A 122,240-nucleotide genomic window follows, 5' to 3' on the forward strand; every position below is an offset into this window, starting at 1 on the left:
TGATCCCTGGCCCGCTGCCCGCTGCCTGGTTTTGGCTGCACGCACAATAATTGACAGTGCAGCATTTTCTATTACCCGTGGATATTCTACTTTAGTTTTGGGGCGGCGGCGGTAAGGTGTCTTTGCCCCCGATTCGGCTGCCTGTGTCCCGAGAGTTTGTCAATTGAAATTCGATTTGTTAGGCAGCGCCTGAGACTCGTTTGAAGGAGTGCCCCGAGCCCACACCCCGCGCCACGCCACTAAATCCCAATAAGCATTTAAAATTCATTTTGATTTGATTGTGTCTCTGATTTTGATTTGCCATTGATCTGATCTACTCCCGACAGGTGGCCAAGTGGCAATGGAAGTGGGCGAGTAGGGTTACTCGAGCGCACATTAATATGAACCGGAATGAGCCGGAATGAACCGGAATGAACCGGAATGAACGGGGTATGAACCCCGTTATGAACTGCTATGAAGTGTGCACTGAGATTTCATTTCCATTCCATTCCACTGCATTCGTTTCGTTTCGTTTCGATTAAAAAACTTTAATGAATCGAGCGAGCGAGCAGCCAAGCAAGCGACGCATGTGGCAGCTAGACAAACAAAGCAATAAACATTCCATGACCCTGGGTGGACACCCCCGCCCCCTCCTGCCGAAGGTTCTTTGACTGTACTTTCTGCTGGGTGTCCGCACACCCACTCCACCCCCTAGGCCCTGCCACCAGCCCCAGCACCCTTGCTATTCTCTCTGTTGGCTGTCGCCGCTTTGTTGGTTTTACCGCTTGAATGCCACAGAACACAGGCGAGGAGAAGGACAGACGGACGGACGGACGGACGGACGGATTTGTGCAGGACACTTTTTTTTTTTTGCCCGGCGGCCAGTACCCAGAAATATTTATTAGATTGTAAATATAATAAATAGAAAGGCCTTTGTGCGCATTGTTGGCAAAATCAAAGTCGACATACCCCCAAGGCAGGGCCGCATCGCATCGCATCGCAGTCCCCTCCCCGCTCCCACACGTTAAATGTGGGGGGGGGGGTGCAGGCCATGAGGTATTTCTGCTGTTGTTCTTTATGTGACAGGCGGAATCAGGCAGCCCCTGAATTTTTGCTGAAATTGATATGTCACGGTACTGCGATTTGCTGGCGGATTTTCCAAATTAATTGCGACTAAGGCGGCGCGAAATGTGAGGTGACAGGCGGCACAAAACGGCAGACAATCGTGTCAAGTGCGAGTCGAGTTTCAACCTGCAGCATACCCACTGATTTGGCTTCTATATTTAGATGCTGCCCGTCCCCGGGGGAATACCAGGCGTATACGCAATATAGATGCCAGGATCGAGCTGGAGTCCCACTGGAATCTGTGTGAGCAATTAAAGTGCTGCAGCTGCATGGATTTTTCCGTCAGCTGCAGCCTCTGTGGCTTAGCCGTAGCCGAAGCCGGTCCCAGCTCCTGTGCTGCACTCCAATTATCCAGCCACAAGCGAGTGCCAAGTGCTCTGCTGTGTGCGGATCTCATTAAAAATTCAATAAATTTATACACAAAAAAAATAAATAAATAAATAAATACGAGCAAGAGCGTAAGAATTTGCAGCTTTTCATTATGTGGCCCGGAGGCAGGCGGGCGGGCAGGCGGGCAGTCGGTCTGAGTGGCGTGGCGTGGTTGTTTCCTTGTAATAAATGGATACAAGTATGAGTATACAGCCGCTGGCTGGCAGTGAGGGAGGCAGCGGTCCAGCCACCAACTCGTTTAAGTTCCAGCCACACAGCCACACGGCCACACTGCCACACAGCCACACATATGGAAGTTATTTTTGCTGTGCGGCCAGCTTAAAGTGCCAACAAGTGAAAATGGAGCGGAAACAGGAAACCGAAATGGCAGGCAACGAAATGAGAGTGAGAATGAAAATGAAAAATATGTACGAGATTTGATGCTGCCACAGCAGATGATGTTGATGATGATGTTGGATGTTGGATGTTGATCCCGATGTTGGATGCTGATTTTGATGTTGATTTATCGCCCATCGCCTGCAAAGGCAGCGCACAAAGAAATCGCTGGGCTGTGACAAATGCCAAAAGTGGCCGAGTCGACGGTTTTGTCCGATGGACTCTGCCCACTGCTCCACACACACACACACACACAATGCACGCACGAAAGCCAACCGAAGCGGTGTGTGCGGTGGGTCTGCGAATGGCCAAGTAAACACAAGTTGCGCAACTAGCTGCGAAGAATCCTGCCATCCCCCCAAAAGTGTGCTGTGTACAGGCTCCTGTATCCTACGCAAGGCTCCACCACAGGGAGGGAGGAAAGGCCCTCCCTACCGCAGGGCCTATGGCCGAAGCGGTGGCTGCTTCCGTTTTCGCATCGCTGACTTTGACTCTTTCGGCTGCTGTGTGAAATACCACAAAAAAAAAAAAAACAAAAAATCCCACACACACATAAAAACGTTGTAAAACAGGACTTTCAGGGCTTGTGGAATGGGCAATGGACAATGGGAGCACCGGCTAGAACCCATCAACTGAACGCCTACAGCGTGACACAAAGAAAACAAAAAAAAAAAAAAAAAAAGAAAAAGAAAAGCAAACAAAGTCCTTTCGCTATGTGCACGCCCCGGAGGCGGAGAAGACCCCACAGCGCTGAGAGCGGAATGCTTCCTGCCTGGCCCGCTGCTCGCTCACCTTTTGATTTCCGTGCAAGACCTGGCTGGGTCAAGGCGAATACCTAAGCAGACGGCGCGGAGTGACCACTTAGGCTAATTCGAAAGATACTCACACGGGCAGGGGGGGGGGCAGGGAAGGAACCACTTAAGATTCCGCTTGGACTCAAGCTGAGGCAAGGCCGTTGCACGAGCTGCGAAGATTTGTTGCTGGCTGGCAGGATATGCCATACGAATAATACAATTACGCAATCAAGCACCGTCCAGCATATTTCGGTGGACTTAACAAAGGGAAAGGCCTTTCGCCAGAAAGGGTTCGTGGCACGTGGCACGTGCTACAGCAACTAACAGCAGCAGCAGCAGCAGCAGCAGCTTCACTTCACTTCACTCCACTCCACAGCTCTCCTCTGCTGTCAACGTGTTTGCACGAGGCATAGAAACTGTGGCAAGTACTTGCCGAACAGGGGAGCAGAGGAGACAGATACAATATTGTCTTTATGGATTTGGTATGGGAACACGTGGAGTATGTGGCACATGTGTGTGCGGACTGTGCCCCGTGCTGTTAGTTTACTTGCCAGTCAGCGGGGGGCGGGGGCAAGTGCCACACTCACGTGCAGTGCTCCACCGTGCTCCACCATCTGCTGTATTTTTCACTTACAAGAACTGCCTGCGGGGTCGACGGGGCCAAGGGGCAGTCACGTTGCAAGCTCACATATTCGTGCCGTGCACTTGTCCATCGGAATAAATATATTTACTCATAAATTGACGCCCGACAACGCCCCAATGCCCTGGCGAGTGCAGCCCGCTCCCGCCCCCCCCCCCCACCCCCTCACAGCTCCAGGGTGCATGCAACTCCATCTTGGGCAACAATTTTGTCGCACGGGAATTTCATATATTTTGTTGACTTTGACTTTGACTTTGTTGCGGCTGCGGCTGCGGCAACGTCTCCCAAAAGCCACGTTGGCGTTCCTTCAGCACATCCTGCACATGCTTTGATATGCTCGTAAGTATTTGCACGAAGCCAAGTCCAAGTCTCAGCTCAAAAGAGTCCAAAAGAGTCCACACTGCCGGCCACAACGAAGTCCAAAGGCCAAAAGTTACCCCACAAAGGTGGAATGATTCCGCCCCGAGGGAAACTTTAAGCCACGAACAGCAGCTGCTGGCACTCTCTTAGAGTAAATAATTTACTTGGCTCTATTCAATTTACTTTTATTATTAAACTATTATTAATTAATTTATTTACTCTGCTCGGGAGGGAGCCAAGCCAGAGCCCAGGCTTGGGCCTGTCCCACCCACTGACTAAATCCGAAGTGGTTCGTGGGCACGTGGGGTCTTGTCACATTCCATTTGGCTGAGTTTCCAAATTAAAAATCCATTTTGGAGCCGCCCGCCCGATAACAATCTGTGGGTGTGCCCGCTCAAGTGGAACTTTTCGCTCCTCATTGTCGCCTGACTGTGGACTGTGGACTGTGGACTGAGTTGTCGCGCAACCCCCGAATCAAGTGCACAATCAACAAATGCGAATCAAATTGCATGGACGTCGATGCCCCCAAGGAGCAGCCACTGGCCACTTGATCAGCGTGCGGCCTGGACAATGGCTGCCACGCACTGGGCGAGGGGGGGTTGGGGTTGGCATTAACGCGTGTGGACACAATCGGAGTTCATCAGCGGTTAGTATCTTCTGTGCAGAAAGAGTATTTTCGGGCGGTTCAACAACCTGCACGCTGCGGTCACGCCGCTTGAGAGAGCAATTATCAGATATGGCGAACGGGGTTCAAGGCCCGCTCTAGAACTGGGCGGGACTCGGCTGCTGCCAGGGGCAAAGTGTCACGTCGCGGCATATCTTCCGCCATTTCATCTGTGGCAGTGGCATTGGCGCCACTCGGGCGAGGGGGTGGGGGTGGGGGTGTCTCCTTTCAATTTCAATTGAATTCAATTAAATGGCAAATGGCTGCCATTCTGCGTGCAGAAGTTCCACAATGCCCATTTGCCATTTGATTACATTTATTCTGCAGCAATATTTATTATTAGAAACGAACCAAACGATGCCATGTGCATGTAACGAGCAGGTGCTGGTGGGTAGGGAGCGGGGTACGGGGTACGGGGTACGGGGTCCGACAAGTGTCCGTGGTGTCAGCACAAGGACATTAGGCGGCATTATTTAGGCTTTGGCTTTGCATAATCCCCGCTTGTCGCTGTCGCTGTGTCTCTGTGTCGCATTTCTTCTTGCTGCCTGCTGAGGCTGCTGCCATCTGCGGTCTCTTTTGGCAGGAAGATGGGCGGGAGGAGACTGTGGGTGTGCCTGTGTGAATGTGCGTGCCAAGGCCAAGAACAAACACAAACACGTCAATGCCATAAACAGCAGACAGCAAACCACAACTAAGACCCAATAGCAACAGCCAACAGCCAACAGCCAAAAGCAACATCCGGAACAATAAGCCGGCAGACGGACACTTCACGCCACTCCAAGGTCACGGGGGGGGGAGGGGACCTTCACGAGGGGCTAAAAGTAAATTAGCGACCCATCAAAGATGTTCATGGGGCAAGGGAGGGGCACGGGGCCAGCCGTCTCGGGCGCTGTGTGAGATGAAAAATGTCCGCAAACTTTGATGGCGCTTTATGATGGCAGAAATATGGATTTGGCGAGCAGTCGGGGAGGCAGCAGCCCATCGGGGGAGCGGCACCAATCAACAAGAAGGGCCGCCGCCAACGCCTCCCATGTCACTGATAGATTCATCGATTTGCGCAGCTCCTGGCGGGGTCGGGTCATTTGTCAAGTATTCGCGAAGGTACGGCATGGCATGGCATGCGCGGGGACGTGTAGGATGCACTCGAGAGCTGTCCATGAATATGCCATCATGTATGGCTGCGGCACTTTTGCGGCACTTCGATTTGATTATCCTGTCATTTGTCGCTTTGGCATTAGTCGAGGGGGGGGGCATAAGATTATAATAAGACGGTGTCTGTGGCGCTGAATTATGAATGGAATCCGACGTAGGTCAAGCGACGCTGTGGCACATCAGCGGAAGCGGCAATGTGAGGCTGTGAGGCCTGTCTGAGGCGTACTGAGGCGATGATGTGCGTGCCATTGGGCCGTTGGGCCGTTGGGCCGTTGGCTACTCCCACTCCTCTGACTGGCAATGACTGATGGGCCCCACGCACAATTAGCCTCTGCATGGAGAATGGCAGCACGCACACACACCCACACACACACACGCCGTCATCGAGGATTAATCGTCAGCGCTTGTCGAGCAGCGCTCATCGTTTAGCGGCAAGTTTAATTCCCGGATATGTTACGAACGACACCCACCCACCCACTAGGCACAGGAGCTGTCGGGGGGCAGGTCTGTCGGTGCCAGTCACAGTCTGCCCTTGCCAGTCTCCCCTTGCCAGTCTGCCCTTGCCAGTCCCCTTGCCAGTCCCCTTGCCAGTCCCCTTCCCAGTCTGCCCTTGCCAGTCCCCTTGCCAGACCTCTTGCCACTCCACGGGCCGTGGCTCTAATCAGTTTTTTATATGTCGAAATCTCATTCTGTCCACACTCACACACACACACGGACACGGACACGGACTCGACACACACACACACACACACACACACACACACACAAGACGTTATGCTGGAAAGTGAAATTTGCGTGCGGCTTCGATTGTTTACCCCACGCACTTGCCACTATCATCGTCATCATCATCCTGAAGGTATACGACGGGCGATGGTGTTTGTCGGTCAGCCACTTCCTTCCTTCCTGCCCTCCTGCCTTCCTTCCTTCCCTCCCACCCGTGCGGATCATCAGAACAAGCACAAGTCGAGGCGGGGCACTTTATGGGTATCTATGCATAGTGTTTGCTTACGGCATGCTTAGCATCATACGCTCTGTGGATACAGTTGCTGCCTGCTCCTCCCCCCCTCCTTGATGCCCATGGCAACGGCTCTCCCACGCCATGGCCATGGCCATGGCCAGCGGACAGCGGACAGATTGGGCGCGTGTCGTGAATATTTATACGCATTTGATAAGAGCTTCGCTTTCGGTTTAGTTTATATTGAGTTTATTGGTGGACAGACACTGCAAGTGGTGGCATATGTGGTATATGTGGCATGTGTGGCATGTACTCGTACTCGTACTCGCATATGAGACACTTATCCATGGACTCAGACTTGTGCAACTTTTGGCTCGGGCTGAGCACTCGCTGAACTTGCAAATGAAGAGGCAGGCACGGCACTCCACCTGAATGTCCAATGGATGCTAATGGAGTGCAGCTCTCTGCCAGGCCAATCGTCTCGCGGGCAACCCACTAATGAGTTATCCCTGGAATAAGTTGCTCGAAGCTACCGACCCGGGTGGTGGATGGGGGGATGGCCGCCAATAACAGCCGAGTGGCAATGGCCGCATGAATAATGCCAACCGACAATCGCCACGCCAATTTCTTGGGGCATAGTTGGAGCTGGAGTTCAGCTCAGCGGTCTCCTTGTCCTTAAGTGTGGCCTTATGCTGCTGCTTCCCCTGCCTCCCTTGGGTTCGTCCCAATCCCAATCCCCAATCCCCATTCCTATTCCAATCCCTAGGAACTAGGAACTAGGCCTTCCTTCCGCCAGCTAAGACCCACTTCTGCAACATCAAATCCATGAGCTGTGAAAGTTTTTGTCGACGCTGCACAAGCAGCAATGAATAAAGGACGATGAGGACCCATCATCAGTGTAGCCCCCCCAGCCCCCCCACCGCTGGAGGGCGTGACAGTGGGACAGATACGAGTATTGGCTCATGTCAAAGTCGCCGCCACATAAATAGCAGGGAAGCGAGTGTATAAAATAAATTAAATAAATCCCAAACGAGACGCTATGCCGCGTGCTTCCTCCTCGCGGAGTACTCCTAACGATGTGCGTCCTCTGGTCAGAGTGCGGGGCTGTATGCAGCGGGAAGCTGCTCATTGTCTGTGCTCTGTGTGCTGGGTACTTTATGGTCGATACAGCCGAAGAGCTGCGGATAGCTGCGGCATTGCTTGATTATGCGAATGGGCCGGGCCGCATGTGCGGTTGTTTCTTCTCGTTTTCCCGTTTGCTTTTCTGCGGCATTTGCCATAAATTAAATTACCTAAAGCGCAAAGCAGATTCTCTGCGCTGGAGCTGGCTGACAACAGCTCGTTTAAGGCCATACATCTTCCGGATAGGAGCCGCTATTCAGTGCCAGTGCCAGTTTAAGTTTCAGTTCCAGCCACAGCCACAGCCACAGCAAAGAGGAAGCTGCAAACTGGAGGCTGCTTGCTTAACGACCAAGAAGCGGGGACTTGGCGACTTGGCGACTTGGCGACTTTTCTGCATGCGACAACAGTTTCTCAGAGGCTTGTCAGTGCACATTTTGCGCTGCCAAAGTAAAAGTTATAAAGATACGCATATGAATGAATAAAACCAATTGCAGGCTGCTGTTACCACACTTTCTGGCTCCTTGGCTGCTCCTTGGCTGCTCCTTGGCTGCTCCTTGGCACGCGTGAGTACTGGAAAATTGCGTTTGCGTTTATTTAACCATTTCGATCATTAGATTACATTTATTAGAGCTGCCTGCTACAATTCCTGGGCGCAGACCACGCAGCACAGACTCTCTGCGGTGCATGTATCTCCCATTACGGCTAATAGTGATTAAGCTGACAAAAGGCTCACACTAATTGACTACATGGACCACACCACACACACCACACACACCACACACACACAGTCAGGAAGTCCTGCCAGTGGCCTACCTTTGCTCCCACAGCAGGCTGTACGTACAATGGCGGGGAGAGTCCGGACGGTCCGTAGAGTGTATGCGTGGGAGTGCCATTGGAAGGGTTCTTCAGTGGCATTTCCACTTTAAAATAATCAGCTCTGACAGAAACTCTGCGACCCGCCCCCACCCATCCGAAGCACCATCCATGGGTGTGGTTGCTGCTGCTGCTGCTGCTGCTGCTGTGGGGTAGGCTCTAATTGTCGACACCATTGCCACCACACCACCACTCGACGAGGCGACGAAGCGACGAAGCGACGAAGCGACGAAGCGAGCTGGTGCCTACTTACAGACAAAGAGGCAGGCAAAGTCCACTGGCAGCTGGTGGCTGCTGGCCAGCGGGTAGTGGAGTGCTTCGGTTCGGTTCGGACAAGCTGTAAAGCAAACCGGGACCGACCCCAATTGGAACCCTTGTCCGCTGGCACCTAAGCGGCTTGTCCTTTTGATTTTTCCCAGAGCCTTGCAATTAAGATTCTTATTTGAACAGACCGAATAAGTTTGTGTATTCAAATGCGACCCTATAAAAGGAGGCAGGCAGCAGGCGGAGCAGCAGCCTCAATGCGGCAGAAAACTTAGCAGCCATCGGCCGATTCCAGGGGCTACAAACGGGAGCTAGCTATATCCCCTATTCATATTCAAATATCATTCAGATATCCGGGAGGAATCGTTCACTTGCTTTACCTTATTACATAGTTGATTCAGTTCGCCCGAGGCAGCGATTGCCTTAGTATATATTTTTTATTCGTGTTTTTCGTATTTGTATTTTGTGTGATCTGAGGGAGAATGGCATTGTGGGTCGCCCCTTACAACAGGCGACCGCGTTATGATCATAGCATGCATAGATACGGATTTGGCCACTATCAGGTTAGTATTGAGCCGCAGCAGAGGAGTTCCTTTGCGAGTTATCTAACACGGCAACACGGCAACACGGCAACACAGCCACAGGGGCTCTCTCTCAATCAGATTCAGATTGCGGCTTGTGACGAATGCCGCCACTCGTTGCCCGGCGGACCGCCGGAGCCTGACATGTGGGTGCGTGTGGTGGGCATGTCCCCGGACCAGATGTTTGGAGTCCTTAACTTCTTTGCGACTGTGGGCAACTGCCTGGAGACACGCATTTACCCAATGCAGCCACAGCCAACCCTCTTTATACGCTTCCGGATGAGGCAGGCGATCAATGCCCTCTACTACAGGAACTCAAATATATGCGTCAGCAGCTGTGCGGTGCGTCTGTACGTGGATATTGTCGATGTGGAGCAGATGAATGGCATGCATGGCATGCATGGGATGCATGGGATGAATGGAATGAATGGGATGAACTGGTATGATAGGGAGTTGCGCAAGCGGCAGGTGGAACGTGGATTGTGGATGAATTGGTATGATAGGGAGCTGCGACAGCGGCAGATGGCTCGTGGATCGTGGAAGAATTGGTATGATAGGGAGATGCGCAAGCGGCAGGTGGACTGTCGATCGTGGAAGTGTCACACGAAAAGGATGCTGCAGGCCTGCACAAAGAAGCTCAAGAAATGTTTGTATTTTGACACTAGATGTGGAAATGCTCCCTCTTAAACTCTCCTCCCTTGCAGATAAGGATACATTTTTGTCGTGGGCTTGCGGGATGCTGATTGGGGAATGCCCCATACAATCTACCACAAATCGCCGATCTGTAGGATTGCGTGGCCACTCAAGCGGCAAGCCACTCAAGCGTCTTGGCACTGCTGGCTTATATTATAGCTCGCGATATTCTTATTTTTAAACAGCCCCCCGCCCCGCCCAGCCCCACCCGACAGCCATGCCAGAATTGAGTTTAAATTTTAGTTTTAGTTTTTTGTTTTGTTTTATTTTGCGGCAACCTTAAGAAGAATTTGAAACACCAATAGACAGATTTCAGAGGCGAGTAAGAACTAATTTTTACAATCATTTACGGATGCGTAGAGCTAACAATTATTATTATTAAAAAAAAAAACTGCCAGCAAAAATACGAGCCATGTACACATATTTACACAAGTCCTCGTTGGACAGCCGACAGCTTATAGCCGTGGACTGTCGGCGGCGGCTGTGGCGCTGCTCGTGTGCACCACCGAGTTGAGTGGATCGTGACGCGAACGCGAGCGCCAGGTGCCCATGCCCATGCCCATGCCCATGCCCATGGCTAGGCCAGAATTCGCATTGGCATTGGTGTTGGGATTGTTGTTGCCCGCTTGGCTGGCGGAGAGCGCAATGGCGCCGGCGGCCCCTCCAGCGCCACCCCGTCGGCGCCAGGGCATGCCCTTGAAGGTGTCCACGAAGGCGCGCCGGAAGCTGGCGTTCATGAAGCAGTAGGTGATCGGATTGCAGCAGCTGGAGGAGTAGGCCAGCAGCTGCAGGTAGCTTATGGAGGTGTAGTCGATGTACTCATACAGCGCCTGCCCGATGAACATGCTCAGCGTGTTGATCACGTACAGGGGCGTCCAGCAGATGAAGAACTCCAGCACCAGCACGAACAGCATCTTCACGACTCGCTTCTTGCTCTCCAGGGTCTTTGCTTCGTTGGATCTGCAGGATCGATCAGTCAAGGACGAAGTCCGAAAACCGCCCCATCATCCACGGACTCACCTGCGTAGAGCAGCGTCATGGATCCGCATGCTGGGCGAGGACATCTTGGCCAGCGTCACCGTCGTTGTCGTTGTCGTTGTTATCGCTGTCGTCGCTCTCGTTGTCAGTGTCGCTGTCGTTGTGGTTGTCGTTGTCGTTGTTGTGGCCGCTGCGGCGCCATTGTTGTTGTTGCTGCTCTCTGCGTTTGGCAAGAAGATGAAAGTAAGCAGAGTAAGGCAAGCAGTGCACGGTTAGCAGAGTGATGTAAGCAGTGGTCGGTAAGCAGAGGGAGGTAAGCAGTGGCAGGTAAGCAGTGGGAGGTAAGCAGAGCGAAGTAAGCAAAGGAATGCAAGCAGAGGAAGTTTAGTGTGGGAAATACTAGACCTAGGGGACAGTCCTACGAACAGAACATGGACTCACCATTGTAGGCTGTGCTGGCGGTCAGCACCAGGATGCAATTGCTGCTGGGCCCCGCTCCAGTACCAGTTACAGCGGCAGTGGCTCCTGCTCCTCCTGCAGCTGCCCCGATGGACGCTGGCGGCGCTGCTGCCGCGGGTGTCGGCTGCATGGCCATCATACGGCTGCTGTCCTTGGCCATGCCCACGTAGAGGGTGCGTGTGATGAGGATGTAGGCCACGCACAGCACCAGCAGAGGCAGGACGAGCAGCATAAAGTCCAGCAGGATGTTGTAGAACTGCTCGTAGCCCTGATCGGGCCATGTCTCGCGGCACTTGCAGTAGCCTGCGCAGGCGATAGAGAGAGAGAGAGCGAGAGTCTTGAGGGAGTCCCTGATGGAAGGTGGGGAAATGGAAACTCACCTGGCCGACTGGTTGGAATCAATTGACTAAAGACGGCTATCGGCGTCATGCAGAGTATGCCCCCGAGCCAAATGAATCCGATTATCTTGTAGGCATGGCTGATGGTCTGCCAAGAGCGCGATCGCAGCGGATGGCAGATGGCGTAGTAGCGTTCGCAGGAGATGGCCACCAAAGTCCACGACGAAACGGCCACAGAGGCAGCTGTGTGTGTGTGTGTGTGGGGGGAGATGCAGAGCAAAACTTAGTCCCATTATCATTAGCAGGGACTTGTCCCCCCCAATGTCCGCCATTGCTTCCCTCAGGGCATCCCACTTTTGCTCTTCTTGCATTTTAATTACACTATTTGCATATTAAAAGCCTTTCCTGTGTCCCGTGTCCCGTGTCCCGTGTACCCGTACCCCCAGGGGCATGTACAACACGATGCAATTTGTGTGAGTTGCCATTAAGCGGCAACACCCCCCATGTATCCCCCCGTGTGCCCCAGCCATGTACCTTTCCGCATGTTTACATTACGGGCGAGCGTAAAAACACAACATTTTTATGTTGCTGCCATCGGTTGGGGGGTTGGGGGGTTGGGGGGACACGTGTGCTCAAAACTATTAAAAAACAAAGTGCCTGGCCCGGCCCGGCCCGGTCCGCCCACTGCACACCCCAGGGCTCCGTCTTGGAGGGGCGAGCGGGTGGCGCCAGCCGGGTTTAACTCTTTCAAATTGAAGTTTACCTTTTGATTGACGGGCGACGCACTTGTGCTCTTGGTCTTAAAACAAACAACGGCTGGCTGCCCCCACAGCATGCCACATTCCACATGCCACATGGCTCGACGCGACGCGACGCGTACGTGTTTGATTTTTGCTACGTGGCTTAAAGGCTTGCAACGGGGGGCTAAGCAGTTTGATTGATTCGTCCCCACTCCCAACACCCCCGCCAAATGTCTTGACAACTAAATCATTTCAAAATGCAAAATACCTCAAACAAACACACAAAACAAATGTACATTACACACACATATGTACAGTACATACACACACACTTATGTACATGTGGCATGTGTACATATGTGGGGGGTGGTGCGGGGGCTGTTCGCAAATGCAAAACTGACAGCACAAATAAGGCAGCAGCAGCAGCAGCAGCGACAGCAGCGACAGCGGCCAAGAGACGAACACAAAATTCAATTTGGTGCCCAGCCCCAGCCCCAGCCCCAGTCCCAGTCCCGGCACCTCCCCCCTTCGGATTCAGTGTTTTTCTCTCTCTTTTGGCAACTGATTGAATTTGATTTGTGCGGGAAAACGGGCAACACGCCTTCAAGGCAGCTCCAGTGGCATGGACAGGGGGCAGGCAGGCACCGAGGCAAGCCTACGAAACGTGTTAAGCATATTACGTATACGACACGCAGTCCGCCCGTCCGCCAGTCCGCCAGTCCTCCAGTTCTGCCAGCATAAATATGCGACTCTGACAGACCGGAATTTATAAGCGTCAGTTGGGCGATAAAATTTGATTGCCGCAAATAAAAGTTGGGGGGGCGCCGCGCCGCGCCATTCCCTCGTCATGGCTGGCCACGCACAGAAACACCGCAAAAATTTGTTCCGGCCAGCCGATTGCCGAACGAATGGACGAGAAGCGAGTGGAAAGCAGAGGGGAGAGAGGAGTACAAGTAGTGGAAGACGCAGAGGCAGAGGCAGAGGCACACGAGGAGGCAGCTGACAGACATATGTACATACATATGTACGAGTATGTACACTGGGGGGGGCGTGCGTGCCGTTTCCACTCAAAGCCAAAGGACTTCAATTGGTTGCTGAACGGAGCAACAGCGGATATGTGGCGTATGTCGCCTGTCGCCTGTCGCCTCGTTGTAGATCTGCCACAGATTTAGTCTCCCTCTCGATTTCCTTTGGGAAATAATAAAGCAGTGGGTTGACAGTGAGCTTTGAAGAATTATAAATTCTCATTTCTGGCTGAACTTTTGCGTTGCTGACGCTGCTGACTCCTGGACTCCTGAGCTGCAGGCAAGTTTACAAATTAGCTCTGGCCACAGCCAGTCCGTTCCATGCCCAACCAGTGCCAGTGCCATTGCCAGTGCCAGTTTCAATGATTGACAACTGCCTGTGGCCGCTGATGTCGAAGAGAGTGACAGGCACAAAGTTGCCATCGAGCCAGCGAGTCAGCGAGCTGCTGCCTGTACGTGCTGAAGATGAGAGAGGCCTACTACACTGACGACTGACACTTTACAGATTATGCTGGAGCCACTGGCGGGGGGCTGGATGAGATTCCACCTTAAGGGATTGCATTTCAAGGCACTTGCTATTAATTGGTTTATTTAAAGAGCCAACCACCCACCCACCCATCGAGGCAGCGCCAGATCGTGGCATTTTCCATCGCAAATTGTGGACATTTTTCATGAATTTGATTTCCCCTCCATTGTGGGTTGGATTGGATTGGATACAACGCAGCCTCGGCTCATCCCCTGGAGCCAGGACTCGGAGATTTCTTTTTTGTTGTTGCTGTTGTTGTTGTTGCTTTATATTTTAATTCAATATCTGAAACGAAACTTTAGCAAAACAGCGAATGTGTGTGACGGCAGGGTGGATGGGAGGATGGGCGGATGGGGTGAGAAACTCATTTAAATTCAATGATTCAGCTCGGCAAATGCAAGAAGCATTTTAAGCCATACAGATGGGAGGGCTGCTGCCTGTGGTAACTGAATGGGAAACGTGGGCACGGGGGCACGTAGGGAAGGAGGAGGGGCTTTGCCCAATGGCAAAGTTTCAAGCAAAACGAAAATCAGAGTTTTTGCCCAAAATTCTATTTAAGTTGAAAGCGAAACAAAGTTGCCAAAATACTCGACGTGGTTTGGCTTTGCTTTGCTTGGCTTGGCTTGGCATTCGCCTTTTTATCAAATTAAGTACTCTAAAGTGGCTAGGTGGGCACAAAGCACAAAGGGCATGGCACGAGTGCGAGATGGCAGTGGGGAGTATGTGTGGCCACCCAGAAACTTTGGCCTTTAGCTAGCTGCTGCCTAGCTAAGCCACCCCACAAGATAGGCGCAACATGCCCCTACAGCTGCGAAGTTTCAGCTCTGAACTGGGGATGACTGCACCCGACACATGGCCCACATGTCTGGGCAGAGTCTCAAGGGCAGTGCCGCCTGCTGCCTGCTGCCTGCTGCCAGTGATATTCGTATTAATATTGCTTTTAAGTATTTCCTCTGGCATTTATCCACTGGCGATGCAAATGAAAGTTCTCCAGGCACAGGCTCGGCCTGTAGTATGTGTATTAATTAAAAAACTTCATCGCAAACAAATCCCAAAGGCAGTCGGGCAGAAGATAAAGTTGAGGCAGCAATTCTTAGGCCTGGACCATGGCATGCCAATGCCATGGGGGAATTTCTGGACAATCAACGAAAGGAGATTCGATGCGAGCCTAAAAACTTCGCAGAGTTTCACTTTCTTTCTACTTGCCACAGAACAGAACAGGAGGCCAGCAACAGGCAGACAGGCAGACAGCAGACAGCAGACACATTCGGGAATCAGTGTAAGTGCTGCCAGAGAGAGAGAGAGAGAGTGAGAGAGAGAGGGCCGTTTGCCGTTGGCCAAAAACTCATTAGGCAAATTGTGAGGTGACCTTCCCTTCCCCCCCAGCAATTGTTAAAAGCAAAAAGCAGCCACAGCTGAAATCCTGCTCTGTCCAGCCAGCACTTGGCCAATGGCTGCTGCTGCTGCTGCTGCTGCTGCTGCTGCTGCTCGCACTATGCCCCAAAAGCGTAGGCGGAAGCCAGCTGTGCCTGTGCCTGTGTGTGGCATTGCAACATGTTTTCCACAGCTCAAGCAGGGAGCTTGGACTGGCTATATTTCTGTGTGTTTCTGTGTGTGTGTGTGTGTTATCCTGTAAGCAATGCTAACGACACTTTATGCATTCCACCCCACACACACACACACACACAGCGATGGCCGCCTGCTCTCGCCTGCCCAGACGAGCACTCGCCACGCCCTATCGTGTTTGTGTGTGTTGTGTGTGTGGCATAAAAACTGTTGCCGTTCTGCACAAATGTCCTGGAGCTAACGGAGCTGACTGAAATGTAATGAAAATCATACCAAAAAAGAACAAAAAAAAAGTTCAAAATTTATAACAAAAGCGGGGTGGTGAGTGGGGAGGGGGTTCCTTATCACGATATTTTACTTTAAATTCCAAACTGAATTCTAAGCTAAAATTTAAACTGAAATTTGTGCGGCGATCGCTGCCACGCACCGGAAAAAGGTGCTGCCGAGAAGAGTTGTGCCGCGGATGCCAATGACAACTGGCCGGAACTGTAACCACCCCCCCCACCCCTCCCCGCCCAACCCACTCTCGAGTGGGCTTTGTGCGACGCTCGGAAGTATCGTTGTTTATCGTTACCTTCCCTGCGTACCGCCCACCCCGTCCACGGCTTGCAAATATTCGTTTTAAATGCGCAGACCCACGACCATTTCGCCAGCCCAATGGCACGGTTTGTTTTATAGTTGCCACTAGGCTCTCATTGCCTCTGCCTTTGCCATGGCTGTTGCCTTTCTCAGCTGTGCCACAATGCCCCCTGCCCCCTGCCCCCATCGCCACCTGGAGGATGGTGTGCCATTAGGAGAATGGAATTTGCTTTTGTGTAGCTGTAATTGCGCGCCTCTCTCCGGCCGCGACCGTTGTGTAATGTTGCTTGTTCCGTGTCGGGTCCATGTCCTGCCACTGCCACTGCCCCTGCCACTGCCCCACCGTAATGCTGTAAGCCTGCTCCTGCTGCTGCTGCTGCTGCTCCTCCTCCACTGCTGTTGCGTGCCAGGTGCGTGCCGCTCGTTTTCTTGTTCTTGTTCGCTGTCATGTTTCTCTTTGTCTCATTTATCCCTCCCATTCTACAGGTCTGATGCTGCACCTGCAGCAGCAGCAGCAGCAGCAGAAGCAGCAGCAGCTCCAACCTCAGCCGCCCCATTAAAATTGTTATTTAATTTCGCAGCTTGCGCACGAAAGTATGCAATGTATTTTGCTGCCCTCAGCTTTAAGCTGCGCCCCAAAGTATGCCACGCCACACCACGCCACGTCACGCATTCCGTAGGCTCGTATTATTTTTGTCTGGGATTCAGGGATTCGGATGAACACCCTCCCCCACACACACTGGATATCCTGTAAGTGAAAACAAAAGCATGACAAAACATGACAGGACAGCGACAGATCCGCGCGTATCCAAATGCCAAATGGAATGTCCTCCATGGCTCGTGATTAAATCTGCTGCGAGCCACAACTTCTGCTTTGGGAGTGTCACTGTCTGTCCTGGCTGTCCTGGCTGTCCTGCTGTCCTGGGCTGCTAATGCGCCCAGATCATAAACATGAGCAATAAGAAGCGGCCAGTGGCGTCTTCGCTGCTCTCCTAATTGTCTGCAGCCTCTAAATTACATCTCTCCCACAAAGCCCTCTCCCACACAGCTCTCCCACACAAGCCAAGGGCCGTCATGTTGCAAATGTCTTTTTAATAGCTTCAAACGGACTAAGGGCTGAGGGCTGAGGGCTGCTGCTGGCAACAGGACGCCACGCCACGCCACGCTGAGACAAGTGTTTGATTTGAAGTTATGTAATGGCCTCTGCTGCTGCTGTCATTTTGGATACTGAGCCAGCAGACAGGAGACAGGCTACTGCCAATAGCAAATTCCAATATTATTATTTGAATTTTTCATGGTGCGGCCCCAGAGGAAAGCAGGGAAAATTGCTTGCCCCTTTTGGTTTCTTTCTGCTTAGGCCTAGGATGCAGGGGGAATTTTTTTCTTGGAAAAGCAAAGCCGCAGCAGACCTCAGAATCGGTTTTGCCACAGGGCCAGGACGCGATAAAGGAAGGAAGGATTGAAGGGGGTAAAGGGAGAGAAAGCCCGCCCCACCGAATAGATGTATGCCCCCCTTTTATTGTCCTCCCACGCCCACGCACCACTTGCTGTTGTTTTTTTTTTGTTTGTTGTGCGTGGAAATGAACTCCCTTTGCCCTTCTAGGGCCTAGTCAATAAAACGATCCACATGCGACGATAATCATAAAAAATTATTTTAATGCTGCCCCATCATGCGCCGCACGCCACACACACACACACACACACACACACAGAGAGACACATACATATGTATGTGTTACCATTCCGCTTATGTGTTTCCGCTAATTGAAGAAGGGGGGGAAGAAGGGGCGACGAAACCAGGCCGAAACTTTTGACGTCAACGCCAATAATTGGGGGCAGATTATGTCTAACAAGGGCTAAGACTCACCCTGCGAGAACTGGAACAGCTTGCAGAGGAACTCGCCGAAGATGAAGTTGCGCAGCAGGGTGCCCACGAGGGTGACGGGCATGCAGAGGACGCCCAGCAGCATGTCCGAGATGGCCAGATTCAGCAGAAAGACGTTGGTGATGGTCCGCATGCGACGGTTCTGCACCAGGGTGGAGATGACCAGCAGATTGCCGAGCACGGCGAACAGCAGAATGACGCTGTAGCTGGGTATCAGCCAGACGGGCATCTCTGTGGTGCTGGCGCTGCTGGAGACGATGGAGATGGATCCGGGACTGGCACTGGCGCCCGATCCAGAGCCAGCACCAGAGCCGGAGCTGTCGCCAAAGCTGTAGATCGTGCCAGCCGCCTCGGTGACCAGGCTGTGCTCCAAGCGTTGCTGCCCCAAGAATACATTTCCAGATCCCAGGCCATCATCGTAGACGTTGATGCTGTCGCTGTTGTTGCCACCGCCACCGCCGCCGCCGCCGCCGCCCGCGTACGAGGGCGATGATGTACCGTTGAACGGGACGACGGTCAGCGAAACGATGTGACCCGCCGCACTGGGCGCGTTGGCGTAGTAGTCGAGCAGCGCCCTGTACGCAGCCGCCGCTGCCATGGCCGTTTGGGCAGCATCCTCCGCACTGTAGGTGTACATCCTCCCAGAGAGAGAGAGAGAGAGAGAGAGAGAGAGACGGACGTCGCGACGCCCTGCTCGATGCGATCACAAGGGCCCAAACGGATGCCAGGGGAGCATTGTCGGGATGGCTATCCGCTGCGAAGGATCTCACACGAAAAAATTTGTAACTCAAAGAAAATTCAAAGGACGCTTGCGCGCAGGGGGTACACGGGGGGGCACGGGGGTGACACTGGCTACCGATTAACGGGGTAAATCTGCGATTTCGATTTGGATGCCGGTCCGAGGACGAGGACGAGGACGAGTACGAAGAGCGCTCGTCCTTGCCTGCTTACCGTTAAGTTACCGTTATCGTGGGCAACTGACGGGCGAAGCCGCCGCCTCGTTTGAATGTTTCGCTGTGGCAGCCGCAACATGTTGCGTGGGCGTCTTGGAACTCACCACTCGCAACTTGTGGCAGCAACATGCGGCAGGGTCCCCAAGAATTAGGCATGTGCTGGCGCTGGTGCAGGTGCTGCTGGGGTTCCTCTGACATTTGGTACATATGTATGTAAAAATCCAGTTCTGGGGGGGATCAGTGCAGGGGCAGCATGTTGCAACATTACAACATTAAAAGCGACTAATCCAGCAATGCCAATGGAGGGGTTTCTATGCCCAGTTCTCCATGATAATGTGGAATACTTATTTGCTAGTATTGCTGGGGCACATTGCGGGGGCATACTGTAGTACAGTGTCGCTGCATGGCCTGCATGACTACTCGCCAAAACTGCCGTTCAGATTTATATTACCCTCGCTGCTGCAAGGGTATCAAAATGATGCCAAATGCGGCAAAGTCGTTACACTCGCCTGCCTCCGCTTCGACCTCCGCCCCGCTCGATCAATCTCACTCTCACTCACTCACTCTCTCTCTCTCTGTCTCTCTCTCTGTCTCTCTTTGCCGCTTCGCCACTGCCGCTGCTGCTGCGCTGCCTGGTGAATCTTTATCAGCTGCGGCGGCGTCTGTGCCGTCTCGCTCACACAATTGGCGGCTGCGCCGACGTCGCGGCGATCCCCTCTTCGTTGGAGTTGCGAACGCCGGGCACAGCCGCATTCGCTTTTTTCGTGCTGGACGGTTCGGATGCCTTAGCTGGGGCTCTGCTTTTTTTTTATCGTTAAATATTTTTGTTTTCGTTTGTCACTTGCTGTGCACCAAATCAATTCGCTGGCCAGCCACACAACGCCACACAAGCGGACTAGGACAAACACGGCTGACACGCTGACACTCTGCCAAAAGCACAAGAAGAAGAGCAACTGCACTGCGCTTGCCTGACCCCCCGACGGCGGCCGGCAGAGATTCGTTGAACTCTCCTGCAGCACAGCAGCACAGCATCCCAGTGGACCGGACCGGACCCTCGAAGTGCAGCAAGCGTAGCAGCAGCAGCAGCAGCACCAGCAGCAGCAGCATCCCAGCATCCCAGTTCCCAAGAATCCAAGAATCCACACGCATCCACCATGTCGGACGGCATCGAGGTTGAGCAGATCGTGGAGAGCAAGCCGAGAAGGGTGAGTTGAGTACTTGTAATCATCCTTCAGGGCGCTATATTTTATATATATGAACAATACATACATACATGTACATATGCATGCATTTACATATGCATGTATGTATGCACATACATATGTGTATAAAATACTGTATACTGTATACAGAAAGTAATAAGTGCGGCAAAAGACAAGCAACCGAAAATTAAGAATTATAAAAGATTCGATGGGGAAACCGAGAGAGCAAAAGAAACGGGCCAACAGAATAGAGAGACAGCAGCAAGACAGAGAGACAGCAAGACAGAGATGGAAATGGAGATGTGGAGATGTGGAGATGTGGAGATGGGAGAGCGAATGAGTCTGAGAATGGGAGACGGCGATTGAGAAGAGGGACCAGCAAAAGGCTGGAGTTGGGCCCAGACCGATTGAGTATCTCTGTGTGTGTGTGTGTGTATCTCTTTTGCGTGTGTGTGTGCCGGAGCATGTTGGGTTTTAAAATAACTCTGACTTTGGCGGTGTGTCCACAAGAACCGGCCCGGGGCCCCATATCCCAGACCCCAGACCCCAGACCTGAGACCCGACCGACACAGGCACGAAGGAGAGAGACAAAAAAGCGAAAAGGCACACCGTGCCATGCCATGCATATATTCCACAGGCACAGTCAGTCGTCGGCGGCTCCTTATGCGGGGGCGGATGCAGCAGCCGCCGTTGGGGCGACGCATACGCATCTGACCCGCTCTATGCATATCGTTATTGCTGCCGTGCCGTGCCATGCCGTGCCGCAGACGCGCAAGTATCAAGTTCAAGTGCGAGTTGTTTCTGCTGCTGCTGCTGCTGCTGCTGCACTTGTTACAGTTACATTTGTACCCTGCCACTGCGCCGATTCATTCTACTTATATCAGAATCTTGTTGATGTGGTTTATGCGGCGGCTGGCTAGCCACAATGCCAGCAGTGTTCAACATTTCTCTGCTCTCGCGATAACGGTGTTTTTCAGCTGTCAAAATAACAGTAGCAGCGCAGCGCAGCGCAGCAGCTCTTGTGGTGTGAGTTCTTGTGTGCTGCCTGCATGTTCGTGTGTGTGTGTGTGTGTGTGTGTGTGTGTATGGGGGTGGGAGAGAAGTCATCCCCAGTGACAGTAGGCCCCTATTCTTTGTGCCCTTCAACCGATCGGATCGCACATCATGCACTTCAATTGTGTTATTCCTCCACTCTCCACTCTCCAATCTCCAACTCACTCGGCTAAACCTAATCTCTGGCGGAGACGAGCGACCATTTACGGTTATAGCGCTCACTCAATAAGTCCCAACAAAGCGCAACAATTGGGGGAATTGAAACAAATGCGTCAAAGCAACAGCGCAGCAGCGGAGCGGAGGGGTGAGCTGTCAGTAGCAATGCCAATAAATAATAAAGCACTCACATATGTACATAAATACATACATTATATGAGTATGTCTGTGCATATGTATGTACGCACAATGTCGTTAGCTTTTCAGCTGCATCACTGCCAACTTTGGGTTTGGGTTTGGCGTTGGCGTTGGCGGTGCTATCAATGTCAAGTGGTCGATTCAGCCGTAAAACGTATAATAAATATTGGAGCTTTCATTTGCAGCGATAGAAGGAGGAGTACAGAGAGCTAGAGAGAGAGAGAGAGAGAGAGAGAGGACATTCGAATAGTCTCAATCGGACATGCACGATCGTGTCTCTTTTCTCTTCGGGTTGCCTCGCCAGAGCGCTTCCTGGCATGCCAATTCTGGTCATACACTGCTCTCGCCACTCGAGTCATCGTCACCTTCGTGTGTGCAAGTGTGACTCACGCAACAGCAACAGCAACCAACAGCCGCCAGCAGAAACAGATTGCTCCTTTGTTTCATGAATGCACTGCTTGCATACATACACATGTACATGTGCGTGTGTGTGTACAAAATAAACCGAAAAACAGAAGAAATATTAAGGCGCAGAGAACAACGACAACAAACGCATTGAATCAGACACAGAAACAGCAGCGGACTTTAAAAAAAGAACAGCAGCAGCATCAACAGCAACGAGTGGCGGGCGGACGGGCGGTCGGCGGCGTATGCCCAGACCAGGCCAGAGGCAATGAACGCTTGGCCGCCACGCCGACTGCGCAGTCGAAGCGGCGCAAGTACGTCATGACAAATGCATCGCTGCGCCGCTGCCGTCTTAAAGCAGTTCGGTAAGCAATTTGTCACCAAATTGTTTTCTTTGTTTTTGCTTTTTTTGGCAGCGATCGAAAACCGATTCGCAGCCCAATCGGTTAGGCGGCGGTGAGCAATTTTCTAACGACCGCTGGAGAAGGGGAAACTTCCTGCTTCCTTCCACAAAAACGTTCTGCTGCTGCTGACTGGCTCAATCTCGACCCTTCTGGTGACTCATTGAACCTCTGGCAGTGTTGCTTTCATGAGTATTATGAGTTCATCTTATTCGAAATCCTTCGAATTCGTCACTTATCTGAAATTCGTTAGTCAGCAGCTGCCCCACACCCCCTGCTGCTGCCAGTCCCCACGAAGGATACTTGGAGACGCGTACAATCCGACCCAAAAAGAGAGATTAGTACACCGAGACAGTTAAAATGGGCATTGAAGTGGTTGGTTGGTTGTGGCTGTTGGAGCAAGGGGGAGGGGCTCGTAATCTCGTATTCAATTGGTTTTATGGGGGGGCGGAAACGTTTTGTTTGGTTTCATTTGCAAGGCTCTGAACGGTATATTGATACCCTGTTTACAAGGGTATTCTCCAACTGACTTTCCGTCTCAGTTTCGGTTTCATGGATTTCCCCACCATGCTTGGCTAGCTGCAATTACTGCTTAACTGCTCACTGCTTAACTGCTTACTGCTTATTGCTCTGCTTGCTTTTGTTTTTAGCCTTACTCAATATTACACATTGGTGATATATTGATAGATACATATGTACATACATACATAGTACACAAACAATAGATACAAATACAAAGTTAGTTGTCTGTACTATGTACATACATACTTATATGGCTCGTTATTACGTTTCTATCAGATATGGTTGCATGCCAAGCAGATGGCAAAACAAAACAAAAGCCAAAAATAATAACAAAAACGTAGCTTTCTTAATGGCAATGGGATTGGGAGTAAGTAGGAAATTGAACCAACAAATTCTGCATTTGATATACTCAGCTCCGCAGCCGTTCAGCGTGTCCAGTCCATTGCCAGATACTTACTGTAGATACAGGGATACATTGCCTCATATCTCATATCTCATACCTCTCGATGAAGTCATTCTCCTCTGCTGCTGCCTGCTGCTGTGATAAACAATAATCAATTATTAAAGTGCTACTGTTTATCGCTAAAACATGAACCAGTGCATGCCATTCAGGCGGCTCCGTTCAGGCTCTCTCCAGCGTAGGCCATTCTATTCCATTCCCCTACCCCATCCCCAGTACGTGCCCCGCCGCTCATCCCTTTCTTCAGCTATGGCCGTGTGTGGCTCTGTGACTAAGCGCCAACCCCCCAAAAAGTACTACAGATTTTTATGGCGTGTGAAATTGGAACAGGCGATCGTATCCACTGCCAGAGGCAGCATTGGAGGGAGGGAACTCCTCCAAGAAATTTCAGCTGTAAATCAATTCGAATTTTTAAAGTGTGTCGTTCTGCGTACTCTTATCAGTGCACAGACGTCAATTCCAGCCCCCCACCACTCCCTGCTGTGATAAGTACGATAAGGCCGCTTCATATCTGAGTGATCCACAGGCACAGGCACAGGCACAGACACGGCCACGCCCTGTTGAGCGGCGCAGTCGCAACCAGTCGCTGCCGCTGCCGTTGCCGTTGCCATTGCCAACTGCCGCATCGGATCTAATTTGTTTTGTTGTCACAGTGCTGTGCTATCAGAGATAATGTGGCCTGGCTATCGGGCTTATCAGCTGAGGATATGGCTAATTTTAGCCATTAACATTCATTCGCTTGTGCCTTGTGGGGGGCGAGGGTATCTCCCAATCACCCTTCAAGCTTTCCTTTTGGGAAGAACCAGTGTCTGTCCGCTTGTCTCTGTTTCTCTCTATTCTTCACTTACATTTGGGCCATTCTCTGATTTTAGGCACACAATTCGCATTTCGCATTCGCATTTCGCATTCACATTTCGCATCTTTTGACTAATTAATTCCACTCTCAGCCTCAGCCTCAGCCACAGCCACAGCAGAGACCGGGAGGGAGAGCGAGCAAAGAACGGCCGTCAGTCCAAGCTGTGGGGTCCAAGCACCGCAGCAAAGTTCTCATCGCGTTTGTCGTTTCGTTGTGAAAGTCGTCGCCTAAATCATTTTAGTATTTAATTGTTTGGTTTTTTTTTTGGTTTTTTCGTTTTATTTTCTTCTATATTTTCGGCAGACGTTGCCGTTGCTTCTGCTTTCTGTCCGGGGCGCACTCTCCTCCTAAATCGCTTTGCGCTTTTCTAATTGATTTTTCTCACACACACACAGAAGTCCGGTCATTGAACGCATTATGGAGCGCGTCTCCCATCTTTGTATCTCTATTTCTATGCGTTCTATGCCCCCTGTTCCTGCCTCCAGACCTGGCCTGCTGAGGCTGAGTCTCTCTGTTGCCAGCTCAATCTTTGTTCAATCAGCCGCAAAGATTCAAAGTTAGTTGACAAATCTTTGACCCGCTTTCTGATTGAAAATTAGAAAAAATTGTCACGCGCAAATTGCTTCCGATGCGATCAAGTGATCGGATCCATAAGCCCGAGAGAGCCCACCACAGCCAACAACACACAGTCACAGATACATCTGATAGATACATAGATAGATAGATAGATACAATAGTTCATTTATTTTTTGGTGCGCTAATCCGGGAAGAAGAGTTAAAGCCAGTGGCGTGTCTCAGTTTCGTCTTCCTGACACGGAATCCAATTCAATTCAATCCAATCGAAACGAAACGAATCGAAAGCGAAAGTACTGATGTCCGTCATGAGTATGTACTTGCCACTGGCTGAGTGGGCAAGTAAATTATTCAGATACACACACAGGCACACAGGCACACAGGCCCACACCATACATAGCACTCTTTATCGCTGGCACCCAGTGGCACGATAGTGGACTGCATGGAATGCATAAAGCAAAGGCAAAGCCAAAGCTAAAGCTAAAGCTAAAGCCAAAGCCAAAGCGTTGGCGGCAGCCAACTCCATCGCTCAACGATCTCTCAATGATGATTCATGAATACCTCAATAATCTTGCCTTGGCTTTTTTGCTTACAGATGCCCCTGGCAACGTCGCTGGACAAGGACGCCATTCGCGAGGCCTACGAGGACGTGCGCTCTGATCTCACAGACACAGAGTGGGCGGTCTTCAAATTCGATGGGCCACAGATAATCGTCCATGGCCGGGGCCAGTGCTTCGAAGAGTTCCGTCAGCAGTTCGGTGACTCGGAGCGCGCCTTCGGCTACATACGCATACAGATGGGCGATGAGATGTCCAAGCGCAAAAAGTTCATATTCCTCACGTGGATCGGCCAGGAGGTGGGCGTCATTCAGCGGGCCAAAATGTCCACGGACAAGGCCATCATCAAGGATGTCCTCAATGTGAGTACACACAGTACAATAGAGACCGAGACCCAGTGATAATATAATTCTTGCCCTTGCAGAACTTTGCCGTGGAGCTGCAGGCGGGCGTGGAGCCAGAGCTGGACATTGGCCTATTCCGCGAGGCGCTGAACCGTGCCGGTGGTGCCAACTATGGCACGGGCATCCGGGACAACTAGCACCGTCGCGCGCTCTGCACTTATCTCCCCCCCCCCCCCCCCTTCTTTTTTTTTTTTGTGTGCATCTCTTCAATGGCCTACCCAAACTGCTCCTCTTTCTACTTAATTATTATGAATTAATTGTATGCAATTTTAAATTTATGTAATATGTAAAGACAAGAACAAAAGAAAAAATAACACACGGATAACTAACACTCGACATGGGGTAGGGGTGCAGGGCATCGCTACCAGAAAGCAGCAGAGCGCAGAGTTGGTAGAAGGAACAGCCCAGAGGAAAGTCTCTACTGGGAATATTATTTGCAGTGGCTCCAATTTTGATTTTGCAACTGGTTATTGTTCGTCTAGCAACTTGTCTAGTTAAGTGTTTTATTTATTTTAACATACGCTGTGTGGATTGATGTGTTGATGAACTGATGAAGAAATCATTTGAAAGAGGTTTCGATTGAGGAGGATGCATGTGGCATAGCACGCGGAGTATATGAAAGATGTTTTGTCTTTAGTTTACTTTTTATCTAATTTACTAATGGCCGTTCTGTCCGCAGCAGCCGTTCAGCCCATCAGCCAATCAGCGGTCCCGGAAGAGCACAGAGTGCAGGGCATCAATGTCTACCTCGACGCCAGATGAGTTTGTGGTGACAGTACGTGAGCTGCAAGTGGGTTGGGTTGGGTTGGTTTGGGCAGGGGGTTAAATTAATACTCTGTATGGGTAATTAATGGCTTGGAGACTCACCTGGCTGAGTGGGCCGAGCGATTAGACGAGTGCGGATTGATCAGCACACAGTGCATCGGCTGGCCATCGAACTCGCGATGATGGTACGAGTCCACGGCTATTTCGGCGTGCTCCAGCGACTTGAAAATTACTTCGGCGGTGCCGGGACGCACCACATGGGCATCGTACATGGGTCCGATGTCGTTGAACAGCTCCCGAATGTCCGAAGTGGTCACATTCGAGTGTAGATTGCTCACCAGCAGGCGATAGCCCTTCTTGTTGTTCGCCATGCCAAGCGGCGGGGAGCGGCGTGCGGACATGGAGAGAACCATCGATGGAGACGCATTCGAGCTATTGGCCTGCCCCTTGTTCTCGTTGGCGTAGATGCCATGGGAGACGCGACGATCGGGCTCACCGCCGAACAGACGTGCCCGCAATGAGTCCGACAAATTGGAAGTGGCAGCCAGCTGTCGCCGACAGCGGTCAAAGAGCTGCTCACCCCCGTCCGTGCGGACAACGTGCGGTCCGTGCGGTGCCGGCAGCATGGGCCGCTCGATACGGTTGCGTGCCGTCTCGTATATGGAAAACGGATCGCTGGCAATGTTATTCTGCATGGGAGCCGTCGTCATCTCCACGTCCTCATCTCGGTTCACATGGAAGTTGGCATAGCTATAGCGAGACGGCTGCACATTGCTGTTGCTCCCCAGATGCACGGCGGTGTGGTGGACCTCCTCTGAAAAAGCAGCGTCAGCGTCAGAGAGCCAGAGCGAGCTAAAATAGACTTACCGTCCTCGAGATGCTGCATATTGTCGTGGTCCACATAGCCACGTGGTGCGAACGGTTTGGCCGAGGGATTCAGTCTGGAGTTGAAGGGTCCGGCAGCCGAAGCCGATGCCGAATTTCCCTTCTGATTATAATAGTCGCACATTTGGTGTATATTGCCAACCGGTCGATTCGACATGGTAACCATGCGCTGGCCAAACTGACCTATGTGCTCCTGTGCTCCGCCACGACTTCTACGATCCTCCGGCACGTATTTCACAGGCATTGGTACGCGGTGGTCCTTTGGTGGGAATTTCTTTCGGTCCATCATCAGGCGAGCCAGGCCTTGGCTCACAATGGCACCTTGGGGATCCTCCGCAGCGTATTCGACGGGCACTGGCCGTATCTGCTTCTTTCGCTCCATCAGCAGCTGGCGGGCATCAATGCCGGACTCGCGCATATTCTGGTTGAGGACATCGCGAGCATCGGTGATTTTCGCACGTGTCTTCTGTATGATCTTGTTGCGGGCATCATAGGTACGAGAAGCCGGTTGATCCGACGGCAGCCCCCCCACCATTCCTGTGCCCGCCTTGAAGGCTGGCTTGTTCACCAGCTTTCGTATCTTGTTGTTCCCATTTGGATTGCTGCACGGAACAGAGAGAGGCAGAGTAGGATAGATAGCATTTAATCGAACGCCATTTTTGCTGCTTTTTTTCTTTTCTTTTCTTTTACCGCTTCGCTTCGCTTTTTACACTTACAATTTCTTGTCGTTTGGTCGGCCGCCATGAGCGGGTCGCAATTGTCGCCGCTCGATGATCTCGTCCAGGCTCAGTGTACAGCAGTCCATCGTTTTATTGCCAGCCATATTATATGTAATTTGTATCGACAAGGGAACTACAAGATAATAAATACTTTGAAAATGTTGCAAAGTAAAGTAAAATATTGCAAGCGGGGTGTGTAAGTGCTGGAAAATGAGCAAAAACGAAATGTGACCATACCTCACGAGGAATTGAAGTCGCACTCATCGCACTCAAGTATCGCCATTTCTTGTGCATCGATAACATCCGAGTAGTATCAAAAGTCGCGGCTAAATGTGATCTCACGATGTGAAACAGCAAGTTTACTTCAGATATGAATTTAAATATTGCATCCCACAAAATAACCACATTGATATTATCGTGCAATAGAAAAATATCACTCACAAATATATCATCAACATGCAATACATATCGAATCGATTTATTTATTTAAGATCACACCACTCGCACAACAACAATAGAGTAACAAAATAAAAGAAAACTTAAAACGGCACCAACTGATTTCATTATTGTTTCATTTGGAGTGAGAGCGCTCTCGTGTTTTTTTGTTTTGTGTTTATTTGCCATATAATTTAGTGATTGCGCAATTTGGAGTGCCTCTTTGGCCTCAGTGCCTCAGTTCTTGTGTGAGTGCGAGCGAGAAGAGTGTGCTGTGCTGTGTTGTTGTGTTGGTGTTGGTGTGCGCGTGCGGTGTGAGTGTGCATAAACAACAACAAATAAAGAACGGGTAAAACTACGGAATTGATTAGTACGAGTGGAAGTTTTTGATGGGCAACTCGCAAACAAGGCATGACAACAGAAGGACATCGCAAAGCACTCGTGAAGCAGCGGCTCAGCGCCATGAACTAATCGAAACAGAAGCACCCACAACTGCAACTGCAACTGCATCCACGACAAGACCACAGCAGCAGCAGCAGCAGCAACCAGAACAGCCACAGAGACGAAAACAGTCGCTACCTTTGACAACCTTTGGCTGTGGCGGCAGCAGTAGAAAATCCCTACACAGACCTCCTCCTGCCCATCCGGAGCCCCAGGCCGTGTCCGTGTCCGAGCCCGTGCCCGTGGCAAGCAACAGCATCGGCGTCGTCGTCACAGCTGAGCCAGAATCACAACCAGCAGCTGCTGCTGCATCGACTTTGGTAGGATTGCAGCAGCCGCAGCCGCAGCAGCAACCACGCTTGCAGCAGGTTCGTACAATGTGGGGCACAGGCTGATAACACAGTACATACATACATACGTACATACTTATGTATGTACATGTGCACATACATACATTGTATTGTGTATTGTATTGTATCGATAGAGTACATAGTTTTACCCGCTGCAGAGGGGTTGTCCATTTACTTTTTTGTCATCGGTGTTTGTTTATTTTCCGTTGTGTTGTCTGTTAAAATAAATACTGCGTCATTGAGACTGGTGTATGCTTCGCATTTTCCCATCGAATGGGCAAATGAATTACGACGCGGCCTGGCCTGGCCTGGCTTTGGCTTTGGCTTTGGCTCTACTCTCTCTGTTCTCTCTCTCTCTCTCTAACCGACCTCAGGCTTGATCAAGATTTCTAGGCCACGATATTCTGACTGGAGAGCACGTGTTTGGGGGGCTTTTCTAACAGTAAATATCCGTACTTTTTTAATGTTTTCATTTTGAGTACAAAAATACATTTGCATATACATGTGTGTGTGTGTGTGTGTGTATGTATATTTCCGCATTCGCACATTTTCATTGCCATGCTATTTACCGCTGCGCAAATTCTGGCGTCATCAGCATATATGTAAATATGTATTCCACAAACATATGTACACACATGTAGATTATGCGTTATCAAATGTATGTGTATGAGTTCTCTTTCACTTGCTCACATGCGGGAGCGGAATTTCGATCAAAATGTTTGCCATTAATCTCAGTTGGGGAGCAGCATCGAAAACATAAAAAGAGCACAAAAGAATGCATATGTATGTACATACATATGTATTTATGTACGTGCACATGTGTGCGTAAACATATGGTGGTACAAGTGACCTCACTCAAGGAATGATCGGGTCGCTACAGGCGCGGGTGCTTTTGGCCTGGATTCCATGGGACATTTAAGCATAAAATTATTAAAGAATTGTTATCAGAGATAGTTTCTAGAAATGCCCCCAGACAGTATACACACATACACATATTCCGTTATCTTGAACAGACCCACCCACTCACCCTCCTAGCCATCCCTGTGATTACAAACCTGACCAGTTTCGTGGGCCACCACTGTATTTATTATGTGTGTGTGTGTGTGCCGAGTTTATTTCGCTCTCGCTCGCTCTCTCTTTTCTTACGTTCGCTTACGTTGCGCTCAGCTGTTCGAAGATCGTTTTTAGTTTTTGGCGGCTGCTGGCTGCTTCACATGCTTGCAAAATAAATAAATATTCAGCCAGGCCAGGCCAGGCCAGGCAAAAAATATAAACATTTTCGCACTCAGAATTAACGTTTTCCAATATCTCTCCGATTCCAGCAGCTTTCCACCTGGAGCCTAGGCAGTCTTAGCGGCGGACGCCTTAATTGGAGCTTTTCGGCTGCTCGCAATTCCTTTCGGCATCGGAATAAGGCCACACGCAAGAGGTAAGCATCCGAGGTACTCGTAAGAGTCTAGCCGCAGTCATATTAACATTTCATGAACATTGTTTTGCAGCTCGTCATCGCTGCAGGGCTTCCGTCGCAGAAAAACGCAATGGCACCGTCCGCTGACGAATTCGATATTTAATTCGCATTTCAAGGAAGCCAGCCGCAACGATCAGTTCCAGATTGAACATCTCGTGGCGAAGGGAGCCTTCGGTGTGGTCTTCAAAGTGTGCAATAGGACCGACAACAGTTCATGCTACGCCCTCAAAGTTCTTAAAAAATCAAAGGTGGCTAAGCGACAGATTGCTCTGGTTAAATTACATATTTAAATAACTCTCATGTACGTACCAATTGCAGCTGATAGAGGACAACAGCGTGCAACAGATAAAGGACGAGGCGGATATACAGAAAGTGTGCGGTCATCACCCGTTCATCGTGCAGCAAATAGATCTTTGGCAGAACCGTCACAACCTTCATATCCGTATGTTGACTGAGAATTTGCTTTAATCATTTGGGGGCTCACATGACCCTGACCACTCTCTCCTTTTGCAGTATCCGAATATATACCGAATGGCGAATTGTTCTCGAAAATTGTCCACTTCTCCGTTGACCTAGTGCGCCTATATATTGGAGAGATTGCCCTAGCAATCGGTGAGTGTTCATGAATGGCTGATTATCCGGCTATGAATCATCTGCCGATAGCGTAATGCAAAAAAGCAAATAACAAAAGCGATATCGCTGATTAGATTCGTGTATTAACTTGTGGCCCATTCGTTTACAGATTTTCTGCACAACGCCGGCATTATCTACCGCGATGCAAAGCCCGAGAACATTCTGCTAACGCAACAATTTCACATCAAGCTGACAGACTTCGGTCTGAGCAAGTGGCTCAAACTGGGTGCAAATACGCGCACCATATGTGGCACTTTCAAATACATGGGTACGATCTGAACCAACTTTAAACAAACAAAAACAAAAACAAAAAACAATTACAAATAATAAGCAAAAAAGAACACCTGTGTAACACAACAGACACACACAGTTAGCTAGTAAGAGGCGCCGCGCCGCTCCGCGCCGCCCCGTTCCATCGGAAATCAAACTCAAATCGTTCAAAGGTATTTCCACTACCCAAAGGAAAGCCCGAACCCCATAAGACAATTTATTAGCAGAAGCAACAGTAGGAAACAGTATAGACAGCAGCAGCGCAGGGCAGGGCAGGGCTTATACCTTATAGAGAACATATAGAAATTAAGTTGAATGTAAATTAGAATCTAAATGCAGGCAACCATTACTGGCAGACAGTAATTCAACTAAAAGCAAACTGTGAGACCGAGACCGAGACCTAAAAGCCTAAAATTGAAGAACAAACGAAAAAGGAAAGAATTCTGTAGCAAGTGAAAAGCGTGGAATACAAAATAGAGGAACGGAGGAGCAGAGCAGCCTCAAGCATAACCATATCCATCCCCTAAGCACTGTAAATAGCCAATATACAAATAGATAAAACGACACAATGAACGCGCGCTCGCAGGTGTTCGATCTGACTATGGAGGGCCTGCAGGTGGACGAGGCGGTGACCACCATCTTCCAGACAGTACTCTTCCATCGTTGCCTGGGAAAGTTTATGTACACGGGCGACGCCCAGTACTCGATCGGCACCGTCGGCTACACGGATGTCGACTGCAACTTCATCGACTTCACCTATGTGTGCTGCACCTCCGACAGCCTCACGCACAAGGTGAAGCGCGCCATCAACTTGTTCAGCGAAAAGTTGCGCTCCAACGAGAGCTGCGGCTCGGGGCAGATAAGCTTGGAGTTCTTTCAAAAGAAGAAGAACCGCTGGCCATTCCCGCAGGAGTCCATCCCGTGGGAGGTGTGGACGGTGCACCTCGATCTGATCAAGCACGAGAACGAGGACGAGCGGCAGCTGTGCCGCGAGAATGTCTCTGATCTCCTGACCGAAAAAGTCATATACATTACCGAGCTGATGAATCGGCACGACTATGTGCCCAAGACACCCAGCCAGAGCGAGCTGGACCTGATCTTCGACACATCCTTCCCCGATGTCCAGCCGTATTTGTTTAAGTTCGATTACTCCACCTCTGGCTCGGCGGCTCCCTCCATGGGCAATGCCATGAAAAAGATCATCAAGGAGACGCTCGCAATGTGACTGGCTAAAGCTAAACGAGCCCCAATCGAATCGTTTTACGTTTGCGTTTACGTTTACGCTTACGTTTACTTACTGTAGAAATACCAAAACAAAACAAGTGAGCGCGAAATTCCATTCCGCTACCAAGAGTTGGGCCGGCCTACCTCCCCAAGCCCAAAATTCAAAATTTAAAAATTTTGCTATCATTATTTTCCTGCTTTTGGGCAACAGTTTGTGCAGCATATTTCGATCCGATCCGAGCCATTTGTAATGGTGATAATGATAATCCGAGTACGAAGTAGTTAAATATTTATTGTGTGCCCCCGCACCCCCGTTCCCATGCTGAGCTTGAATCTAGTATGTAAAGGGCGGAGTCCGCCTGGAAGTTCGCTTTGTTACTACTTTTAGTTGTTATTGATGGATTTTGTTAGTGCAGATGTGAGCCTTGTGCGGTGTAGTGCCAGAAATTGCAATATCCATATGTAGATTCGATTCGGTTTATCTGCTAGTTGGTACAGTTGCAGGAGAGAGGAGGTGGGTACACTGCGTGACCTATAGAAGAAGCCTCTGTGCAGCTTTTTAGTTCATATAACATGGGGGAGTCCGCCCCGAACATATATAAAGTTTCGCTTTGCTGTTTGTATTTACAATCATTAAATGGTTACATCAGAAGAGTTAGAGCTAGAGCTAGAGCTAGAGATAGTCGTAGGTCCCCTTAGAAAATGTTCGTTTAAATGTGTTCCATGCAAAAGAGTAGGACGGATAGAGAGAGAATGAGTGAGTGAGAGCGAGCGAGATGTATAGGAAGTGATGTGGATATGGTCATGTGTGATTTGTGGTTCTATTTTTCTTTAAACACTTCAAGCCTTGGTTAGAACGAAAACAGAACCGAAACAGCTACAGCTACAGCTACAGAATATTACTCATTGATGGACCAAGCGTAAAAGTAAAAGTGAAAGTAAAAGATACATAAGTTTTGATCAGTAATTCTATCGATAAATCTGCATTAGATGATCCCCCGGCTAATTTAACAATTAAACTTAGGCTAAACTCATTAGTGGGCCAAACACCCCACCAAATCAATCAATCAAACGGCCCACGCGTCCCCAAAAGCTACAAAAGCTACAAAAGCTTAACTTGAGCACCCCTAGCAACTAAGTATCTAAGTATCAATGTATCTGTGTGCGTATGTACATTTATTGTAAGTGTGGATTCGGTGCGGCATATTCCATTCGATTAGCTTGAACTAACGTGTTACTTAATACCTTACCTTACCTTACCTTACCTTACCTTACCCATATGTTATCGATCAGTGTAAATAATAATTGAAACACACGAATATGCAAAGAGAGAGAGAGAGAGAGAGGAGTGTGGAGTGTGGAGCGCGAGAGAGGATGGATGGTGGTAATTATTTTGATTAAATGATTGTGATTGTACTTGTAGTGATTAAATTATAGTTTTAGCAAGTACCAGACGCAAGAGCGACAAAGGGACAATGAGAAAGAGAATTTAATTGCTAGAAGCTCCGACTAGCTTGAATGTTGCACTTGAATACACTTCATCTAAAGCTGGAAAGCGCAAGAGCCAGAGCACGAAAAACAAATGATGATCGATCCAATTTTATAATTGAAAAATCCGTGAAGAAGATGCCTCAAACTATGATATATGTGGATGTGGATGTATGGAAGATACTGCTGAAGGAAATATGATTTGTAAAGATTAAAGATTAATGATGATTCTATGCGGACTATGCGGAATGCTATCAGAGTATCAGAGGCCAGCACAAAATGTTGCACTTGGAACTTGTACAGTTTGCTTGGCGTTTTTACTTTCTGTATTAGTTTAACTTTTGTTAAATTTAATTAGCGCACCGCACCGAATCGAATCGAATCGAAGTATGTCTCTGTAACTATGTAAATCGATGTCTGTGTGTATGTATTGTATGTGTGTCCAAGCTATAAACGTAAAACAACAAACAACCATAAATGTAATTTGCAATTAAAAACTATTATTGTAAAATCGAATTAAGCAGAATAAAAACTTTGAATCACAACAACAACAACAACAGCAACCTGAATCAAAGTAGAAATGTAATTGGCCTTGATTCCTGATCCAATTGAGTCCAATAAACATAGAACAAACCATCTAAATCGAAATTATCAAAGCTCTAAGATGCCAGCTGTGAGTGTCCGAATCGATATTCGATGCTGTTCAGCTATGTACATTTACATACTCGCATGTATGTATATCTATCTGATATGCAAGTGTACCTGTTAATAAATGGATTTTCGATAGCCCCTATTCATACATACATATGTAGTATATCAGTTATCAGTACCCACTCTTCGGTATGCCGAAGAAACTTTTAATATTCAAAGATTTATTTGTTTATTATTTGTTGTTTATTTGTGTGTGTGTGTGTGTGCTCCCTTTCTTCCTTCACCAAATATTGTTTGTCGGGTGGGTAAAACATTCGCTCCACTCTCATATCGTTTCAGCACCCGAAATACTGTGCGGCGAACCCTACGGTCATGCAGTGGACTGGTGGGCCTTGGGCGTCATTGCCTGTCAGATGCTAACGCAGAAGGTAAGCGAGCAATTGTCGGTGCACAGTAACCAGTAAACAGTAAACAGTAATTCCCATTGACTGAATGCGAGAATGTGAGCATGTCTGTGGGTAATCTAATTTGTTGTCTGCTGCGGATAGATCTGGCATATGTATTTAGATTCCAACTGCGACGGAGAGCAGTAGAACTGGTTTGCAGGTGCATGCGATGCGGCGGCGTTGCATCTATGGCGAATACTTGATACTCTGTAGATCGCGGAGGTCTGTAATTCGACCACGGATGCTTGCCGCTTGCTGTTAGCCAATGCCAGAGAGTAGACGTAGACAGACTGGCCAAGGCGAGGCTGTTGGGCTGTGGGCTGTGGGCATTGGCATTGGAAGTGTGTGTACAATAATTCTGTAATTGAACAAGCCCGCCTTCCCAGAGCTTTCTTATGGAAGTAGCACTTAGATATGTAGATCTCAGCCAATTGCTGCTTATAATAGATCATTTCATAGTTCAGAGGCTGGAGACGAGACCATCATTATACAACTCGACCCCAAAGCAAGCCCCAAGGTTTTGCAACATCATTCCAAGGATAAATAAATATTCTATTTTTTTTTTTAATTTTTTCGCTTTTTATTTAAGAATTTTCTCAGTCTATATAAAATCATATATATTTCTGCTCATATATACGTTATACCACTATCGTATTAAATGTAGTTTCATTAATTTAAAACACAATTTAAAAAAAAAAAAAAGTGAATTTCATTTATAATATTATTAATATTATTACCATACATCGATGCCTGTTGCTGCTTGCAACTGCTGACACATCGTACACAGTGGGGGGGGGGAACGGAACCTACTGGTAGAGAAAGATACAGATAGTTTTCGGGATACGGAGATGCGTTTTTGGGGGCGTAAGTGTGCGTGTGGGTGTAGGTGTAGGTGTGGGTGTGGGTGTGTTGTTCGTCTTGCAATGACTAAAATTTAATTAAAATTACATTAATTAAATTTAATTTATAAGTATAACTTTATGCCATCTTAGCGGTTTGTCCTGTTTTTTTTTTGTTTTGTTTTGTTTTTTTTTTTGTTTGTTTATTTTTTATTGCTATTTTGTATGTTCCATTCCATGCATTCCTTGCCTTGCCTTGCACTTCATTCCATTCTATTGTGTGCGGATTCCAATGTTCCGATCTTCACTTTGATGCCTGGGTAGGGGGAGGGGGGGATGGGATGTTTAATGTTTTATGTTTAATCCCATAAGTCTGCTATGGATTATGGATCTTCATATTTATGGTTTTGTTGTGTGTGTGTGTGTGTGTGTGTTCTGCTTTTACTTTTGCTCCTCCACTTCACTCCACTCCACTCTATTCCACTCTATTCCACTCTCGACTTTAGCTCGTTTACAACTAAGAACTACCACTAACTACGATCGTAATATTAAGGCGCTGGCTGACGTGACGTGACGTAACGTAACGTAACGTTGCGTAACGTAACGTTGCGTAGCAGTGGTGCTCGGGGATTGGGTCTAGGGGTGTACTGGGGGAAATGGTTAGGGGAAGGTGTAGATTACCGTTGGGTACGCTGCTGCGGTTTAAAGGTTTAAGGGTGTAAAGCTCTCTCTCTCTTTCTCTCTCTCTGTCTCTCTCTCACTCTCTCTTGCTCCCTCACTTGCTCTCTCTCTATGTCTCTAGTTTGAAACATTCTCCTTGGATTCGCTGCTCTCATCGGACTCCTTGGACTCGGAAGACTCCTCGTTCTTCGACTCGGACTTCTCCTCCGACGACTTCTTTGGCTCGGCGACAGGAGCCAGAGGGGCCAGAGGGGCCGATGGAGCTGCAGCAGCAGCGGCAATGGGCTGAGCTTCATCAATCTTCTTGGCATCAGCAACTGCAGCAGCTACCTCTGGCACTTTGTCTGCGTTCTGCTCCTTGGGCAAGGTCTTGGCAACGGTATCGGCAATGGCAACGGCTCCAGTCGACTGCTCCTGCTCCTGCTCCTTGGCGGGCTCGGCAGCCACCTCGGCAATGGTCTTCACCACTTCGTCAGACTTGGCCTGCTGCTGCTGGGGCTCGGCTGACTTGGCCTGGGCAGCCAGTGCGGCCGGAGCGGCGGCGGGCGTGATGGTACCTGGGGCCACTCCGCCCTCAATCGATTTCTTCTCTGGCTGAGTAGCGGTGGGAGTAATCACCTGGATGTTGGTCTCCGATTTGGTGGCAGCCTCTGCTGGAGCGACGGTCGGCAGAGCAGGTGCAGCAGGGGCTTCAGGGGCCAGGGATGCTTCTGGTGCAGCTGCAGCAGCAGCGGCAGCAGCCTTCTCGTCCTTTTGCTCGACTTCGCTGATTCGCTCTTGGCGTGCGGGCTGCTTCTCGGCGGTCACTTCCTTCTCAGCATTCTCAGCATCGTCGATGGCTGCAGGTGCTGCCGCAATGGCCGCTGGCACTTCGGCGAACTTGGCATCGATCTGGGGCTCCTGGGACTTGACCTCATCGACAATCTGCTTCTGTACCTCGGCGTTGGCGACTGGGGCTGGGGCCTCCACCAATGGAATGGCCTTGGGGGCCTCGATCGGCTCCTCCTCGGTGCGGGCGGCCTTCTCCTGTTTCTTCTCCGCCTCCAGCGAAGTGTCAATGGGCTGGGGCTGGGGCTGGGCCGGGATCGGGGTCTGGGGCTTGGACTCCTCAGCTGGAATTGGCAGCTTCTTCTCAACCGACTTGACCTCCTCGGCATTGACCTTCTCGGGTATGGGTATGGCCGGAACGGTTTCCACATCGGCTGCACTCAACTTGAGCTCTGTCTTGGCTGGCTCGGCATCTGCGGCTGCGGCTGCGGCTGGAGTGCTCGACGAGGTCTCAAGAGCGGCAATGGGTGCGGCAGCTGGAGCGACAGTTTTGGCATCGATTTTGGGCTCCAGCGACTTCACCGGCTCGGGCTTGAAGGGTGCTGGCTCAATGGGATTGGTCTGCACGGTCTTGCCGAGCAGCTCGGCCTTGGAGCCGGCATCCGGCTGTATGGCCACCTCCTCATCGGGCACAGGCAGCGCCCAGACAGTGACCAGGCACACAGTGGCCACGAACAGCAGTTGGCACTTCATTCTGGACGAACAAACAAGAGGGAGAGAGGGGGAGAGGGAGAGAATGGCAATGTTAGTATAATAATTGTAGCATTCAGAAATTGCCAAATGAATGACACGGGAAAAGGTCAAATATCTTAGAGTAGAGAGCCTCCTAAGCGGGCGGGGTGGGGCGTGGCGGGGCGGGGCGGTGCAGGGCAGCCTGCCTGCCTGCAAACTGAACTTAAATGGTCGCGGCGGCAATTGAAAATACACTCGTATTATTACATCAGTTGATTGCTGGCTGCCCTGCCCCAGCCTGACGCTGCACAATGGTCGCTCGCCCCCATCCCCCCCCCTTTAGCTGGACTTTCTATTCCGTTTGCCAGCCACTCATTCATCGTCCGTGGGGTGCCTTCATCCGTTTCGTCTTGCGCCCCATTCCATTCTTTTGAGTTTTGTTAAAATGTTCTTTTGTAATTCGATTAAATCAAATTTTGTACCGCCGCTCCCGGACAACTGGCGGAAAATTACAATTGAATTGATGGCGGGACTTGTGCACACAGTTCGTGGACCTTATGCCCGATGGCGCCACATGGATGAGGCGAGAAAGAGAGTTGGGCAGCTGCCCCTGTCCCCGTCCCCGTCCCTGTCATTGCCCCGCCTTCTGCATTCCATTTCTAATCCCATCGTTAATTATGGATCTTCTGATTGGCCCACATTTGCATGGATTAACGATCTTAAGACTGAAGACACAGGGCTTTCGGTATTCAAATGCGATACATTTGAATTATTCGAATTATAATTCGAACTGTGGCTGTGGGGCTGACTTGCAAATTCATGAAGCTGCCTGGCCGTTGGCTCATCTGCTCTGCTCATTTCCTTATGCTAATTATATTTTGGTGACTTCTTTTTTTTTTTGGATTCGATTGGATTGGTTTGGATAAGCAATAAAATCAGAGACACGAATTAATGAAAATCTAAAACTAACGGCTCTTCCTAGACCCCAGACCCCAGACCCCAAACTGAGCCTCAGACACGACCCAAATCGTTCGTGATTGGTTCTTAAAACTCAGCTTGAGCATTCCTGAAGATTGTTTTTGGTGGGCTCAAAGATTAAATTAAATCAGATCAGATTGCCTGGGCCTGCATTAGTGTGTGTGTGTTTGGAGGGAGAGTTCAGTGGGCCTAGATTTTGCCTGTGTGTCTCTGTGGTCTCTGTGTGGTGCCTGTCTGCATTTGTATTATGTAATAGGAACCGTGAACGAACGCCGGGCCATTAAATGTATCTCACAGCATACAGCATACAGTTATGCAGCGATACGATCTTTGTAATTTACGAGTATGAGCAGCCTGTCAGCTGAAACTGCATTTAAGTCTAAAGCCAAGTCTAACAACCAAGAAAATCAACCAAACTTGTTTCGCAAAAAAAAAAAAAAAGAAACAGAAAAACGTTGGCCACAGCCAGCAAGAAAGGGAGGGTATTGGGGGGGCGCCCACAGCAGCAGCAGCAGCACAAACGGGTCCCCAAAGCCATTTAGATACATTTGTGTATCTTAAGGATACGCAGATGCAGATAAGGCACATTCAGGTGCAGCAGTCAGCAGTCGCAGCAGCAGTCAGCACAATATTTGAACACTTTTTTTCTTTTTGTTATTGAATTTCGATGCCCTTTCCTTTGCACTCACCTTTAGATTGGTTGAAGACTTTTTGTCGTTTTAAGGCGTTGAAGAGCGTCGTTTGTGGGGGTGGGTTCGGGCACTTGGTTCTGAGTATCGCACAGATACGTTTTTGTATCTTTATGAACAGCCAACAGCAAGTTCGTTTTGATAATATTTTTTAGTTGGTGGAACAATCTCGAGTTTCGGTTACGCGTCCTGGCTGCAACACACGCACAAAAAGTGTAAAAAAATATTTGAAAAAAAATTAGATTTGTTTTGTATTAATTTAGAGACTTTTGTTGTTTTAAGTTAAAAGTAGTAGACAGTAGCAAAGTAGTAGTAGACAGTAGTAAGTAGTAGTAGTAGTATCTGTGAGTAGGTAGATTCTTAATCCGCTGCGCTGCTGGCGCGTGTTCTCACCGGTCAGTTTCAAGAAACACTTTGAGTGGATGCCAGCCACACGGGCCGTTTATATACACCCGCCGCAGATCACGGACGTCTGACGCTGACGTCGACAGAGAGCAGAGGCAGGCAGGCAGCAGGCAGGCAGCGACCATAGACAGTGCGAGAGTTCAGTACTAGGCACGAACATCGGCACACAGACAACGAACCAACGACAACGGACACGAGGCAGAAGCAGCGGTAGGGCAGAGCCAGCGACAGCGACAGCGACAGAAAGAGATATACACACACATGCGTGCGTGTGCGTGTGCGTGCATGCGTGCGCATGTCGCGGGGCTTGGCAGGATCCTCTCCACCACTACTACTTCTCTTTTTGTAAGTCAATGTTCTAAGCCGCGCAGTACACAGTGGTGGAGTTCTTTCACCATAAATAGACAGCAAACTGTTTGGAGCGTTGTCTATTTTTAAAGTCTCAGCGATTTGTAAGACTTCCACAGAGACCGCAGAGAGCAGCCAGCAGGCAGCAGGGGCTAAGGCTGTATGTTGCTATTTATAAACCTAACTAACTAGCCAGGATCGCGGATCGCTGCTGATCGATTGCCATAAGCATCATTAAACGCAGCACGATTTTCAAATGGAGTTGAACGATGATAACATCAGCAATCAGCCAGGACCAAAGAAAAAAAAAAATGCTTAATTGAGGTTCATCACAGAGATGGCACAGTACAGTGGAGGGGAGGAGTGGTGAGGAGTGAAGTGGAGAGGTGTTCTTTGTACGGCAAACCGGTATGTACCATGGACATGAACATGGACATGGGCTACAAGGAATAAGTATAGACAAGGCAAGACCAAACTTGCATCTACTATTTCCACACAGGGCACAGAACTTTGCTGTGCCAGTGGACAGATCCAAGGTACGAGCAACGAGCTACGAGCTACAAGGCCTAAGTGCATCCATCGATCTACCCAGGGGAACATCATTAACATAATCAAAGCTTCGGCGGCCTCTCTTCTCTGCAGACATTTCTTTTCCTTTGGCTTTGACTTTGGCTCTGGTTGTGGACTCTTGCTGTGGCTGTGGCTTTGGCTCTTCTGACCAGTCGATTCCATTCCATTCCATTCGATCGGTTGCGTCGCGTCGCGTCGCCCCATCGGCCATCGTCGATGGGCCCCGTCGATTGTAAATATGTATATTGCCGATCGTTGATTATCTTAGAATGATAAATGCCTTTGGGCGGCCTTAAAAGGCTGCTGGACATGGGGCTGGGGTGATTCTATTTATAGACCTGCAGACTATCCATTAAAAGGATAGACGAGGTGGGGGCACGGGCGGGGGCAGCCATGAAAAAAATTTCCATTCCCATTAAAACATGCCATAGAACGGACGGACGGACGGACGGACGGATGGCCATTAAGCTGCGCCTCTGCCCAGCTCTGCCCAGAAGTTGTCGCTTGTCGAGAGTCTCTCTGCCACTCTCTCCCGCTTGCTTTTTGATCTCTTTTAAAATTAGGGGGCACCCACGAAGCTCCAGCGAAGATACACACACACAGCTACAGATGAAGATACAGATACGCATAGAGATACAGATACAGATACAGATAAAGGGAGAGCTGTATCGTCATCATGCAATCGTTTAACGGAATGTTCTGGGCGAGCTCTTTATTGAAACGTGCTTTGATTGGATTTTGAAATACTCTCTGAGATGCGTGAGATATGGTAATGGATATGGAATGGTCTGAGACTTAAGTCTGGGATAGTAACAGGCCAAGCAAAGCAAACCAAACCAACGAAAATTAAAGAAAAACCCAATTTAAATCCGTGCTGGCCGGCATCTGGTTTATTTGTATTATTTTATGGTACTTTTGCGTGTGAGTCTTTAAGGTTTTTATGAGCTGAGGATTATTATCGATGGGACGACTACGACTACCTGTTTCCAGGACCAGGACGATCCTTACCACCATTATGGCTATTAGCTACGCTACTGTTGTTGCGCTTGTGCAGGCAACTCGTAATTAAAATATTTGTAATTGCAAAGACCAATAAATAAACAGCAATAAATATGCAAATATGCGAGTAGATGAGTTGAATACCTAGAACAGAACCCGAAAACCTTTATGACTGAGACTGAGACTGCGACTGAGACTGAGACTGAGGCTGAAGGTCGACCGGCGCCAGCTGTGTGGCTCTGCCTTCTCTGCCTTCTCTGCCATCTCTGCCTTCATTCGTCACGAAAAATGAATCTCATAAATATTTGCGTTTTGGATAAATCATGCATAATTGCAATTATTAAGTTGCCCAATGATTTTCCATGGATAAAATGGCTTGCAATGGAGCAACAACAACAGCAGTGCCTAGATTTGTTCATGGAAAATGCATTCACGCGAAAAACAACGTACGAATAGATTCCAAAGTTGCTGCTACTCGGACGTACTCGTCTCGTACTCGTACTCGGTACAGTGATGCCTGCCCTGCTCTGCGCCCGAGCCGAACTTCTGTGATCAGTACGTGAAAAGGTATTCTTCTGCGAATGTCGGGAAAGGAAACTCTATACCTTCTAGGGGATCCATACTGGTATGGATCGCGCTAAAGAAAAAGGCGCATCCCTGAAAAGGTTGTAGCCAAAGTTAGAAGAATCCCCAACGCCGGGCATAACAATGAAACCAAGCCAAGAGGGGGCCATTAAACGACATAAAAATACATAAATATGTACATGTAAGAAAGCAAATAAAATCAGAAGGAACGAAGGCAACGTGTTACAGCCTCCAGTAGATGGTAGATGCAGTTGCAGTTGCGGCATGCCACAAGCCTAGAGGCAGCAGCAGAGAAATCAAATGCAACATTTTGGCATTGAACTTATCGATTGTGGAAAATGGCTCGGCATAGGCAAGACTTCAAGTCCCCAGCTCCAGCATCCTCAGCAGCCTCATCGTCTTGCAAGAGCAAGGGCAAAAACAAGAACAAGAGCACCAGCAACAGCAACAAGCATCAAGCATTAAAATCGGCTAGCACTTGCCTTAGTCTGTAGTCAAGTGGCCGGTTAATGGTCGCATTGGTCGGTCAGTCGATCGGTCGGTCGTCTGTCTGGGCATTTTCTTGCGACATTTTTATGCTTTCGACTTGCATAAATATTTGCAGCGGTGTGGCCAAAGAGGCCAAAGAGGATGTGTGGAAGATTTGCAGGCTGCCTGCCACAGCCACAGCCGCAGACAACACGCAGCGGCAGCGGCAGCAGCAGCAGCAGGCGGACAAAGCAATAAATTTTTGCAGTGCGACACGGCTTCGTTTACTTAGTGGACTCGGACTTGGACTGGGATTCTGATTCTGAGTTGGACTCAGTATTGGTGCGCGGATTGGACTGCAGCCAAGTCTGCAGACAAAGCTCTGATGGGGTAGGGCCATGGGGGGAGGGGGTACTGCTTGCTGGGTCTGCTGGGTCTGGTCTGCTGCTATCATGTAATATAAAATACAAAATTCGCATGCGTTGCAATCAACATTAACATTGTCATAGACTCAAGGGGAAGCAGCAGCAGCAGCAGCCGCAGCACTATCATCATTATCATTATCATCCTGTAATGTAATTACACAAGTCAACACACAACTGAATGTGATTTGAATGTGTATTAAGTAAAATATAGCTAAATAGCTAAATATTTAATTCCAAATTTAATTCGATTTGAAATTGGGGAAACTCAAAAAAGGCATTCGTTTTTTTTCTTTTTGGCGAATTTTGTCGCACAGTGTTAACAGCATTGCTGATTGCTACATGCCACAAGCAACATGCACACGCATACATAGCCACACACACACACACACAAACGCATACACATGATCACTTGTAGCACATGAGCGCAAGCGCAAGCGCACTCGCCGCTTAACTTTGCTGACCATGTAGCAGCCATGGGGCCCATGTATACATACATACATTGCTGTGGCTAGACCAGCAGTCCAGCGATCCACAAAGGCAACGTCGCCCGTCGCCCTTGTATCTTATGGATGCGTCGAATACATAACTCTTTGTTATTGGCCTTGAATGTCCTAAGCACGGAAAAGAGGTCATTGTCGCATAATACACCGCCTATGGCCCAGCCTATGCCACAGCCCAGCAAGCAGTCCAGCATGCAGTCCAGCAAGCAGTCCAGAACTGTTGGACAATGCCCAGAGCTCGAGCTCTCTCTCTATGCCTCTCTCTCTCTCTCTTTGCCTGCCCATGAAGCAGAGTGCAGCGAAATCTATGCAAACTTTTGCACATACATAAATACATGCAAGATACTCGTACTCGGACAAGACATGTATGTATGTTTGTTTGTGCATCGACTGTTGCGTTTGTTCCCTGCTTCCCTGCTTTTCTGTTTTAAAATTCTTAATTAATGTCAGCACGCATTTTAATGACTGTAATTGAAGTGTGCCCTTCCACTGCCTTGTCCATTGTCCATTGTCCATGCCTATGATCACGTATGCATCTCGAGCCTAACTAAGCCTGGCCTTGAGTTGGCTCGACTAGACGCTAGACGCTGCATGTATTTAATGCAGAATTTGTGCCTCAATCGGTTTCAATTGATGGATTGGTGTGCACAATAATTTCACCATCAAATAGATGCATTCAATATGGGTATTAAAACTGCTTCAATGGCTCATCCAGAGCTAAGCAGTTAATGGTGAACTGCTTAGCCCTGGAAGAGCCATTGAAGCAGTTTTAAAATGCAATGCAAATGCAATCCAATCAGCAAGGACAGACAGGTGGCAGACCATTTCCTGCAGAGATTCATCGTCCCATCTGCTGCTGCTGCTGCCTCTGCCTCATCAGCAGAATTTGCCAGAGACACAACAAATAATAAAAATAAAGAAATTAAAAAAAAAGCGTCGTAGCCATTTGAAATTTAATCTTTTGCAGAATGTTATTTTGTTTTTTTTTTTTTTTTTTTTTTTTTGTTTGTCATTTCTTGTCGACCTGTGATGCTGACCGATGGGCTGTTGATTGTGTTCGGCTGACTATGCAAGATACAATATACAAATAAACATATGTATGTATGTACAGCACAAGTACTAGAAGCGGCGCGCATCATAGATTAAGACAATTAACTCTGGACATTAATTCTAGGAAATATAAAAATAATTATCACTGCGAAAAAGTGTTGTTGTTCAGTTGTCTGCCGTTTCTATTTTACTCAAACCTGGTCGCTGGGGCAGTAATTAGCCAACCAGTAGCCAGCACGGGGGCCCCCAGTGGGAGGAGCGACAGCTCAAAGAAAATCTGACCCCCCATACATAACCCCCTGCGCATAACTGAGCCACGGCCAGACGATGCTGCAAATCTGAAAAAAAAAAACAAGAAAAATCTAAAATGTAAATCTAATTCCACAAATTCTGTGACAGTTGTGTGACAGTTGGATAACATTTTGGCGGTCAGTCCGGCGCTCGCTCACGTGCCGCCAATTACAATTAGCATGCGTCACAATTGTCAGGGGGAGAAGTGACAAATACCGACAAATACGGACAAATACGGACAAATACGAGTAGAGTAGAGTAGAGTAGTGTAGTGTAGAACCATACAATAGAAATCATCAGCATATCAGCAATACTGACTGATACATATGTGTGTACATATGTATGTATGTATGTATGTATGTACGAGCATATAGAAATTAATGGAGAATGAATGGCAAATGCGAACCAGAGCAGAATCATTGGAGCGCTCCTCTCATTTCACAACTTGTTTTTGAATCAACGAACCAGGAAGGTGGCATCCATCGTCAGTGCCAGTGCCAGTGCCAGTGTCGCTGCTGTCTCGCCCCCGCCACTCCTTGGATCCCCAACCACACACACACACACACACAGACACACACATGCCGCCTGATCGCCTTCCCTTGCCACTGATCATTACCTCGTCGCTCGTCTGCTTGTCTACTGTGATTTAATTTAATTTTTTCTAAGCACACAGAAACCTAAACTGTTTCACTTTGTCAACTTGTCAGCAGCAGCACAGAGCCACAGCAGCAGCCCAGCAGCAGCCACAGCAGCAGTCCAGAGCCACAGCAGCAGTCCAGAGCCACAGCATTGATTAAGCTTAATTTGTTGCTTCAAATGCAGGTCAAACCTTTCGAAATCTCTCGGCATTAGCCCAGTGGCTGCTGGCTGCTGACTGGTGGCTCCCACTTCACCCAAAAGATTTATTTCACAGTGCAGATGCAGATGCAGAGGCAGAGGCAGATGTAGGGTGGGTGGCCTGGCCTGGCCTGGCCTGGTGCACCTGTACTCATTCTCACCTTGACCATTGCAACTGCTTGGAATGACTCACTGGCAATCGGTTGACATTAATCAATCTCCACTCACATATTTGCCAGAGTGAAAGTACATACATAAATCGTACATACATATATGTACATATGATGATAATGGTTTGGGGGCAGTTTTGATTGCACTGTTCCGGCATTGTCAGGCTAATTCCATTAGATGGCATATAGGATATACACTGTACCCTGGATGGTTCATTCTGTTTAAGTTCAAGTGCGTGCAGTACCCCACCAACCCACCAGCCACATCCTCATCTTATTTTCAAGTGCAGCAGCAGCAGCAGCAGCAGCAATACTTAATTAGATGCTATTCAGTGTCAGTAAGTGACTGTTTTACATAACAATTGCGCTCAGTTACTCAAACTAAATGTGCTGAATTTTTGTGACTTTACATTCCATGGGGCATGGGCATGGGCATGGGCATGGGCATGGGCATGGGCATGTGGCAGCCAGAGCCAAGTACGAGCATATTCGGACACTGCGACTGCATGAGACGAGTATCGAAAGATGCAAAATGACAATGCTGCTCATTTTCTTATTTTACTGAAACATTTTGTGCCTGTGCGGAGGGGTGGGGCGACATGTTGTAATCGTTGAACGTGGTATGTTTGAGTGCGAGAGCAGAGCATGGTAGACATAATCCACAATGCCCAACAACGACATTTCACAAGCAGCAGCAGCAGCAGCGGCAGCAGCAACAACAGAGGTTTTCTATTTCTATTTTAAAAGTAGTCGACCGCTAATTGAATTCAATTTGCATGCATTAGTGCCCATCGAGCAGAGCACAGAGGAGAGCCGAAGCCACAGCTGAGTAGGTAAATCTCTGTCTCCTCTCAGCTCATCCCATCCATAATCATATAAACTTTGCCACTCTTACGAGGCTCATTGACCCTCCGACCCTGCCATCCGAAAGTTCTCCTGCTCACACTCCAGCCACAGTCCTGCCTTGGCTTGCCTTGGCTCCATCTCTGGCGTCGAATGAGGCACATTTAAGGGCATGCTTCGCTTCGGTGCTCCAATGCTGCCAGCTAATTATTTGCACAGCCATGAGCCATAATATCACATCGTTTGTCACTCATCTCATTTGATCTGACGCATTTTGATTTGCGTATTTTCGTATTTGCGTGTTCCAAATAAATGTCTCAGCTATCTCAGTTTGGCTAATGATTAGGGTAGGCCAGCTCGAAGTGAAGCTTCATGTGATGGCCATTGGGTTTAGGTTTAGATTTAGTGACTAATATTTGTGGTTTGCATCCATTCGAACTCAGCCCTCCCCCCTTCCCAATCAATAAGCATAACAGGTTGCAGATTCCTGCTTGCAGATTGCTGCTTGCAGATTGCACTGCTTGTGTGTGCAAAGTCCAGGTACAGGTACAGGTACAAGCAGCAGGCACAAGCAGCAGGCAGCAGGCACTAGGTACCGGGTACCGGGCACAGGGCCGGTTTAGTCTTTTTCTATTTATAGTTTCTGCAATTCTGTTAGCCATTTCATACCATTCTTGGGTTCTAAAATTGGAATCGCTAAGTGTTTGCTGTTTGCTTTTTTCTGTTTCTACTTTCTGCGCAGTGTCCCAACATCAAGCAGTATCTACTGCGCCAGCGCCGGCAGGAGAGTTTGGACGCCGACGCCGACACTGAAACGGCAGATGGCCTGTCCAATGCCCCATCCTTTGCGCAGATCAATGGCTGCCTGCAGGACAGGAGGAACAGCGACAGCAGCGGCGGCAGCAGCAGCAGCGACACCGAAGAGTTCCTGCCCGCCGCGGTACGCCAGCTGGGCCATGAGGGCCAGGATGTGCTGCGCAAGCTGCTCGCCATAGATCCGCGCCAGCGCATACGCAGTGTGATGGCACTGCAAAGGATCGCCATGTACAAGGGCTACAAACTCACCTCGAAGCAGCTGCTGAGCGTAAGTTTCTCGTTCAGGCAGATGGATGCCCCATTTTGCATGCCTCTCACTTGATTCTTTTGTTGTGCACAGCTCTCGCCCCTGGACATTATCGCCAGGGACGGCATTCGCGTCTACGAAGACAGCCAGTTTGATCCAGTGGCCAGCCAGTTGGCGATCAAAGCATTCCAGGACTTCTGAGATACGATTTATACGCGCTCCAGCTTCAGCTGCAGCTCCAGCCATATTTACAAAATTCGAAACACGAAACACGAAACCTGCAACCTGCAACACGATTCAAACAGCGGCAGGGATGGGAGTGCCCCCCCGATTATAACCTTAATCATGTTTAATAATTTTCTATAATTTTAAATAACTTTGTAGAATATTTGTTGGATGTGTTGTTGGCGGAGACTTTCCAAATTGTAGTATTTTTTTTTTATTGGAATAATTAGAACAAATTTTACAATTGACTAATTTCGAGTTTATTCATGCACCTGCCCCAAGAATATTCATGGCTGGAAAATTAAGCATTTAAAATGAATCACTAGCTCTGATTAAACAAATGATTAATTTCGTTTGATTAAACCACAAACTATGGGTAAGTTAAGGGCAGTTAAGGAAGAAGCTTCACTGGCACTTCACTTCGGGCTATTCGAAGGTTAAAGTATTGACAGATATCTGCGCTAATGGATTTTTTATTTTTATTAATTATTAACTTATTAATTTATTATTTATTAATTTATTATTTATTAATTTATTAATTATTATTATTTATTTACAATTAATGGAGCTGCAGATACGAGTACGAGCAATCGTAAATGCAAATTTAAGTGCCGGACATTTTGTAATTTTTCCATGTTGAAGTTGGAGTTTCGGTTTCTGTTTCCGTTTCCTTCTTCCCCATATACTGGTTAAAGTTTCACTTACTTTTTGGGGGTTGAAAGCTGCAATCAGCTGTTGGTCAAAGCTTTGCCACTCACACACTCTTTCTCTCTCTCTCTCTCTGTCTGTTGGCTCTCTTGGCGCAAGGTCGTCGGCAGGCAGCTGAGTAAAAACCGGGAGAGGGAGAAAGAGAATGAGACACACTGAATGAGTGAGTGAGTGCTGGAAATTGTTGCAGAGAGCCAGCAACAGCGGCAGCGCAGTTAAGAAAAAAAAATTAAACTTTAACAATAAATACACACACACTCTCGCACACTCACACACTCACACACACGCGTGCTTTGGGTACAGCGATACGTGAAAAACAACACACCAAAAAGTACGGAAATTTGTTTTTAAAATAAATATTTAAGCTCGTGTAAAAAGAAAAAGCAAAGAAAACGCAGGCAAACAGCGTGGAGCAGGAGGAGCGGGAGAGCGAGCGGAGGAGCAGAGGAGCAGCAGAGCAGCAGCGGAGCAGCGGAGCAGCGGAGGAGCGGAGGAGCTGTGTGGACATTCTACAGAGTGCAGCGCTCAGGCTCTCCAGTAGTACATATATGTATTGGGCCAGCATGTAGTATGTACACTCAGATGTATGTACACGGCAGTGTGTGTGTGTCCCAAGGAGCCAAAGACATTTTCTAAGCTGGGATAGCCTGGATTGATTTGAAGCCACCACAGGAGCGAGGATACAGGCGACATACCAACATGTCGCTTGTCCACACGTTTCTCGGCACCTGGGAGGTAAGGAAGCAGCCAGCCCCCCCACCAACTGACTTTCCTTTCACTGCCACCCATCTCTTTTTTTGTTCTTCTACTGACAGATTGTCTGCTGCACTTTCGAGGGCAAGCGCGAGCTATCCGGCCTGGAGGGGTAAAAAACTATTGTGTGACTTTTATGGTGTGGCCATTTGAATTATATATTTCCCCATTTTCCAGAATTAAATTTCGCCTGGACGATACCAGCGACATAACCTGGTATAACGATTTGGTCAGCCCGATTCCTGAGCAACAAGACTGCGGCCCTTTCTGCGACTCGGCGAGTGTTCTATTTAGCTGTGAGACCTTCGATGTGCACGAAACGAATCCCCGGCTCGTATTCGGAGCCTTTGCCGGGCACAGCATTGAGTTCAGCGTGAGTAAACGCCGCGCCGCCCCACCATTAATTGTACGTACTCATGCATGTGGCTACCATTTCCAGACCAACACCTTGACGCCGACTGACACGCTGGTGCTCAGCTGTGAGAATTGGTATGCCGTCGAGTGCAAGCGACTGCAGGATGGTCAGGCGGCGGGTCAGGAGAAGCAGCTCAGCTTTGGCGATGCCCTGCAGGAGTCCTACTTCAGCGATGTGATGGTGAAGAGTGCCAGCGGCCTGGAATATGCCCTGCATGCCTCCATACTGCGGCTCAACGGCTTCGATTGCAGCATGTGCGTGAACAGTGCGCCAGTGGCGCGACAGGCCGTCAAAAGTGCAGCAGCGGCGCCCTGTCACAGCGGGCCGAATACGCCCAATCCCATACGAATTTCCGTGGCACCCGCCGGCGACGATGAGCACCAAAAGTCATTGCCGCGCTTGAATCTGTCGCCGATTTACCTGCAGCCCCCCTGTGATTTTCAGACGCTGGCGGGTCTGGGCGCGCAGCGAGTGCATCAGTTCAGCAGCAGCTTCAATTGCCTCAGCAATGGCAACGACTCAGAGCCGGCGCTCAGCACGGGCATGGGCATGGGCACGGGTCTGCTCAGCGTTGAGTGCGGTGGCATGTGGCATCGATTTCCGCCCACCTCCCATTCCGATTCGCACCTGGAAACGACGCAGTCCCACTGCAAGAACATATTCAACTTCTGTCAGGATTTGATCGTACAGCCAACGCCCTCGCCGGTGCTGCCAGCTGGCGGACTGAGCGCCGGCCTCGCCGTCTGCAGCATCAGGCGACCGCCGCTGTCGCCATACCGGGCACGCAGCCCCTCGCCATTCCCCAGCTCGATGGATACGCCGCCATCGTCCCCACTGACGCCGGTGGGTGTGCTGTGCAACCTGCCCACATTCCTGCTGAGCCCCATCCTGCACTGGCTGTACACCGAGTCCATGCTGCCGGACCTCGAGGAGGATGTCTGCGAGAAGCTGATCAACTTTGCCGAGTCGCAGCCATCGCTGACCAAGCTGGTGGAGCCAACGCGCAAGTACCTGAGGCTAATGAAACTAAAAAAATGTAAGTACAAATAAATATTGAAACGCTGATCGATGATCGATGATCGCTGATCCCTTGTATTGGTCAATTTCATTGCAGTTGTTGTCAATGTGACTATGAATCTGCATGGCATACTCAATCGCGTTATACAGTGCATCAATCCGGTGAGCATTTCGCACGAGCCTGCGCAGCTGTGTGGCACGTTTCAGGATGCGTTGCGTGAGTGTGCCATAGGTAAGTGACAACTGCCACATATCGCTCACTGATCACTGATCATTGCTCACTGATCACTTCTCACTGATCATTGCTCACTGATCACTGCTCACTGATCACTGCTCACTTCTCACTGATCATTGCTCACTGATCACTTCTCACTGATCATTGCTCACTGATCACTGCTCACTTCTCACTGATCATTGCTTGCTCACTGATCACTTCTCACTGATCATTGCTCACTGATCACTGCTTACTTCTCACTGATCACTGATCATTGCTCACTGATCACTGCTCACTTCTCACTGATCACTGATCATTGCTCACTGATCACTGCTCACTTCTCACTGATCATTGCTCACTGATCACTTCTCACTGATCATTGCTCACTGATCACTGCTCACTTCTCACTGATCACTGATCATTGCTCACTGATCACTGCTCATTTTCGTTTGGTGTTCGTTCTGGCAGGTTGTGCAAAGGTTCTGCAATTCTGTAATATATTCATCACCGATGCCACACACACGCACATGACGCGCTACCAGAAGAACGAAATTGTCAAATATATACGCACTCGGATACCCATATTCATGTCGCAGATACAGCAGCTGCTGCGCAATGTGCTCGGCGTCTTTGTGGGGCTAACTGTCGAGGAGAAGGCCCAGCTGGTCAACTATTTAGTACCTGAAGTGAGTACACAACAAATTCATATTGTTATCAGGGGGGACGTACTAACTGTTCATGCCAAACACACACACACACACAGATTGAATCAACATTATTTGTATTAACTGCTGTGATAGAGGAAATCAAAAACTCGTTGGAAATCATGTGCAAGGTACGTAAAGCTTCTCCTCCACCTGATTGATTGTGAGTTTAATGGCTCCTTTTAGGATCTTAAGTGCTCCCATTTGGAACTGCCACAGCAACAGCAGCAGGCAGACGATGCCATTGTCATGCAATTGCATTATGTTGAGTCGGCGGTCGGCGGCGGTGGTGGTGGTGGTGGTGGTGGTGAGCCTTCGCCACGGCCACGTCGCGGTGCTCCGGTGGGCCTGACGCTCTACGACAATCACCAGGACAAGAAACGCCTCAGCTCAGCCGAGAATGATCTGAAATTTGTGCTCTACATGTACGAAGTGCGCAAAATGCGTGACATTTATGGACGAATTGTGGCTGCCCTCGACATAATTAATGACAAAAAGTAACTACGAAATTAACTAAATATTATTGGATTTATCTGCCATTTGTTCTACTCATTTGTAGAACGACATTCTGCGAAATGGATTTCCTAAGCAAGATTAGCACAATTAATCAAAATTTGGAGCAGCTAATTGTGGAGATTCCCGCATATATATTTATTGTCGAGAACTTGTCCGATCGCCTCGACGACAAACTGGGCTGGAAGGAGTTCAAGTTTTGCTTCAAGCTGGCCACCAGTCAAATTGTGAGTAAATCAGCTGCAAGGGATGTGGATAATTATTATTATTTGCTGTTTATATTTGCCCATATAGAATGGCGTTATAGCTAAGCTTTTGGATCACAAGAGCGCCCTGCGAGACGCCATCAGTCAGATTTGTAGGCTGGTGCACAAACAGGAATTCACACAGTCGCTCATCGAGCTGGGACTGCTGGACAGTGGCGCCGCCAGTGGGGCCAAGCCAAGCGATTTGAAAACGGCCGATCATGAAAATAACCTAAATGTGGGCTTGAGCGATGGCGAACAGCTGCTGCTCAATCACCAGCATTATTATGACTACAAAAGCATCAAGGTTTGTTCTTGCACTTCAAGCCAGAGCTGGGCCAGTTTTATATTAAATCTCTGTCCATTGTTTACCGCCAGTTGAATCTCATTCGACACCTTTGCGAGCCACCAACTGCGGCCAATAGCAATCTATCGAAAAATGCACTCCGCCTGCTGCACTCCACACAGCTGGCGGACATGGAGTTCGAGGTGCATACGCATGCATCAACCGCAAATGCCGTGGACACAGAGGCCACAACGACAGCAACATCAACATCAACAGCAACATCAACATCCATATCCATCGGTGGAGAAGCTTCGTCATCGGCTTTGCAGGTGCACAGCTTCAAGGCACATCGCGTGATTGTCGCTGCGCGTTGCGAGTGGTTCAAGAAGGCTCTGATGTCCGGCATGCAGGAGTCCATCAACAGAAGGGTCATCATCACGGACACCTCGCCGGTGATATTTCGTCGATTGTTGCTTTACCTGTATGGCGCGCCCATTGATCGTACGGTGGGTGCCGAGCAGATCTGCGAACTGATGCTGTTGGCAGATCGTTATTCAGTTGATGATCTGAAAGTGAGTGCCAGTCACCTGTACATCTCCCTCTGTACATCTAAATTCTCCATTGCCTTAACTGCTTTAGGAACTGTGCGAAAACACTTTGTACGCTCTGATTGACGAGGATTCGGTCGTCTGTTTGCTGGGCATTGCGGACAGATATATGGCCACTGCTCTGAAATCGAAATGCCTCTCATTCCTATCGCAGCACTCGCAGCTCACCAAGTGCGAAATATTTAAGGAATTGCCGCAAACCCTACAGGTGAGAGAGCCTTCACTGACGATCCAATTTATTCACCTATTTATTCGCCTTTTTTAGCTAGAGGTTATGGATTTAATACATTGGTTCGGCCGTGTTTCGGAGCCTTGGAACGATCGTGGATTCAAGCCGCGCAGCAGTTCTCGGCATAGCCTTAAGAGTCCCTCAAAGCCACGTTCGCGCTCCCGCAAGTCATCGCCATCCTATATGTGACGCCGGCAAAGCGCCACTGAACACACGACGTATGCCAACTTCTTGTGATAATATTCTAGAAGACTTCGGAAACGAATGGTAGTCCGGCATAATGGCAGTCTGTAAGGGTGACACACGGATGGTAGCACGATTGACAGGGGAACGGGTAAGGAGTTGGGGTTGGTAAGGGCTGTGGCTCAGTCAGATGCCAAAATACCCAAAAAAACAAAACAAAACAAAACAAAACAAAAATGAAATATTTTTGGGGGGTTAACAAGGCTAATACTCGTATGTATGTAAGTACTAGGACTCTCCACTTTGACTCTGGTCTCAGTAGCATAAAAATCAAGCCAACAAAATTCAAAAGGAATGGCAACAAAAATTACCTGATTTTAAGACAAAATTTTATTTAGTTCACTAAATATGTATGTAGATAGAAATAATATTGAACATTCGTGTTACTTATGAATCATGAATACATATGTATGTATGTATTTATGTATGTACTTTTGAGCAAAATACAAAGTACATATATGTATTTAAAAAAAATGAATGCATATGAATGAATTTTCTCTCTCTAATTAAATTGATGTACGATGTCTGTACGATGTATGTGCAACAACATAATTTTTATAAATGCAAATTGATCTTTGCGCAAATAGATATTGTATTGTATTGTCGTGCATTGTATTTGTGTATATGTTTATGTATGTCTTCGACTATAAAACACTAACTACATACATGCATAGTACTTACATATTTTATTCGCATTCGCTGGGACCATCACGCTCATGTTTTTCGCTATGAGGTTCCCGAATGTGTTTGTATTTTTGACATTTACATTGTAGAGCTATTATACTATATACTATACTATATATATATGGATGTGTATGTATGTTTGTATTCAAGTTAGAATTATTATATATATAGTAAAACTTATGAAATTTGTATAACATTAACATTAACATTAATAATGGTATTTACATATTTATGTTACCAAACAAAAAAACAAAAAAAAACACCGAAAATTTGTACGACTCGAAGAGCCCCAAAAAAAAAAAATGTGTAGAACTACTCGATGGGGGATGATGGCACTGAAGCTTGGACTTCTTCTGCATCTGCATCCTGCCTCCTGCATCTGTGTATTGACGACTGCTTTTGATTTATTTTGATTCGGGGGGACGACGACCCCCTCTTTCGATATGTGCTAATGCCTAATACTTGTAGTCTGATTGGTAGATAGAGAAACTTGTAGTTCGGATACTGAAATTACTGTACAATGCAGCTACAGCTACATTTAGGTAGACTTGTGCAGTGATCTAAACTGAGATCTGAGAACTAAACTTATTGCTAAACTTTTACATGACAGCATGTGCTAGATCTGTACATAGGCTGATACATACATAAATGGGGGGTCCGTTCATGGGTCACGTGTTTTGGGGTATTCAAAGGGGTATTCACTCATTACATCAGAAAACGAATGTAATAGTATTTGGACAAAGCACATGTACTTTTTATACATACATACTACATACATATGCCTACATATTGAACAGATCATTTTCAACAAGATACATACATATGTACATACTTTGTGTATTTGATCTCCTGAATGTAACCTACAAAAGTGTACTATAGATGTAATGACTTCAGCACGTGTACAAACATTATGTTTATAATTGATTACTATGTATAGGTATTTAATACATTTCTTGTTGTATTTTTAAAAACAGAACACAAAACAAAGGTCTTATTAATTCTGAAAATAAAATAATTTAAAATCCGTGTGTACATCATTTGTATACCTACTACATACATATATAACAAACATATGTACATACATATGTATGTATGTATATTCGGGTACCGGACTTATCAGTGAGTATCTATAATTATTTTTCGCTTAGATCTGGTTCAGCCGCCATCTGTATGTATGAGCTTTTTTTTTTTTGTGTTGTATTGTTGTTGTTTGTATCCCAAACCAAATAAAAGTCTCATCCAGAGATAGCGAAATAGCGGAGAGCGTAACACAGAGCGAGATGGAGAGGGAAAGAGAGCAGTGTGGAAATTTTTGAATTTAGCGCTCTGTCGGCGCCTAAGGTAGAGATGAACGACGATATATCCCTACAGTCCTATACGAGTATATACCGTTAACACCAGTGACGGGCAAAATATCGCCCACAATGGCTGGTAGTTGGGGGGGCAGTCCCATTGGAAGAGGGATGTTTGTATTTGTGGCTCCTGCAAGGTATATTCATACATTATATGTGCGATATAATGATTTAATTATTTAATAATTATTCGAAGAAGAGTACAAAAAACCGCAAATTAAGAGAGTATGTACATGCACACATACACATGTATTTGCGTTTATTTATAAGCGTGTCCGTTATAATAGATTCCATAAAATATTACACACATCCCATCCACTTTTATGTATAATCCTTGCTTTGCTGCTCATTTGCTCGTGACTTTTCGTACCCCCTTCCAGTTCCCGTTCCCGTTCCCATCATCCAACCGATTTCGTTCGTTATTTTGCCAATGACTTCCAGCGGGCTGTGGGGGGAACTTTTTGCAGCGAGCGCTGCCATAGCAGCTTTTCCCACACAAGTGCCGAGATACCAAAAACCGAAAACCGAGCGCTTTTCTCTCATTCGGTTTAGGCTCTCTTTCTCTCTTTGAGTTCGTTTTTCTCTGTGGGCTGGCTGGCTGGCTGCGCGCTGCATTTGACCGCGACTCAGTAGCAAAGGAAAATCCATTTTCCATTTTTCTAGACGCGGACACAGGCTCTGAGTATCGTGTGCGGCGGACGTCCTTGTCCTGCGTGCGTCGTTTGCTTGCGCTGACGGTTTTTTGGTGAGCATAATCAAAAATGGGGAAAACTGAGAAAACCAGGAAGAAAATTAACAAAAAAACTATCCGCTGTCGTAACTGGAACTCTGAAAACTGTTTGCCAATACGCCTCGCAAATTCACCTCAAATCGAAAACTAATAAAATAGAAAACTAATCAAATAAAAGCTGTCTACAAAGTGCATTTCGGATTTGTCGTTTTTTTTTAACAGTGTGATACAAATTTTTTTTCTCAACCTTTTTTTTCAACATTTTTGTGCGTGTTAAGGTTAAGTGCAACAAAAAAAAAAAACAAAAAAACAAAAAAGAAAAGAATACGTGGAAAATGAATCGTCTTCGAGTCTTCAAATAAAGACAAAAAGGCCATCCACAAAAAAGCAAAACCAAAAGCAAAAAGGGAGAAGCAGAAGCAGCAGCGCCAGCAGCGCAATAAGGCAGAAAAAATACTTTGCCTGTGTGCAAAAGTGAGTCTGTTCTGTTCCCGTTATGTTCTGTTCTGTTCCGTTCCGTTCTGTTAGTTTGTGTGTGTTAGCATTGACAGTGAAAATTGTTGTTGTGAGTTTTTGCGCTGGCAGCCAGCCCCTTATTACAGTTATGCCTCCGCTCCACGTCTTTCTTTTGAGTGGAGGAGGAGGATGTGTGTCTGGTCTGGCCTGGTCTGGGAACTCTTACGTATACATATGCACGCACTCGTATACATACATACATGTATGCATATCTGACAGCATGTATGTATGTATGTATGCATGTTTATTTGAATGTGTTGATGTTGATGTGCGTTCGTGCTTTAAAAATCGTTTTAGTTGGTTTTTTTTTTTTTGCTAAACAATTGTTTTGCTTGACCCAGGAAATACTCGTATGTATGTATATGCACACAACTAAACAATATGGTATGTACAGTGTATGTAAAGTTCCGGGAGAAGTTGCGAGCCAGCTGGTTCATGGATGTACATACATATGTAGATAAATATTTAATAACCAGTGCATCTACATACATACGTATGTATGTAACTAAATGAATATAACAGACGACGCATTGTGTTATTTATTTGTATACATTCCAATTGGGAATAGTCAAACTTGCATACATACAAACGTAGCAACAAAACTGAATACAAGTGAGTGAAAGGACAGTGTGCAGGAGGTATGTAAGCAGCAATGATTGCATCAAAAACGGCTTCAACGACAGCGCTTCTTGCTGGGACATGACCAACAACCAACACCAACACCACCACCACCACCCGCCTCAGTTACCGGCACAGCTATATGTAGCTGTGAAGCAGCTACAGAGGTCCCTCCATAAAAAGTAAATGTATGTAGATGTGCTCAAAAATTGTTTTTGCGCATTTTGGGATGGCTGTGGGAGGCGGCGGAGACAACTTCACTTCTCTACTTTCTGCCCTGAGCAAATGTTGTTCTTGGTGCGTGCCGCTGATATTTTTGTTGTTGTTCTTGTGCGTTTACTCAAAGCCCGACGCACACACACACACACACACACAGACAAAATCATCATCAATTACTTAGTACCCCCTCCCACCCCTTCTCCCACGCAGAAAAAAAAGGAGAAAAACCACGTAGTATGCTATCTGCTGCGCCTATCAAAGCGCTCTCTTTTCGCTCACTCACTCACACACACACACACACAAACACACACATATGCGTACATTTAGAAACACACACACAAACAAATACGCCTAGGAACACTTTTCGCTGTTCTGCTGTTGGGACTGATACTGTACCATTTTAGTTTATTAGCTTGTACATATGTACATATGTATGTACATAGCTATGTACAGATCTGTATGTACTGATGTACATTCATTTGCATTCAGCTATGAAAACTTGGTGGTTAATCTCTGATCTCTGGTAGCTCCATCTCTGGTTTGTCGCTTGGTCAGGCAGCTAACGCAGAATACGAGACACTGCGATCATCATGTTTTGGATGTTTTTATGCCCGTACTCGAAGAGATAAGGAGATATTAGATTTGTGGTAAAAGTGGATGTGTGTATCGCACAGAAGGAAACGTATCCGCACCAATAGCCGAGTCGATATAGCCATTTACTTCCGTCTTGCTTGTCGCCTAGTTCTCCAGCTAGAGCAACCAAATCTTGTATCCAGATTTCATTGATAAAAAGATAAAATATTTAAAAATTCCACATAAATCTTAAGCTTTCATATGTATGTGCACATATACTGACTGAGTACCGGTATAAAAGTAGAGTGGCGGCCACTGAAGCGACTCACAACGTTCCGTCTCGTTTGCATTTCAAATGTACATATAAATCAACATATGTTCTGATGAATGATCTGATCTGATCGTATATGTATATCATATTGATAAGTGTACAAGGTATGAATTTGCGCACATTTATTGAATCCATTCATAGTTCCGATTCTAAAATTAGTCATGTCATTCATAAAAATGCGATTACTCTTGCGATTTTTTTTAATTTTAATTTTTCTTATGTATATTGCTTGGTATTTCCCATAAACAAAAACAGTGCTACCGCTCTTCAAATTTCTGTCTATATATATTTTTTTGGGATTTAAAAAAAAAGACCCCAAAAATAGCGAAAAAAAAATAGCACCATTAGCCCTTCATTTGGTGAATCCCATGTATTTCGCGGAATTGCCTTTGCAGAATGCACGTGCTCATTAGTTTTGACTAAGAACTCATTGTTTCTATCATAAAAGCTAAAAATATTAATTACAATGTATGTATGTATCATGCAATTTAAAGTGGGGGATCCTTTTGTGTTTTTTTTTGTGATTCACAGTGGTTAAGCTAACGATACACACCTTTATATAAAAAATTTTAAATTTAGATTAAAAGCATATTAAATATGAATGCATATGCACATACATACATATGTACATACATATATAATCCAGACTTTCGGGACTGCCGTGAAGCATTGCTGTGTGTATTTTTAATGCGTCTATAAATATATGTACATATGTGTGTACGTATATATGTATATTGAACGAATTGTACATCATCTCCCAATGATTAGCTTTTATAAACTTTTAAATGGCATTTATCAGCTTGTGGGCACATTTTTTTTTTAACAAATACTTTTATTTGACGTAAATAAACGAGATTAACATTCAGCACATTGGTTCCTTTCAGTTAGAATTTGATAAAAATACATACATACATATGTATATGTGCATCCAGCTTGCATCAAGTTAAAGATGTGCTTTAGAGGCTAAAGGATGGCTAGAAGAAATATAGGTTTACGGCTATAGGTTTACAATTTACATATTGATGGGCGCTCCTGTCTCTCTTGTAGCGTACCCCAAAGCTTATGTAAATCTGTACATACATATGTACATATGTAAATCTGTACTTACATATAGTATCTGGAAAGTCGAAAATCAATCCATAATGTGGTACTGAAACCCAGTCGCAAGAAGGTTCTTTTCGAGATGTGTGTGATCAGTGAACAGTTTTGATGTGATTAAAAAACCATGCAAATTGTTGACAATATTGATGTTTAAATAGGTAGCCAGGACAGTCATCGACTTCTATAATAGTTACAATTAATGGTGGAATTTGCATATACATACATATGTACATATGCATGCAATTATTAATTAAATAATTAAACGTTAAAGCATCGGCTAGACTAGTCTTTGTTTGTCCCTATCTAGCAATGGATTAAATTCTTAATGCTTTGATTGCAATTGTATTATTTTTGATGCACACTTAGTGTCAGTGATCAAAGAGCCATTATGAATTAAATTCATGTGCATGCATACATATGTATGTACATACGCCTATGACAGACAGCGTAGAGTCGCCTTGTGCAATTACTTCCGTCTAACCTTTACCCCCACTCCCATTCATATCACCATCCATCCAATCCCCCCACATCCTCCACTTCCACCCACACCCCCCCCCCATCTTTATCCAAACACAACCCTACTATTCGCATCGACATCCACATCCACATCGCGGTGTGTTGGCTTGTTTATCTTTGTTTCCTTTGTATGCACACGAAATGTTTTTATTCAGCTTTATAAATGTACATATGTGCGTGTACATACATACATATACATATATATTTGTGTGTGTGTGTGTGAGTATGGCCATAAGTTGTAGGGTTCTCCTCTCTTGGTATAAAATTGGCCTGGCCGGCTGGCTGGCTCGCTGGCTGGTTGTTCTTTGTACTTATTTATTTATTTGTATACCCTTGCAGGCAGTGGGCAGTGGGCAGGGGCCTTAATAGCTCGCTCGCAGAACAAAAAACCAAAAGCACCAAAAGAATTTTGAAAGTATTTTTCAAAAGGGGGAATTTGTGCAAACATTTTAATTTTAAAGGAAAGACCAGAAGAATTACATATCCTTTATGCATATCCAGAACATCTACATGCGTGCGTATGTATGTACGTAATTATTTACATGCGTACATATTTTTCTATGAAGCTCTTTAATTTTTTTAACTACTTATAGTACCTTTTCTGCACTAGGAACCAATTTTGTAACCCACACATTAATTCATATTCGGATTCTTTTTGGTCTTTTTTTTATTAAATAATCATTAACCATTCTACAAAATTTCAAATTTCATTTACTGCCTGAGCCGTCAGAGGGTATCCTCCAGTCGAGACATTTATTTTTTATTCCCAATAAACATGGACGTTTGGAAAAAAGAAATAATGTGAATATAGGTTGTCTGAGAGTGTGTACTGCATATACATATGTACGTACATGTATGTATGTGTGTACGTAATAGCATTTACGGCGTAATTACTCACCCACCGCCTGAAACGAGTCGGCCGGCCAAACGAATTTGCATACATAAGCACAGATGTACATATGTACAGTATTTGTGTACATATGTACATATGTACATATATTTTATGTTGTGCTAAAGTTAGTGCTTTTTTTATACCATCTTGAAAAGAGTTCTTAAAGATAAACCAGCATAATATTCTGATATCAGTAGTCAGTAGAGGGATATGGGATATAGTACCCCAGGATGAAATTATACCTGTATAATTGCATCATATGTAGTACCCATAGCCATGCCCATAAATATGTATGTTGATCCACAAACGATCGCAAAATGAATAATTGAGTGCTCAGTGAATATATTTTATATTTTAGCTTTCGATAGCTCGTAAATTATTCGTTTCGAGTCCTTCTTGGTCCGATATTTTACAGTTTAATACATTTTGATGTATGTATGTATGTACATATGTATGCTCAGCCTCCGTCTAGAGTTTATTTATTTATTTATTTGCATTCGATTGCCGCTTATTTTCTTACTCTGTCGGTGAAAATTAGGATTATTTATTTTTCAGAACTTAATAATTTCGAAACACACATGTATGTATGTTCACAGAGAGAAGTGCAAAGCAAATGAAAATACCGAATACTTATTGGACGATTGCAAACGGATCTGGGAAGAAGCCAGCCATTCCATGGGAATTTTCTATTCAAAAGGAAAAAGTTTAATGGCCTGAAGATGCAATATTCTATTTGTTTGCCACTGCTGCTGGGACACCAGCCAATGTCAATATATGTATATACATACATATGTACATATGTAGTGCTAAAAACGATAAACTGGAAGTGTATCAAAAGACTCGGCGCATCCGAAACAAATCTTTTAATCTTTTTTCGTTTTGAATGGTTCGATTTGCTTGCGTGAAGCGACACAACGTTGCAAACAACTCATCGGATCAAGAAAATACATACATACATACATATGTATGAATGTACGTGTTTGGATATAGTACTTTTTGCTACTTTTTGCTACTTACAAGTATATATCCACATGTAAACGTCGCTGGTTTTTGCTTGCCTTGTATGGAAAGATTTAACCCCCTTGGAAGAACTTAAACAATGGGGATTCTTAGCGTAGTTAATTCGTTAACAAATCCTCGCTACTTAGGGAAACTGCACAGCAACCACAAGAGTGCACAAGAGTACAGTGCAGAAAGGGATAATCGCATCAGCTGTTTGCGGCCCTGCTGCATTGCTCGCTAATCAATATCGATTTAAAGATAAGCTTCCGCGACTACGAAAGTTCAAAAGTACATACATTCATACATACATACATACATACATACATACATACATAAGTGCAGCGGCATCTAGGGGTGAGCATTGTACATATGTATGTATGTAAGCTGCAAAGGAAACGCTAAATGCATCTTCAAAAGTCTGCCACTCGAGGACAAGGGTATGTCTTTGTCTCAGTTCATGTTTACTTGTACTTGTACTTGTACTTAGTATGTACTCGTAATGATAATCTCTAACCATCTTTTCAGTGTATGTATGTAAATATACTATGTACACTGGGACACAATGCACTCTTGGTATTATAGGACAACATACATACATGTATACAGATAGGCAGATAATTACCAGCTTAAGATTACACATTACAATTCCAGGAAATTACAGATCGATTTTCGGACTGTCTGAAACATGTAAGATGGCCGCCGTTATTGTTTTGCCAATTTTATATAAATATTTTCATATATGTAAAATGTTAATTGCAAAAATGTAAAGAAAAACGAGAAGGAACGTGTGAGTGGCTTCTGGGGACGCGACTCTACTTATACCCGTACTCAGTCAGTATATACTACATACTACAAAAAAAATGTTGAAATACACTTGTAGCAGTGAGATATCACATGAGTCTGGAAACAAAATGTGGTTTCTCTAGCTCTTATAGTCTCTGAGATCTAGGCGCTCATCAAGACGGACAGACGGACAGACGGACGGACATGGCTATATCGACTCGGCTATTGGTGCTGATCAAGAATATATATACTTTATGGGGTCGGAAACGTTTCCTTCTCTGCGTTGCACACAACCACTTTTACCACAAATACAAAATAATACCCCTTAACTCTTTTTTGAGTACGGGTATAAAAAGGCATAAAGCATAAAGACTAGCACATCCAATACAGTGGTTGTTGTTCAATCAGATAGTAGTGCCGCACGCCACCACTTTCCAAACTCATTTTGAGATATTTTTAGTCTTCCAAATTGAACGAGTTATAGCATTACAGAAAGACTGTATGTAAAGGCAACCAGAAGAAACTCCGTTACATTTTAATTCCATCTTCTTGTTTTATATGACGTTAGAAAACTACCCATTAACTCTGCTGTTCAATAACAAAACAAATAAATTAAGAAAAGTCACCATCCAGTCATCTCAGTTTAGTTATTTAATAATTTGATGTAAGACATTTTTTTGAGCTTAGAGGAATTCATTTTCGGTCCAGAAGAGGACCCCTAAGAGTCAGACTAAAAACTAAAGGGAGGACGTATAATGGAATAATGGAATTGTAAACTAAGTTGCATGCACTCTCACTATTGTATTTAATCCAATTAACTATAAGAAGTTCACTGAAAATCGATTTTGTATGCGAAAAACTTCTCTTTTGGAGGATGGTCGTAGATGGCCAAAGCCTTCAATATGCTCAGAAGTTATAAAACAAAATTTTATATCGCTCTGCCAGTGATGTGACATTTCGTAGATGTCTGGTTACACATTATTTAATGCAAGAAGTCCCCCAAAGCTTCGCTTTTGGGTCAGAGGCTACCACAGAGTCCCATGGGGCTTAAATTTTGTTTAATTTGGAAGACCAAAAATATCCCAAAAAGAGTTTGGAAAGTGATGTTGTGCGGCATTGAACACAACTCTGTGTAAAATTGTTAAAAAAAAATTGGTAAAATTCGACTTCTCGTTGGAAACTTTAGCAACAAATACTACATAAATACATACATATGTACATATGTATGTACATACCTAAAACTGAAAGTCAAAGGATCAAAAAGAGGAGACGCACACACACACACACACACACATAAAGATATGTTTCTCCCTTAAACACAAACACTGATACAACAAAAATACGAAAAATACGCGCTGGCATTTATACGAAATAAAAACAAAACAAACCCAAGGCGAAGCAAATTAATAAACTTCTGCTAACTGTGCAAGTGTGTAACGGCAAATGAACAAAAAACCCAGAGGCAGGCCAGCAAGAGTCAACAACAACAACAACAACAACAACAATAACGAGGACAGGGCAGGACAGGACAGGACAGGGCAGGGCAGGGCTGGGCTGGCCTGGGCATGGCTAGGCAGGAAACCTCCCTCGCAAACGGAAACTCATTTGCCAACAGTTTGAAACCAACTTCCGGCCCACTGACGACGACTACGACTACGACAAGGGCAGCCAGCACCCAAGCACCGGCGACAAATGCATGACAAAAGTCACATTTAAAAGAGAGACAGGGAGACACACAGAGAGAGACACACAGAGAGAGAGAGTTAGTAAGAGAGAGAAAAATGGAAAGTGGAAGCAAGGGGGAATGAGCTGAGCGTGCGAGAGTTAACATAAGGCAGGAACCCCAAAAAAGTATCCGAAAATAAATTCGCGTAGCTCCTTCAGCATCTGACAGAACATGAAATTAAAAGCTAAAGAATTATGAAAGTTCAAAATCGGATTTGAAATTTGAAATTTTACTTTTACTGTTACGAGTACTTACCGTTACCTGGGGCTGCCCCCTAATTCACAATAAAACTTCCACTGAAGCGATAAAAAATCATCAAATATTAAAAGCTGCAGCACAAAAATACTTTCGCACTGTAGTGGAGTGGAGTGAAAAATACTCCAAGCAGGTGGACAGTGCCTTACACAAGTGTATGCCCAAATCCCTACAAGGGAATAATGAGCCCTGCGCCCATTCCCATTGCATCACAGTGTCATCCGCTCCTCAAGGGTGTTCAAGGGGGAAAACGAGACATTCGCTTTATTCCAACTTAAGTAATGATCCGATCCGATCTGACCCGTGCTGTGAGCGGATTAATAAACTTGAGATGGAGATAAAACTCAGAGGAACAAAATGAGTAGGCAGCTTCACACAGAAATACGATTGATCTAAATAAGTAGTTAATAATTTAAAACATAAATACTCAGAGTTAATTATTTTTACAGCTACCAATCTGTGCGTTTGCGCAACGATCAAAATAATTCCCCTTGTTGCTGGTTCCCCCGACAGTCACACAGTCACAGGGACAGTCAAGAAGCCAATTGCATTGTCTGATATCGGGTTATAGTCATATTAATGGGCGGCAGCCCTTTGCCCCAGTTGTACCTACATACACACATAGATGGTGGATGCATTAAAGTCGCTGTCAATGACACTCCTCCCCACGACAAAGAACACACAAATGATTGATTGCCCGATTGATTGAGTCATTCAATTATAAACCAGGCCACTCCAGGTCATGCTCCCCTTCCGCTCCCGTTCCTATCTGCTCCTGCTTTTATCGTGTACGAGTATATTTTAGATAACACGACCTCGACTCGACTGCCTGCAACGTCAGTGTACCCACAAATACATTTGCCATTCTATATATGTACATGTATGTATGTATTTATAGCACGCATGGAGAGTTTACAGTACACACATACATATTTGCATTCATAAACGGATTTGTTTTACGTCATTTGAAAGTTTTAAGCTGCTAGATAAATATACATATGTAGGTACATGTAGATATGTACATCTGTATGTATGTTGGGGGAAGTAAAAATAGTTTGCGTAACATTTCTTCTAATCCCTTTTAAATGTATGTACATATTTCTGGATAGTTATTGTAAAATTTATTTTATGTGCTGAATGAAGGAATGCGAGTGACAGAGTGACAGGCTGACAGGTTGATAGGGGACAGGGGACAGGGGCCCCTCTGGTTGCACTTGGCTTGTCACTTAGCAAAGCATTTTCAATGTTTTCAATATGTGATTCACGAATATTTTGAGTGGGATCTATAATCGTGCGATTGCGGGGCAGATGCAGATGCTGGAAGAGTCAAAGTAGTGAACCATGGTGCAGTTAGCTTAAATAAATGCTAAATGGAATAGATAAATATACATATGTATGTATGTAATTCAAAGCTGTCTGTTTCTGTTCTGAGTCTGAGTCTGAGCCATGCATCCGGGGAGCCTTTGTTAGTCGCGCTCACCAGTGGCGGCCTGGCGGCCTGGCGGCCTGTCATTAAAGAGCCGAGCAGAAGAGCAGTGAGAGCAGTTAAAGTCGCACGCAAGCGACTCAACTTGATTGGAACGGCACGGAGAGAAGTGGAGAGGACAGGACAGGACAGGAGTGTATAGAAGAGGTCGATGGGTCGATGTGGGAAAGTGCGTGTGGTAATGTCAAAATGGTTATATGTACATATGTATGTACATATTTATGTATGTATGTACAAGTTTGCGTTTGGCACACGAACGCACACGCACAAACAAATAAGAAACACGCACACAAACAGAGAGAGAAACAGAGAGAGAGAGAGAAAAACCTACTGGCAGCCGCCCCCGTGCTTCGTCATTTAATTCCAACTAACAGCAGCAGCAGCCGCCGCAGCAGCAGCAGCTGCCAGCACTGCGACTGCAGTCTTTTGCATGGCTTTGAGCTTCTCCTGACAGATTCAGGCTCCCAGGCTATGGCTCTGATCCGTTGATAAAAATACATAGCGCACATACATACATACACACATACACGCAGCAGCGCTGCTCTCGCTGTGCGTCATTTGCTACGTCAGGAGCTAGGCATGCTCTTTGGACTTGGGTTTGGTTGTGGGTTGTGGGTTGTGGGCTGTGGGTGTATGATGCGTATTCTATCTCCGACTTCAGTTTGCATTTGTATTTCTATACAATCATCAGATACATACATATGCATATATATGTATATGTGTGTGTGTACATAAATGCAATGTTAATGCAAATGTTAAAATAACGTACATATGTATGGATTTAAATATGTATGTATGTACCTATTTGTAGCATAAAGAGTATCTGCAGTCGTTATGGCAACTCAAGTCTGAAACTACGCAGCAATTTTAAGTCCCGTTCGTCATTTCTTGGTGCGTATTTGCGGAGAGCGACAGCCAAAGTCGGCTCTGGAAGCTCTCTCTCTCTCTCTCTCTCTCTGGAAGCGTGCGATTCTCAACTTCGGCTCAAAGTATTCGGGCAGAGCCGCTTAGTAGGCTTTTGCTTTACATTTATTGCAACATTGAATGTAATGTAACGTAAACAAACAATTACTCACTTCAGCGTAGATTCGTACATTAGAAAACTCAGGGAAATATTGCAACGCGGAACTCGTTCATTCATACATACATACAGTTATATTTAAATTAAACAAACAAAGAGGCACAATGTCAGATCCACAACAACGCTTTGCCATGTGCGTCTTGTTTGGTGTGTCGGGCCTCCTCTGCGGGGCCTTTGTCCAGCACGAGCTGTCGATAATGAAGCTACTCGAAGCGATCAAAAGGGATCCGTATGTGTACCACTATCGGCGCAGGCTGTATCCCCTGGTAAGTCATCACTGAGTGAGGATCGGAATGGAATGGTGGTAACCTCTGCTTCCCCTGGGAGCAGCTCTCCACCTTCAGCACAGATCACGAGGGTCGGCTGTGGAACCGCTCAGTGGGGCTGCGGGACAAGCTGTGCCAGCTGCTGGTCCCACGGCTGTACAACGCACTCCTGCCGCGACCAATGCCAGTCGAAGAGTCCTCGCCTTCTGTGGCGAACATGCTGGATCTCATCAAGTACGGTCTACCCAGCGCAGACAATCTGGTGGTGCACAGGGACTGCATTATGTCGCAGCGCACAAAGATGAGCAGCGCCAGATGGATCATCGAGCATTTTCGTGCCAGTCCATCGGCAGATGAGTCCGTGTCCGTGTCCGGGTCCGAGTCCGAGTCTGACTCCGGTGATGACTTCCACCGCTACAGCGATGCATTTCTGCTGGGCGATAACTCCGCGGAGATGGGCAAGGTCTTCAAGCGTCGCATCTGGCGCGAACTGGAGCAATACGTGAGATTGAAGACGCAGGAGTGCGGATCGGTGTACTGCTACACCGGTCCCATTTACATGCCCATGGGCAATGGCACCACATGGTGGGTGGAGTACAAGAAATCCGACTCTGTGGCCACGCCCATTCCGACGCACTACTTCAAGGTGCTGATCTTGGAGTCGAAGGTGGCCGGACAGGAGCCCACCATAAAGGCGTACATCGTTCGAAACGGCGGAAGGGGTGGTGGCAGCTTTCGGGATCGGCGCCACCGCATCGAAGACATCGAACGTTACACAGGCCTCTCCTTCAGCAAGGATCTGCAACCGACTGTACTGTACGACGATGACAACGGCACCATCCAGATTGACTTGGCCTGTGAGAACGATATCCAAAGTTTTGTAGCTGCCCCAATTGAATAGAGAAAATGTTGAAGTTGTTCTAGAATATATCTTAAGGATTGTGTTGCGCATACGTGTCCGCCTCTCTCTCCCCTCTCTCCCTGTCCCCTGCGAGTAGATCAGCTGTTGATGTATATATGTATATACAACTGTCCCCTCTGCAGGGGTGCCATAACATAAGGAAATAACTTGAGTAGATGTCAAATGTCAATTGCAATACTTAATGCTTTATCCCTACTTTAATTAATACGTTTGTGCGCTCTTTGTTTGCAGGTCTTCAGCTGCACACGCCACCCCCCTGCTCCAGAGGCACCTGGCAGGAGGCACGAGAAGGCATCAAGCATCGAAAAGCAACCGACGTCACGCGGACGCCATGGCAACCACTCTCTCTCTCTCTCTCTCGCTCGCTCTCTGTCGCTCTCTCTCTGTCTATGTTTCTGTCGCTCTGTGTGAATGGATGGGCCAGTGAAATGAATTTCTGAGAAGAGGAGCCCCCCAATCAATCCAGAAATAAACTCTGCACCCTGCTGCAAGGTGGCTGCCAACGGGCAAAAAGGGAAGCTTTAAAGAGAGCCACGACTGTGTGACTGTGTGTGTGGAGGGGCTTCGTCGTATTGGTGGGCGGGCGGCCACTTGGTGGCCAAGAAGAGGGTAGAGCCACAATCTGGTCGAATCATGAAACATTGTAAGTTCACTTTTCAGACTTAAAAATAGATTCCTAGGTAATATTCGCCCCCGACTGTTTTTCTTTTCTTTATTTTTGTTCTCCGCTGCACAGCAAATGTTTCCATACACAAGGACATGATGGAATTTGGCTAACTGCAGCAGAAGCGACTTACCGACGAAACGAAGCAGCCGCAAAGCAGCAGCGAAAATAAATCCATCTGCACAACTGTAATCCAATTCGTGGGACTACAAAAGCAATCAAAATTTTAAGAAACGAAACGCACAACAAAAGAACGAACGAAGAACGGCAAGGAGGCAATTCGCAGGATATTCCAGGATAGCAGCAGCAGCAGCAGCAGCAGAGTCTAGAGTTAGCAGAGGTAGCAGCAGCCATCAGTGGTCATGGAACCTCCCGGTGGCGTGCCACCTGACAAGGATCGACAGCTTGTGCTCAGAAATACGGCTCAGTCGGCCCAGTCGGCTCTCGTTCCCATTGTGGTTGCCGCACCCGTTACATCCAGCCCACAGCAGCAGTCCAGCAGTCAATCCACGCACTTGTCACAGTCCATTAAGCCAACGACACTAAGCCTGCAGCCACATGGCGTTGTGCATGCCACGGCCACGCAGCAGCAGCAGCAGCTATCTCCGTCGGCTGCCGCGAACAACAACGCAGCAACGGCAGCTACGGCAACGAGCAGCGGGAGCGGCAATGCCAACAGCGGCAATAGCCCTGCGTTGGCATCCACCGCCACGGCCATATCCGCCACAACGCAGGCAGCGACCGCATTTAGCGGCAGCTCCGTGGGCCACCATCACTTGCAGCACCACCAGCATCCGCATGCACAGACGCAACCAGTTACGCATCAACAACTGCTTCATGCGTTGCCAGCAGCGTCAGCAGCAACGGCATCTGCGTCACATCACCATCATCACAGCTCCATCTCCGGCCCAGGTGGCTCGGGCAGCGGGGGACTTCTTGGTGCAGGCAGCGGCAGTGGCAGCGGCAGCCAACAGCAGACCATTGAGAAGCTATCAAGACCGATGGCCTTCGACAAGGTAAAGGGTAGAGGTGGATACCGAGGGATATCGATATCGATACCGATTCTACTATATACATATATATTTCTATGGCAGATGGAAGTGCTGGTGCGCGAGATGCAGGATCAAGAACATGGTGTACCCGTGCGACAACAGAAAATGTTCCTTACATCAATACCATACGCGTTTATGGGTATGTCAATTGATTGTCCACTATCCATTATCGATTAATAATCGATTAATCCCTCTATCCCTCTATATTACTTATAGGATATGATCTGATCGAGTGGCTTATGGACCGCTTGCAAATTGAGGAATCGGAGGCTCTGAACATTGCCAATCAGCTGTGTCTGCACGGCTACTTCTTTCCGGTGAACGACTCAAAGACGCTGACCGTGAAGGACGACTCATCGCTGTACCGCTTCCAGACGCCCTACTACTGGCCATGGCAGCACAAGGCACCCGATAATGTCGAGTATGCCATTTATTTGGCCAAGCGATCGCTTCGCAATAAACAGCGCCATGCGCTCGAGGACTACGAAGCCGAGGCCTTGTCCTCGCTGCATAAGAATCTGAAGGGCAAATGGGATTTTATATCGATGCAGGCCGAGGAGCAGGTGCGCCTCGCCAAGGAGCGCAAGAAGGGGGACAAGATTGTTGGGGACTCGCAGGAGCGTGCCTACTGGCGCGTACACCGTCCACCTCCAGGCCAGTTCACGCCCCTAGAGCCCTGTCCAGTGCCTTCGCGCGACCGTCAGGGCTTCAAGCCCAACAAAAAAAAGACTGTCGACGATGTGCAGCGCGAGGTCGACTATTTGAGCAAGTCGCTGAACCGAACGCGTATGAAGATGTCGCAGGCGTGCGAGTCGCTGGTCTGCTACTCGGAGACCTTCAGTGAATACGACTTCTTTCTGCAGCCGGCATTGCCCTCGAACCCGTGGGTCACCGAGGACATTACCTTCTGGCAGCTGAACAACACCTTCGTGGACATTCCCACTGAGAAGCGAGTCAAGCGGTGGGCCATTTCGATCGAGGAGCTCGTCTCGGATCCCACGGGCCTGCAGGAGTTCACAACCTTCCTCGAGAAGGAGTACTCGCATGAGAATATTCGTTTCTGGATTGCTGTCAATCGATTGCGTCGATCCGCCCACTCCCAGGTGGCACGGAAGGTCAACGAAATTTATGAGTGAGTGTTTATCGATTAATATATCGATTAATTTGTATTTTTACAATCGATTGTTCGATTAATCTATTGATTAAGTTGTATATCGATTAAAGTGTATTTGTATATCGACTTATCGATACATTTTCTATAAATTTTGCAGAGAATTTCTGAAGCCTGGCGCACCCTGTGAGATAAACATCGATGGCAAAACGATGGAGAGTGTGCTGCGCGGTCTTAAGAACCCCTCACGCTTCACCTTCGATTCGGCCTCCGAGCACATTTACATGCTGCTGCTGAAGAAGGATTGCTATCCACGCTTCATCCGATCGGAGCACTACAAGCGACTGCTGGACACTGGCATCCAGCCCTCGTATAAGAAGCGCTTCTTCAATTTCGGCGGCGTCAGCGGTGCCAAGAAGAAGATGACAGCGGCCCTGTCCAGCCAGCCAAATCTGGGCGATGCGGGTGGATCCAGCAAGGGATCCAGCGGTGCGGGTGGCGGCCCGGGCTCCATGATGCAGGCACCCCCGCCAGGCAATCTGGCACGGCGTCGTGGCAGCGATCGCAGTCTGACGGGCTCGGCGCACGAGTTGGCTGTCATTGGGGTGAACAAGGATGCAGGTTCCAAGGTACCGCATTCCCATTCCCAGAGCAATCTCAGCGAGATTCCTTTTAGGTAAGCTGGTTTTCAAGAGAGAGAGAGAGAGAGTGAGCAAGAGAGCGAGTGAAAGAGGGTGTGTGAGTCTCCCAGGAGCATTTTACATATATTTTTCTTTTACTTGATTTATTTAGCATATAATTTGCTTAGATATTTAACAAGCAAACCAACAACGCCTAGGCTAGCATAATTTGTATTTAATTTTAAATTGCATTAATTTACTTACTTTAACTAATTAATTACTTATTTATTTACTTATTAATTTTTAATTGATTTAATTGATTTATTTATTTTCACGATGCGTACGAAATTCTGAAACAACATTGACGCAACATATCCATTTATTTATAACATACATAATTAATTGACAATTATCAACAATGCAATTACTCTGTTCTGTGTGTAATGTGTAATTATTATCATACATACTACTTATGTCATACAATACGTCGTCGCACACGCACTCACTGCAGTAGCGATTCTATTTATCGAGGCGATATGCCGCAGCGCCACATGGCGATCATCGATGTTGGGATCTATGCTGCTTACGGGAATCGCGAAAGTAGTTTACAGGCACTTCCGTAAGACATACCACATACAATAATTTGTTTCCTTTTGATTTGGTTATTCAAATCGCATTACTACTCGTATCACTTGTAACAAAATAAAAAACAAAAACTGTTCAAAAAAATCTATTATCCTTATACTCGTACTTATACTAGTATTTCTCCTCCTCCTCCTCCTCCTATTGTATTGTCGTTCGATCTGCTTTGATACCCAAGAACCCTGCCTCTGCCCCCAGCCCCCAGCCCCCAGTCCCTGTGACTCTGTTTTCTGTTTTCTTCCATTTTGTGCTGTTAATTTTGTTCTGTTTTGTCGCTATACACCCATAGGCGATACGATCTTTAGAATATGATCTGCAATTGGCTAGATCGGAAGATTGGAAGATCCAATTATGGGAATTCGATTAATTTTCATTTTACATGGATTCTTTTCCGCGTTACTTTCGGCAGCCTTCAAAGCGTTTGAATTCTTTAGAACTTTTTATTAAGTATACGGCTTGATGTGTATTTACTTCTGCTTTGAGCAAACGGGAATCTATGTTAGATCGTGATTTCTATATTGTTTATAGCCAGTTTGTAACTGTTTACCCAATAGTTTGGCAACATTTAAAGGCAGTTTGCAGTTTGTTTACTATTCAATTTATTACCAAAAAGGGATCTGCCGATAAAACTCAATTATAGTCCCACACCAAGTCCCATTGGCAACGCACAAATGTATGTTATTTTTTTTTTTTGATAGAATTGGGGTAAAAGGCGACTCTTGCATATATGATATACCCGTCTGTACTCACGTACGTACGTACGTATTTATGTTAGCCTAAACCCAACTTAAATGAATACCTTTACCTTCAACTGTTTTCCATTTATGTTCTTCTGACTATGTTGATCATTTGTTGCAATATGTGAAGAGCATTTGTAGTAACCCTCGCCTCGGACTCCATATACATATGTATCCAGTCCGGACCCCAGTGTCATCCTCGTCTTTTTTCTTGGACTGTCTACAAATATATACACATTCATTCTCGTACATAGTTTCCCATTGGACCAAAACAGCATCATCGAGAGTTACGCGAACCGCAAAACGATCCAAAAAAGTTTCAAGCGTGTTTAAAAGAGTCATAATTACTATTTGATTACACTAGTCAACACGATTTTTCGTCAAGAAACAAAACGAACTTTTTCTTAAAGATTTGGGGCTTAGAAATGGTTTGATGATATTTTTTTTTTTTCTATAACAGAACTTTTTTTTAAAGAATTTTTGAAAACTGGTATTTGTTTTTAAGCTTTTTTCAGAGGTAGCGCTTGTTTTTTTCACATAACTCTAGTATCTTACGTCTGGTTTTAAAGAACTTTGCTATTTTGAAAAGATAATTAAAACAGCTAGAAGCTGAGCCCAAGCATTTTGTGATTTTAGCTTACTGTCTGGGAAATATACAGCATTGAAATGAACAAATTAGGATTTTTGTGCGGTATTTTTTACGAAATTTTGACTTTAAAAACTCAGGAAAAGTCGAAAAAAAATTATATCCTGTGTCCTCCTTTTTTTTTTAATAAGTGCATTAATTTGGCGCCGTTTAATGTATCGCTCATTAAAATCTATGGAGAAACTTTGGAGCTAAAATTCGTTAATCAAACCTAAAATATGGAAAAAATGAACAAAAAATACGTTTTGGACGGTTGCGAGCCCAACTGCCAATTGGGAACAAAGCAAACGAAAAAGGACTGTACATTTGGTACCTGATCGCGTTCCTTTATTCCCTTCTGCCATAGAAAAAAAACCATAATTCTTTAAAAAATCAGAAAAAGTCGGTTTGGATCCTTGAGGAAAAAAAAAGTTCGATTTTGTCGAGTAGTGTTATTTAAATTGAATACCCAAATGAATATATAATATTTTGTAGATATATTTTTGAGGCGTTTCTTCGGTCAACGCTCGCGTTTTTGTCGCGTTTCTAACATCTAACGATAGTTTTGATTTGTTTTACCGTCGATTGCGTTCTGTTGGTCCGATGGGTTACGGTGCGACTATTGTTTTTCGTTTGATGCTCGATTGCTGTTTGCTATTGTTGTTACATTGTTGTTGTGCATTTCCGATGTGCATTCCTTTTCTGAACTGACTCTGAGATTCTCCTATGCGCTGCGCCTTCCCTTCCTCTCCTCTCACAATTGTGTATATTTTCTGTTGTTGCGTATATGCGTATATGTATGCTGCCAAGCTGTATATACATATGTACATATGTATGCGTAAGTCTTAATGTTCTCACACGCACACACACACAAACACACAATTATCGTATCCGGTTGTACCACAGTCTATCGTCTATCGTCTACTGTCTATCGTCTATCGTCTACTGTCTAAATGTATAAAAAAAGAAGCTACCAATTCCAGAAAGTGCCATAACATTATGTCTGTCATCTTCTTCGCACAGAGAAAACCCCAAGACGAAGTCCACCGCTCTTGACACGATGGAGTCCGTTGTATTAGCTGGCAACAGTAGCGCTGTTTGTCCCTGGGATGAGCCGGTGGCCATAGTTCCTCCAGCTGCTCAGGTGAAACTCTCTGTGTGTCCCTGGGAGCAGGATACTGTAACAGAACCAGCGACAGCGGCGCCAGCGTCAACTGCGACTGCGACTGCAACTGCTACTGCGGTGCTGTCCAAGCAGTCGTCTGCTGTTACTGTACAGCCACTACGATTGACTAGGTAGGTAGAAAAAGCTAATACATTGTATACATATACATATTATATATGTATGTATGTTTGTCTGCATGTAGCACTTCTTCGGACAGCAGTGACGTGGCTGATCGCTTGCAACGAAATCTGGGCATTCGGCACCAAAACACCGTCGACAGTGGCGAAACGAGCGTCAAACGTTTGACTCCCAATTTTACGGAGCAGCGTCGGGCATCCGTTTCATTCACACCCAGGTAGGTGAGACGACCAAAATGTGTTCAAGTAATATGCGTAAGGTGACGAACGTCGCGCGACGTCAACTCAACTCAGCTCGCTCTCTCTCTGCTCTCAGAGAGACAAGCGCTCGAAAGAGATGGCATGGAAGAAGAAGCAACGAGTGCCGTTGCTTGTGGTTGTTGTCATGCATAGCGGCAAACGGTTGATCCTCGAAAGAGAGAGAGAGAGAGACGTCACCTTATTAGTAAATTCAACTTGCGTGAGATAATTGTGATCTGTGTTATGTTTATGTTTTATGTTTCCTATTAGCCGCAGTTCAGACTACCAGTTTGGGCGCACCGCCGGCACATCCACGCCCACGGTGGCAGCCCAAGGCGTTGGTGTCGCCAGCAGTAATCTCACACCACTGCAGGCTCGGAGTGCCGTCCTCGGTGGTGGCACTAGCAGTGGCAGTGGCAGTGGCAGCAGCAGTTGCGTTGCAGTTGCAGTTGCCGCCAAAGATCATCCACTGTCTGGTGCGGATGTGGACACCGAAGTGGAGGAGGAACTAAACAAGCTGTCACAAGAGTCGTCGGCATCGGAGCTGCCGGTGCTTATCACTCCCACCCCCACACAGACCCCGCCGCTCATAACAAAGATCACGCCACCGCCCGAGGAGTGCACGTGCCCCCAAGTGGGTGGTCACACGACAAACTGCTGGCAGCAGCAGCAGCAGCAGCAGCAGAAATCCGTCGAAAGCGGCGTGACACAGGCGAAAGAAGCAGCAGCAGCATCACCATCGTCAATGACTATGGTAAAGGAGGTGCAGATCGAACTGATCGAGTCGCGTGATCTGGCCGACACGCCGCCCACCATTAAGGTACTGGAGCTAGTGGCAAGCACTCCAGGCGCCCAAACCTTGCCCCCGGGTCAGAGTCAAGAGCCACTAACAACAACCACCGAGGATGCCGCATTGGCTGACGATGAAACAGTGGAAGCAGCCCAGGCGCAGGTGCCCCTGTCAGAGGCGTCAGAGGCTTTGCAAGATGAGCTTTCACCCACCACCGACGAGTACCAAGAGGGACTGCAATTTGGCAACGACAGCAAGGACGTGGTCGACGACTATGACAGCATAGACAGTGACATACAGCTGGGCTATATACCGCCCGCTCCCACCCCAGCACCATCCATGGCGCCGCTGGCTGAGCTGGACGTGGACACGATGGTGGACGATGAGCCAGCGGACGAGTACGAGCCCGCCAGCACAGAGTATCCGCCAGTGGCAGTGCCAGTAGCTCCAACAGCAGCGGCAGCGGCAACGGCAACGGCAACAGCAACTCCAACATCCAGCAATGATGAGGCGCGCAAGCGACGCAAGAAACGAAACTCTGATGGGAAAAAGCACAGCTCGCAGGAGGACAAGGATGCAAAGGATGCAAAGGATGCAAAGGATGGTGGAAAAGATGTAAGCGGAAGTGTCAGTGGCAGTGGCAGTGGCAGTGGCGTCGTCGTTGTCGATCCGGAACACAATGCGGTGTGCCCCTGGGAAGACGAGTTAGTATACGCAATGAGTTTCACCCCTTACCCCCCTGGTTAACGCCAATCGCCTAACGCCTATCAATGTTATTGTATTGTCTGTACCCTCCCTCCCAATAATCCACAGGAACGTGAGCACTAGCGATGGAACCTTCGTGAAGACATATGCCACATTGGGGTACTTATGAATAAAACCAAATCTGTTCAAGACGGTGGTCAACAAGTTGCTGAAAAGGAAGCCGCACAAAAAATAGTAGGGCCTGGATAGTTTTTAGCTTACCCTTACATTATTTTATTATTATTATTATTATATATACATATATATATAGTGCATACATACATATGTGCTTATGTGGCATTTGTATGTATTTGATTCATGGGTGTATACATATGTAATAATTGTTAATTGCTTCGTGAGTCACAGTTTTTTTTATTGCTGAAACTTCAATATACAAAAAGTGAAATGAAAATGAAAATGAAACAAAAAGGAGAAACGAGAAATGGGAAATGTCTAGAGAAGTACATGGTCTAGGTATGTATGTATGTATATGAAGGATCATTCTTTTATTGTACAAAAAATGAAAATGAAAATGCTATATACTATATACATACATATATATACTCTCTTAATGAAAATTATAAAACGTAAAAAATTGATAAATTCATAAATGAAAAGCAACGTGATGGCAACAACAATTTCAAAAGAAAACGATTGAAAAATCTACAAAGTATAAATACCTAAAAATAGCCTCCCCCGAATCAATCATAATTTACATGTGGAAAAAAACAAAAGAGAACAAAAGGAAAATCAATTAGATTCGGCAAACAAAAAACAAAAAAACAGATGATAGAAACAATATAGAGTTGGAGTAACTAAATCCCTATAACTAATACAATTAACAAACCAAACCTCTCGGGGGTTATCAATAAATAAACATACATACAATCATGCATGCATACATGTGCCATATGTACATACATACACCATTCAAAACTGCAAGAGAACAGAACTTAAGAACTTAACAAAAGGACAAACAGACCGAGCACAACACATCGCCCCGCCCCGCCCCGTCCCGCCTTTGAACAGAAGAGTAAAAATTGTTTAAGCGTACCAACAACCATTTAATTTTGTTCATCCAACAAGACAAGACCTTTGTTGACAGACCGTCATAGAGATTGAACTGAATTCAAGAACAATACACAATAAATGCAAAATGTCTATCGTTTAGTTAAATGCAAAAGTTGCATCGTACGGTACGAGTACGAGTACGAGTACGAGTTTATTCATCAATTATTGAAGTGTTTCATTTCACGTATGCATGCAACACACTCACGAGCCCCAAGGTGCAGTGTGCGTGCCAGTGCAAGTGAGACTTGGCCAAACCAGCAACCAGTATCGAACACAACATTCAGCATGACTAGTAGGAGTATATAACAATCACCAAGTAAAACAATCACAAATAAACGAGCTACGCTGCATACCACCATATTAACATATACCATATACCATATACCTACCATAGGATCGAACATTGCTTTCGCCACACAACAAACAAATCACAACAAATCGAATCGATCAGCTATGTAGACTCAATATAATCAAATAAAAATGAAATCCTGGTTGTTTGCGGCTAATACCTTTATATAGATCGAAAACAAAGTTAAACTTAATGGATAGAAAACAAAAACAAAAACAACTATTAAAAATCTAAGTATATTTCTACTTTCATTGTGTGTGCGCGCATTGTGCATTGTGCATTAGCTACTACTACTACAACTACTACTACGACTACTACTACTGTATTTACTGTACTGTACTGTACTGTACTGTACTGTACTGTCGAAACCGCTTGCTGGTAAACAATCTTTGTGTAAATTATCTGATATCTGAGCTAATCTATGCGTGAATTTTCAAGTTACTTCAATTAATTAAAACACTAAAAAAAAAAAACACACACACTATACAAAAATGTACTCGAAGGAAACACACACAGAGTTGCATTCAGTAAACAATTAGGGAATAAAGTTGCATAAAGCATTTGTTGGATTTTTGTCGGGCATGACTGCAAGAGAATACAAATCTATAAAAACTATAAAAATGTATGTATAGAAATAAAATTTAAAAAAATCAAATCAAATCAAATAAAATAAAGACAAAGATCTGTGCCGTGCGTACAAAAAAAAGATATATATATATATATATGTGTACATGAAACCACCGTTAACTTTGCTTATGAGAGCCGAGCAATTAAAAAAGTTAAAAAAAAAAAAAACAAAACAAAAAATTCTAAAACTATAAAACTATAAAATTCTGCAGCAGCAATAGTTGGAATAACTTTTGTCAAATATTCATTAAACGAGTACTAGTGAAATCAGCTTATAGAACAACACCAAAAAACACACCACAAACAAACAAAAGTTGTAGTCAATGCAAAGGATGAGGAGGAGGAGGATGAGGAGCAGGAGGAAAAGCAGCAGAAGGAGCAGACGGAGGTAATATTGTATTGTTGTTGTTTTCTATGTATGTAATTGTACTTTTTTTTTTGTAATACAATTGTTGTAAGAAAGAAAAATTATGCCAAAAAGAAAACAACAAAAAAAATAGTTCATTAAGAGTTTACAAGCGCAAACATTTAAATACAGAAAAGAACAGAGAACAGAACAGACAAGATATGAATTACTTTAAACCACAAAAACAAAAACCAAAAACCAAAAACAAAACAAAACCATAACAAAAAGTTCCGAAAGTTTTGAATAGTCGATGGTACATACTCGTGTGTATATGTATATGTATTTGTTTTAATTGCATATATACTCGTATACATATGTATGTATTTATGGTATGCTTACATAAAACTACATTTAAAATCAAAACAAAGAAAAAACAAAAACGAAAAGAAAAAAAACCAAAACCAATAATAGTGTGAGGAGGCAGTCGAGACTTCACGACTTGAATATACCCGGTATTTGGAGAAAATTAAAGTACTACTAAAAACATCTGCGTGACTGTCCGAAATTATCCGATTGATTCCGTAGTAGAAAAAGTGACTACGAAAAATCCTAAAAACCGACGACTGCCAAAGACAGACGGACCAAACCGACAAAGCAACTCAAAAGAAATCCACGAGGAACTCAAACTCTACCGGGTATAAATAATAATTAACAAGACAAAAACTAAAACAAAAAATTAAAGCAGCTCCTGGAGCAGCCATACAAAGCGCCATTTTGATAAAAAAAAAAAAAATAAAAACTAAAAAGAAAAAGAAAAAACCGATTCGACAACTAATGTTTAATACAAAAAAGATACAAAAAAATTACTGTGTACTAAACACCAGTGGGGTGGTGGTGTGTTGGTGTGCTGGTGGGTGGGTGATGTGATTTTCATTGCCCCACGAAAGATTTACTTTAGTTTCTGTATAATTAGTGCTCATATCACTGATTGGAGGAGACAGGAATGTGAAACAAAAAACAATGTGCTTATAAGTTGCCAGAGCTTTTACTAGTAGACGCCATTTAAATTCTGATTCTGGGTTTAAAATAAAGAATAAAAAATTAAAATTAAAATTACAATTACAAAATAAATACAATTGTGAAGAGTGCAACCAAAGTGTTTGTTATTATTAATGATTCATGTCGTTCAATATATTGACAATGAATGTGAAAAAAAACATACATACATACATACATACATACATGCATATACATATACATATATATTGTGTATTATGTATAGTACATATATATGTATATTTAATAATTGTTATAGCAAATTTAGTAAATATATTAAATTAAAACAGCAGAGCAGTGCAGAGCAGAATAATTCATTGTTTGTCTATTTAATATGCCATTGAAAATATATTGTGTGTAAGCGATAAGTTTAAATCCAAATATACCTATACATAAATGAAATTATACAATACATGAGTACACATTTATGTATACATACAACATACATACAAATATACATAGGTGTATGCAGACAGCTGACAGACATTATTTCAAATGTTTAAAACATGAAATATTTTGAGAAACAAACAAAACAAAAACAAAACTAAATCTGCAACCTGCAAAACATTAGTCAGTAAACACAAATCAAATGTAAAACAAATTAATGTAGACTGTATTGGAAAAGGAAAATTCAAATAGACAAACAAACAAAAACGAAGGATAAACGAAATTTGATTGGTTTGGATTGAATTGAATTGAATTGAATTATATTGGATTGTATTGGATGATATCAACACTCCTCCATCTCGAGAAACTTGCAAACAAAACAAAAAAACTCTTCTCGTATATGGATGAAAAAGTGAATCGTTCTAAGTGAATTCAATTTGAAAAGGGATAAAGGAAAAAGGAAAATTATTTGCACAGTGCAGAAAAAAACGTGTTATAAAATTATTATATTATACATAAAAATATATATTACTGAACCTATGCTGATGAAATTTAAGCCCGAGAAATGTAAAAACCAAAAAAAAAAAAAAACCAAAAACAAAAACGATTTAAATGAAGTACAATAAATATTCAAGTGAAGAGTAAAGTGTTTTCTGTTGCTGGGTTTTTAATTTTAAATCTCTTAATACTTTACATGATGCATAAGGGATATAAATACTTGTAGTTGCAAGGCGGAAGCACAAGCAAAAGGCTCCTCCTACTGCCCCTCGTGCAACACACAAAAACAAGGCGCACACATGTGACGACGGGGCTTATTGTTGGCTCCTCCTCTTAGTTTTGCTTAGTGCAGTTGTGTGCCAGATAATTCAAAAGTAATGAGGCGTCGAAAGTGAAGAAAGAACTCAACTCAACTCAACTCATGCTAAAGCAAAAGCAAAAGCAAAGGCAAAGGCAGAAAAGGTCTGCTATGTGTACACAAATACATACATAGGTACATATGCTATGTGTGTGTGTGTGTGTGTGTGTGCATAAGTCGTCGCTTCTTTAAAATACATGAATACAATGTCCCGGAATGAGGACATCCGTGTTAGACCCAACTAGCTATAGCTATAGCTACATACCTTGTAGCTTCCTTTGCTGCAAACCTACTGCTATGTAGCAACTACTAGCTCGCACTTTGTTAGTTTGTTGTATGTACGCTGTACTGTACGCAGAAGCAAAAAAAACGAAACATGTTTTAAGTAGTCCAGTGCTAGGTGGCAGGGATAGGCTACTCGCAGGAAGGATATCTGCCATCTCGGGGTGAGTGTACTCGCTCGCAGGTGAGGCCAAGCAACACAGGGGAAAGGCAGGAGAGGCAGCATTTGAAAGTCAGATACGTACAACATATGAGCGTCATATGAGCGTCAAATGAGTGAAGAGTGTGGGGGGGCGATGCCCACTCCATAGACAGAAGACGGAGGCGTTCTATTGTCATGCCACCTTCTGTCCACCTGTCCACCTGTCTGTATGTACTGTATGTACTGTATGTACTGTGTGAGCGAGCAGCCTAGTCCTTAGACCTTAGTACGTACACGACGAGCAGATTCTGTTATACTTGCTAATTATTTAGACTCTAGCACACTTGAACATTCACAGCAAATGCAATCCTGCATAAGTGCTCCTCCCACCGTTCTTTTCCATACTTACTCGTACTCTTGGGCGCTTCTTGTGGGGGGGGCTCCTCCTCCTCCTCCTCCTCCTCTGCGCTGCGTGTCAGTGAGGCATGTGGTGTCCCCCGCTGTGACCACATCGCGTGATCGGGTATCAATAGCCGCTTATTAGCTGCCCTCCCCCCAAACACCTCTGAGTGGCTGCTTTCTTCCGAGTCTTGCCTCAACTTTAAATAATTTCAAAATATACGAGTATTCGGGGTTTTTCAAGGGTTTTTATAATTTTTATAATTTAATTTAATTTAATTTCAGTTCATTTCACTTTATTGTTGGGTTCTTTAGTTAAAGCGCTTATATTGTTACATATAGAAATTTATAGCTATAGTTATAGTTATATATGTATAGGTATAGGTATACGTGTGTGTGTGTGTCGCTAAAAATAATTATGTATTTACTATTAAAATTCTAAAATATTATTTGCTACCGAGACAGGGAGACAGGGAGACACCCTCTCTCCCTGGCTTACATTCTAGTGATCGTCTGGTCAAATCTGCGTCCTCAGTAGCTGTCAAAGAATCCTTTTGCGATGAGTCGCTGCTGCTGCTGCTGCTGCTGCGGCTGTGGTGCTGGCTAACTTATTCTGCAGGGGGGCAAGTGCATGTGGAAGTGATGAGGACGATGTCACTGTAATTGCTGCTATCACCCCGCCGTCGTGGGCGCCTGCGGCGCTGCTTGCAGCATCAGACAAAGTGCAGGAGGTGGTGGTTGCAGTGGTGGTGCTGTTGCTGTTGCTGGTGCTGGTGGTGCTATATGGCGGTGGTGATGGCTGACGGCAATGGCCATCGGTGGGTTGGCGTTGGCTGCTTGGCAATGCCATTGACTGGCAGTGCCTTTGCAGTCCCTGGGGTGGCTTCTGTTGCTGCTGTTGCTGCTGTTGCTGCTGCTGCACCTTTTTGGGGGGGTAAAGCAAACAACTTCCGGTTGCAGACGCCTGACGTCTGTCGCTGATGTCGCTGATGTCGCTGATGTCGCTGTTGTTGTTGTTGTTGTTCCTTCGGACAGCAGTGCCGACACTTCCGTACTTATCCTGCAGATACTTTTGCACACTGATGTTGTACTTGCTGCGCGAATTGAGACCAATCAGCATTAATTGGTGGCTCAGCTGATCTTCATTTTGGGAGCCAGTGGGACTGTTCGAGGGCAGCACATCCGGCTGATACTCGGGCTCTGTGCGGCTCTGCCTGATGATTGCCGTTTCCCGCACGGCACCGGGCATGATCCTGTGATCCTCTATGAGCTGTGATCGATGCAAATCATACACCTTGGACGTTACGTTGAGCTTATCTGGTAGCAGTGCATAAAATATAATAATAATATAATAGGGAAGAAAATATATATATTTAAGGGTGTTCAAAGGAAGGAATGAACTTGTGGCCTACCTTTGAACTTGCGCTCCAAAACGAGTGTTTCCTCTCGCCTCTCATCCTCTCGACTGCGCAACGAATTCGAATTCGAATTCGAGTTACCAGTTCCAGTTCCAGTTCCTGTTCCTGTTCCTGTTACAGTGCCAGTCCCTCCTCCTCCTCCCTCTGGCATGGCTGTGGGCCGATTGCACAGGTATCCCATTATGGCATGCGAATTTCTGCTCCTATCAATGCTCGTTATCAATTCTGTAAATTTCCTGCCATCGGCCATGGGCTCGATGCGTCGATCTGTTGCCTGAATTTGATTTGGATTTTGATTTGGATTTTGATTTTGGAACGTATTGAGCAGCACCTCCGTGCCGCCGGCCACCACTACGCTGTTGCTGACGCCATGGATGCCCAGGCCCAGGCCCATGCCCAGGCCGAGGCCGAGGCCCTCGCCAGCCTCGCTGGAAAATTGCTGCGCGGTGTAGTTAATCGAACGAAGATGGGTATGCTGCCTGGGATGCAGATGGAGGTGCTTGAAGCGTCTGTAGATGCAGTAGGTAGCCATGGACAGCAGCACCGAGATGCTGAGCAGCCCCAGGACCATGAGGCAGATGATCACAAAGAGATTGCTGTTCAGGAGCAAGTCCCGCTGCACGGCCTGCTGTACGACGAGGCTCATCTGGACGGCATCCTTGCCGCCAGCGTTCTCCGCCAGGCAGGTGTAGACGCCCTCGTCGCTCTTCTCGGCCCCCACAATGGTGAGCCGCGAGGTGAATATGTCGCGGCCCAGCTGTGGCTCTCCCCTTGTGGATCGTTTCTCCTCCCGCAGCATCTCGATGTGCACGCGCGGATGGTGCACGTCCAGGGACGTGCCACTCGACTTGTACAGCTGCTTGTTGTAGTCCCAGGCGACAATGGTGTTCGGTGAGCCGTGCACCCGGCATATGAGGGTCACGTTCTCCTTGGATGTGTTTATGGAGGCGCCGCGTGCCGGATAGACAATCTTTGGCTTGCAGGCGAACGCCTCCGGCTGGTCCTCGATCCACAGCATGCTGCGCAACTGCAGCGGATAATGGCAGGCCGTCGGCGGCGTGTACAGGTTCATTTTGAGCACAAAGTCGCGAAACTCCTGCAGATCGCAGGTGCAGTTCCATGGATTCTGGTCCAGGGACAGGGCTGTCAGTCGGCTCAGACCCTGAAAGCTCTCCCGGTGCAGCACCCGAAACTGATTGCCGTCCAGATAGATCTGCGAGAGGAGCGGCACCTCCTGGAACGCCAGCGGATCGATGCTCACCAGCCGATTGTGCTTCAGCTCGATCTTGTGCAGATACTTCAAGTGATGGAAGACGCCGCCGCGCAGCGTCTGCAGCTGGTTGCCATTCAGCACCAGCGATCGCACCTTGGTCAGGCAATCGAAGACATTGGGCAGCAGCTCGCGCAGCAGATTGTTCGACAAATCCAGCTCAATGAGTATCTCCAGCTGCGCGAAGCTCTGCGCCGTTATGCGCTGCAACGTGCTGTTCCGCATGAACAGCTTGTGAAGGTTCTGCAGCCGTGTGGCCAGAAATGCGTTCTCCTCCAGGGCGAGTATCTGGTTCTGGGAGAGGTCCAGCACCTGCACCTCCGAGCTGAGATACTCGGGCACTCCGCTGAGGCTCAGGTTGCGACAATCGGCCGTCTTCTTGCCGGAGTTCCACTTGCAGTGACAGTTGCCGCAGTCCATTAGCCAGTCGGCAGACGCGGCTCGCAGCACAGATACCAAACAAAGCCATTTGAGCAGTTGCAGCCTGTAGATTTGCTTGCGTGCCATTGTGACCGATTCCTTTCACCGTTCACCGTTCACCGTTCACCTTTCACCTTTGACCGGCAGCTGCCGCTTGCTGCCGCTTGCTGCCCTGTCTGCCCTGTCTGTGTCACATAATCTTAGCTCATGGCTCAGCCTGTGCCCTGCACACTTCAGAGGCGTCCTGCCACATGCCCTAACCATACGCACATGCTGCAGGCATCATCATCATCATCAGCCAGGACATGTGCAACTTAGTTGTACTGCCTCAGATGTGCCTGGTTACTCGGTTGCCTGCACGTTCCACCTTCATGCAAATCAGTTTCTGTTCTGCCAACCATCTATACCTCGAGTGCAGTGTTCTGTTTTTCTGTTTTTCTGTTGTTAGTTTGGCTTGGCTTAACGTTCATGTGCGTAGTCCGACTGAGAGCTGCATGCCCGTTCGTACCCCCACTCGTGCTCGTGGATATGGGACTAAAATGAAATGTGAATGCATTTACATATCATATGCATACATATCTGTGTGTGTGTGTTTTTTTGTAAGTACATAAATATTTGCATTACGTGCAGATATTCGCAGATAGATACAAATGGGGCACCGCATTATGCACTGACAATCCACACATAATGCAGCGATTCACAGATGGAAATTCCAAAACAACAAAAATCCAACAACAACAAAAAATAACTCATAGCCGTTAAAGCTTCGAATGTGAAGCTCGTTGTGGCATGCCACTGCCTGTAAGCAAGACACGGGGGAGTAGCACGGACTCGACTTCACATATTAATTCAAATCCACACGGTCCGGGTCCGGGTTCGGGTTCGGGTTCGGGTCCGGGTCCGGTCTTTATCTTTGGGCAGAGTTCTCAACTCAACTTATTTTTTAGCAACCCGCGTGTCAGTCCACATCTACCTTAATGCCTCCTGCTACACACTGTCTGCTAAAATCAGCTTTGTGATTATTCGTTATTCTTTTTGCTTCTGACATTCGGCAGGGGGTAGGAGAGCGTGGGGGGGGGGGCACGTTCTTGGCCTTATTGTTGGCAAAGCTTTTGAGCGGCAGGGGATGCAACATTGGCAACATGCGGCTTGGCGCCTTGTCAGTTTCACCTTCGTCACCTTCCCCAATAAGACACACGACTAAGCACAGATAATTTCATCAACAGTGGTGCCCACCATACACCACCATACACCACACATACACCACACATACACCATACACACACATACAAAAAAAAGGAAGGAACAATAATTGAGGAACACAAGACGCTGGGCCTGGCGCTTTTCAACGTTTTTTACACATTTCTTGTTCGTTATTTGATTTTGGTTTTGGTTTTGGCGTTTTTGGTCCGCGATGACACTGTGACGTGACACTGGCCCTGACGGGGTGGGCTGGGGGAGGGGAAGAAAGTGCCGCAGCACTTGATTGGCTTGACTTGCACCACCTGATAATTATAATTTGCCTATTAGCAAGGAGGGGCACACGGCCCCTGTCCACTGTCCACTGTCGCCTGTCCTCCGTGCCCTGTGTTTATCAAGTACAATTTGGCTTTGGCTTGCCCTATTAACTGGAGGTCTCGTTATCATCCTTGATATTTATCGCTAATAAATGGAAATTGCATATTTTACTCTGGGGAAAAATCCAAGGTGAAAATACAACCAAAACACTGCCCGCGCCAGAATCAGAACAAAAAAAAAACACTTTTCGTAAAGCACAGACGATGCCGCGATGCCGACGGTGGCCCCAACACGTTCACGAATAACTGTTTTGTTTCCCGTTATTCACATTACTTATACGCCCTTTCGTTAACAGTGGCGCTAACAGTGTCGTTAACGCTTGCAGTGCTGGTAACAGTATCGTTAACGCTAACAGTGGCGTTAACATTGCGCATGTCAAATAGCATTTTAGCATTTAGCTTTTTTCTTCGCTCTTCGTACTGCTCCGTGCTCACGAAAGGCACAGCCACATTAGGCTGGACCTTAACTAACTGTTGGGGAATAGTGAGGTGCGGATCGCGGCACCCGTGCAGCGACACTTCTAACATGCAGTTATCATTTAGTGTATAATTTATAATTTTATTTTTTTTGCTATCGCTGTCGAGTCCGCTACATATCTTCTTTTCACGGGAACAGCTTGTTGGGGACCATTCACTTGTTCAACTCGCTCTCTCGACTCTCAGAAAGGCAAGAAGTCTGTGCTTGTTGTTGCTTGCATGCATAGCGGCAAACGGATGGTCCGCGAAAGAGAGCAGATCTGGTGATGCCGTTATATCTCGCTCATTCCGCCAACAGACGTGGAAAGGTGTGTGTGTGTGTGTGTGTAAGAGAGAGAAAGAGAGAGTGAAGCCAGAAAGCGGCGTTAAATGGCCATGCAAGGAGATGCATTTGGCTCCTCGACAATACAATCTTTAAGACCAAATTCAATAATATATTCTAGAACAAGTTCAACTCTTTTCAGTTGGGGTAGGTACAAAACTTTGGATATCGTTCTCACAGGCCAAGTCAATCTGGATGGTGCCGTTATCATCGTCATACAGTACAGTCGGTTGCAGATCCTTGCTGAAGGAGAGGCCTGTGTAACGTTCGATGTCTTCGATGCGGTGGCGCCGATCCCGAAAGCTGCCACCACCCCTTCCGCCGTTTCGAACGATGTACGCCTTTATGGTGGGCTCCTGTCCGGCCACCTTCGACTCCAAGATCAGCACCTTGAAGTAGTGCGTCGGAATGGGCGTGGCCACAGAGTCGGATTTCTTGTACTCCACCCACCATGTGGTGCCATTGCCCATGGGCATGTAAATGGGACCGGTGTAGCAGTACACCGATCCGCACTCCTGCGTCTTCAATCTCACGTATTGCTCCAGTTCGCGCCAGATGCGACGCTTGAAGACCTTGCCCATCTCCGCGGAGTTATCGCCCAGCAGAAATGCATCGCTGTAGCGGTGGAAGTCATCACCGGAGTCAGACTCGGACTCGGACCCGGACACGGACACGGACACGGACTCATCTGCCGATGGACTGGCCCGAAAATGCTCGATGATCCATCTGGCGCTGCTCATCTTTGTGCGCTGCGACATAATGCAGTCCCTGTGCACCACCAGATTGTCTGCGCTGGGTAGACCGTACTTGATGAGATCCAGCATGTTCGCCACAGAAGGCGAGGACTCTTCGACGGGCATTGGTCGCGGCAGGAGTGCATTGTACAGCCGTGGGACCAGCAGCTGGCACAGCTTGTCCCGCAGCCCCACTGAGCGGTTCCACAGCCGACCCTCGTGATCTGTGCTGAAGGTGGAGAGCTGCTCCCAGTGGAAGCAGGGGTTACCACCATTCCATTCGGATCCTCACTCAATGATGACTTACCAGGGGATACAGCCTGCGCCGATAGTGGTACACATACGGATCCCTTTTGATCGCTTCGAGTAGCTTCATTATCGACAGCTCGTGCTGGACAAAGGCCCCGCAGAGGAGGCCCGACACACCAAACAAGACGCACATGGCAAAGCGTTGTTGTGGATCTGACATTGTGCCTCTTTGTTTGTTTAATTTAAATATAACTGTATGTATGTATGAATGAACGAGTTCCGCGTTGCAATATTTCCCTGAGTTTTCTAATGTACGAATCTACGCTGAAGTGAGTAATTGTTTGTTTATTTGTTTACTGTACAGTCAAGAATGTCTAATGTTACATTAGTTCGGGAAGAGCCTACTGCTGCGGGTAACTGGATCTGGATCTGGATATTCCCCTATAAAAGTCATGCGATATATCAGTCTGTAGCTGTAGCTGTACCTGTACCTGTACCTGTCTTCCCTGTCCCACAGGGAGCTGCAGAGCGCTTTTTAGGCTTATGCATTGTCATGGGGAATTAAATATGTCTCTGTCGTAATGTACGACAAGTGGAATTAAAAGCAACTAAATTCGCACGTATTTATGCCAACACAACACACACAGAGGCTTATTCATCATTATTGGAGCATCAAGAGTCCTGCTGACGCCAGGTGAAACAGTGTTCAGGTATCTGCTGTCGGTCCTCTCTCAGTTCGCTAGACGCGTTGGCGTGGTCATGCTTAAATTAGTTAGAGATTATGCCACCACATCAACGCGCCCGCAAAATCTCCACTTTGGCACGCATCCAACAATGAACGGCTTCCGGCCAAGGGCGTCGACTTTGGGGCGGGCATATTTTTTAATTATGTGCTTGAAATATTCAAAACGAATTAACCATTGAAAGCATTGAAAGTCGTTGCCAATGCAGAAATGTGCCCCATTTGAATATATATTAACTGCTTGATGGCTGCTTCTACTGCACCTGCACTTCCTGCACCCCTACTCGACTAAATGATCGATTGAACGTTTGATTTGTACATACATAAATCACTGGCACCCTACGTGCAGTGGAAGAAGCGGTGGAGAAGGCAAACGGATGTAAATCCGCTTTTAATTATAAATTCAAAATACGCGCCACAACTCATAAGCAACACTGTGCGCGGCACTGCCACCTATTGCTGGCGCTGCCAGCTTGTCGCAGCATGCCTATCGATAGGCATCTTGTTGTTGCTATCGAAATACAAAAGACGCCAGCCTACCAGAAAAAAAGCCACAAACAAATTAAATTAATAAACAAATGGATAACGGCAAACTGAGCGCCGTGCGCGTTGGCGTTCGCGAAGCACCATTTCGCTCGTTCCATGGCCGCCAGGAGCCCAGCATCGTGCAGTTCTCGCCGCTGGCCGGCAACGTAAGTGATCCGATCGTCCATTCCCACTCCCACTGCCACTGTACTGCAATTGCAACTGTACTTGGAAGCCATATTGATCAAATAAAATAACCTTTGCTCTCCTATCCCCTTGTTCGGTGTGCCCCTGTGCCCCCCATCACAGTCACTGGTGGTGAAGCAAAACGATTACCATTTCGACCACGCCTTCCGCTCGAGCGTCAGCCAGCAACAGCTCTACGATGCGCTCATCGAGCCGCTGGTGGACAAGCTCTTCTGTGGCTTCCAGTGCACGACCATGGCCTACGGCCAGACGGGCACCGGCAAGAGTTACTCCATGGGCATGGTGGCCGACAACCAGGTCGCCAACGAGGAGCATCTCGGCGTCCTGCCGCGCTGCCTGAGAGACATCCTGGATCGGGTGGCCGCCCAGCAGGAGAACACCGCGGAGCGCACAAAGATCTCCGCCTCCTTCATCGAGGTATACAACGAGAAGGCCTACGACCTGCTGGGCGCCTCCCCCATGGACCCCATGCTCTCCTCGCGCTGTCAGAGCCCCACCTGCATACCGCTGGCCAGCCAGGAGGATATGCGGCGCCTGCTGCAGCTGGGTACCAGCAATCGCCACGTGCGGCGCACCAACATGAACGCGAACAGCTCCCGCTCCCACGCCATTGTCACCATCCATGTGCAGCGACAGGGCGGCCAGATATCCCGCATGAACATCGTCGATCTGGCCGGCTCCGAGGGCTTGCGGCGCACCGGGCACGAGGGCGTGGCACGCCAGGAGGGCGTCAGCATCAACATGGGCCTGCTGAGCATCAACAAGGTGGTAAATGCCATGGCGGCCGGCCATGCGGTGATCCCCTACCGCGACAGCGTCCTCACCACAGTCCTGCAGGGTGAGTGAGCCCCGTGACCCCCGGGACCCCTTCCATAATGATCTGATCTGATCTGATTTGATTTTATAATCTTTAATCTCGCTTCCGCAGAGTCGCTCACCTCGCAGTCGTATCTCACCTTGCTCGCGTGCATCAGTCCGCACGACTGCGACCTGAGCGAGACGGTCTCCACGCTCCGCTTCGCGAAGAGCGCCAAGCGGCTGCGCCTCAATCCCCAGCAGATGCAGATGGCGCGCACCCACCAGCTGCAGCAGAAGGTAAGCCCAGAGCTCTGCCTAGATGTAGTCGCTGTCCACGCAGTCGAGGATTACCTCGCGCATGCGAAGCTTGTAGAGCTGCTCGTTGCCGGTGCCCAGGAAGCCGGCACCCTGCAGGTTGGTGCTGCCCCCCGCTTCGATCATCTCGCTGATGGCCTGCAGATCGGGCACATCCTGGCCGCGCATCGTCACGATCGGCAGCACCATCATGGCAAGGAGCAGGCCCACGGCGGCCTTCGTGCGCAGCTGCTCGGCGAACGCCTCCCGCGGCAGCAGCTGTTCCACGGACTCACCCAGCCTGACAGAGAGGACGAGACGAAACGAAACGAAACGAGACTGGCATTAGATGGGATTAGGTGTGGCTGTGAATGTGGGGCGCCTGGTCACCTGGTCAGCTGCTGTCCCAACTGGAGATGGTACTCCTCGAGCATGTCCTGCAGGTGGCTCTGGCGAAAGGAGCGCGTGGTGCAGGTGTAGAGGAAGTAGGCCAGATCCGTCACTGGGGAGGCGTAGCGCATCAGCTGCCAGTCGATCAGGCGGAGATCGGGCGGACACTGGCTGTACAGGATGTTGTTGTTCCAGCAGTCGCCGTGGCAGACCACGGCATAGGGTTCGCAGTTGGAGCCGCTGATCAGGGGCAGCAGCAGCTCGAAGTAGGATCCGCGCGAGAAGTACTCCCTCAGCCGTAGGACGTACGCATCGTCGCCCGGCGAGAGCAGCGCGCTCAGTGCGCTCTCCTTGAGGTTCTCAAAGTAGGCGGCCAGGGCGGTGTCGCCTCGCCGCTGCTCGAAGATGTCCACCAGCTGCTGGAAGGGGAGCAGCTGCTCGGGGCACTGGCGCTTGGCTGCCAGGGAGACGGCATGGAGCTTGCCGTAGGCGCGCATCACCAGCGCCACACGCTGCAGGGGCAGGTCCGTGAAGCGGTCGTGCAGCTGGAAGCCGGAGCGGCACAGATCCTCCAGCACAATGCACTCGTTGGGCTCGTCGCGGCGTGTGTGAAAGCAGCGGGGGTGCTGCCGGAAGCGCTCCTCCTCGGGCAAGCCCCACCGCTCCTGCAACTCCGCCACGAGGGGCAGGAACTCTTCGTAGGCCTGCGACTCGCGCAGGAAGCACGGCCGGGCAAAGAACTGCTTGCGCCGGACGCTGTTCTGCGGCGGCAGCTTCACCACCAGACTGCGATCGGGGGGCACGCGCAGGCGCCACACCACGCCCAGATAGTTGTCGCCCTTGGCGCTGGCCCGCTCCAGATGCTGGCTGAGCTCCGAGCTCACGGGCAGCAGGCTCTGCTCCGGCCAGAGCTCTGCGATCAGCTGCCTGAGGCACAGGGTCACGCACTCATTGGGGAGATCATCCTGGGTCTGCTCCGGCTCCTGTCCCGTCGGCTTCTGCTCCCTCTGCGACTCCATGCTGAACTGCGCCACAGGCGGCCAATCGAGCGACTTTTATAGGATGTCTCGGGGAAACCGCAGCCACCGCAACAACCGCAAGCGATCGATCGTCAATAGATGCACCTCGTCTCATGTTTCCCCTTTTCAATTGCAGCAATTCCCGGACGCCGTCACGCCGCACGCCTTCCGGCGGGGGCTGACCAGTTCGACGACCATCAAGCTGAGCAGGCCGCCGCAGAACGGTTCTGGCGCCCCCGTTCAGAACAGTACCTACCTGATGCCGCCCAAGGCCAAGGCGAGCCTGCCCCTGCACCAGATGCAGCGCACACGATCCGAGATGGGGCTGACGCCCAAGGCCAAAAAGCGGTGGGTACCTTCCCCCCATGTCCCATATCCCATGTTACCCATTCCCCCCCATCAGAGTACATTCTCTCCCGCTGCCTCTCCCCCAGGGCCTTAGAGGAACTGCAGCTGGAGATGACATTGGACGCGCCATCGGTCAGCGACGTCTCGGAGATCAGTCTCTTTCAGCAGAAGGAGGAGAAGCCACTGCCACTGCAGCGCACACGCTCCGAGCTGGTAATGACGCCCAAGGCCAAGAAGAGGTGCGTACGAGACAGAGGCTCTGCCACTGCCGCTGTGTCCCTCTCTAACATCCGAATATCTCCCTCCCAATAGACCACGCGATGATGAGCTCCAGCTGGCGGCAGAGACGACATTGTTGGTGCCATCGTGCATGCATTTCTCGGACAGCAGCCTCACGCTGACGCAGGAGAAGGACTCCAAGGCAATGGGCCCCCCACAGCCTCCGACCACTGGCAGGAGTGTCTTCCACTCCTCTGTGCTGAGCATACCAGAGGAGCCGGGCTCACAGCCACAGCAGCAGCAACCCATGAGCGGCCTGCTCTTCAACAGTACCTGCAGTCCGATCGTTTCGCAAGCGGCTGGCCCATTTGAGTTGAGCGGCATCCAGCCGCTGGAGACCAGCGCGAGGCCGATGCTCCATGTAAGACGCTCCGCCCGCCTGTCCAGCATGTACAACACGATGCAGTCTCCTCCGTCGGAGCAGAAGCAGAAGAATGAGAGCCTGCTGCGGCGCAGCATGAGGCTGGCGGTTAAATCGGAGAAGGGCGTCGTCCAAACCAAGGACTTGTTGGCCACACAGAACTCGGTCAGCGTATTGACAGGCCGTGGCGTTCGCTCGAAGGCGGCCGCGACATGCTGGATGAGCAAGCATCGGGTCAAGTTCCTGGATTTTCTCAACACGGCGGAGGTCCGCGAGCTGCAGAAGATGCCCGGCATTGGCCCCAAGACCGCCTTCTCCCTGGCTATGCAGCGGTGAGTTGCAATGAATCCCACTCCACAACAATTTCCTGATTTTGTTGTCTTTTCACCCGCAGATCCCGGCTGGGCGGCTTCCAGAGCCTGAGCCAGGTCGGGGGCCTACCCATCTGGGCCGGCAAGAAGTGGCTGCGCGTGTGCCAGGCCAACTGCTTGGATCCGTAGCGAAGCAGAGCGAATCATTCCATCCCAGACGAACCTAAGAACTTTTTTTGTACGTGTAATAGTCCTCTCAATGTTAAATTTTTTTTTTTTTTTTATTTTTGTATGTTTTATTTAAGCGAGACCCGACCCTGTAATATTTTATATAAACTAGCAATAGGGTTAAATTAAGGAAGCAGTAAGAATCATCACAGAAGCGGACAGTAAACTGAATATTAACTAAGGAACTATGAAAACGGTTGGCATTGCGGGACTCTGTTTTATATAGTCTCGATCGTAAGAGTCAACTCTCGCTCTCCGAATGAAAATTATAATAATTTAAGACGTGATTTTGTAACACCTCTACCTTTAAGTGATCCTGTAATATTTGATGTAAACTAGCATAAGACCGTAACCCCGGTTCCCCAATTAAATTCCCATCATATATATATACAAACGAAATGAGTCATAGCCAACAAAAAAGTAATCAGTATTATTTATTTTAATCATAATCGAATAGACACTGAAACCTATTTTCAAACGTCATAGAGCAGAATAATCCAGAACAATTACAGATCGCTGGCGATATGAACACACGCTTTTATCGCTGATGCACTCCCAGCAAAACGCTCGACCAGCCAGCGGGGTGGTGACCTCATAGATAACAAATATCGTGTTATAAATTGGGCCCTATGTTGTACTTATTAGTGGGCCCTTCTATATAGAGGATTGGCTTTCGTTCTTGCACATATCCTCGATAGTATAGTGGTCAGTATCCCCGCCTGTCACGCGGGAGACCGGGGTTCAATTCCCCGTCGGGGAGGAGTATGCATGCAGGACACATATGCGTGTTTAATTTTTTTATTTAAACATTTTGTATTAGTTTTTCTCTTTTTCTTCTCTTTTTTTATATAATTCCACCAAAGATCGAATCAATATTTCATATGACTGCTAAAGTAAGGATAAAGGTCTCGTCTCCCACTTGCATTTTCGTGCGTGCGTGACTACACGAAGATCGGATCACTTCCATCTCTAGTTTCTACCCAATGGCTGTCCCTATCTCGCTTGCACTCTCACTCTCTTTTGCTGCTGGCGGTGGGGTCGACTACAGAAATACATACATACATATGTATGTGTCTATGTGTTTGTGCAAGTTGTTTTGCCACCTTGCTCGTTGCCAGAGGGAGGGGTGGGGGTGACAGAAAGTGCATCTTAAAGATATGTAAATATATATGTATGTACATTTAGTTACGGCCGGGCCAAGACAAAGCCCGCCGGTCGACCTCTGCCCGTTTATCAACCGAAGCCGAAGCCGCAGTCACCGTCGCAGCCGCAGCTGCTGACCGATATAGCGGCTCTTGTTTTTTGGTAAACAAGATAAGGACAAAGAGGAGAGCTGTTCGAAGAGAAGAGCGCGGAGAGCAGAAAGGAATCTAAGTTGAATTTTCTGATTGGAAATCGCTTAAAGATAACGACCGAATATCAGCGTACATGGAAGGGGGCAGGAGCTACAAGTGGAGTACAAAGTGTATCTGGCGCAGCCGCAGTCGCAGTAATAGTCGCTGCCGCCGCTGCCAAAGAGCAAAGAGGAAAGCAAAAGGCGAGCAAAAGAAACCAGCAAAACAGAAAACAAGAAAAAACGCGTCTTTGTGCGAGCAAAACAAACAAGACAAGATCCAAAGCCCGCAGGGAAGGCGATTCTTGGATACCCTTCCAGCAGCAAAGAAGAATATTACCGTCATTACAGTTTATCGTTCATCTCTCTTTTGCTCTCAGTATTTCCCTTCCTGCGAAAGTGAAATGCACAACAGACTATCTTCTTTTGCAGTTATGTATGCAAGTATTCCAGAAAAAAATATCCTATATATCCCAACGAGCCACACCCTCTTTTATTACTAGCCACTAGCCGTGGTCTCTCTCCGAGCCGGTTAGAGTACGCAACAACAAAATCTCAGCGCCGCATAAAATGCGCCGCAAAAACAAGCCAGGCAGCGGCAGCGGCAGCGGCAGCGCAAGGCCAAGGTATATTAAGTAGAAGGTAAGGTAGTGCGGGAGCGATTTAATCGCATATGTAGTTCTCTTGATTTTGGAGAAGCTGCAAGAGACCCAATGCTCATGCTCATGCTCTTACGCTCCATACCTTCTTTTTAATATACCTTGAACTTGGTGATCACAACAAGATGTGAGAAAAAAATGCAATAAGCAAAACAAAGCCAAAACCAAAATCAGGCATAGTACAAGGTATATTTAAGATATAGTGAGGTAAGGATAGGATATCCTTCATAGGATATCCTTTCTTCTCCTTTTGCTGTCTGGGTGAATGCTTACATATGTACATATGTGTCCCTTGACGCTTTGAAGCAAAAATTGGAGACATTCAACCATCCTGACGGCGCTTTCTGCTTAGTCCTCACCACTTCTACTGAATTTACCCTGGCAGCAACGACCGGCTTTTTTTTTTACATACACTGCACACACCCCCACCACCCCCCAACAGCACCAACACCCGGCCAACGCATCACACATAGACACTCACTCACACACACAGACACATTTTGGCTTCTGCTGCCTCTGCGCAGCGGCAACTGACAAGCAACTGGTTGTTGTTGCCGAACGCCGACGCTCTGCCCAAAGGCGACGCCAACGTCGTGCGTTTAAAATGTCGCAGCCGCAGCGGTTTTGAGCTCTGTCTAGAAGCAGCACTCCAGCAGAGCAGAGCAACTAAAACTAGTCAAAAGTCCCCCCATTTAATTTTGATTTTAATTCAAATTCAGCTTCGGTTCGAATGCGGATTTTGTTTTGATTTTGCAAATTGGAATCAGCCGATGTGTGTTAACCGTTAACCTGTGTGTCCGATCGCCAGTTAAATAACAGCAACAGGAACAGCAACAGCAGTAGAAGGAGCATCCAACAGTAGAACAGCCGGAACTAGCACACGATCCAACAAACATGGCGCAACCATTGAAATTCTATTTTGATTTCCTGAACCAATCCAGTCGGGCACTCTACATATTTCTGGAGGCCTCCAAGATACCGTTCGAGGCGATACCCATATCGATGCTCAAAGGTGAGTACGTGATGCGCAGCACACACAGCCACACACATAGGGCCCAAAGGTCGACCCACAAAGGCACACAGCCACACACAAACACGCACATTTCTATGCACTTATGTTGCTGTCCCTTTCATTGATTCGGTTTTTGGAACGAAGTTTTCAACAAATTTTCCGCTCGTTAAAAATTCCAACGGTCAGGTCTCCACTCAAAGGTTTTTGAAGGGGAAAGCGAGGCCCAATGCAATGCCACAGAGATTGAGTAATATCCAAGCCCAAGCCGAAGCCCAAACATGAGGTACAAATAAAAATCCCCCCCCACCCACTGCATTCCGTTCTCTAAATAGTAGAAAACAGCAGTAAAATGGATAATGAATCGAGAATTAAATTCAATTAGTCACAGGAATTTGCACCTAAGTATACTATATGTATATATAAATCGATGTTTGTTTTTGTCGCGAGATAAGTGTACGTGAGGATTCCTTAACAATTATAGGGAGAATTATTGCCATTAGAACGATTACAGAACGTGTCTTTGGCGCACTTAATAATCCATTTCTCACAGCAATTTTCACAGTGATATCTAATGACTACTTATTGGGCATAACATCTGATCTGTGGTAAATCTATCACCTGCTTGCCAAACATTTCTTGGCTAAAAACAGATCAATTTGTTGTGTATGTTTTTTTTTTGTGCTTGCACTCTGAGCGCGCGTGTCACTGCTTAGCACTTTTTTGGGCCACAATAAAAGCGGTTTGAGGCTTGAGGCTTGAGGGCATCTACTGCACATCTCTTTGTTGTTGTGTTGTCTGTTGAGTGGACTTGGTCAAGGTTACAGAGACAGAAACTACGAAACTCTTGCGTGGCGTAGCATCCGCGAACGCATTCAACGGATGGTTAACGCTTAACGAGACCACGCCCCCCATAAACTATAGAATTAATGCGAGGATGCAATCAGGCAGCAGCAGCAGCAGCAGCAAAGGTAGACCATTAACAAGTTGTGCCTTTATACTCGCACATCACATCACATACATACTATACTATGTATACTATATGTATGTGATATGCAATATTGTACACATATCATCACATCACCCCATCCCACCACATCGTATGCGAGTGCGAGTGCGAGTATATATACATATATAATTACGATCTCTTGTCAAGTTGGCTATTTCTTTGTTGACGTCAGCCCCCTATGCACTCCACCGCTGCCCTGCCTTGAAGCGAGCTCCAAGCGATATCCGTGTCTGGGATCCAAGATTCAAGATCCAAGATCGAGATCCCAGTCTCTTCGTTTCTCTGTATGCTAATCGCATGGAATGAAATGGCTGGGCAGGCGCCTGCCTGCCTTCAGCAGATCATCGGAGCTTTTATTTCGTCCAGAGAGAAGAGACAAGAGACAGCGACAGCGACAGCGACTGAAGCAGAGGCAGTGACTGAGACTGAGACTTAGACAGAGGCAGTGACTGCAGCAGAGGCTTAAAGCCTAGACTAGACCGGGGGGCTGGGCCTGAGACCAGTTGGACTTTGCACCCCAGTAGAGTCGCCGCAACTCGACTTGGAGCGAGTGCAGCCACAACACAACACAGCTGCTGCTGCTGCAAAGCTTAGAAAATCAGAGTCAATGCAGGCGGAGGCAACAGCAACGGCAACGGGCGACGGCGACAACCTTGTGGAGGTTAAAGACTCCGATCCAAACCGATACGATACGATACGTTCCGCAGTGCTACGCTGTGGAGGTAAACATTGACTTGGGGACTGTTTGTGGCTGTGGCTGTGGCTACATCGCAATGTTCCATTCGTATCATCGGTGTGTACACTCGATCTATGCCCCCCGAGCAATACGAAGCAGAATCTAATCTTTGGGCCTGCACTTAGTGGGCCTTTCCACTACTGGGGGGAATGGGAAGGCAATTTGCTCCGTAGATAGTTTTCCAATATTTCTTTAATGGGTATTTTTCAGTAGTTTTTTCAGAGAGAGAAATCTGTGAGTATTTCCAGTGATATTTCTACAGTTACATGGTACGACTATTTCTTAGACTTTAATAGGGATCCAAGGCTCACAGCTAGCCCGCTTACACTCCACAGATGATACGTCGGGACTGTCAGTCAGTCAATCAATCAATCAATCAGGCACCGCTCACGGGATGTCAGACCTTCGGTCTGTTCTGCTTTAGTCAACAGTTTCAATCCCATTCAGATAGGGCCATAATTTTGCTTTAATTTGCCAAATGGCAGCAATTATAGAATTGAAAAATTGCCTCTGCTTTTTCAAAATCTAATCAAATGATGTCGGGAATCACAGACTGTCATTTTTTCACGTTCCAGTGCCACCACCCATCCCTCACCCCACACCACACACCCTCCGTCGCCGTCGCCGTCCCCGTCCCAGTCGGTGACTGTCAGAGACAGTCTGACTAATCAATTAATTTCCATGAAATTTTCACTTAATTTCTTTGTTTTTGCACACCCCAAGTGGCACCCATGCTTTGCCATGCCCCAATCACGATGGGAGTCATGCACATGCCACCATCTTACTTAAATTGCCTGCTTACTCAGTTTGTTTATATAGTTTTCGATTCCGCAGATGTCAGGGCTGTCTAATTATAGACTTCCATCATCATCATCATCATTATCATTATCTCCCTTTCCACTCACCTCTCTACCGCCTGTTGTTTGGGTTCCGTTCTGTTCTGTGCCGTGGGAGTGGGAGGCCCTACAAGTGCCACGAGCAGTACCCTTATTTCTATACACATGCGAGTACTATGTACCCTTATCAAGTGCTGCGATATGTTCTCATAACCTTGATGACAGCACATATTGACATTGACAATGACTTTGGGGCCTGGGCCTGGGGCTGCGGCTGGGGCTGGACACACCCTCTTTTCGGGTGCAATCTTCGGTTCTTATCGTCGGACTGGACTCCTTCCGTATCGTATGATGTGATTGTGGGGCGGGACTCTTCTTTATTATTTTTTTCGGGGGGGGGTCACCTGTTGCCGATAGTGGCAGTTGGTGGACGTGCATCAGGCGATGCCCTGATATTTTGGCACTTATCGCTTTTCTCGTCTTCTCTCTCGCTTTTTGCAGGCGAGCACTTGACTGGAGAATTTCGGGACAAGGTTAACCGGTTCCGCAAGCTGCCGGCTATCACCGACCATGGCTACCAGCTGTCGGAGAACGTGGCCATCTTCCGGCATCTGGCGCGGGAGAAGCTCGTGCCGGAGCACTGGTATCCACGCCGACAGCTCGGCCGCAGCCGCATCGACGAGTACTTGGCCTGGCAGCAGACGAACATGGACGTGGCCTGCACGGACTACTTCCAGCAGAAGTGGCTGGTGCCGTATCTGCAGAAGACGCGTCCAGCGGAGAATGCGGTAAGTCCTCGTCGCTCTGTCCCCATCTCTAAACTAATCTCTCGCTCCGATGATCCACAGGTGAATGTGGCTGGCAAGCAGCTGGAGCACACGCTCAACGATTTCGAGCAGCTTTTCCTCAATTCGCGCAAATTCATGATGGGGGACAACATCTCGTTTGCCGATCTCAGTGCCATCTGCGAGATCGATCAGCCCAGTGAGTATCCCATTAGAGAAGAGAGAATCCTCTCAGCGAATCATAGCCCAATCTCATGCCTGTACCACTTTCTAATCCGCACAGAGTCCATTGGCTTCAATGCCTTCCAGAACCGCAACAAGCTGGCCCGCTGGTACGAGGCTGTGCGCGACGAGCTGGGGCCCTACTACAAGGACGTTCACGGGGAGTTCGAGGCCAAGCTGAAGCAGAGCAGCAGCGGCAGCAGCAGCAGCAGCAGTAGCCAGGGGCAGCAGGGCGTGGCCCAGGCCCTGAAGCAGTAAAGAGCCTCCAGGACCCACCACCCCACAAATCTTGATTAGTTTTAACGATTATTAATTATTAACTACCTTTTTTTTGCACAGTCTATTATGTGTATTCTTTTCCCTTTTTTTTTTTGCAATTCCCCCCCTACTACGCCTTTCCCCCCATCCCTTTCGATCTATGATCTATTTAGTATTTAGTTGTTAAATATCTTAATTATCCATACATAAAGTACGCTTACGATTGTTTAACCAAAATCACGAATAACTGGCAAATATCTGTAGACTGAAGAATCCGTAGAATATCCGTAGATGCAGATATGCTTGAGAAAGAGAATGGAACCAGTTGGAATACACATTATCAGACTAGGATACCTTGCTGCTGGCGCTGATCCGAATTGAATTTACCTGTAGCTGCTGTACTGCAGCGAGTTTTAGCAATAAGTAACAACAATGAGTTACATTTACATTTAGGGTTCATATATATTTCGATTAACATCTGTATGGGTCGAGGGTGGGGGGTCGCCTGCGTTGGACGAGCGAGTGCTGGTGCTGGTGCAGGTGCAGTTGCTGCTAAGGCTGGACGTGGAGGGATCTAGATCAGGATGAGAGCATGAGGTCGGTGTGGGTGTCGGTGTGGGTGAGTGCATGCGTGCGTGCGTGTACAAAATATAGGAGCTGCATCAGGATCAGGATCAGGATCAGGATCTGCCTGCTTATATCACAATGAGATTTGTATACACAGAAATTGTTGTATTTGTATTTGTGTGTGTAGAGGAATGCTGATGCAGAGGCTCGTGGCTGGAGCGTGGGCTCCCCTCCCCATTCATTTCATGGTGGAGTCGGGAAAGGCGTCGCGCGGCGGCTTGAAGCTTAGCATCATGATGTGGCGAGCGTAGGATTTGGTGGCACGGAACAGTGAGTCGGTGCCATGCAGGCGATCGAGCACTCCCAGGACCCCAAAGCAGTTGCTGAATCTGTCCAAAAAGTGTATGGAAATAAAGGAAATCAAAGAAGAGCAGGGCGAAAACTCACTTTAGATGGTGAAAGTCGTGGGCCTCGGGGCTGGGGAAGAAGGGCAAGTGGTAGCCGGAGTGGGCATTGAGGGTGGACAGAATGGCCAGGGCGAACCACAGCCAGGCGGTGGCCACATGGCAACCCATGAGAAATACGCCCAGAAAGGGGGGCAGCAGGTTGCTGAAGATGTGCTCGATGGGGTGGCAATAGATGGCCGTCACCGATATGGGGGCCGTCCACTCGTGGTGCTGCTTGTGGATGTACTTGTAGATGAACTTGTGGTGCAGCAGGCGGTGCGAGTAGTAAAATCCCAGCTCCTCCATCAGTATGCAGACGGTCAGCTCGAAGCATACCCAGTGGAATGTGGGCAGGTCCCTGATGTCGCTCAGCCCACGGATCTCCATCAGCCGATAGCTGCCATAGGCCAGTGGTATGCCCACAAATATCTGATTGAAGATCACACACCAAATGACCTTACAGCGGAGAAAATATATCAATTCAGATCAATTTCATATTCATATTAATTAATAAATAATGTCACACACCTTCAGCAGACGTCGCGTCTCGACGGGCTCATTGGTGCCCGGCTGAATCTTGTATTTGCGCAGACAGGCAGGCCGGTTGGTCAGGTCCATGAACGTGTAGATTGTGCCAACGGTCCAGTAAACGATCATCGTGAATATAGTGGTGCCAAAGACCCAGAGGACCATGGGTTCATCGCCTGAAATGCATTAAATAAAGTGATTTAAGTGAATGAGAAAGCTACAATGGACTATGAGTATGCCCCAGAGGACTGATGAACTAATCGTTCAAACAGCAGGGGATGAGACAGAGACAGAGAGAGCGAGAGAGAGAAAGAGAGTACTTAATGCATTCCTGATTAGCAACTGCAGGTTCAAACTGATTATGGGGGTTAGATCATTTAGTTCCTAAATAATATTTATATACTAAGAGCAAGAAAATCTGGCCCTAAGCTAATGCATTTATTGACTGGCATTAGCTCATTAGCATTAGCACGTTCAATGACCCTTAAACTGCATTCTAAAATGTTTACAGCTTTCAGATATCTCAGAGACCCCATTTAATTGGGTATGAAGGTTCGTTCTCCCGGAGTGCCTCGTTACGATAAGCAAACAAGTTGCGGAAACCAACACACATTGCGCAGTTTAGAAATATGATACAGGGATCGGATCCGTCATACGTTCCTTTTCTTCAGATATGCAGACATAATACTGATGGAAAGTGTGCAAATTTCAATTAATATCAGGGGCGGTGGGGAGCCCTGAGTAACCTTAACGATTCATTTTGCGTAATTGGCAGCACTTGTCAACTGATCTCTTAATCTCCTCTCCGTGTCTTTTTCTCATTCTCGGTGTGAAATGCAATCATTGTGTGTGTGTGTGTGTGTGTGCGCGCGAGCGAATTAGTAAACAAAACAATGGACTGCATGCATGCTGGGGCAATATCAGAATTTGCACAATCTCCCCCTCTCTCTCTGCCACTCTCTTGTTGGAGTACACAGAGTATGCACAGAGAGGGTGAGCAAAGTACGAATTTTGATCACACTTACCAAACGAATCGATGAACTTGTCCCACTGCGATTGCCAAAAGTCACCGGAGGCGCCCCAAAAGCTCTGCAGATGCCTGGCGTACAAATAAGAAACCTCAACAAATTTCTCCTCCATGATGGGCAACAACAAAAAACAAAAATAGCAACAACAAAATCTTCTGCCTTAGCTTAGCTTATTATTTTTGTTCTTATTCTGTTGCGGATTTCTCTTTCTCTCTCCAGGAATGTGCGTGTGTGTTTGTGTGTGTGTCGGGGAAAGGCAGAAGCCCAATTGGGCTTGGAGTCTGATCTTCGTGGGGCAACGTCGCAAACGCAACTGATTTTGGAATGCGAATAGCAATGGCAATGGAATGGGATGGGGGATCGTGGCCAGAATGTGCGGAAGCACAGTTCAAAGCCAGACTCTCACTCTCAGTTGGATTCATTCAGCCCCCGGGAGAGAGACAGTGCGACGCACACACACACACACGCTTACACTCGGAGAGAACGGCGGTAGGTGAGAACAGCTGATTACGATCTACCGAAAGAGAGAGAGAGAGAGAGAGAGAACAACAACAACACTGACCAGGTGAGAACGTTGCGAAAGAGTATAAACACGGCCAGAGCGCACGTAATGATGAAGATGACGCTGTGCAGTGAAGAGAGCCAGACATCGGCGGTGCGGTGCTCGTCCCAGGATCCTGATCCAGAACCGGCGGATGAATGCATCTGCTCCAGCTTGCTGGCATGCTAGTCGAGAGCAGGCGAGAGAGAGGGAAAGAGAGAGGCAACTGTTAGGGGGCAGGACGAGGGATGTGCGGTGGCTTACATCATTGAGGGTTAGGTAAACGGGAGGTAGACCAACTTTATCCTTGTGCGTCGCAGATCCATACGATCCTCCTGAGGATGAGGCGGCGGCTGTGCCTACGGGCGGCACTGTCAGGGACACGGGCGATGAGGACGAGGACGTCGACGAGGATGAGTAGGATGTGGCTTGGGCGGAGGAGGCATTGTTGGGCGGCCTTCCATGAGCCGGATGGGACATGTCTGCCGCTGCTTACGCTTTCAAATTTATTTACTTATTTGTTGCTCTCCTTCCTTGCCTTTTCTTCTCGTACGTTCCGTTTGTTATGGCCCGTGCTGTATATATGTTGCCCTTGACATTTAAAGGATTTCGATTTTTCGATTTCACTGGAATTTCAAATCAATGTGTGTGTGAGTGCGTGTGTTCCTGTGCGTGCGTTCTTAGGGTTGTCGCCTTAAACAAATTGCCAGCATTGCAATTGTTGTTGACTCTGGAGCAAAATACGCATTAAATCCGTTTTCTGCAGTTGCCGCGAAAAATCGTTTCGTTTGAATTTATCGCCTGTTTGTACGCGCTTGGACCGACAGCTCACACACACGCACACAATTGCACAATCAGCTGCTTGTATTTGGACCGAATACCTGTGAAAAATACCGTGAACGTCAATTGCAACTCCGCTTATCGCACAAAAATACCGATATTGTTTTTTTGGAACTCTGTGCATCTTCCGACATAAAACAACCGATAAAAAGTCCCTGAAAGTTGCCATTGTTTATGATATACCCCACAAACATGTCCATAAAATATGCTATATATATCGATATTTATTTACCATCTCTAATAAACAAAAAATGTACGGTTTTGGAAATGACAGGAGGAGGAGTGTAGTGTATTTCTTCTGTGGGTGTGCTTCCTGCTCTAGTATTGATAGTGAATGCCGTTAGAGTCTAACGGTTAGACTAAGGCTAACTGTATTTAGATTCAATCGCGCAAGGAGCGGCGCGTGCATTGTCCGGCGCAGCCTACACAAAAGCCGACAATCTGTGCGTAAGCCCACCCGCACCCCCACACCCCACCGTATTGAGTAAGAGTGAGTTTTTTTTTCCTGGTGAGTGTTTTTTTTTCCAAGCAAATTCTTTGCACGCTAATCTTTCCGCTTTCTTCTTTCTTGTACGCGAGCAGACGCCACCAGCCACCACTGGCGAGTGACTCCATGGACGACTCCAATCCCATGCCCAGCACCTCGGTCGGTGCCGCACGTGGCCGAGGACGCGGACGGCCGCCAAAGCGGGAGAGCGCACAGCACCCCGATGCAGACCTGCAGACCTCTCAAGATGCATCGTCCGGTGGTTCGGTGGGGCGCACCTGTTCGCCCAACACCATCCGTCGCAGCTCCCGCAAGAGATTCTGCAAATTCGACGTGCGCGACGTCCTCAGCCTGCGCAAGGAGCACAAGATCCAGATCGAGGGACGCATCGACTCCAATGTGCCCGACACGGCACCAGCTGCGCCTTCCACAGCTGCCATCGCCGCTGCCACTGCCACTGCCAGCATTCCGTCAGCCAATCGCCTGTTTGCGATGTTCCCGAGCACCCGCCCACCGCCCAAACTGCCGCCGCCACCCGCTGCCCTGGGGATCTTTGTGAAGCCGCGGAGCACACCGAGCCTGATCGTGGCCCAGCTGAACAGCGAATCCTCCAGCTGCAATCCGTCGACTGCGACAGCCGCAACTGCCACTGCGACAGCGACAGCAGTGTCCGCAGCATCTGTCGTCCGCAGGGGGCGAGGGAGGCCCAGGACCAAGAATAAGCTGGACAAGTCAAGCAGCCAGAGCAGCAGCCTCAGCTTGAGCTTCTCCGATTCGGACACCAATTCGACAGGCGCCTCCACGACGGGCAGCATCGGCAGCAGGGGCAGCACGGACAGCAACGAGACGGCGCCCAGACGAAAGTGCCGGGTGACCCTCAAGCGACTGAACTTTGTGCACCGTCAGGGATCGTGGGACTCGGGCGACTCGACCGTCCTGGGCGACGCCGTGGTGGATGTTAGCAGCTCCTCGTCCTCCGCCGCCTCGACGCCCGTCCTGCAGGATGACAATGCTCTCGATGAGCAGCCAAAGAGGGAGCCGCTGCCGCCGCGGCTGCAGCTGCCCGTGTCCGTGTCCGTGCCCACAGCCGACGACGATGATGACGACTCGTCGGACTCTCAGATAATCTTTACGGAAATCGACACGGGCAGGGAAGTGACGGGCCGAAGGAAGGGGGAAAAAGAGGAGGATGAGGAGGAGGAGGTGGAAGAGGAGCCTCTACAGCTGAAGCTGGATTTAAAGAAAGAGCCAGAGATTGAGGAGGATTTGCAAATTGAGCAACAGAAGCTGGAGGAGCACGAGCACGAGCAGGAGCCAGAAGTGTGTAATTTATTGGTGGAGATCTCTGGCGGTTCGCCCACCTTCTGGTTCGATGACGGCGAGGAGGAGGAGGAGGAGGAGACCAGCCCGACCTCACTGACGGCGACGCGGCGCAGCAGACGAACCGCCAAAGCGGAGGGAGCCAGCAGCAGCAACAGCAGCAGCCATGTGGGCAAAACCCTCGAGGAGACCTTCGCCGAGATAGCCGCCGCAAGCAGCAAGCAGATCCTCCTGAAAGCAGAGACTGACTCCCCCTCCGAAGCGGACGAAGAGGAGGAGGAGCACACGCTGATTGACCTGATCGATGATAGCCAGGACGAGGGCATCCAGGGGGAGTACGAGGTGGTTCTCGACGAGCAGAAGGACGAAGTGCAAATGCAAATCATTGAGCTGGACGCTCCAGCAGAGTATACCCTCATGCAGGTGCAGGAGCAAGCGCAGGAGCCGCTTGAGGAGTCGCAGGTGAAGAGCCCCAGCAGCAGCAGCAGCACCAGCACCAGAGTCCTGCCAGAGGAGGAATCACAGCCGCAGACGATCATCATTTTTGAAGTTGATGCTGAAGAGGAGGAGAAGGCCACCACAGAGCAGCCCCCCGTGGATGTGGATGTGGATGTGCACCCAGAACCAGAACATGAACCAGATGTGGTCGAGGATGTTGTGATTATCCAGATCGCCATGGATGCCATGCCAGAACCACAACCAGAGCCAGAACCACAGCCAGAGCCACAGCCAGAGCCACAGCCAGAGCCAGAGATCTCACTAGAAATTGAATCATCAAAGACGGCACTGAAGACTCCTCCACAGCCACAGCCACAGCCTCTGCAGGAGAAAGATAAGGAGGAGAAGGAAGTGGTGACTCCTGCAGATGAGCCAATTCCAATGCCAATGGAAATGGAAATCAAAATCCCAACGGAGTCCCTGCCAGAGCCAACCAAGGCAGCCAAGGGCCCTGGCCCATCCAAAGCGGATCCTTTTGCAGAGGAGAAGCCAAAGGAAAACGAAAACGAAATTCCCATCAAAGCTGAGCAGAGCGCAGAAATACCCAGCTGCAGCAGCAGCAGCAGCAGCAGCAGTCACTCCCAAGCCAGTCTCCAGCCCACTGCCACTGCCACTTCCACTGCCAAAGCCAAGCCAGTCAAGGGCAGGGGGGCATCACCTTCCAGCATCGTTGAATGCGATGCCATGTTCCAGGCCCTGGAGAGTGCCAATGCCCAGAAGCTGCGCGAGGAGACGCACAAGAAGAAGCTCAAGCTGGAGGCCAAGAAGGCAGCCACATCGCCCGTGCCATCAGCGAGCAGCGTTGGGGGCCAGACAAAGACGACCAAGACGACGCTCGGGGGAAGGTGCAACTCGCGCAGAAACACCTCCTACTACTCCACGAACGAAATGCATCCCGTGGCCAGACCCCAGGCCAAAAATGAGAAGCTGTCTGCCACGAAAAAGACTGACCCACGAGGCGCCACCACAGCCGATGGAGCTGTGGAACAGCTGGAGGCGGAGGCGGAGACGGAGGCTGCTGCAAATGGACATAACAGGAAGAAAAAAACGGAAGATCTGGAGGAAGAGTCCTCCTCGTGCTCCTCGCAGCAGGAGCCTGCATCGAGTGCTGCATCCAAAAAGGGGAATGGAAGTGCCACAACGAAGCCAAAGCGACGCAAATCCCAATGCTCTCCAGCCTCCGCCTTCGCTTCGTACGATTCCCGGAAAGATGAGGCCAAAAGACAGTCCCCGGTGGCACCAAAGAAACAAAATGCCATGCCATCGCGACGCTTTACTACCATCGATCGTCCCTCGTCCAGTGCAACACCACGCGGCGCCTCCTTCGGCGACTTTTGTAAATATGAGACTAGGAAGGCATCACCAGGAGGACGGACGCAGTCGCCAGCGGGCAATGCATCCGCAAAGCGACGCCCCACCATGTCCCCCACCGGCTCCTCGATGGAATCGCTGGCCCAAAAGGACGCCAAGAAAGATGAGGGAAAAAGGACAGCATCATCATCACCAGGAGGAGGGAGGCAGTCGCCAGCGCATCTCATCAAAAATATACGCAAATCGCGCGCCTCCGGGGAGTCGCTTGTCCAGGCCGATGACTCACCCAGGAGAGCATCACCCAGGAACCCAGCCACAAAGCGACGCCCCACCACTTCCGGTCGCTGCTCGCCCGTCTTCTCCCCTGGCGGGGAATCGTTGGCCAGGAAGGATGAAACGGCATCCCCCAGGCCACAGTCTCCGGCGGCAGCTGCGGCTGCGGCTCCGGCGGCACCCAAAGAGGAGGCGAAGGCCATTAAAACGCAACGCCTCACAGCCATCGATCGTCCGGCGTCGAATGCTAAAGGGCCGCGCCCCTCCTTCGAGGCATTGCTTGGCCAGGCCGACTCCTATGCGAAGTCGCAGAAGAAGCCACCACGCCCCACCGCCTCCGGGCGCTGCTCGCCCACCTCTGCCTGCTCCTCCGGCGACCCTGCAGTGGCCCGAGCCCCCGAAGCCAGAAAAGTTGATGGCGGGGATGGCGCAGCATCGCCACAGAGGCCAGCGAATGCCATACGATCGCGACGCTTCACAACCATCGATCGCACGTCGTTGAGTGTCTCGCCCGAGGGCTCCAGGCGGACGCAGTCGAAGCCATCCTCCCCAGCCAGAGAGACGTCCCCAGACTCTGCGGCCAGTACTGGCTCACAGCGAAAGAGTCGCTCGATGCAGCCATCCCCGGCGACTGGTGGCTCCAAGCTGCAGGGGAAGAAGATCGACAACCGTCGCCTCACCCTGGGGGCGCACAGTGCAGCGGCGGACATCACCCCGGAACTGATTGAGGCGTGCTTCAAGGATCTCGCTGCAAGGGCAGAGGATGCTGGTCCGCTGGCAGCCGGTACAGCAAGAAAACAGTCGCAGTCGCAGTCGCAGTCGCCAGCACCCAAGCAGGGAGCAGAACCACAGAAGACCCTCAGCCACAGCCACAGCCACGCACCGCGAGAGACTTTATCCGCGAGGAAGGGTAGCAGCGGCAGCATCAGTAGCAGCTCGTCCTCGTCGAAGGAGCCATCCTCCAGGACGTCGTCTCCGGCGGCAAATGAGCCCAAGATAAAGAAGATCCATGCCAGGCGCAGGACCGTAGCGGAGCCAAGAACCGGAACCCCGGATCCAACTGCTAGCGCAAAGAAGGGCTCCAGGACGGCATCGCCGGAGCCTCTGCTGGCGAATGATGCCCCACATGCCGTGAGTCCCGTGAATCCCGTGAATGCCGTGAGGAAAAATGCCGATCCCCGTGGCAGAAACGCCTCCCCCGCAGAAAAGCTAGAAAAGGGAGCAGAAAAGGCAGAAAAGGGGGAAACTTTACCCAGCCGAAGGGGTCCGCTGCCCTTGAAGCATGGACCGAAATCCCCGTTGCCGCTGGATCATCGTCGCCGGATCACCATATGCGCTGAGCCCGTGCTGGCTGCTGCTGCTTCTGCCGGTTCCCCCTTGAGGAGTGCCGATCCGAGAGTCAGAAATGCCTCTCCCGCGGATCCCACACCCTGTGCCAGCCCCAGCCCCAGCCCCAGCCCCATGCCTGGTCACATAACCCGGACGGATAGGACGCTGCCCAAGAAAGCAGCGAACTCGGCTCCTGGCCCGAAGCAGACGGCTGCCGCGACACCAAAGAAACCCAAGGGCCCGAAGGTGACAGCCAAGCGGACAGGCGAGTCGCCAGATCCCAGCAGCAACAGCGGCAACAGCAGGAAGCAGCGTAGGCCAACGACAACCGTCAAGACCAGCGATGATGCTTTGGTTATGCCCCCGAAGACGGAGCCTAAAACGGAGGACATGGACACGGAGTCCATGGAGTCAACGAGTGGCAAAGGCAAACGCTGGGATGTGCAGCCCACAGCCCCGACTGCAGCTTCAGCCTCAGCGTCAGCTTCAGCTTCAGCTACGATTGCAACCGCAACTGAAGCGCCAGCTGCTGCGGCTGTGGCTGCTACTGTTAAGGTGGAGCCGCCCGATACGCTCAAGGACATCGTCAAGTTCATCGAGGATGGGGTGAATCTGCTGAAGCGGAACTACAAACACGAGGACGAAGACGAGGACGAGGCTCAGCCGGCGGCGCCAGAGGCGCCACAGATGCAGCTGGTGAAAGTGAAGCTGGAGGAGGCATTGGCCAGCGCCAGCTGCATGGAGACGCCGTCGGTGACACGCTCCCCCACGCCCAGCGGCAGTGCCAGTGCCAGCTGCAGTTCCAGGGCCAATACGACCACCTCAGAGGACTCCTCCCCGACGCTGCCCCTGCTGCTGCTGCAGCAGCATGGCTCCAATGATGATGGCAGCGCTGGCGGCGTGCGACGCTCGCATCGGATCAAACAGAAGCCGCAGGGGCCGAAGGCCAGCCAGGGCAGGGGCGTGGCCAGCAGTGCGCCGCCCTTCAGCATGGACGACCAGATGGCGGAGCTGGCCAGCACGGAGGCCTTCAACGAGCAGTTCCTGCGCAGCGAGGGGCTGCTCACGTTCCAGCAGCTGCGCGAGAACTACTACCGATGTGCGCGGCAGGTGAGCCAGGAGAACGCGGAGATGCAGTGCGACTGCTTCCTCACGGGCGACGAGGAGGCCCAGGGGCACCTGTGCTGCGGCGCGGGCTGCATCAACCGCATGCTGATGATCGAGTGCGGCCCGCTGTGCACCAACGGGGAGCGGTGCACGAACAAGCGCTTCCAGCTGCACCAGTGCTGGCCCTGTCGCGTCTTCCGCACCGAGAAGAAGGGCTGCGGCATCACCGCAGAGCTGCTGATACCCGCCGGCGAGTTCATCATGGAGTACGTGGGCGAGGTGATCGACAGCGAGGAGTTCGAGCGGCGGCAGCATCGCTACTCGAAGGACCGCAACCGGCACTACTACTTCATGGCGCTGCGGGGCGAGGCGATCATCGACGCCACCATGCGGGGCAACATCTCGCGGTACATCAACCACAGCTGCGACCCGAACGCCGAGACCCAGAAGTGGACCGTCAACGGGGAGCTGCGCATCGGCTTCTTCAGCGTGAAGAACATCCTGCCGGGCGAGGAGATCACCTTCGACTATCAGTACCAGCGGTACGGGCGCGACGCCCAGCGCTGCTACTGCGAGGCGGCCAACTGCCGCGGCTGGATCGGCACCGAGCCGGAGTCGGACGAGGGCGAGCAGAAGAACGAGAACTCCGAGCGAGACCAGGCCCAGACGGACGACACGGACAGCGGCGGGGCGGAGTCCGATGCGGAGGAGGCGGAGGCGGAGCCGGAGCAGAGCAAGAGCAGCGGCAAGGGCAGAGCAGGTGCGGGTGCCACGAAGAACAGCTCGTCCAGGTTCAAGGTGAAACTGCCAGCGGTGTCCAAGGAGCAGCGCAAGAAGCGGGAGACGGCGGCCAAGGCCAAGGAGCGGGAGCGCGAATTCAAGGCCGGCCGCTGGCTGAAGCCCACTGCGGGAGCTGGAGCTGGCGCGGGCGCGGGCGCAGGAGCAGGAGCAGATAAGAAGGATCCGCGCAGTGCAAAGCCAAAGGTCAACAAATTCCATGCCACACTCGAGGATCCGGATGTGCTGGAGCAGCTGTCGCTGCTGAGCCGCAGCGGATTGAAGAACCAGCTGGACACGCTGCGCGTCTCGCGCATCATGGTGCGGGCGAAGCTGCTGCCGACCCGCATCCAGCTGCTGCAGGTGCTCACCCGCGGGGAGCTGCCCTGCCGGCGGCTCTTCCTGGACTACCACGGACTGCGGCTGCTGCACGCGTGGATCAGCGAGAACGGGAACGAGCAGCAGCTGCGGACGGCCCTGCTGGACGCCCTCGAGGCGCTGCCCATACCAAACAGGACGATGCTGAACGAGAGCCGCGTCTACCAGAGTGTGCAGCAGTGGAGCGCGGGTCTGGCTGGGCAGCAGCCGCAGCTGCGCAGTCCCGAGCAGTCGGCACTGCGCAAGCGGATGCAGGGCCTGATCAGCAAGTGGAGCAGCCTGCCGGAGATCTTCCGCATCCCCAAGCGGGAGCGCATCGAGCAGATGAAGGAGCACGAGCGCGAGGCGGACCGCACCGGCGAGCGGCCCACCGAGAAGCATGTGGCCAGCCACCATGTGACCGCCGCCTCCGCCCTGGAGGACTCGACGCGCGACAGCAGCACCGACCGCTACCGGCAGGATCGCTTCCGGCGCGACACAATCAGCAGCCGCAACAGCGGCGGCGGCGGCCAGAAGCCGCCCATGAGCCGCATGAGCGGCAACAACACCATCTGCACCATCACCACCCAGCCGAAGGGCAGCAATCCCGCGGAGGGACAGCCCCGCACGGAGATGCGGCGGCGCCCGGACAACAACAACAGCGGCGCCACAGTGGAGGCGCGTCGTGGCGGCGGCGGTGCGCTGCTGTCCAAGGAGCTCAGGCGATCCCTGTTCGAGCGGAAGGTATGTATACAGATATATATCGTTGCATCCGATATATCGAGTCCAATCCGCTCCGATCCGATAGTACAAATGTCACAAATGTTCTCCTCTCCTCTCCTCTCCTAACTGGAGAGGAGGATTCGTTCAACTTTCCATTTTCCATTTTCCACTTGAGCGAAGAAATTTCGAAGAAGGAGCAATGTGGTTGAAGGCTACGCCGGATAAAGTAAAGGCGGAATATCCATAAAAATAATAATAATAATAAATGACTATCCTTAATGCTCTTTGACAGGTGGCCCAGGACGAGGCCGAGAAGCGTGTGTGCAGCGAGGACTGGCGCGAGCACGAGCTGCGCTGCGAATACTTTGGAGCGGACATCAATACGGACCCGAAGATGCTGCCCTTCTCCTACAACACGGAGACCGGCGAGTGGTTCAACTCGGAGGATGTGCCCGTGATGGCACCGCTGCGCACAGACCTGGCGCTGGCCCCCTCGCCGGAGATGAGCGAACAGGACATGATGCCCGCGGAGTACAAGCTGCCGGCTAGCGTCGATCCGCTGCCCCCCTCCTGGCACTGGAGTCGCACACACGAGGGGGACATCTTCTACTTCAATCTGCGCGATCGCATACCCCAGTGGCTGCCGCCCAGCCCCGAGCAGCGGCTGCAAACGCTGCTGGATGAGGACCAGAAGCATCAGCCGCCGCTGCAGGAGCTGGACCCGGCGCTGCTCGCCGTGGAGCTCATCTCGGTGGACCCCGACTATGTGGGCTCGCTGTCGAGCAAGTCGCTGGCGCAGCACATCGAGACGAAGGTGCGGGAGCGGCGCGAGATACGCCACAAGAAGCTGTGCTCGGTGCGCGTGATCAGCCCGCGGCGGGACGAGGATCGGCTCTACAACCAGCTGGAGTCGCGCAAATACAAGGAAAACAAGGAGAAGATACGCCGCCGCAAAGAGATCTACAGGCGGCAGCGGGCCAGCGCGGATACCTCCGCCGCAGCCACCTCCGATGCCAGCACAGATGCGGAGGCCTGGTCCACGCCTCGCTATCTGTACTCGTCGGACGAGGACGCGGAGACGGTGCATGCCCCGCCCTTGGAAGGCATCATCTATGGCTTTAATGGTTCAGCCGGGGCGCTGTTTTCCACCACAAAGGTGGACGAACTGGAGGCGGAGCTCGACATGGAGCCCAGCACCAGCGCCTATGCCCTGGCCTGCCTGAACAAGCCCCAGCAGATACCCACGCTGGTCACAGGCGGCAGCGGGGGCGGCATAAACAAAAAGCTGCCACCACTGCCACCGCACACGCCAGAGAAGCCGCCGTCTGGAGCCGTGCCAGAGAGAAAGAGTCGCGGCCATGAGCGCAGCAAACCCAAGCGGAAAATGTAAGGAAACAAAAATTGAATTTATTTATTTATTGATTCAATTCCATTCCTATCCTTTCCATTTGCTGCCCAATTTAGGTTCCTGAATAGCACAAAAAGTGGAAGAGAATCGATTGAGAAATTCCGCTTCGAGATAAGCGGACATGTGGCGGACTTTTTGCGGCCATTCCGCAAGGATAGCTGCCAGATGGGTCGCATCACCAGCGACGCGGACTACAAGTTCCTCATTAAGCGGGTAAGCAATGCCATCTCCAATGCCATTCCCCCCATTGAAGATTACACTGAACCTGGAACCTGTTTTCAGCTGACGGAGCATGTCATTACGAAGGAGATGCGCTACTGCGAGATGAGCGGACATCCATTGATCTGCAACGATTCGGTGAAGCACAAGTCGCACGATTTCATCAATCAGTACATGCTGAAGAAGGGCCGCGTGTACACCATGCCTCTGGATGAGTCCTTCCTCTAAAAAAACACAAGCCCCAACACACACACACCAAAAACAAATGCCGCCGCACTTCCTGTTCGATTCCGGTTCGATTCATTTAGCTTGTAAGAACGTAGAACGGACTTTTGTTGCCGTATAGCAAATTGTGTTCGCCTAGCCAGTACCAAAAGGGTAAAGGGTAAAGGGCTCGTTCCAACGTACTCGAACACATTTATAATGATCATAATAATAGATAAATATAAAAAGAACAGAACAAGACGAAGTATTGATTTCTAATCAACAAAACGAAAATAGTCTAGAAGTACGTAAGAAAATAGAAATAAGGAGAAAAAAAAACACCAGAGATAAACGAAACGTTCAATCTGTAAGAGAAATGTGTCCTATATGTGCTATATAGGATATGCATATCCTATAACCCACAGCATACAAGTTTAAGTTCGGTTAAGTAAGTAAAATGTATCCCATATCCCATATCCCACTTCCCATCTTTATCCAAATGAATGTTTAAGTGCACTAAAGTAAAGCAAGAGCAATAAAAGGTCGAATCTGTGAAATTTTAAAATCTTAGCAAAATGTATATCCCATATCCGATCCCATGTATATCCAAAAGTAAGAAAGCTCAAGTTCAGTAAAGTCTCAGTAAGAATAGCCTTGTATTCGGTATTTTATTATTCCAGGCTGCTCAAGGAATGTCTCCCCAAAAGCATCTAGGGCTGGGTTACATGGCAACTGAATCGCTGCTCTGTAGGCCCACAAACGGAAGCCCACAGCCACCCAATTACAGATGGGTAAATTATGAGAAACAACAAAAAAAAAAGGGGAAAATTAAACAAGGATCTTTCCCACTACTTTGTAGATACGACCTAACTGCAAATATTTCTGTCTTAAATCTTCTGTTAACACTTGAACGGGCAATCCAATTCAATGCAATCCAATCTACAATTGAATCCTTTCGTTTCGGGATATCTCTCGAGTGCCACAAAATGCAAACAATTGAAAGTGGAATGCCCTACCATACCGGGCCTTCCGGTTGGGAGCCGGAACCACCAGACAATATGGGAGAGAGTTGGCACAACTGACAGCCGTTAACATGTTCTGACCCTGTTCTCAGAGATATTTCCATCGCTCTAAATCATCTGTTGTTGTAAAGAATAACTGCGGGCGGGGGATTGGCTGGAATGGCACAATAACCGGCTAGCTGAAATAGTCCAAAGCATTTTAGGTAACCCTCAGGGGTCTGCCTAGAGAGAGAGCGAGTTAAATGCGCAGGAAACTCGAATTGGAAAATAAATTGTTTGTGTTTATTCGTTGAATAAGTTAAGGTCTTGTGAGGGGGCACAACTGGGACCAGAATACAAGTAATATTACATCACGACTGAGTCGTCGGATCATCTCATCATCTCGGATCGTAATCCTACTGCTTAACAGCGGCCTCCGGGACGGCCTCGGCTGCTGTGCCAGCTGCTGGGGTGCGATTGGCCTCCTCCGGCTTCATGGCAGGGAACAAGAGAACCTCCTGCAAATGGACAACGGACAGAAATTGAATAGAGATCGTTTTTCGAGGGGAAGTGACAGTTGAAGGAGACAATTGATGGTACCTTGATGTTGTTCGAGTCGGTGAGGAACATGGTCAGACGATCGATGCCCATGCCAAAGCCCCCAGTGGGTGGCAGGCCGTACTCGAGGGCCGTGCAGAAGTTCTCGTCGACCATCTGAGCCTCGTCATCGCCGGCAGCCTTGTCGCTGGCCTGCTGCTCGAAACGTTCACGCTGTACCACGGGATCGTTCAGCTCGGTGTAGGCGTTGCAGATCTCCTTCTTGGCGACGAACAGCTCGAAGCGCTCGGTGAGTCCGGGTGCGCTGCGATGGTACTTGGCCAGGGGCGACATGATCTGCGGATGTTCGCAGATGAACGTCGGATTGATGCAGTCCTCCTCGATAAACTCCCCCACCAGCTTGTCCAGCAGGCGGGCGGTGGTGCGCGGCGCCGGGCACTCGACCTGATGCTTCACGCACAGCTGCGAGAGGAAATCGGTGGTGGCGCGCGTGTTAAAGGTCTCAGCGGAGGGGAACTGCACCTTGAGCTTCTCCTCGAGCGTCTTGATCATCGAGACGCGCTTGAAGGGGGGCGTAAAGTCGAGCTCCTGCTCGGGCCCCTCGGGACCCTCCGGATGGTACTTGATCTTGTAGGAGCCGCGTATCGACTTGACCATGCCCGAGACCATCTGCTCGGTGATGTCCATCACGTCGGCATAGTCCGCGTACGCCATGTAGAACTCGCACGTCGTGAACTCTGGATTGTGGGTGAGGTCGATGCCCTCATTGCGGAACTGCCGCCCAATCTCGTAAACGCGATCGAGTCCGCCCACCACCAGCATTTTGTGGTAGAGCTCCGGGGCGATGCGCATGAACAGGTCCATCTTCAATTCGTTGTGATGTGTGACGAAGGGCTTGGCCGTCGCCCCACCGGCCACCATATTCATCATGGGCGTCTCAATCTCCAGGAAGCCCAAGCGATCCAGGAACTGTCTGACATAGGAAATGATCTGCACAAACAAGAAGAAGAGAGAAACGGGATTCAGAAGGGATTCCAAGTGTTAGACTTTTCCATTTACCTTGGCACGAATCTGGAAATTTTCGCGCACTTTGTTGTTGAGTATGAGGTCGAGATAGCGCTGGCGGTAGCGCGTCTCCTTGTCCTTGAGTCCGAAGTGCAGATGCGGCAGCATGTGCAGGCAGGGGGACAGCAGCTTGATCTCCGTGGGCATGATGGAGAGTTCGCCCTTCTTGGTCTTGCCCGGATGCCCCTTGACGCCGATTATGTCGCCGCGCCGCAGCTTGGCCGTGTCCGGCTCGAAGGCGGCCTCCGGCTGGTACGATTTGGCGCTGGCCATCACCTGAATCTTGACGCCCTCGCCGCGCAGATCGTAGAAGATGAGCTTGGCCCCCGACTCCCGAATGGCGTGCACGCGGCCAGCCACGCTCAGGGTAACATTCTCCAGGGTCTCGCCGTCCGTCAGGCCGGCATACTGCTCAATGAAGTTCTCCAGGGAGATGCTGACATTGAACTTGTGTGGATAGGGATGCGTGTCCGGCGACTGCTTCAGCTCCTGGACGGCGGCCGAGCGCAGCTTGAAGTACTCATTGGGGGAGATCTCCTCCTCATCGGCGGCAGCGGACTTCTTCTTCTGGGCACCCTCCTCAGCAGCCGGAGCAGCCGCCGCACGGATGGCCTCCTTCTCGGCCTTCTCCTTGGCCTTCTGCTCAGCCTTCAGGCGGCGCTTCAACTCACTGCAAAAAGGGTCAAAGAGACAAAACGAAATCAATAAGGGAGCTGCTCTCCAAGCGATGCCTCCAAGTCACCCACAGTTTGGTCCGTTTGCTGGGTGCCAACTGCAGGCCGCTCACATGGTAGCCTCTGAGATTGGCCACTGGCATCGCCGCTGCATGGCCAAAGCCGACCGCACACGTCACTGACACTCTCTGCAGCTGCCTCAGGGCACAGCGAGCCAGCATTTTATTGATGCACTCAGTCGGTACTTTGCTGGGACGTTGCCACACAACCCAACCAACGACTGCGGCTGACGGCGCCTCGACTTAACCTCACTTGTGTGCTTCGTTGGCCAGCGATGTGGATGCGGATGTGGATGAGCCTCGGCTGGTCTGTTGGTCTGTGGCGTCGTGCGATTCTTGCCAGTCCGTACTTACTTCTTGGACAGTTCTCCTGCAGCAGCCATGCTGTTCGATTTTGCGGATTTTGGAGCGCGAGCGCGGAAACAAAAATGCGAAGCAGTGTGACCGCGGATGTTTCGACAAAATATACCGCCTGGCACTGAAAAATGTATACCGAAATATACCTTGTCATTATCAAAATATACCGTAAATATATACTGACGGACACGAAAAGATGTTGATATACCTAAATTTTGATATTGGGTTTAATATTACTAGCTAGTTAGGCCTCTCAGCCCTAAACAAATTATTTTATCCAATTCGTCTATAAATTTTTTACAAGATGGGCTAGTTTTCAGAACTCCATTTTGTATAATTTGAGCTCGATTTCGACATTAAAATATCCAGTAGAATATATATAATATACCGTAAACGGTCACCATGGTCTGCGTGTCAGAAATATACTCCCTTTGAAAATACCATATTCTGTGGCAGTATACCAGAGTACCCCTAATCTGGTACAAACTGAACTATCTGGCAGCTTTTTGAACTGGCATATGAAGTTGGCTGCGCTCAAGTTAACTTCCGACGGCAGACAGTTTTTTCAGTCATTCAATTTCCGAATTCCAAAGTGCAAGGAACATCAGCCATCGGCTCTCAAACAAATACATTTTTCTAAGTGAAGTTTTCTTTTGGTGAAAATAGTGATCAAATTCTAATAAAAGTCGACCATCTGTCTGGCCATCTATTGCTGAGTGAGTTATTCTTTCTGATTACTCCGCTTTTTGTGTGTGTGTGTGTAAAAAATTGTGTTGGGACCTGCAAAATCATTTAAATCTATTAATTCGTATGTCTTCCGAGAACTTACGCATGGATCGCATTCTAAAAGAAAGAAACAAACATTATTTGGTGGTTTTTCCTTAAAAAATTCTTGTTTTTTTGTGTTTTAATGCATGTGTGCGTATTTGTGTATGTGTGGGTATCATTTCACTTGCAGGAAAATATATATAAGCAGGTAATATATGCGTGGATAGCGTTGAAAAAGAAATAAACGAACATTTTGTGCTAATTGTTCATGCAAAACTCTAGTTTTTGCGTGTTTCAATGTATGTTTTTGTGTAAGTGTGGGTAACTTCTCATGTGTAGGCTGTAAGAGAGGAAAGCGAAAACGGCCATTTTGCATAACAGATTCCAGCAGTTTCTTCTTTATTCGTACATACATACATGTGTGTGTGTGCAAATTTTTGTCAAAGCTGTCAAAATGAACTGGCGACTTTGTGAACTGGCATAGCATGGTATGAAGTTGGCTGCGCTCAAGTTAACTTCCGACGACAGACAGTTTTTTCAGTCATTCAATTTCCGAATTCCAAAGTGCAAGGAACATCAGCCATCGGCTCTCAAACAAATACATTTTTCTAAGTGAAGTTTTCTTTTGGTGAAAATAGTGATCAAATTCTAATAAAAGTCGACCATCCGTCTGGCCATCTATTGCTGAGTGAGTTATCCTTTCTGATTTCTCCGCTTTTTGTGTGTGTGTACAAAATTGAGTTGGGACCTGCAAAATCACTTAAATCTATTTATTCGTATGTCTTCCAAGAATTTACGCATGGATCGCATTATAAAAGAAAGAAACCAACATTATTTGCTGATTTTTCCTTAAATTCGTGTTTTTCGTATTTCAATGCATGTGTGTGTATTTATGTATGTGTGTG

The 122,240-nt window shown here is 48.2% G+C and overlaps 17 protein-coding genes and 1 non-coding gene across 25 annotated transcripts; 11 read left to right on the forward strand and 7 right to left on the reverse strand.

Annotated features, from left to right (window-relative positions):
• Nucleotides 1–9,047: 9,047 nt before the first annotated feature.
• LOC111082272 lies at nucleotides 9,048–10,363 on the forward strand. The gene is made up of 3 exons (XM_022378455.2): nucleotides 9,048–9,256; nucleotides 9,332–9,920; nucleotides 9,979–10,363. The coding sequence occupies exons 1-3, from the start codon at nucleotides 9,176–9,178 to the stop codon at nucleotides 10,146–10,148; spliced, it is 840 nt and encodes a 279-aa protein (XP_022234147.2). The 5' UTR covers nucleotides 9,048–9,175; the 3' UTR covers nucleotides 10,149–10,363.
• On the reverse strand, nucleotides 10,224–19,027 carry LOC111082268 (gastrin/cholecystokinin type B receptor). The gene is made up of 5 exons (XM_022378450.2): nucleotides 18,046–19,027; nucleotides 11,785–11,985; nucleotides 11,387–11,707; nucleotides 10,988–11,165; nucleotides 10,224–10,927 (listed from the first exon to the last, which is right to left on the reverse strand). Exons 1-5 carry the CDS (start codon nucleotides 18,698–18,700, stop codon nucleotides 10,423–10,425), a joined length of 1,860 nt encoding a protein of 619 aa, XP_022234142.2. The 5' UTR covers nucleotides 18,701–19,027; the 3' UTR covers nucleotides 10,224–10,422.
• Nucleotides 19,028–20,086: 1,059 nt separating this feature from the next.
• Nucleotides 20,087–26,112, forward strand: LOC111082316 (coactosin-like protein). The gene is made up of 3 exons (XM_022378509.2): nucleotides 20,087–20,221; nucleotides 25,438–25,761; nucleotides 25,824–26,112. Exons 1-3 carry the CDS (start codon nucleotides 20,171–20,173, stop codon nucleotides 25,938–25,940), a joined length of 492 nt encoding a protein of 163 aa, XP_022234201.1. The 5' UTR covers nucleotides 20,087–20,170; the 3' UTR covers nucleotides 25,941–26,112.
• Nucleotides 26,113–26,169: 57 nt separating this feature from the next.
• Nucleotides 26,170–28,392, reverse strand: LOC111082313. Its single transcript, XM_022378506.2, has 4 exons — nucleotides 28,170–28,392; nucleotides 27,436–28,055; nucleotides 26,671–27,382; nucleotides 26,170–26,587 (listed from the first exon to the last, which is right to left on the reverse strand). The coding sequence occupies exons 1-4, from the start codon at nucleotides 28,274–28,276 to the stop codon at nucleotides 26,506–26,508; spliced, it is 1,521 nt and encodes a 506-aa protein (XP_022234198.2). The 5' UTR covers nucleotides 28,277–28,392; the 3' UTR covers nucleotides 26,170–26,505.
• A 255-nt stretch (nucleotides 28,393–28,647) lies between these two features.
• Nucleotides 28,648–49,098, forward strand: LOC111082312 (serine/threonine-protein kinase S6KL). 5 transcript variants are annotated; one of them, XM_022378503.2, is made up of 9 exons: nucleotides 28,648–29,416; nucleotides 30,721–30,827; nucleotides 30,898–31,114; nucleotides 31,185–31,308; nucleotides 31,380–31,478; nucleotides 31,609–31,767; nucleotides 35,472–35,560; nucleotides 48,499–48,840; nucleotides 48,913–49,098. In XM_022378503.2, the coding sequence occupies exons 1-9, from the start codon at nucleotides 28,997–28,999 to the stop codon at nucleotides 49,018–49,020; spliced, it is 1,665 nt and encodes a 554-aa protein (XP_022234195.2). In that variant the 5' UTR covers nucleotides 28,648–28,996; the 3' UTR covers nucleotides 49,021–49,098. The 5 variants fall into 5 exon arrangements, 4 of the variants coding, with proteins under 4 accessions (XP_022234195.2, XP_022234196.2, XP_022234197.2 ...); XM_022378504.2 differs by having other exon boundaries at nucleotides 30,724–30,827; XR_005968354.1 differs by lacking the exons at nucleotides 35,472–35,560; nucleotides 48,499–48,840; nucleotides 48,913–49,098 and adding exons at nucleotides 34,287–34,377; nucleotides 34,431–34,579 and having other exon boundaries at nucleotides 28,651–29,416.
• Nucleotides 31,776–34,254, forward strand: LOC111082315 (autophagy-related protein 101). The gene has a single exon (XM_041595657.1). It carries the CDS (start codon nucleotides 32,338–32,340, stop codon nucleotides 32,992–32,994), a length of 657 nt encoding a protein of 218 aa, XP_041451591.1. The 5' UTR covers nucleotides 31,776–32,337; the 3' UTR covers nucleotides 32,995–34,254.
• Nucleotides 36,542–40,746, reverse strand: LOC111082314 (protein bangles and beads). Its single transcript, XM_022378507.2, has 3 exons — nucleotides 40,659–40,746; nucleotides 40,266–40,458; nucleotides 36,542–38,620 (listed from the first exon to the last, which is right to left on the reverse strand). The coding sequence occupies exon 3, from the start codon at nucleotides 38,617–38,619 to the stop codon at nucleotides 37,216–37,218; it is 1,404 nt and encodes a 467-aa protein (XP_022234199.2). The 5' UTR covers nucleotide 38,620; nucleotides 40,266–40,458; nucleotides 40,659–40,746; the 3' UTR covers nucleotides 36,542–37,215.
• Nucleotides 49,099–50,225: 1,127 nt separating the features above from the next.
• On the forward strand, nucleotides 50,226–55,777 carry LOC111082321. Its single transcript, XM_022378515.2, has 13 exons — nucleotides 50,226–50,487; nucleotides 50,568–50,617; nucleotides 50,683–50,878; nucleotides 50,945–51,956; nucleotides 52,035–52,169; nucleotides 52,620–52,837; nucleotides 52,915–52,986; nucleotides 53,042–53,352; nucleotides 53,415–53,595; nucleotides 53,663–53,920; nucleotides 53,992–54,471; nucleotides 54,539–54,715; nucleotides 54,773–55,777. Exons 1-13 carry the CDS (start codon nucleotides 50,452–50,454, stop codon nucleotides 54,923–54,925), a joined length of 3,279 nt encoding a protein of 1,092 aa, XP_022234207.2. The 5' UTR covers nucleotides 50,226–50,451; the 3' UTR covers nucleotides 54,926–55,777.
• Nucleotides 55,778–57,646: 1,869 nt separating this feature from the next.
• On the forward strand, nucleotides 57,647–79,091 carry LOC111082044. Of its 3 annotated transcripts, none has more exons than XM_022378229.2 (11): nucleotides 57,647–57,760; nucleotides 70,264–70,675; nucleotides 70,769–71,712; nucleotides 71,791–71,887; nucleotides 71,965–72,880; nucleotides 73,020–73,535; nucleotides 73,991–74,098; nucleotides 76,507–76,779; nucleotides 76,851–77,003; nucleotides 77,296–78,519; nucleotides 78,629–79,091. In XM_022378229.2, the coding sequence occupies exons 3-11, from the start codon at nucleotides 71,059–71,061 to the stop codon at nucleotides 78,687–78,689; spliced, it is 4,002 nt and encodes a 1,333-aa protein (XP_022233921.2). In that variant the 5' UTR covers nucleotides 57,647–57,760; nucleotides 70,264–70,675; nucleotides 70,769–71,058; the 3' UTR covers nucleotides 78,690–79,091. The 3 variants fall into 3 exon arrangements, with proteins under 3 accessions (XP_022233921.2, XP_041451362.1, XP_022233914.2); XM_022378222.2 differs by lacking the exon at nucleotides 57,647–57,760 and adding an exon at nucleotides 58,175–58,219; XM_041595428.1 differs by lacking the exon at nucleotides 73,991–74,098 and having other exon boundaries at nucleotides 57,649–57,760.
• On the forward strand, nucleotides 68,795–70,051 carry LOC111082066 (nuclease-like). Its single transcript, XM_022378246.2, has 2 exons — nucleotides 68,795–69,110; nucleotides 69,175–70,051. The coding sequence occupies exons 1-2, from the start codon at nucleotides 68,949–68,951 to the stop codon at nucleotides 70,009–70,011; spliced, it is 999 nt and encodes a 332-aa protein (XP_022233938.2). The 5' UTR covers nucleotides 68,795–68,948; the 3' UTR covers nucleotides 70,012–70,051.
• Nucleotides 79,092–84,354: 5,263 nt separating the features above from the next.
• On the reverse strand, nucleotides 84,355–87,318 carry LOC111082329. Its single transcript, XM_022378532.2, has 2 exons — nucleotides 85,487–87,318; nucleotides 84,355–85,391 (listed from the first exon to the last, which is right to left on the reverse strand). The coding sequence occupies exons 1-2, from the start codon at nucleotides 87,267–87,269 to the stop codon at nucleotides 84,616–84,618; spliced, it is 2,559 nt and encodes an 852-aa protein (XP_022234224.2). The 5' UTR covers nucleotides 87,270–87,318; the 3' UTR covers nucleotides 84,355–84,615.
• A 2,338-nt stretch (nucleotides 87,319–89,656) lies between these two features.
• LOC111082250 (nuclease-like) lies at nucleotides 89,657–90,913 on the reverse strand. The gene is made up of 2 exons (XM_022378430.2): nucleotides 90,600–90,913; nucleotides 89,657–90,535 (listed from the first exon to the last, which is right to left on the reverse strand). Exons 1-2 carry the CDS (start codon nucleotides 90,759–90,761, stop codon nucleotides 89,687–89,689), a joined length of 1,011 nt encoding a protein of 336 aa, XP_022234122.2. The 5' UTR covers nucleotides 90,762–90,913; the 3' UTR covers nucleotides 89,657–89,686.
• Nucleotides 90,914–91,782: 869 nt separating this feature from the next.
• LOC111082348 (kinesin-like protein Nod) lies at nucleotides 91,783–96,451 on the forward strand. The gene is made up of 7 exons (XM_041595526.1): nucleotides 91,783–91,975; nucleotides 92,118–92,853; nucleotides 92,944–93,581; nucleotides 94,329–94,864; nucleotides 94,951–95,103; nucleotides 95,177–95,836; nucleotides 95,899–96,451. Exons 1-7 carry the CDS (start codon nucleotides 91,862–91,864, stop codon nucleotides 96,002–96,004), a joined length of 2,943 nt encoding a protein of 980 aa, XP_041451460.1. The 5' UTR covers nucleotides 91,783–91,861; the 3' UTR covers nucleotides 96,005–96,451.
• Nucleotides 96,452–96,731: 280 nt separating this feature from the next.
• Trnad-guc lies at nucleotides 96,732–96,803 on the forward strand. Its single transcript has one exon. It is a non-coding gene; the product is annotated as a tRNA-Asp (tRNA).
• A 2,054-nt stretch (nucleotides 96,804–98,857) lies between these two features.
• On the forward strand, nucleotides 98,858–103,127 carry LOC111082357 (glutathione S-transferase theta-3). The gene is made up of 4 exons (XM_022378566.2): nucleotides 98,858–99,047; nucleotides 102,127–102,413; nucleotides 102,474–102,609; nucleotides 102,694–103,127. Exons 1-4 carry the CDS (start codon nucleotides 98,930–98,932, stop codon nucleotides 102,888–102,890), a joined length of 738 nt encoding a protein of 245 aa, XP_022234258.1. The 5' UTR covers nucleotides 98,858–98,929; the 3' UTR covers nucleotides 102,891–103,127.
• A 567-nt stretch (nucleotides 103,128–103,694) lies between these two features.
• LOC111082356 (fatty acid hydroxylase domain-containing protein 2) lies at nucleotides 103,695–106,793 on the reverse strand. The gene is made up of 6 exons (XM_022378565.2): nucleotides 106,265–106,793; nucleotides 106,022–106,185; nucleotides 105,457–105,530; nucleotides 104,432–104,607; nucleotides 103,905–104,359; nucleotides 103,695–103,846 (listed from the first exon to the last, which is right to left on the reverse strand). Exons 1-6 carry the CDS (start codon nucleotides 106,478–106,480, stop codon nucleotides 103,696–103,698), a joined length of 1,236 nt encoding a protein of 411 aa, XP_022234257.2. The 5' UTR covers nucleotides 106,481–106,793; the 3' UTR covers nucleotide 103,695.
• A 311-nt stretch (nucleotides 106,794–107,104) lies between these two features.
• On the forward strand, nucleotides 107,105–117,510 carry LOC111082355 (probable histone-lysine N-methyltransferase CG1716). The gene is made up of 5 exons (XM_022378563.2): nucleotides 107,105–107,348; nucleotides 107,423–115,043; nucleotides 115,315–116,408; nucleotides 116,487–116,643; nucleotides 116,713–117,510. The coding sequence occupies exons 2-5, from the start codon at nucleotides 107,454–107,456 to the stop codon at nucleotides 116,875–116,877; spliced, it is 9,006 nt and encodes a 3,001-aa protein (XP_022234255.2). The 5' UTR covers nucleotides 107,105–107,348; nucleotides 107,423–107,453; the 3' UTR covers nucleotides 116,878–117,510.
• Nucleotides 117,511–118,130: 620 nt separating this feature from the next.
• LOC111081451 (lysine--tRNA ligase) lies at nucleotides 118,131–120,673 on the reverse strand. 2 transcript variants are annotated; one of them, XM_022377524.2, is made up of 4 exons: nucleotides 120,565–120,673; nucleotides 119,472–120,147; nucleotides 118,455–119,402; nucleotides 118,131–118,372 (listed from the first exon to the last, which is right to left on the reverse strand). In XM_022377524.2, the coding sequence occupies exons 1-4, from the start codon at nucleotides 120,591–120,593 to the stop codon at nucleotides 118,271–118,273; spliced, it is 1,755 nt and encodes a 584-aa protein (XP_022233216.2). In that variant the 5' UTR covers nucleotides 120,594–120,673; the 3' UTR covers nucleotides 118,131–118,270. The 2 variants fall into 2 exon arrangements, with proteins under 2 accessions (XP_022233216.2, XP_022233210.2); XM_022377518.2 differs by lacking the exon at nucleotides 120,565–120,673 and adding an exon at nucleotides 120,224–120,416.
• Nucleotides 120,674–122,240: the final 1,567 nt, after the last annotated feature.

The sequence above is a fragment of the Drosophila obscura genome, unplaced genomic scaffold (assembly GCF_018151105.1).
Source record: "Drosophila obscura isolate BZ-5 IFL unplaced genomic scaffold, ASM1815110v1 contig_73, whole genome shotgun sequence".
Classification (NCBI taxonomy): domain Eukaryota; kingdom Metazoa; phylum Arthropoda; class Insecta; order Diptera; family Drosophilidae; genus Drosophila; species Drosophila obscura.

Excerpts from the sequence above, each read along its gene's own strand:
- LOC111082312 (XM_022378503.2), top strand. The coding sequence starts at position 28,997 with ATGGGCAACTCGCAAACAAGGCATGACAACAGAAGGACATCGCAAAGC. Across the intron at positions 30,828-30,897 it reads AATAAGGCCACACGCAAGAG|CTCGTCATCGCTGCAGGGCT; the intron begins GTAAGCATCCGA and ends ATTGTTTTGCAG. Across the intron at positions 48,841-48,912 it reads CCTCGAAGCAGCTGCTGAGC|CTCTCGCCCCTGGACATTAT; the intron begins GTAAGTTTCTCG and ends TGTTGTGCACAG.
- LOC111082348 (XM_041595526.1), top strand. The coding sequence starts at position 91,862 with ATGGATAACGGCAAACTGAGCGCCGTGCGCGTTGGCGTTCGCGAAGCA. Across the intron at positions 91,976-92,117 it reads TCTCGCCGCTGGCCGGCAAC|TCACTGGTGGTGAAGCAAAA; the intron begins GTAAGTGATCCG and ends CCCCCATCACAG. Across the intron at positions 95,104-95,176 it reads ACGCCCAAGGCCAAGAAGAG|ACCACGCGATGATGAGCTCC; the intron begins GTGCGTACGAGA and ends CCCTCCCAATAG.
- LOC111082357 (XM_022378566.2), top strand. The coding sequence starts at position 98,930 with ATGGCGCAACCATTGAAATTCTATTTTGATTTCCTGAACCAATCCAGT. Across the intron at positions 99,048-102,126 it reads ACCCATATCGATGCTCAAAG|GCGAGCACTTGACTGGAGAA; the intron begins GTGAGTACGTGA and ends CGCTTTTTGCAG. Across the intron at positions 102,414-102,473 it reads CGCGTCCAGCGGAGAATGCG|GTGAATGTGGCTGGCAAGCA; the intron begins GTAAGTCCTCGT and ends GATGATCCACAG.
- LOC111082315 (XM_041595657.1), top strand. The coding sequence starts at position 32,338 with ATGAACGCGCGCTCGCAGGTGTTCGATCTGACTATGGAGGGCCTGCAG.
- LOC111082250 (XM_022378430.2), bottom strand. The coding sequence starts at position 90,761 with ATGTCAGATCCACAACAACGCTTTGCCATGTGCGTCTTGTTTGGTGTG. Across the intron at positions 90,536-90,599 it reads GGCGCAGGCTGTATCCCCTG|CTCTCCACCTTCAGCACAGA; the intron begins GTAAGTCATCAT and ends CACTGGGAGCAG.
- LOC111082066 (XM_022378246.2), top strand. The coding sequence starts at position 68,949 with ATGTCAGATCCACAACAACGCTTTGCCATGTGCGTCTTGTTTGGTGTG. Across the intron at positions 69,111-69,174 it reads GGCGCAGGCTGTATCCCCTG|CTCTCCACCTTCAGCACAGA; the intron begins GTAAGTCATCAC and ends CCCTGGGAGCAG.
- LOC111082314 (XM_022378507.2), bottom strand. The coding sequence starts at position 38,619 with ATGAAGTGCCAACTGCTGTTCGTGGCCACTGTGTGCCTGGTCACTGTC.
- LOC111082316 (XM_022378509.2), top strand. The coding sequence starts at position 20,171 with ATGTCGGACGGCATCGAGGTTGAGCAGATCGTGGAGAGCAAGCCGAGA. Across the intron at positions 20,222-25,437 it reads TGGAGAGCAAGCCGAGAAGG|ATGCCCCTGGCAACGTCGCT; the intron begins GTGAGTTGAGTA and ends TTTTGCTTACAG. Across the intron at positions 25,762-25,823 it reads TCATCAAGGATGTCCTCAAT|AACTTTGCCGTGGAGCTGCA; the intron begins GTGAGTACACAC and ends TTGCCCTTGCAG.
- LOC111082272 (XM_022378455.2), top strand. The coding sequence starts at position 9,176 with ATGGCATTGTGGGTCGCCCCTTACAACAGGCGACCGCGTTATGATCAT. Across the intron at positions 9,257-9,331 it reads ACGGATTTGGCCACTATCAG|CCACAGGGGCTCTCTCTCAA; the intron begins GTTAGTATTGAG and ends ACGGCAACACAG. Across the intron at positions 9,921-9,978 it reads CACAAAGAAGCTCAAGAAAT|ATAAGGATACATTTTTGTCG; the intron begins GTTTGTATTTTG and ends CCTCCCTTGCAG.
- LOC111082329 (XM_022378532.2), bottom strand. The coding sequence starts at position 87,269 with ATGGCACGCAAGCAAATCTACAGGCTGCAACTGCTCAAATGGCTTTGT. Across the intron at positions 85,392-85,486 it reads TTTGGAGCGCAAGTTCAAAG|ATAAGCTCAACGTAACGTCC; the intron begins GTAGGCCACAAG and ends CACTGCTACCAG.
- LOC111082313 (XM_022378506.2), bottom strand. The coding sequence starts at position 28,276 with ATGGCTGGCAATAAAACGATGGACTGCTGTACACTGAGCCTGGACGAG. Across the intron at positions 28,056-28,169 it reads CGACCAAACGACAAGAAATT|CAATCCAAATGGGAACAACA; the intron begins GTAAGTGTAAAA and ends TGTTCCGTGCAG. Across the intron at positions 27,383-27,435 it reads TATGCAGCATCTCGAGGACG|AGGAGGTCCACCACACCGCC; the intron begins GTAAGTCTATTT and ends CTGCTTTTTCAG.
- LOC111082321 (XM_022378515.2), top strand. The coding sequence starts at position 50,452 with ATGTCGCTTGTCCACACGTTTCTCGGCACCTGGGAG. Across the intron at positions 50,488-50,567 it reads CGTTTCTCGGCACCTGGGAG|ATTGTCTGCTGCACTTTCGA; the intron begins GTAAGGAAGCAG and ends TTCTACTGACAG. Across the intron at positions 50,879-50,944 it reads GGCACAGCATTGAGTTCAGC|ACCAACACCTTGACGCCGAC; the intron begins GTGAGTAAACGC and ends TACCATTTCCAG.
- LOC111082044 (XM_022378229.2), top strand. The coding sequence starts at position 71,059 with ATGGAACCTCCCGGTGGCGTGCCACCTGACAAGGATCGACAGCTTGTG. Across the intron at positions 73,536-73,990 it reads CTCAGCGAGATTCCTTTTAG|TAGCGATTCTATTTATCGAG; the intron begins GTAAGCTGGTTT and ends CACTCACTGCAG. Across the intron at positions 76,780-76,850 it reads CAGCCACTACGATTGACTAG|CACTTCTTCGGACAGCAGTG; the intron begins GTAGGTAGAAAA and ends GTCTGCATGTAG.
- LOC111081451 (XM_022377518.2), bottom strand. The coding sequence starts at position 120,372 with ATGCTGGCTCGCTGTGCCCTGAGGCAGCTGCAGAGAGTGTCAGTGACG. Across the intron at positions 120,148-120,223 it reads CCCAGCAAACGGACCAAACT|TGAGTTGAAGCGCCGCCTGA; the intron begins GTGGGTGACTTG and ends CCCTTTTTGCAG. Across the intron at positions 118,373-118,454 it reads CCGACTCGAACAACATCAAG|GAGGTTCTCTTGTTCCCTGC; the intron begins GTACCATCAATT and ends GTCCATTTGCAG.
- LOC111082356 (XM_022378565.2), bottom strand. The coding sequence starts at position 106,480 with ATGTCCCATCCGGCTCATGGAAGGCCGCCCAACAATGCCTCCTCCGCC. Across the intron at positions 104,608-105,456 it reads CAAGTTCATCGATTCGTTTG|GCGATGAACCCATGGTCCTC; the intron begins GTAAGTGTGATC and ends AATGCATTTCAG. Across the intron at positions 104,360-104,431 it reads AGACGCGACGTCTGCTGAAG|GTCATTTGGTGTGTGATCTT; the intron begins GTGTGTGACATT and ends CTCCGCTGTAAG.
- LOC111082355 (XM_022378563.2), top strand. The coding sequence starts at position 107,454 with ATGGACGACTCCAATCCCATGCCCAGCACCTCGGTCGGTGCCGCACGT. Across the intron at positions 115,044-115,314 it reads GATCCCTGTTCGAGCGGAAG|GTGGCCCAGGACGAGGCCGA; the intron begins GTATGTATACAG and ends GCTCTTTGACAG. Across the intron at positions 116,409-116,486 it reads AGCAAACCCAAGCGGAAAAT|GTTCCTGAATAGCACAAAAA; the intron begins GTAAGGAAACAA and ends TGCCCAATTTAG.
- LOC111082268 (XM_022378450.2), bottom strand. The coding sequence starts at position 18,700 with ATGTACACCTACAGTGCGGAGGATGCTGCCCAAACGGCCATGGCAGCG. Across the intron at positions 11,166-11,386 it reads CGCCAGCACAGCCTACAATG|AGAGCAGCAACAACAACAAT; the intron begins GTGAGTCCATGT and ends TGCCAAACGCAG. Across the intron at positions 10,928-10,987 it reads CATGACGCTGCTCTACGCAG|ATCCAACGAAGCAAAGACCC; the intron begins GTGAGTCCGTGG and ends TCGATCCTGCAG.